General features: G+C 44.9%; 1 protein-coding gene across 2 annotated transcripts; it reads left to right on the top strand.

Annotated features, from left to right (window-relative positions):
- Positions 1 to 27569: 27569 nt before the first annotated feature.
- Positions 27570 to 96039, top strand: LEKR1 (leucine, glutamate and lysine rich 1). Of its 2 annotated transcripts, none has more exons than XM_066621644.1 (12): positions 27570 to 27622; positions 31054 to 31268; positions 44251 to 44370; positions 47462 to 47637; positions 49004 to 49189; positions 62620 to 62701; positions 70320 to 70397; positions 71182 to 71385; positions 79794 to 79887; positions 87534 to 87689; positions 90273 to 90566; positions 95467 to 96039. In XM_066621644.1, the coding sequence occupies exons 2-12, from the start codon at positions 31054 to 31056 to the stop codon at positions 95851 to 95853; spliced, it is 1992 nt and encodes a 663-aa protein (XP_066477741.1). In that variant the 5' UTR covers positions 27570 to 27622; the 3' UTR covers positions 95854 to 96039. The 2 variants fall into 2 exon arrangements, with proteins under 2 accessions (XP_066477741.1, XP_066477742.1); XM_066621645.1 differs by having other exon boundaries at positions 47525 to 47637.
- The last annotated feature ends 48140 nt before the right edge of the window (positions 96040 to 144179 follow it).

The raw sequence follows: 144179 nt of genomic DNA on the forward strand, positions 1-144179 counted from the left end.
GGTAAGCTGCCTGCATGAGTGACTGTTTTACATGTAAGCAGTTTCTGGGTGGAAGAGCAAGGTATAAGTGTGACAAATATAAATAGGAAACAGGAAGAGTACAAAGGTAGGCCAGCTATGTCAATGCACAACACACAAGGATACTCTAAAACCACTTTTCTATTTTAAAAATATGTGAAACAGTATAAAACTAAAACAGTAACAGTAATAAAAAGTTCAGATAGCAATAATCATGATGAGCCACAGCAGATTAAGGGCCCAATCCTATCCAACTCTCTAGCGCCTGTGCAAGGACCGTGCAGCCCCAAGATAATGGAACAAACATTTCATTACCTTGAGGAGGCCTCCCTGACTGCCTCCCCTCCACAGGAAGCAGTGTATGCCCCATTGGCACTGCTGCACTGGCACTGGAAAACTGGATAGGATTGGGCCCTAAAGCAGCACTAAACAAATTGCTTCTAGGTTTGAGAAAGTAAAAAGGCATTTGCCAATGGGCACCTAAAGGACAACTGGGTAGGTGCCTGTCAAGCCTCCCTGGGGTGAGAATTCCATACGCAGGAATACACATGGTGAGTTTGACTTGTAATATGTTTAGCTTGATCCAGAATATTTAATCATTCCATCCTGAGAGCATTACATAACTCACAGCTCAATCCTATGCATCTTGACTCAGAAGAAAGTTCAATTGTGTTCAATAGGGCTTACTCCCAAGAAAGTGGGTATAGCCTGAACAGCATTTTAATCATATAATATCATGTCCTATGATGCTCACTTTACACCCCTGTGCAGGTGGCACTGAACGGAAGTCCCCCCCATTGCCCTATTGTTGCTACACCCAAGTGTTCAGTTATAATGTAGCTATTCATAGCCTATGATGCCTCATCTCAGAGGTAAGGAGCACTGCAGTCATAGTGTAGGCAGAGGCCTAAAGCACTTGCCCCGGTGCCTGGGGCAGTTACATCACAATGTCACATGACACTGTTTCATGTGACATCACTTCCGAGTTCCACCCAGAGTGGGGCTTGCTGTGGTGGCTCTGCACCCCCTGTTCCATCACCTGTGGCTAGCCAGTGCCTTCTCCATACCTAGGGTGGAGCCTGACGGGCAGTGCACCCCCTCTTGGCCTACTACCCAGAGCAGGTGCCCCTCAGGCTCCACCCTAGTTATGCCTCTGCATGTAGGTGTGCCCATATTGTGCCTCAAGCGAAGGGTACTCTGCACATGTTCCAAACCACTGCCTTGTATATTATTACACAGTCAGGTGTTCCAAGAGTCAACTGCCCCCCCCCCACTGGTAATCAAAGAGATCGTGGGCTCTGTGCTGCTGCCACATTCCTATTTAAAGTCCTCCTGCCTGCATGTGTGCTGCCATCTGGGCATCTCTTCCCCTTCTCATCTCAAAATAGCATCAGTCGGCAGGCTTGGGAATTGCCTCTCAGTGAGCTAAGGGTGGGAGAACGGAAGTGGGGTCCTGTGTGTGGCTTCCTCGTGCCAGCAGCAAGGGCTGCTGAATCTGTGGGTTGCCCCAGTAAGTCTACTGCAAGCCTAGGGTGGGTTTAGTGGCGTAGCTAGAGGGGGGCAAAGCACTTTTTTGCAGGTAGCCTCAACCCAGCATGCAAGCAGCCCCTCCCTTTCAGAGCCATTGGGGGGAAAATGGTTTTGCTCTCCCCGCCTGGAATGGCTCCGAAGGCTCCCTGCAGAACGTAGTGCTTTGTTCCCCCTCTAGCTACGCCACTGGGTGGGTTTAGTTGGGGGGCAGGAAAACAGAAGCCCCCGCCCCTCCAGTCTGTCTCAGGAGATGAAAGAGGCTTGGCCCGGGAGGGGGGGTGTGCTTCTTCTGCCAAGCTCGGGATTAAGGCAGGAGGCAGCGCAGCGTCCTCCGGGTCGGCACGCAAAGCAGCTCCCAGCAGGGCGGCTCTGAGCCCAGCCCGTGGGGTGTAGCAGTCCGATCTAAGCTGGTTAACACGCCAAGTGCAGCTGGGAGGGGAAGAGGGCGGCGATGACGCGCACTGGGCGGCCGGGGGACGGGGCCCGCTGCTGCCCCCCCCCGAGTTTTGACCCACAATGCCCACAGGGGGAGGGGAGGGGCAGTTCTCTGCCCGGGCACTGCAGCACGCGAGAGGGGACTATAAGCAATGCAAACCAGCTCTGTATTTGGGAGCCCCATCCAGTGGTGTAGCTAGCGGGGGGGGGGAAAGCGTTAAGTTTTGCAGGGACCCACACCACAGCGTGCAAGTGGCCCCTCCCCTCCGGAGTCAGGCAAATAACTCCGTTTTACCCCCCCAGGGCCTCGAAGGGGAGGGGCCCCTTGCACTCCGCGGTGAGGCTCCCTGCAAAACTTAGCGCTCTGCACCCCCTCTAGCTATGCCACTGGCCCCCTTTCCTGGCAAGTGCTTTCTTTCATGCCCACAGATGCTTGGGGTGGACCCACTGCCCGAGTGACGGATATACCAGGAGGTGTGACTGAACTTTGCACGTGCCCAGAGGCACTCTCTCTCCCCGGCATTCAGAAGACAGTTCCAGGGTGGATCCCTGGTCTCCATTAAGCCCCGAGGAGGATGCGTGACCTGGGCAACGTTCGTGATGAATCACGCACTCTGTGCCAAGTAGGTCAGTGGCTGTCATGCCTCGACCTTGTGCGCCTCTCCTTTCTTTCCGAGGCTGGGAGGGAGGAATCCGTGTTTTCCTCCCATCTCCCTCCACCCACCTACTTACTTCCTCCTCCTCCCCTGCCCGAGGTGGCTCGTGCCCCTATATGTCAGCGAGGTCCCCGGGGCTGCCCGTGACCTCTGCATTCATTCACTCATCCAAAGGCGTGGGGTTGAATTAATTGCAGCTGCTGGGCCTGGGGCTCGCCCTCCAGAACCTGTTTTCATGCCAGTCCCAGGCTGTGCCTGTCTACTCAGAAGTAAGTCCCTTTATAGTTAATGGAGTTTGCTCCCAGGAAAGTGTGGATTAGATTGCAGCCTAAGTAAAGAAGGACGTGCATCTGACCACGTGTAGAAAGTCACCCCAGCCAGCCCAGGCATTTTGCATCAGCAGCACCGTCATCATCACCTTTGCTTTTTGAACAGGCTCCCCTCCCTGGTCTGTCCACAGGTGCGTGACAAGCAGAAATTCAACCGGTGCAGGGCTGACTTTCTGCCTCCCAAGGGGAGGGGCGGAAGTTCCTAGTAGAGGTGATACTGTGAGAATGCGAGAGGCTTGCCTTCCACACAGGCTTGAAGAGGGCGACTGATTTTTCACGCACACAGACATCAAGGATGATGGCGCCTCCCCGACCATGCTAACTGGATCAAAAGCACAATCCTATGCAGATCTACTCGGAAGTAAATCCCGTTGTGTTCAAGTCGGCTTACTCCCAGGAGAGTGCCTCTAGGACTTACTCCCAGGAAGCAGCCAGTCAGTGAACCAGGTCATGCGGTGTCAGAGCCACTGCATCTCTCTTTGCACAGCTTTTGTAGCTGGGGGGGGGGGAGGAAGCACGGAGTTCTACAGGGAGCCTCACTGCAGCGTGCATGGGCCCCTTCCCCGCCGGAGCCATTCGGGTGGAAGGAGCAAAACGGAGGCGTATACTTTGCACCCCCCGTGGCGTAGCTAGAGGGGGGTCAAAGCACTAAGTTTTGCAGGGAGCCTCGCCGCAGCGTGCAAGGTGGGCCCTCCCTTTCGAGCCATTCCAGGCGGGGGTGGAAGCATATCCTTTGCACCCGTTGAGTGCACACTGCGGTGAGGCTCCCTGTGCCTTGCTCCCCCCTAGCTACGCCACTGCTCCCTCTGCTCGTGCCTGCGGAGAGCCCCTCTGCCTCCCTTATGCGCCCTGCGCTCTTGGCGAAGCAGCTCGTGACGAGCAGGTTCCCCCGCCGCTGCCACAGCTGCAGTGTCAGCAGCCGAGGCTGAGTCAGGCCCTGCAGTGCCGCGCCGGGCTCCCCAGGGCAGAGCGCCCGCCCTTCCCTCTGCGTGCGTGTGCCTGGGCGGGGCGGCGCCTTCCGTGCCGGGCTGCGGGCTGTGCAGTGCTTGCGTGCGCGGCTGGCACGCAAGGCCAGCTGCCGCTGCCTTCTGGGCTCCGGGCTTGCGTGCCGCGACGGGATCAGCGGGGCTGGCAGCCGGCGCGCACGCACCCGCTGCTCCAGTGACCCGCCGCCCTCTGCCTGCTGCTGCCGCCGCCTCCGCCGCGCTGCAGCGCAGGTGTCGCGGGGGAGCCGCTTAAGCCCGAAGCCCTGCGACTGCCCGCTCGGCGGGCCAGAAGGCCTCGTCACGCGAACGCGCCGTGCTGGGGACGAGCAGGGCATGTTCGTCCTGGGGCGGGAAGGGGACGCCACGTCTCCTGGAGCAGGTGGAGCGCTGGCTGCAAGGCTTCAGTCAACACACACCCCTGGCCACCTTTTCCTGGGAGAAAGCCCCGTGGACTATAATGGGTTCTGACTGCCTTCCGAGTAGACCTGTATAGGCTTGGGTGCGTTAGGAGCACCGCCACTTGCAGGTCCAATCAGGAGTAAGAACCTCTGCTGGATGCAGTGGGACTTACTCCAGGGTAAACGTGCCGACCGTTAACCATTGTACAGAAGCGGGCATTTCAGCCAGCGGCGTTCCTGGGGGTCCCCGCGCCCAGGGCAACCCCCAGTATTCCGCCCCCACACTCTGCTTCGCCCCCTTCTCCGCTCCCCCGCACACCTGACCCAGAAACAATTGTGGTTACGTCATTGTCACCTCAATTACTTCTGCACAACTGCCTCCTCTGTTCTCCCTTTGAAAACAAGGGGGAACAGAGGAGGCAGTCGAGGCCCTCACGGAGACGTCCGCACTGCGGGGGTCTCCGTGGCAGCGGTCTGGGGCTACTTCCACTGGCCCCAGCTGCAGTGGAGACCTCCGCGCAGCTTGTAAATTGCGGGGAAGGCTCTTTGGGGGCCAGAAGGGGTGTGTGCCGCTTCCACTCCGCCTCTGAGGGATGCCTTCAGAGGCGGAGCAAGGGCGCCCAGGAGTCCTCAATCAGTGCTGACTGGGCTGCCCCCTCTCCCCTCCTCCTTTATAGGAGGAGACAAGATGGGTGCCCTAGAGCCCTCAGTGCCTCTCTAGGGTGCCTGTCTCCTATCCTCTTATAATGGCACTCCTCCTGGGGGGGCGGGGGTGAGGCTCCAAGGCACCCCTGGAGGGTCAGCGCTCAGGGCATTTGCCCCGCCTGCTCCCCTTAGGTACGCCAGTGATTTTGGCAGGTGCAGCTTGACAAGGAAGGGATTAAAAAGCCACACCTGCCAAAATTCCTTCTATACCTGATTTGCAACCTTTTTTTGTCTCATTGCATACTAACAAGGTACTAAAATTGTCAAGGCACACCATCAATTTTTGGACAATTGATGAAGAACACCACACTGTTGGTGAGGGGCTCACATTTCCCAATGCCCTGTAATTCTTCCTGCTGCCAACAGGGCTATCCATGAGTAAGTTTTTTGGCTTGCAGCATATTTTGAAGAGGTAGGCATGTTCAGCACATGGGAACATACCCTTTCTCAGTTTGGTTCTAACTTCCATCAGAGTGTGTTAGAATTTCAACATTGTTCAAGGCCTCTAAGGAATTTTATCAGGGGGTACAAAGCTTCTTTTGGATCCCTTCCCAAAGGGGAGGGGCAAAACAGGGTGATGGTGTCAGCCAGAATACTCTTTGGAGTCTACTGGACATCCTGATGTGGAGCCCAGGTGTATCTGCCTGCATGGCATCAGCAGCTAGATACAGTAATATGGAAAACCAAATACTTGTCTAACAGCCCAATCCTATCCAATATTCCAGTGCCGGTGCTGCTGTGCCTATAGGGTATGCACTGCTTCCTGTGTTGGGGGTGCAGTCACAGGGGCCTCCTTAAGGTTTGGGAACATTTGTTCCCTTACCTCCGGGCTGCATTGCGGTTGCACCGGTGCTGGAAAGTTGGATAGGATTGGGCTGTTAGTCTCTCTAAAATCTTATAGAAAATCATTGCAGAAAATTAACATTGTCGTATTTAGACACACACTAGAATGGAAAGCATCTTTTGTGTATCAAAATTTACTTCTGCAGCTGTATTCCTGAGCTCCTATACTCTTCTTCATGAAAAACAGATCCACAAGCCAAAGAGCTACTGTAGCAGGCCTGTTTCCTCCCAGATTTGACACTGTTGATGCTTGGTGCATATGACTTGCTACCATGTCTACAGTAGTGCCACCTGCATCCCACGTGGGCAGTGAATCTGGGTGAGAGTGGCAAATGTAAGATCCCAGGAAATTTCTAGGCCCCCTCCTTTGGGTCCTGGGCTGGGCCGGGCCCTGATGCAAATTACCCCTTTTACCCTCTCAAGAGCCCGGTGCGGGTGTAAGCATTTTTATTCAGGCACAAGCAAGTTTCATTGGGGTTGCATAGGACTACATCCTGAATCACATATTAGGTATAATCTCCTTGCATTAGAATAAGAAGTAACAGTTAGTAAATCGGCTCTGAGTGAATGAGAATCCCTTTGATGAATGGCACTGCAGTAGTGTTGCCTTAGTCTGCTGTGCATTGTGTTTGTGGAAAGCTTTTTTATAATTTTGAATGGTAGCAGATGTCTGATCAAGAGTTGTCAAAGAGGAAGATCATCTTTGACAACTCTTGATCATCAAAGATGAAGAAATCAGGACTACAATTTGTCTCATTAGATAGCTGTGAGGGTTGACAATATTAAAAAATTACATTCCCCCCAGTATTTGCAGAATGCACAGAAGATGAATTTTTTTTACAGAGCTGTGCTACCAGCTAGCAGTAATCAGGACAAGGACTGGCATAATTCCCATTGGGTCTTGCAGGTCAGCATGCCTGACACGAGAAAAGCCTTTCTGGAAGCCCTCTAAGTAGCCTGTTCAGTTCAGTTTCAGTTTATTCCCTGAAAATAAAAAGCAAATGGCATCAGTTAATCTCGCTACTCCCTATGATGAACAGTTAATTTGTGGTAAGAGGGGAACAGAGTATTTGAGGTGGCATACAAAAGGGCTTGCAAAACTGGGGGGCCATTCTGTCATAAAAACAGACCTATGCAATATACAACCCTCGCTATGACCTGATTATTAGGCTGCAAAAGCAAGGAGCTTGCTTGCATGCTATGTATATGTGCCTGACTCAAGAGCTGAGGACTGTGATTTGTGAACATTTTAAAATTCTCATCTGAAGCAGAAGAAAGTGTTCCAAGAGCTGAATTCAGTAGTCTTCCCAATGGGCCAATGGCACACTGTGCACACACACAAAAATGCTCTTACACATGAGTCATGGAATACAGAATAAGGATATTTGTGCACCTTCCTGCAGTATCTTCTGTATGTGTGACATGCTGGGGATAAGAACATCAGCTACTTTCGGACTTCCATTACTACGTTATTGTTGGGCAGATTCACACAATCGTGTTCATGACTGCAGGAACTTGCAGGTGTCAACTCATGAGTGCCAGGCTTTTAGACTGGTGAATGGTGGTATAGAAATTTTCTAAATAAATAAACTCTGGTGTACCATAGTATACCATAGATAGAACTTTCAGATCACTTTGAGCAATAATACTTTTTTGAGCATGCAAGCACTTCACATATATTGATATAAACCTTACAACCTTGTAAAGCATCATCCCCTTACCATATCATCCATATCATCTCGGGAGTTGAAGCAGAGAGGGAGTGACTTTCCAAGGTGACCTAATGAGCTCATGGCAGGGGCAAGATTTGAATCAGGAAAATCCTGATTCACAGCTTAGGCTGCAATCCTATACACACGTTTCTGGGAGATAAGTCCTATAGTACACAAAGGGGATTTACTTCTCAGTAGACATGCACGCAGTAGGATTGCACATTAGTCTCTTCACCATGCACAACCTTTTGCAAGTCAATGCTTCTCAGCTGAGTCAGTTCATATATTCAACCGTGAGTCCTCAACAGTACAGTAATCAAGTGTGCGTTTGTGAACTAGCCCAGACAGTACACTGCTCATGCAAGTAGACAAATCACATTCAGATAAGCTAGTGAGAAAATGCCCAGAAGCAATTTCAGGTCAAATGTGAAAGATCTGACTGATAACCTGGGCAGCTTAAAAAAACAACACACCAGTTCAGCTTAAAAATGTATGCATCAAACACAGTTATGGCGAGGCAGGCAAGACAAGAAGTCACAAAAGCTTTAGACGGGCTAATCATGGAGAATGGTGAAAAGGCCTAAAGAGAAATTAATTCCACTGAGATGGAGTCACAGAAATACCCACGCGGAGCATCACCTCATTTATTAGTTCGTTTCTCTTTTGTTGCTCACAGAGCTGGCAGACCAGAGGCAGTTCAAGTACAGGGTAAACAGATGTCCTGGTTTAGAGGGATTGACCTAGGTTTAAGGGACAGCTCTTGGGTCACAGAGAGTTCTAGTGAAATCAGGATTGTGCTTGGTTTCACTAACAGTAGATGATCAGGTGGTTTCCTGCCTGGCCTCTTCCTCCCATTGTGCCTGAATATGTTGTGCTGCCTGTTTAAAGCACTAGTCACTAATTTTAACTGGGGGCACTAAACAGACTGTGGATTATGAGAGTGCATACAAGGACGTGGCACCCTGTCATGAATATACCATAAGCCGGCAGTGGGCGCAGGCCAAGAATTCACGGGAGCAAAGCAAACTGCTACAATTCGGCTTAACTCCCATTCTGTAACTCTTGGGTTCACAAGTTCACAGCTTGCACGCTAGCTGCAGCATTACTTCACTCAAAAGGGTTATGAGGAGAACTGGGGTAGCAGAACATCCCTTGAACAGCTGGTGCAGAGCACATAGATGCCTCATTCTGGATGGCACCACTAATTGCACTGCCACTTTCAGGTTTTCTCCTAGAAGAATTTGTGCCTCATTAGGAAGGTATTAACTGCTTCAGTGTTGCTTGTGATTTATTTTATTCATGCATTCCATTTTTACTCTTCCTGCAAGGTGCTTAGGGTAGTATACATGTTTCCCTTCACCCCTTTATGCTCATAGTAGGTTGGCAACCTTCAGTCTTGAAAGACTATGGTATCACGCTCTGAAAGGTGGTTCTGGAACAGCATCTAGTGTGGCTGAAAAGGCCAATTCGGGAGTGACAATCCCTTCCACACTGGGAGCAAGTGCAGTCTGTCCCTGGTCTGTCTCCCTGGCTATGGGCCTTCCTTCTTTGCCTCTTTGCCTCAGACTGTTGGCCAAGTGTCTCTTCAAACTGGGGAAGGCCATGCTGCACAGCCTGCCTCCAAGCGTCCTGCTCAGAGGCCAGGGTTTCCCACTTGTTGAGGTCCACTCCTAAGGCCTTCAGATCCCTCTTGCAGATGTCCTTGTATCGCAGCTGTAGTCTACCTGTAGGGCGCTTTCCTTGCACGAGTTCTCCATAGAGGAGATCCTTTGGGATCCGGCCATCATCCATTCTCACAACATGACTGAGCCAACGCAGGCATCTCTGTCTCAGCAGTGCATAGATGCTAGGGATTCCAGCACGTTCCAGGACTGTGTTGTTTGGAACTTTGTCCTGCCAGGTGATGCTGAGAATGTGTCAGAGGCAGCGCATGTGGAAAGCATTCAGTTTCCTCTCCTGTTGTGAGTGAAGAGTCCATGACTCGCTGCAGTACAGAAGTGTACTCAGGACGCAAGCTCTGTAGACCTGGATCTTGGTATGTTCCGTCAGCTTCTTGTTGGACCAGACTCTCTTTGTGAGTCTGGAAAATGTGGTAGCTGCTTTACCGATGTGTTTGTTTAGTTCGGTATCGAGAGAAAGAGTGTCGGAGATCGTTGAGCCAAGGTACACAAAGTCATGGACAACCTCCAGTTCATGTGCAGAGATTGTAATGCAGGGAGGTGAGTCCACATCCTGAACCATGACCTGTGTTTTCTTCAGGCTGATCGTCAGTCCAAAATCTTGGCAGGCCTTGCTAAAACGATCCATGAGCTGCTGGAGATCTTTGGCAGAGTGGGTAGTGACAGCTGCATCGTCGGCAAAGAGGAAGTCACGCAGACATTTCAGCTGGACTTTGGACTTTGCTCTCAGTCTGGAGAGGTTGAAGAGCTTTCTGTCTGATCTGGTCCGGAGATAGATGCCTTCTGTTGCAGTTCCAAAGGCATGCTTCAGCAGAACAGCGAAGAAAATCCCAAACAAGGTTGGTGCAAGAACACAGCCCTGCTTCACGCTGCTTCAGATGTCAAAGGGGTCTGATGTGGAGCCATCGAAGACAACAGTGTCCTTCATGTCCTTGTGGAAGGATCTGATGATGCTGAGGAGCCTGGGTGGACATCCAATCTTGGGGAGAATCTTGAAGAGGCCATCCCTGCTGACCAGGTCGAAGGCCTTTGTGAGATCTATGAAGGCTATAAAGAGTGGCTGTCATTGTTCCCTGCATTTCTCCTGCAGTTGTCTAAGGGAGAATACCATATCAGTGGTGGACCTGTTGGCTCGGAATCCGCACTGTGATTCTGGATAAATGCTCTCTGCAAGTACCTGGAGCCTCTTTAGTGCAACTCGGGCAAACAACTTTCCTACAACGCTAAGGAGAGAGATGCCACGGTAGTTGTTGCAGTCACCCCTGTCACCTTTGTTCTTGTACAGCGTGAAGTACAAGTCTTGTACAGTCTTGTACAGTATGCTCATAGCAACCCTGTGAATTAGGCTGAGAGACAGAACGCATGACTGGCCAAGATCCCCTAGTAAGCTTCATAACTCTGGTGTTTCCCTCTTCATTCAACTACTCCACACTTACTGATAGAGCAGTGTTTCTCAAACTGTGGGTTAGGACCCACTAGGTGGGTCATGAGCCAGTTTCAGATGGGTGGCGTTGCACCTAGCTCAACCACCATGGAAAATTCAGGGTACAGAGCTGCTGGGCAGGGCAAGCTCCCAGTGGGAGAGAGGCATGGTGCTTTGCCCTGAATAGGTGGGAAGATGGGATGCTGGAAAGGAGGGAGGACTATGTAGTTGGAGAAGGATCCAGTTCTGTGTTCTGCTTTGACTTCTGAGTTGAAATGTTTGAATTCCAAGCTATGCAAAATAGCAAAATAGCAAGCTATGCAAAATAGCTATGCAAAAGTGCGCTGTGTAATGGGACCTTTGGTTGATTGCGGCTTAGGTTTGAAGCCTAAATTGACGATGTCACTTCTGGCATGGTATCACTTCCAGGTTAATGACATTACTTCTGATGGGTCCCAACAGATTGTCATTCTAAAAAGTGGGTCAACTAAGATGAGGCTAGCACAGAGGTTTACAAAATGGGTAAAGGAAGATGAGACCTCCTGAATGACAATTTCCCCACTGTTTGCTTTCCCTTGCAATGTGAAAATGTAGAAGACAATCTGGAATACTCTAGTGCAGGGTGTCAAACTTGTTTCATACAGAGGGCTGTATAGCATTCATGATGCCTGCTGAGGGCCAGAAGTGATGTCATTAAGCAGGTGGTGACCAGAAATAAGCACTTTTTCTTCACTTAAGCATTCTCAACAGACACAAGGCACTGTATTCTACAGACAGGATCATTACTTGAGGGCAAAATGTAGAGAAGCAGCTTACAGAACAAGAGGTTTGAGGCAGGATAATAATAATAATAATAATAATAATAATAATAATAATAATAATAATAATAATAATAATAAACAACTTTATTTGTATCCCGCAAGGGACCCAGGGCTGCTATAATGCCCCTTCTGGAACTGCATCGTGGTAAGGCCAGATGGTAGCCTTTCAAGTCAGAGTTACTGTTTTAATTTTGTGCTTTCAGCCTTTCCTGGTCTCCTTTCACATGTGCTGCTTTTTTGCTAGTCCAGTTGTCCAGACAACTGACAAATACCAGCACAGGATCATCTCAAGCCATACAGACCATGTCTTATACTCTTCCCCAGAAGGTGTCAGAATAACCACTGCTGCACTACAGAGTGAATCAGGAGCACAGGACTATTTTTGTCTAGATGAGGTGAACACAACACTTCCTCTTAAACTAAATTCTTGTTCTTATACCTGTAGTACAAAATTGAAACTAGTATGAAGGTTATGCCATCATTGTGGATTAGAAGAGGCTTGGCAGGTCATGCAAGGTGTGTGTTATTGGTTTTTTTTTTCTTAATGCATTAAAAGCTCTGTGGGTACGCAGGGTTTTTTTTAAGTGCAATTCCCTGGCCTGTGACCATTTTAGCTTGTCCCATCCTAAAGGCATACAGAGTGTTATAAATAAATTTAAAACATCCTGTACATAGTTTAATATTTATACAGCACCCATAATATATTAGGCACTTAATAACAAACCTTCACTAAAATTAAAATTAAATATCCTAGAAAACAGCAGTACTACATCTTGCAAGTCAGTGTTTCTCAACCAGCAGTATGGGTACTATCAGTGGTACTTGAGGTGGTGTCTGGTGGTACTTATGGGACCCCTGCTGCTGGTCAGTGTGACCAGGAATGTGACACAAGAAACAGTGGTAGAAGTCTTCAAAGCATTCTTTTCTGCACTTGAAAAAGCCTTCCTGTCCACCCTGAGCCTCTTATTGGTGTTTGTTGTGTCACATCTGGTCTCCCAAACCAGAAGTAACAGGTGATGATGTCATCACTAGTAACTTCTGGTGGTACTTCAAACCATGTGAAGTGGCACAGCTAATGACAAATGCTCAGAAAAGGTGCTCTAAGCAATAAGTTGTAAAAAAGTAAATATAGCCAGGGTGAACATAATCAGGTGCCTAGCCTCTAATTATTAGAACTCCCATCTGTGATTAGCAGCTGTGCCTTTGAAACACAAAACCCTCAGCCCTAGCCATATTTACTTGGAAGTCAGTCACTCTGCAGTCAATAGGACTTATTCCCCTCACACACAAGCCTGCTGCACCCACACTAGAAGTAGAACTGCAATCCAACGTAGGTCTACTCTGAAATAGGTTCCATTGCTTCAATGGGGCTTACTCCCAGGAAAGTATGCATAGGATTGCAGCCTAAGACTGCAATCCAATGTTATGTCTACTCAGAAGTAAGTCCCATTGGTTCAGTGGGGCTTACTCCCAAGAAAGTGTGCATAGGATTGCAGCCTAAGAGCCAAAGCCAACATTATGTCTACTCAGAAGTAAGTCCCATTGGGGCTTACTCCCAGAAAAGTGTGTCTACTCTGAAATAGGTTCCATTGGTTCAGTGGGGCTTGCTCCCAGGAGAGCGTGCATAGGATTGCAGCCTGCAATCCAACGTTATGTCTACACAGGAGTAAATCCCCTTTGTTCAATGGGGCTTACTCCCAGGAAAGTGTGCAGAGGATTGCAGCCTGGGACTGCAAGCCAACGCCATGTCTACTAAGAAGTAAACTTCACTGGGTTCCACAGGACTTATTGCCATCTAAATACAAAGGCTTAGGGTTTGCCCCATTAAATGCAGTTGTTGGCAACCTTCAGTAAATGCAGTGGCATTTACTTGAGCAAGACCAGGCTGACATTCTGTGCATGCATCTCTGAACATGCATGCACTGAACTAAAGGAGTAAAGCCTGAGTAGAGACACAGCTGTGCTGGCTGCACACTCGGGAGTGATCAGCCCCACGGAACAAATAAGGGTTGGATGGGCTGTGCAGGAGGCACAATGAGGCTGCACTGCGCATGCCCACTAAGGATGTGTGAAGCCAGCGGAGCGACACTACCGCCCTTAGTGCTTGCCCTTCTTCCGGGGAGCCGGTTGGTTGCCAAGGCAACGGCGAAGCGTCGAGTCCCAGGGCTTTGTGTGTGTGAGGAGGATCCCGCAGGTCTCCTGGTCTCCTGCCTGGGTGAGTGCGGGGCGCTGCCAGGAGCAGTGAGGAGGCTCTTGGATGGTGGTCCTGCAGTTGTTCCCAGGCATCAGCTATGGTCTTCCTGCATATGCCCCTGCCCACACTGGGCTGTGGCTGGGGGATATGCCTAAGGGCCTGTTGGGGCCCCTGAGCTAAAGAGACCCCTGGGATCTGACCTGCTCCATGGGTGCACATGGGTGGTTAGACAAGATGCAGCACAGTTTGTTCCTTGGCACCAGGACCCTGCTCCAAGAGGAATTTAATCAGGGAGTACCAAGTTTATTTGGGTGCTCCATGGGTGGGTGCACATGGGTACACATGGGTGGGTAGACAAGATTGCATGTGAAGTAATACAGGGCCTCTGAGCCCTTTACCTCAGAATGCCAGGTGCAAGGGAGTGGCAACAGGATGTAGGTCTCTTCCTGTCTTGTGTGCTCCTTGAGGTATCTGGTGGGCTGCTGTGAGATACAGGAAACTGGATTAGATGGGCCTTTGACCTGATCTGACAAGGCTGTTATGTTCTTATGTGTGGACCAAAACTTACTTCTGCAGCAACCGCAGTCCCACAGCTGTACCCCTGAGCTCCTAAGCACTCCTTCATGTTGAGTGGATCCGCAAGCCAAGGAGCTTCTGTAGCAGGCCAGTTTCCTCCCAGTTTTCACTGTGTTGAGGAGTGTCATGTATGCATAATATATAAACTGTGCAATCACATATGCGAAGGTCAGCAATTCCCATGATTCTGCTGGCTGGGAAAGAATCATTGCAGTCATGGGCATGGCTGTTAATCTGTATCACTGCTTGCTGAATTCATTTGTCCAGATGAGCTCAAGGAAGGTCAACTGAAGTATTGTAAAAGCTCAGGAATTGTGATTATACATATATTCCAAAGGAATAATCATTGTGGGTACCTACAACATCAAGAACTAACAAAAGGTAGTTGGTTATATCTCTTTTTAGTATAATGGTTCAAGAGTCCTACTATAGGAATAAAAAGACCTAGCTATAATGAAAAAATTTGAATGATAAATGTGTTGATCCCAGTTGGGCTGAAGTCTTGTAACCTCTTGTGAGAACCCAAGTTTCAGAATTGTGTAACTAGGCTGTAATCATATACACTTAGAAATCAGCTATGCAGAATCCTTTTCTGTAATTTTTTTCAAGCTAATATACACAGTGATGATTCATCAGGTACATGCTTTGATCCAAAGAACAATGAGTGCAAGAGAAGCAAGTGCCCAGGCTGTTGCTTGCCTGGAGTTTTGAAAGTCTGGGCAGAGGGCACAGGCCTGAAGTCTCCAGATGACAGCCAGTCTCCAGTCTAGTCCTTCTGAGTGCTACCCAATAGGACTGGTGCCTCAGATGCTTTGCTCTGAAGACCTAGCACTGTTGATCTGCTCCTGTTTTTGCACAAGACCTGAAGTTTCCAGAAGTGTCAGAGTAAATCTTCTAATTTAATCTAATTTAATCACCTGTAATGGAAGATCAGAAGATCATCAGGTGGATGATGTGGTGTTGACAGTGATCTCATGTTTTGACAGCTGTTTGACAGCTCTGGGAAGGGCAGGGCTGGCTCCACAGCTGTAATCAATCAAGGCCAATGGAGACTCTGATGGACACCTGAGCTTCATTTGACCTTGATGAGACTTTGAATGGACTTATGGACTGAAGAGATGGCTCAGCTGAGCCTAACTTGGACTTAACAAGGTAGCTCACAGCTGAGCTGAATTTGGACTTAACAAGGGGCTGCAGGATAAAAGGCAGCTTCAGAAGGAGCAAAGGGCTGGCCAAGCAGGACGCTGATGGAGCTAGGAGCCGGACCCTGACCTACAGGAAGAGAGGACTGCCAGGACCCTGCTGGAGGAGACACTCTGCTGGAGAGGACACTGCTGGAGAGGAGGGACTCTTCTTCAGAAAACTGGACTGTGCTTTGGAGACTGGATTGGACTTGGACTGGAGGATTCAGACCTTTACTCACTAAGTTAAGTGGAGTTTTGGGGAGGGAAAGCCTCTGGACAAGAGGACTTGCAGGGAGTGTATGTGTTTGTAGCAATAAATTCTTGTTAACTGCTATAGATAAGAAGTTCTGTGTTTATTCCTTTGCACACCACGGCTGTTGTTCTTGGGAAAGGGGGTTGTTAATTAGCCAAAAGCGGGCATTAGAAGGGAGTTGGGATATTTAGCAGAGCATCACCCTTATTGATGCTGAATGCATGGATAGGAGAGAAAGTGATTGGTCATGTGAGAGATCTGAAAACCTAGGTACTGTTGCAGTGTCGCTTATATTTAGGTGACTGAAGGAAGAGGAAAGAGAAAATACCTAGATGCAGTCTAGTTACTGCCTCTCTTCTAATAGTAGGACTGTGAGAAGGAACCAGAATTCAATATTAGAGAACATGATTTGAATGTAGAAGGTCCGAGGTTCAATCTCTAGCAACTCCAAATAAGGGTGGGAAAAATCCTTTTCTGAAACACTGGAGGGCTGTTTTCACTCAAGGTGGACAATACTGTACTGACCTAGATGGATCAGTATATATAAGGTAGTTGCGTGTATTCATAAATAAACTGTCCTATAGGCTTTAGAGGTCTTACAGTACAAACCTATTGCTCATGTGTGCTGTAGCTGCCTTTCCTCGCCTCCAACAGTGCACTTGCATTACCATTATATAAAATAATAGTTTATTAAGCCATTTCTGCCCAAATTAGCATATATGCAATGTTGGCATCCTTCAGTCTCGGAAGACTATGGTGTCACGCTCTGAATGGTGGTTCTGGAACAGAGTGTCCTCTCCAGTGCGCGAAGCCTGGGTAAAGTAGGTATGGAGGATAGACTGTTACCCATGCAGCAAATCCCCCCTCTCCACGTCGCTGAAATGGTCCCATGGAAAGGCAGAGGCCAATACGGTTGGTTCCAGCGGCGTCGCAGGAGTTGCCAGAACGTGACTGTGTTCAGCCATGAACTGCCTCAGGGACTCCGGCTCTGGATTTTGCCTCGAGGTTGACTCCTGAAGCCTTTTCCATAACTGGATGTAGCCACAAGGCAGTGGAGGTTTGGGATCAGAGTTTTCCTTCTCTCAGATGAGCTGCCTTCCCAGGCTGATGAGTCCCATCTACCCGGTGGCTGTTTAGTCGCCTGGCTGTTTAGTCGCCTCTTATGACAAGTACAGCCGAACTGAGGGCCTATTCTTATCCCCAGCCCCCAGGGGTTGTACATGCCCATCCCCATCTATGTACATGAAAGGAAAAGGTCCTGGCCCCAAACAGTTTATAATCTAGATCAGTGTATAAACAGTTTGTAATCTAGATCAGCATATATGCAACAGGGATCAAATGTGTACACCTTTGAGCTGGGCAGAAATGGATTAATTAATCTTGCAGACCAGATGTTGGGTCCGAATTCTCCTCCCATTTGCAGAGCCAGCTGTAAGTCAATTGGACCAATTGCTCCCATTTGAGTCCCGTGCCTAAGGGCCCCCTGTTCTAGGGTAAACTAGTCATATACAGTTTTATATTGAAATGTGCTTAGATATTTGGTCCATTAACTCACACACACTTTAAGTGCACTTTTGATTGCTTTCCATTTTACCAGAGACATATATAGGATGTAATAAATTTTATGTATATCTCTAAGATTCTACAGACCTTGGCTGTGAACCTGGGACCCTGCAAAAAATGTTTCCAATTGGGTCCTGCAGCTCCCTCTACATAGCTGATTTTTATGTTCATGCTGTTCATGTTCATACAGAGCTGATTTGTTTAAGCCTATTTCTGTGTATGGATGTTATTATTGGATCAGGGCAAAGGAATGGAAAATGAAACCCTTGTTGGTTGTGTTGCAGAACACAGAACATTGCTTCCCCCAAGCTAATTTTGTCCCTTTGTTTTCTATTAACAGTTTTGTGTGATTTAATTTAAGCAACAGAGAGACATGGACCGACATATCCCTTTGCATCCCTTACCTGAAGAAATACAACAGGTAGGCTAAAGAAAGGATACATTATCGCTTTTTGCTTTATACTGATGTGACATAAATGTTATTGAAGTGAAGTGAATCAGGGCCCAATACTATCCATTTTTTCTGTGCTTCCTTTGTTGAGTATGCACTGCTTCCTTTGTTGAGGAGGCACTCACAGTGGCCTCCTCAAGTTATGGGAACAAATTACCTTGGGGCTGCATTGCAGCTGCCCTGGTGCTGGAAAGTTGGATAGGATTGGGCCCTTAATCGGTTTACTCCCCAGTTACTGATTTCCTATTGTATCCAGACCAGTATTCTTGTTCCAATTCACTTCATTTTAGTCTCTTGCTGGTTGGTGTTAATATATGCATATTTCCTAAACCTGCATACTCTTCTCTGGGAATTGTAGGCTTGTGGTTTTTAAAAAAAGAACTTGTGCAAGTGTTCCCATGTACACCCAACAAATCTGATGGAATGTACAATATATTGCCATTTAGTTATTTGATTTTTTCCCCCTGCAAACTGCTTTGTGAACTTTTTTTGTTGACAAGTGGTATATAAATACTTGATGATGATGATGATACTGGAAGGAGAAACTTTGAGTTGAGAGGGAGTTTGTGGTTGCATTTAGCTTCTGGACTACAACAGAAGGCATCTATCTCCGGACCAGATCAGATGGAAAGCTCTTCAACCTCTTCAGACTGAGAGCAAAGTCCAAAGTCCAGCTGAAATGTCTGCGTGACTTCCTCTTTGCCAACGATGCAGCTATCACTACCCACTCTGCCAAAGATCTCCAGCAGCTCATGGATCGTTTTAGCAAGGCCTGCCAAGATTTTGGACTGACAATCAGCCTGAAGAAAACACAGGTCATGGTTCAGGATGTGGACTCGCCTCCCTGCATTACAATCTCTGTACATGAACTGGAGGTTGTCCATGACTTTGTTTAGCTCAGTATCGAGAGAAAGAGTGTCGGAGATCGTTGAGCCAAGGTACACTAACGCATTGGTAAAGCAGCTACCACGTTTTCCAGACTCACAAAGAGAGTCTGGTCCAACAAGAAGCTGACGGAACATACCAAGATCCAGGTCTACAGAGCTTGCATCCTGAGTACACTTCTGTACTGCAGCGAGTCATGGACTCTTCACTCACAACAGGAGAGGAAACTGAATGCTTTCCACATGCACTGCCTCCGATGTATTCTCGGCATCACCTGGCAGGACAAAGTTCCAAACAACACAGTCCTGGAACGTGCTGGAATCCCTAGCATGTATGCACTACTGAAACAGAGACGCCTGCGTTGGCTCGGTCATGTCGTGAGAATGGATGATGGCCGGATCCCAAAGGATCTCCTCTATGGAGAACTCGTGCAAGGAAAGCGCCCTACAGGTAGACCACAGCTGCGATACAAGGACATTTGCAAGAGGGATCTGAAGGCCTTAGGAGTGGACCTCAACAAGTGGGAAACCCTGGCCTCTGAGCGGCCCGCTTGGAGGCAGGCTGTGCAACACGGCCTTTCCAGTTTGAAGAGACACTTGGCCAACAGTCTGAGGCTAAGAGGCAAAGAAGGAAGGCCCATAGCCAGGGAGACAGACAAGGGACAGACTGCACTTGCTCCCAGTGTGGAAGGGATTGTCACTCCCGAATTGGCCTTTTCAGCCACACTAGATGCTGTTCCAGAACCACCTTTCAGAGCACGATACCATAGTCTTTCGAGACTGAAGGTTGCCAACTACTTAGCTTCTGGTAAAAGACATTGTGACATAAAGGGTTTGGATATAAAGAAGGAAGTCTGGGAAGATAGCCAAAGAAAGGATAGCATGAATCTTCTGTCCACTGAAATGAGAAGGTTTGGTCTTCATTAATGAGTCACAGGCTTTCCCAAGGAAAATTAAGAAACTTCATACTAAATAGTACCTAATCATGGAGTGCAGGGCAGACTGTGCCATCAACTTTCATGATTACAAGTATCAAGGTGTGTGAAGCATTACTGGTCTGTTTGTCACCTAAGATAGAAAGAACCTTGTTTCTTAATTGATTTTCACCCAGTGTGCTGTGGCACATTGGTGTGCCATGAACAATCTGCAGGTGTGCTGCTGGAGTTTGGGTTATTTATTAAAAGGCCCATTGGGGGTTTGAGCCCCACCAGCAGCATGGTGGGCCTTGACAATTTTAGTGCCTTGTCAGCGTGCTATGAGATGAAAAGGATTGAAAATTGCTGCTTTATACAGATAGAGGAACATAATGTCAGTGCTGCAGTTGTATACATTCCAGGAGTGCTAGAGGAACATAATGTCAGTGCTGCAGTTGTATACATTTCCAGGAGTGCTATGGAGAGTGTTCTCAAAATATAAAAATTGGCAATGAAATCCCATTCTGTTTCACTTAGTGTTATTATGATTAATATTATTACTGTAACATTATGAGCAACTTTTCCATTTAAAATGCTCAGAATGACTTGCATTCAATAAAGACCAAATAATTGTGTCCCTCTTCATATCCATTGCTTTATATGTGCAAATGTCTGTGCACTCCAGGAGATTCCCTTACCACTAACCCTCTTCCACCCGCCTAGAGTTGCACTGTGGTACATGGGGAAGGATTGAATTGTCCCCAAAGAGCAGAACAATATTAATTAATTTTTTTTAAAGGGGGTGGTATTGGTTCGAGCACTGGCTGAGGGCCCAAGCCCTCTGGGCCCAGCTGACTCCTGAACTTTCATTACCAGTGGTAGTGGTTGTGCTCAGTGTGCCATGGGGAAGCAGATGGGGGCCCCAGTGCGGTGCTTGTCCCTGGACCACTAGCAACCTGATACCAGCACTGAATTAAACAATATAAAATAAATACAACACTTTAAAAATAATAAGTGAAGCAGTATACAGAAGTACTGCTTATTGTACCACAGATCAGGATAATTAGAATCCAGGTTGCACACTTTTTGATAAAAAGTATTTACCTATATATGTTTGTGTTAATTCCAAGAGGTTTGAAAACACACATACACACCCCTATCTCCTGGTAAGCACAGTAAGAAACGCGACTGTTCAGGGAAGCAATTATGAATTGCCACATGTGAAGAATATAGTTATCTTGTAATGGTATCTCATTTGTTTGATGAGCACCATAAATAAGTAACATTTATGTTAGTTGTGAAGGCCTCCTTGGTCATATAAAGTCAGTTCTCATTATCTGCTATGGTAAGGTTCCTGGAACCCTAGTGCAGTGTTTCTCAAACTGTGGGTCAGTGCCCACTAGGTGGGCTGCGAGCCAATTTCAGGTGGGTCTCCATTCATTTCAAAAATTTTTTTAATATGGTAGACTTGATGCTAGCATAGTATGTGATTGCATTTGTGGAAATATGCTTTTAACAATGATAATAAATGAGACTCCTGGGTAAGTGTGGGTAGAACTGCAGCCTAGGTTTGTTAAAAATTTTCCTGCTTGATGACGTCACTTCCGGTGGGTTCCAGCAGATTCTCATTTTAAAAAGTGGATCCCGGTGCTAAACATTTGAGAACCACTGCCCTGGTGGACAGCAAATGTGCAGATAACGAACAAGTGATTCATTGGGATCTGTGGGGTTAGGTACAAGGGGTCCCTAGGGGGAAGGGGTACCATCAGAAGACTCCAGCAGACCCCATCAAGAAGCCAGCAGAGTGCAGCTGGGAGTGCCAAAATAATGAGTGCTGCAGGGGAACCTTCAGAATGTTGCCTGTAACCAGTGCAGAATGACAGGTGGAAGATTCTGTTGGCCATTTTAAAGGGGCCTGCACTAGTCACAGGCACCATTCTGAAGATACCTGCAGCCTTTGGAAGGTCTCTGTATAGTAGATAACAAGAATAGAGGTGCAGATAATGAGAGAAGGTAGCAATTCTGCCCCTCACAGATAAGCAAATTTGCATATAAAGAGAACTGACTGTAACTGAAAGGATAGGTATGTGGTGTTAATGATTCAGCATTTTTCTTTATTCCTGAGTATAGGACATAAATGGAAGTTGAATGAAACTTGAATCTGTTAATTTCATGACCAACACTTCTGTTTCAGTTCAGCTTTTAAATGAAAACCTGGCAATGTGAAACAGCACTTTCACAGTTCATTGCTTCTGAGTATTTGCTTATGTTTTCAAAAATTTCCAGTACTTTATAATTTTCAGAAAAAATACAGCAGAGTAATTATAGTCATTTACTTGTACACATGGCAGACTGTAATTTTTTTTTTTTAAATGAAATCCTCCTTGAAAGGTGACTCACTGAAATCCCTTTTTGTAGGCTGGCAGTAGGCACAATTAAGCCTGCAGTCCTTTGCATATGTAACTTGGAAGGTACATCCTTTTGAACTTGGTGGGACTTTTCCTTCCTATTAAACTTGCTTTGGATTAGCCTTTCATACTGTATAGATTTAAAAATGCTTTGAAATTTGCCTTTGGAAAGGTAATTGGCTCCATTTCTAATGGCAATTAGAAATGTATGCAATGATAGCAATTCTAATATTTTCATGAAAGGACAACCTATTCACGCCAAATAATTGACAAGGACTCTCCCCCCCCCCCTTGTTGAACTCCTGGCAGAGGGGCCTGATGCTTATGGCTGCAATCCTAACCACACTTTCCTGAAAGTAAGCCCCATTGAACAAAATAGGACTTACTTCTGAGTAGACCTGGTTAGGATTGTGCCCTACATTATATCCACCCTTCCTAAGAATAGAATAAAATAAGGTTGCAAGAATTTGGTGGCAATTTGGGCAAAGAGAGGAAATAGAAGGGGAAGGAAAGAAATAAGGAAAAATAATCACAGCCAGAAAAATGTCTGCACGGAGGGGTGGTGGGGGTGGAGAGATGATTTAATATCAGTTTGCCTTTTTCCCCTATTCCTGTTTTTTTCAGTCATTAGGTAAACTATTCTGGCCTGGTTATACATTAATACTACTGGTTATATAAATATACATTATTCGAAATACTACTGATTAAATAAATGTACCCAGGTATTGGATCCAATTACATCTAGGGTGCAATCCTAACCCCTTATGTCAGTGCTTTCCAGCACCGACATAAGGGCAATGCAGCTCTGAGGTAAGGGAACAAATTCCTTTACTTTGAGGAGGCCTCTGTGAGTGACACCCAACTGCAGGATGCAGCACATATCCCATTGGCACTGCCGTGCCAGTGCTGGAAAGCACTGACATAAGCATTTAGGATTGTGCCCTTAAGCAATCAATTTTTCCAATTTTAAATTTATAACCCAACCATTTTATCCCTTTGGTAATGTAATATTTTCTGAATTTGCCAATAGCCTTACAAGAAGCAGAGGAATTGTATTTCTGAATGTTAAAATGAAAAGGCCAGTGTTTCTATGTTTGGCAACTATTTTTTAGCATGAACTGACTGTAAGCTTGGTCCTGGGCATCGCAGTAGATTTGTTTTTAACAGACGGAGGGATGGGAAGGAGATACGAGGGTACATGAGAAATCCATACTATATACGAGAAGATTTGTATTACCAACATTTTACCATTTTGTCTCATGTGTGTGACTGAAATAGTACTTTCTATGGTACAGTGAACATTAGTGATGAGGGATTTATAGCCCAGCTTGTTTCCATAAAGATTTATAGCCCAACTTGTTGCCAACAAGAGAGATCTAGGCAGAAGCAACCTTCTATGCTTAGGTAGATTCTCCTGCTGGATCAGGACCCACAGATGTATTTGGCATGGATTTGTTTCCCATTGTGGAATCAAGGACTGTGCATTCAGAGTACCGAATGGACAATTGGTACTGTTAAATCTGCCAAATTACCTGGAGGGATGGGAGCATTATTCATCAAGTATGAGCACAATCCGATACATGTCTACTCAGAAATAGGTTCTGTTGTGTTCAATGGGGCTTATTCCCAGGAAAGTATATATACAGTAGTGTTTTTCAAACTGCGGGTTGCGACTCACTAGGAGGTATATATAGCTGGTGGAGATTGGAATAGTCCCATAGAGCAAGTTGTAGCATTACTCGGGGTAAGGGGGAAAATATTCCCTTACCCTGAGGACTCTTCCAGCTGCTTCCTAACCTGTGCATGCCATGCAACCTGGCAGTGCTACTGCAAGGTAGGACTGGGCTGCCCATGTCTTTAGCAAAACTGGATACATCTTATTCATTTTAGAAACTGTGATGAAATGGACACAATGCCACATTTCCAGATAGACAATAAACAGGATTCCCCTCCCTGTCTGTGCCACCACTGCCCTGCTCAAACCAGAGATGTACAGTGAAAGGTTTAAAATGGTTTATTTTGAAAGACAGAAGCAACGGTGCTGCAAGAAATCACAATGTTCTTTTCAGGATAACAGTCCCTCCCTTCTCTTCACATAACAGCTCAGTTTGTCCCCTTTCAATAAGTAATTTTAGTACTTTGGAACCTTATGGTATTTATTCTGAATAACAGTTTCATATTTCCAAGCACAGGTTGTAACTGCCAGGAAAAATAGAATTAATTTTTCATTTCCTTCCTAGCCACTGTAGCTATAATCAGGCTTCATGAGGCAAAAGAGAAGAATGAGGGCAACTAATGCTGGGCATCACAGACCTGGAGCCTGCATGTCAGTCACACTGTTTAATCAAATGATTGTAAATGCATAATACTGTATTGAGGTATGGTACGGGCATCCTTGATGCGGTTATGGCTTATATTATAACTAAATCATGTCAGTGTTTGTTGTTTGGCATATTGCAAAATGATTTGACTCTATCTTTTCTTTTCCTTTTGCTTATATTAGGGCATCTCTTATGAAAATTAGTTTACTTTTATCCCTATTTTTTCCTTGTAATAATTCTAGTGCTTTGGCTATAATGTTCTGTTACAATAATTTTGTACTAGGACTGCATCTCTAAACACATGTATTAGAGAATTATGGCCCAGTCCTGTTCTCCCCCCCCCCCAATGATGCAGAAGCACTGAAATGGCTACTACTGCATGGGGGGGGGGGTTTCTTACCTGGAGTAAGCCTCCGCAGTGCAGGGGGTCTACTTGAACCTGTGCTAGCAAAATGACTGGTGCAGGTCCAGGACTCTTGCAACAGGATTGGTGTCTGGAAAGGGAGTTAGGATTCAGCGGCTGCCATTGACTCCACCCCCTTCCCAGACCGGATCTGCCCATCCACCACCACTGTAGCTGCCTCCTTCTGCCCTCCCTTGCCTTGTTTCACCCTCCCCCTCCCCTGCCACCTTACTTCCACTGGTGGCAACGTCCGGATGCTCTGGAGCATGTGGGAAGGTTCCAGCCTTCCTGTTGGCACTCCAGCAGTGCGCACTTAGCACACTATCAGAGCCCTTTTACGAATGGCACTGACTGCTTTACGGTAGTCAGTGCCAGTGGAACAAGGTCCTGCCAGGTCCATTTAGGATTGGGCCATGTCCCATAAAGCTCAGAGGGATTCACTTCTGAGTCAACATGATTAATACTATGCTGTGGAGATGCTTCTTCATTCATTAAAACTTTATGGATTTTTTAAAATATATATAAATGTTGTTAATTTTATGACTGACCATGCCAAAGCATGTTATTACTAGAAAGTTCATGCTGTTAGTTCAGTCCTTGAAATGCTTCAACTCATGCTGTGTGAAGATGATTCAGCCTGGACATACCGCAGACACCCGTCCATAAGTTGATCTCACAGATAAGACGAGGGCAGGTTTTGCGCCCAAAATCATGAAATTTGCTATGACCCTCTGATAAGTTGGGGGTTTAACTTGGGGAGGTGTCTGACTATAATTTTGTCTGATTTTACCAGAGGCCAGATGCTGAAAAATAACCTCCCAGTAATTGTTACCTAAGAACTGTACAGTCACTAACTTATTAAAAACACAGTATATATACATAGTATGTATACATCTATACATACATGTATACATACATACATACACACACACTATTTTTAATACTGTTTTTGCTATACTATGTATACATAGTATACATGTACTATACATAGTATAGCAAAAACAGTATTAAAAATAGTCTCTAATTTATTAAAAACTATGATCCATCTCATAGATCATAAGACATTTTTATTCACTAATTTTTTAAATTATTCTTTCAACAACCATTTGTAAACACTATCAGAGTAAGGCCACAATCTCATCCACACTTTCCTGGGAGTAAGCCTCATTGACTTTAATGTGACTTACTTCTGAGTAGACAAGCCTAGTATTGGGCTTCCAGTACACTGGAAACAGCATACCAGTAGAACCACTAATGAAATCCTCCTTTAAAGTGCCTGGTGCCTTAAGCCAAAGGCTCTACGCAGAACACACATCACACAACTGGGAGTGTGCAATTCAGTTCACAGTAGAGAGACAAGCAACAAGGAGTGACTGAGCAAGTGCAGCTGCACATAGTTGCACCTGATTTACTTGGAAGTAGACCCTCTGTGGAGGAAGGGCAGCAGCGCCTGGGCCTCGTCTGGAGGTCCTGGCAGGGGGATACTGCAGAAGCAAGCATGCTCTCCTAAAAGCTTACTACATAAGCAGCTGTTGCAAGTGCTTCCTAGCTCCTGCCAGCATACAGCTAAGATCTCTGGCTAAAATACTTGTTGCTGCAGAATAATTCTACTTTAAATTCTACTCTCTGCTTTTCCTGTGTTTTGCATCTTTGCAAGGTCTCCAGGACTCCTCCGGTGAAAAGGACACACACACAGGGAGATTGTGTCTCTCTCTCTCTCTCTCTCTCTCTCTCTCTCTCTCTCTCATAGATGATCCCCCCCCACGTACACAAATGCAGGGACTTTTTGCCTCCAGTCCAACTTCATTGGTGAGGATAGGGGGAAATGAGGTTAGCAAGGAGGTTTGCAAAAAGTTTTGCAAAGGAGAGACTGAAGTGTGACTGTATACAGTAAGGGGAGAGGTGGAGGAAAGCAAGAGGAGGGAATGGACTGGGAGCCCAATCCTAGGCATGCCTACTCAGAAGCAAGTCCCTTAATAGTCAGTGGGGCTTACTCCTATGAAAGTGAGGCTAGGATTGTAACCTTAACTGTTTTAAGTGTGCTCTCTCTCTCTCTCTCTCTCTCTCACACACACACACACACACACACACACACACACTTTTCCTTTTATAAAAGTTAACCCCCAGTACAACCATTCATTCAGTGGTGAATGATTATGGGGAGGGGCTAGCAAGCCTCAGCTTCACAACAGAGTGTAAAGTTTGGATTCAATAAGGGGGAGGGGGCAAAAACAAGAAGGAAAGAGGAGATGGACTTAACCCTTTCAATGGCTTGAGAAACAAAGGTACAGCCTTCTGCAGGCTGCCTCTCTCTCTCTTAAAAGATCACACTCCCCCCTTCCCCACCCTGTCCAACTTCATCTGTGGGGAGATGGGAAGGGGGTTAGCAAGTTGGGCTTTCCAATGGAGTGCTTGAAGTTTAAATACAGTAGGAAGGGGGAACAAGAAGGAAAGAGGAGATGGACTCAGCTGTTTCAAATGACTGCTTCTCCCTCCCTCAGATGCCCCCTCCCACACACAGCTCATTGTCTCCTGCTCTGTCTTGGGTGCCGCTTCAGAGATGCCTCTGTGGGCGCTGGTGCTGAGTGAGGGGGGCTGCTGATGGCTGTGGTGGCAATTGCCCTGCCCTGGGCTTGGAGCTTCTGCAGCTGGGCAACAGCCTGAATGAGCATGTTGAGCACACCCGCACCACACCTGCAGGCAGCTGCGAACGCCCAGCAGCAGCCTCAGCCTGCACAGCCTCCCAGCAGCAGCCTCAGCCTGCACAGCCTCCTCTCAGCAGGAGATCACTTGCTCCCTCGCTCTCTCCCTCCCTCCCACAATAGTGATTGGCTGGCTCACTCGCCTCCCCCCCACCCTCACTGCTGCCTGCCCCAGAGATAAGGCAGGGCAATGATTCAGGCTGCTTTTCTGGGAAGAAATTTTTTGCCTTATAGGTGAGTATCTATAGATTTTCAATTGCCCTGTGGTGTTCATCTATAATCTTAGAAGAACACTTCATTAAATTTATGGCACAATAGCTCACTTGGAGTGGTTGATAGATGGACTTACCTTAGCTCATATTACTCTTTGCTCTTGCTTTCCCCCTTCACCCTGTTCTCTCTCCCTGTGCTTCTTATCATGTAATGGCTGGTCCTTTCCTACTTGTCCCAGATAGCAATTTTTTCCAACTATCAGGATCCTTCTGCCCCACACTTCAAGGTCCTTATCTGCCCTCATGGAGTGTATTTGCAGCAGCACGTACTTCCTGAAATCTGATCTGTAAATGCAGGAATGATTGTTGGTTGCAAACAGTTGTTAATGGCTGCATGATTGCTAACGATTGCTAAATGGTTGCTAAATGGAACCTTCATTTTTATGGGCAATACACCCCTGAGCATAGGATGCTAGGGCCAAACCCCCAAGGAAGCCCATCTTGTGACTGTTCCTGAGAATTGGGCAGTCTGTGTTGAAAGTAGAATGCTGAATCAGATGGATCTTTGGACAGATCCAGCGAGGCTGTTTCTATGTTCCTTTTATGTTATTTCAGCTGAACTCTGTCATCATCTCCGCAATTCTAAAGTTGGAAGCATGATATTCTTAGGAGTCAGAAAAGTGCTTGTTCTGGCTTACTATGTATGGCTATGTATTTAATACTATGTATTACTATGTATTTTCAACCTTTTTTTACCTCACGGCACACTGACAAGGTACTAAAATTGTCAAGGCACACTATCAGTTTCTTGACAATTGACAAGGCACACCATTCTGTTGGTGGGGGCTCACATTCCCCAAAGGCCCTACTAGTAAATGAGCCTCCCCACCCAAGCTACTATGGCACACCTGCAGACCGTTCGCGGAACACCAGTGTGCCATGGCCTAAGATGGCTGATGTATGGGAAGAAAGGGGCCATAACGGTAGAGGATGGGCTTTGCATGCAGAAGGTCCCAGTTTCAATCCCCACTATTTTAGTTGGAACTGGAAAACATTCCTGTCTGAAATTCTGGAGAGCTACTGCCAGTTAGCACAGAAATATTGAACTTGGTGGTCTTTTACTAAGGCAGCTTCATACATGCATATGTCGGAGGCCTTTACGGTTATACTTTCTGATGGTTGACTAATACCCTTCAGAGCTTAATGAATACCCTTCAGCCTCCTTGTTTTACATGCACATAAGCAGGAATAATTGAATTCGTTGTAATTTGCTGGAGGGGGGGAGATCAAAATGAAACTGTAAAAATGATTTGCAGCGTTTGTGAACAAAGACTACCTTTTTGTGAGAAACTCGAGTTCACTCAAATATGCATCTGTGTGCTGAAATACATCCGGTGTAGATGATTAATAATTTCACAAACTTCATAGTTTCTGTATGACTCAGAAGTGCCACATACAGTGCATCACGTGATGTTCTCTCTATGAGCACTCCTCGACTCATGGTTTTGGTGGGTTATGAATGTGGTTTTGTCAGTCAAGAGATTACAGCAATTAATTTATTTGAAGGGTTTTTTTTAAAGCGTTACTGTGTTATGAATATAGACTTGGGTCATCTAAAGGAGTTGAGTGCAGATTTTCTGGTAAACAGACTTTTGAAATACAAAAGGAGGTGCATCCTCCCTAATTACATTTTGCTGTCTTTGAAATATTGAAGCAGAAAATGCTGTAACTTTCTGTAGCTTTAGCCAAAGGTTGAAGATTTGTATTTATTATTTTCCTTTTTTGTGTTTAGTTTTAAAGCGTGCTTTAATACTGTTTTAAATATGTTGTATGCCACTTTGGTGGTCCCTTTGACAGAACAGAAAGGCAACCTAAACATAGTTTGTTGTTGTCATTCTTGAAATAATTTTTCCCTAAACCAGTTGCAAAAAGAACTGCTGTGTTCTGTTCTCCTGCCATCCTCTCCTTCTGGTCGTAGCAATTAACAGATGATGAAGTGGAAGGCAAGAAATATAGTAATAGCTGGACAGAAGGCACCTCCCCTCCATAAAAAAACAGTTTACCTGCTCCAGCTCCACTGCGTTCTCTCCCATAATTGCTCCCAAGCATTGGGTTGCTACAGCTGGCAACAAAGGGGAACAGAGGAGCCTTCCCCAAACTGAGATTTTTTTTCTTGCAGGAGCTCAATCCATCTTTTTTTTTTTTTGCTTCAATGTACTGTATGTATTTATTTAAAGTGTTTATTTACTGCCTCTTAATCAAAGGAATTCATTAAGTGTCTTTGTATGCAATTTACACCATTTATAGCTCAATATAGCACAGTTATAATAAACAGTTTACATCAGTGGTCCTCTGTGTTCCCCCCCACCATTAGAAAGGCAATGACTGCATGTGCAGCAGAGGACCTTTTCAGTTGTGACACGGCAGTGGGCTCCCAACCGGGAGTGGCTTGCCTGACCCCATTGTTGATGACCTTTGACTATACTTTAAGACCTCCCTTTTTTTTTGTAAAGCATTTGTTAGGGGGGCCTAGTGGGCTGAATTGTGCCTCTGAATTGATTTTGTTCCTTTTTTCCTAAATGTTTCTTATATGCGTTTTGATCTGTTTTAATGTTTTACTGATTTTCGTTAGCCATCTTGATTCTTTTTTTTTTTAAATCAGAAAGGTTGGATACACACTTTTAAATAAATGAAAATATAAAATTGCAATAGTTAAAAACATTGTTTTATTGGTTAATCAGTATCCAAATTCAGAAATAGGCACATCAAACAGTACTTAAAGGAGAAGTAAAAAACACAACACATTCAGATTTTTTTTCTAAAAGTCAGCCTGCCATGAGGGATACTGAGAAAGAGGAGGCCTTTCTAGAGTTTCAGGGTGCCACCTCCTGAAAAGGTAGAGGCACTCTGAGCAGGGCCTTTAAAGAAGATCTTAAAGTTTGGACAGACTCAGGCTCATGTAGACACCAGTGGTCCTTTGGGTACCCTTGTCCCAAGCCATTCAGGGCAGATGCTCCTTCTACTACAAACTTGTTAAGGATGCTTAGGGTGTCATAGTTGTTAAGGCTGTGGGTAATGAATTGGGATGTCTCTGGTTTGATTCTCGCTACGTAGGCAGTATGCTCCTTCTCACACTTTGTTCCACAGCTGCAGTATGGAGAGAATGCTTGCATGACAGGGTTATTATAAAGATTCTAGCAATGCATATGTTGTGCTTTATATACTAAAGATTACTTGCTACTATGCAAATACTATTATTATGCTATTTTATTTGCTAATATAGCAAACATTGCAATTGTTATGTGATAAAGAAAATAATAAAGGGAAATGCAGTTTCTCAGGTTTTTTCTAGATCTTCCTTTGAGACCACTATGCCTCATTAATTTGAGATGAGCTACTCTTGTGTGTGTTCAGTGTACTCACCACATATATCACTCATGTTTTCTCTTCTAGATGTCCCGGGATGAAACTGTGTGCAAATATTGTGGAGTCAGTTATTTGATCCTTCATGAGTTTAAGCTGCTGGAAGAAAAAGTAAAAGCAATGGAGGAGAAGGTGAAGTTTTATGAGGGAAGCATAGAGCGGGAGAAAAAACTTCAGGAAAAACTGCAGCACCTAAGTCAAGATTTCGAACAGTGTGCAGGAGCCAGTGCACTGAAAACAGAAAGGTTGGAATGTGTTATGCCTTCTTGTTTTATAAATCAGCACATCCCTTAATGTAATTCAGAGTAAAGCAGCCTTTAACTGTCTTTCTAGACTTAGTTCGCATCAGGTATAATTTTCAGCTGAATTTGTGTTAATTAAACTATAGTTTGAACCATACTTTAGAGGCCAGTGTTTATCATTATAAGTTTTAAGAATATTTTAATTCCGCTTTTCAACAAAATGTAGTTCCCAAACAGTTGATGTAGCAAAATAAATGGTTCCCTGTCTCCAAAGAGCTCACAATCTTAACACAAAAAAAACTCCAACAACCAAAATAGATACACAACAGTTACTGGAAAAAGATGCCATGCTGGGACGGTTGCTCTCCCCCTGCTCAATGTAAGAGGACACCACTTTAAAAGGTGCCTTTTTGCCTAATTAGCAGAAGTTAACAGTTAAAAGTGTTTAGTGCTCAGGCTGTTCAGCAGAAGTCAGTGATGCTGGGGAAAAAATATAAAGTTATTTTAAAAGTCTAATGTCATTAGAAGTGACACTCAAATTTTAATTAAATAAGGGTGCAATCCAGAGAAGAACTTGGGCCATGCAAGTCCGAGGGACCCATAGGGGTGAGAGTGCCTTACCTGGAAGTAAGGGGGAAAGTTTCACCTTACCTCTGGCTGACCTACTTTGGGCCCCTATCCTGTGTTGGATACAGTACAAGTCTCTTGGCCTGAAATTTTTAACTACCTTGGCTGGTTGTGATGAGGTTATGAGATTATAACTCACAGAGTTATAATCTGATGGGGAATTTTTTTCTTGGTCATGCATTTTCAGACTCTCCCGCCAACTCTCCCCCCAATTCTTGACATAAACATCCCTGTTTCTTCCCTTATTGGTTTTAACCATGGTTACATCTGAACTGAAGCCAGTCTTGATTAACAAACAGTACAATCCTATTCATGTCTACTAGAAGTAAATCCTATTGTGTTCACTCCCAAAAATGTGTGTATAGGATGGCAACCCACTCAGAGAAAGTGAGGAGGAGACAATGTCACCTTTCCTGCCCCCTGTTCCATTTGCTCTGCGCTGTTTCTCCACACCCCCCCCCCGTCTCTTCACCCCATTCCAACAATGGGAGGACAGCTCTTATTAGTGAGACTACCCTCTGATGTTCATTTAATCCCTGCCTACTCAAAAGTAAGTCCCACTGTGTTCAGTGAAGCTTATTTCCAGGATAGTATACAGTTGCAGGCCAGGTCGCATAGCAGTTGGGCATGAACAATGGTGAGGCAGGGAAGGATGAAATTGAAATATACATACTGAGGCTTTCATGGCCGGAATGTTCAATAGTTCATTGAAAAATGTCTGGGCTTGAAGGCCATGGTCCAACAGAGTACCTTTCACGTAAAGTTTTGCCCTGTCTGTGGAGGGCATTCTCAAAGGTTCCATGATCCACAGATCACCACCATTCCATTCCCCCTCCTGATCCACCTTAGCAGGTCAGCATAGACTTGTGCCAGCTCTATAGCTGGTACAGGTCCAAATTGACCCATCGCAGCTGCTGGAGTTTAGTCTGGGGTAAAGGAACAAATGTTCACTTACCCTGAGGAGGCTTCAATTTGCTGAAACTCCCCCAGGTACAACGGAAGCTGTGTTGAGGCCTCTGCATTACCATACAGGGCGTTATGTAGGATTGGGCTGCCCACAACATTTAAAGTTACTTTTGTTATAATTAAAGTGTTGTCCTGTGTAAGGCTAGCCCTTCTATTGATAGATCTGCAATTACGGGAGTGCTGTCTTTGTGGACCGTGGACGTGAAGTTGTATCCCTTTGCCTTACATTCATTTTTATTTCATTTCACATTATAGTAACTGATACTGATCCAGACTTAGCTTGATCATGGTTATGATATCTTGTGCCTTTAGACCAAGCTCAGTGACCTCCTCTGAACTGGGTGGGCTTTGTATAAGTCAAAAGCTAGCTCAAAATTTAGCAGAAACCTGTCAGAAAAGTATTACAGAATACTGAAGCAGGTGGGTTCTTTTTTTAAATCAAGCACACAGAATACTATTGTTTGTGTAATCAGTGTTTATTTTAGCTGGGAATTCTGGGTTGTGTCCTAATTGCCTCTTGCAAAAATGGAAGACACTTCTATTCATGCAAAGGGAGGGGGTTTTGCTTATCCATTCAACCCTCAACAATCCACTGTCCTGTTCCAGAGGGTCCTTCTGACCTGCAGGAATGGATTTTCAGGGGGCACAGGAGGCTGCTGTGTTGAGGAGAGGGCCAGCAGTTTATTTGTTCAAGTCTCTTTCTGTTCACAGTCCTTAAGATGCAAGCTATTCTCTGCTAAAAGCATTGGCTCTCCACTTTGGAAAAAGCCAGAAGACTATCAGTGGAGAGACAATGTGAAATGTGCCTGTTCCCCTACAGCAGAGTCCTTCAGCTTAAAGAGCTGCAGACTCATCCACTTTACTTAACAAAAGGCACGATCCTAACCCCTTATGTTAGTGCTTTCCAGCACTGACATAAGGGGAATGAAGCTCCAGGAACAAACATTCCCTTACTTTGAGGAGGCCTCTGTGAGTGACACCCAACTGCAGGGATACAGCACATGTCCCATTGGTACTGCTATGCCAGTGCTGGAAAGCACTGACATAAGGGGTTAGGATTGCACCCAAAATAAATATGTAAAGAAGCTGTTCAGCAGATAAATTGCTCCAGTCTCTTGCTCAGGAACATTATTCTTATTGCTCATTTCCAGTAGTCTTGTTCAGGTGTAAGCTTTAGTGAACTAGACTCCATTTCATGATGTCCTGACCCAATTTTCCCTATCCTGCCGACTACACCAATTTGTCCCATCCAAAGTATCTTGTCTCCCTTCTAATGCCCACTTTTTGGCTAATTAACATCCTCCTTTTCCAAGAACAGCTGTGGTGTGCAAAGAAATGAACAGAACTCCTTATCAGTTGAGCAATTAACAAGAATTTATTGCTACAAACACATACACTCCCTACAAGTCCTCTTGTCCAGAGGCTTTCCCTCCCCAAAGCTCCACTTAACTCAGTGGGTAAAGGTCCAAAACGTCTAGTCAAAGTCCAATCCAGTCTCGAAAGCACAGTCCAATCCTTCCCATAGCAGTCCACTGCAGCAGGGTCCCTTCCTCTGTAGCAGAGTCCTCCAGCAGAGCGTCTCCTCCAGCAGGGTCCTGCCATTTCTCTTTTCTGTGTCCTCCAGCAAAGTCCTGGCAGTCTCCTTCTCCTGTAGGTCAGGTAGCATCTCCCTCTGGGTCAGGGTACCTCTAGGTCAGGTAGCGTTGCTCCTTCTGAAACTGCCTTTTATCTTGCAAGCCTCTTGTTAAGTCCAAAGGCAGCTCAGCTGTGAGCTACCTTGTTAGCTCATTCAAAGTCCCATCAAGGTCAATGAAGCTCAGGTGTCCATCCAGGTCTCCATTGGCCTTCAATGATTACAGCTGTGGAGCCAGCCCTACCCTTCCCAGAGCTGTCAAACAGCTGTCAAAACATGGAATCGCTGTCAACACCACATCATCCGCCTGATGATCTTCCATTACACATGAATACATGGATATTCTACAGGTGTGCCCGGTATCTTGGGGGGGTAGGGTTCTGTTCCGGAACACCCCCCCCCCCCCCCCGTTAACTGAAACCATGGATCCCAGTGAATGCCGTCCCCACCCTTGTGGTTTTTTTAAACTGTAAGGCTCAGTCTGAGCTTGGCAGAGGCTGCATATGGATGTGTGTGGCCTCTGCTGAGGTCAGAGGACCCTCCAGAGGCAAGGGGAGCAGAGCAGGGGACACGGGGGGGGGGGCACAAACCCGGTCCAAGGATAAATGAATTTGCAAATGGAGGATCCGCTGATACGCCCCCCCCCTCATACTTTCAACCCAATCCGATCAACCCCCCTCACTGTGAATGCAGCTGTGTCACTGGGGGAGCCCTGGAGTTTTTTCCCCTGAAGTTTTTTCTGGATAAGGGGATATTTGCCCTTGGAGACTAAGCCTCTGCTGCCTGAATGGGTCTACTTAGCTGCCACAAGTTCAAGTGAATTATGAAAGTGGACTGAGGCCAGGAAGGGGCATGGATAACAGCAGCGCCTCTTCCAACAGTATCTGCCCATTGCTCCCTGTGAATGTCAGGGATCCAAACCCCAGGGCCCTCTATCTAGTACCACTCCTGGCACACTATCGCAACCTCACAGCAGTCCATGCATGCACATTTCCAGTTTGGTTCTTAGGTAACCCAAGGGGTCTGATCTCTGAGCTTGAGAGCCTGGGTTACTGTTCTTAATTTAGGTTGTTACTGTTCCAGGCTATCTCAGGAGGTGCAATATCCCAAGATATAGGGAACTATAGTTCTTAGGTGGATAAACCAACGCTCAGTACAAGGTTCTTAGGCATAGCTACTGGCTAGTTCACAAACACATGCAAGCCAAGTGGATATGAGCTTCTTTTTTAGGGCAATTTGGTCCCTTAGTCTGGAATTACTGCCACCACCCTGGATAACTTCCAGCCCTCCTGTTCCAGGGACAGCTGAAGTCCTTTGGGCTACTCCTCAGCTCTTTCAGATCCTGGGCTCCGTCTGTCTAGGGTTACCAGATACAAAGTGGAACAAAGTGCTTATACCTTTAACCATTGTGTAGAAGAGGGAATTTTGGCAGGTACAGCTTTTTAAACCCTTCCATGGAGAGCTGCACCTGCCAAAATTCCCTCTTCCATACAATGGTTACAGATATAGGAACTCTGTCCCACTCTATATCTGCTAATCCTACTTCTACCCTTAGGGACCCACGCCTCAAGTCTGGTTTCTTTCTGATAGCAAGCTGAGCAGCTAGGCCAGATTTAATTGGACTGTTCTTTCATACTTAATATGGTTACTCATCATTAAGAAAGGATTGGGTATTCATCAGAGAAGACATACAAGACACATTAATTTAAAACAGTAAAGCTAGTTTCACTTTTATGGAAGTGTTAATTATTGTATTAAGGATTTAAATCGTTCCGTGATTTTCTTCTTGTCCTTTTATGATATACCATTTTGCAAACAGTTGTTTACAGTAGTTGATGTCTGAGTCCTCATAGGCTGAGTGGAAGCTGACGGGTTTGGGTTTTCTCTCAAGTGATTTGATATATTATAGACAAAGCTGAGTACATTAACAATAAATTTTGAAAACTATTGTTTGGAAATGAATAGCATGTATGTCAACAGGAGATTCTCCAGAAATGAATACATATCCACAGATTTCCCAAGATACATATACAAGTTTTGGTAGCTGCTTAATTGTACAGTAAAGTACCATATAATCAAGCCACTGTCAAAGCTTGTTCATTAAACATACTACCATATTGCTTCACAAGTAATGGCCAGTCATGGTTTGGTGTTGCATGAGCAAGAGTGTGGGAACTTAGGCTCCCACATTCCCCCTCGCTGCTCCCTTAGTATGCTCCAGTTCTCATACTTCCTCATTTGTGGCAAGCCATAATTTGCTGGTTCAGATAAAAGACCAACTTATGGTTTGCCACAAACCCAGAAGTAAGTACCTGAATTGGAGCGTGTGAGGGGAGGAAGGAAGGAAAGCATGTGACTTGTTCATGCCATGCTAAACCTGGTTTTGGCATGACATGTGAACTGAGCCATTGACTGTCTTCATTAGATTGTGCATTGCTGATGCTGATCAGCCCAGTCTTTTTTATTTGGAGGTGAAAGGAAAACCATTATATGCAAGTATCTTACCAGAGCAACATAAAGGGCTGGTGAATCGTAGAACAGATGATTATAACCACCAAGACCCTCCCTTTGTGTCTGCTTCTTTGATCCAGACCAGCACATCAGGGTCTGGCAGGAGATTGGTCACAAACATGCCCCAACCACATTTGGTATTTAGCACGATACTCATTCGGTGTCAGTGGGTCAATAATTCATATGGACATAAGTGCTGTGGTGGTGGTGATAGAATAATTGCGTTGTTGTTGGCAAGAAATATTGTGGAGGGAACATGTTTCCCCAAGCAGATTTGCATCCTTGGATTAGAATTTTAAGGTGTTTGAATTTTGTGGACCATTTCCCTCTAAGCTTGATCAAGCCGTACTTGTTCACACAGTCTGAAAAGTGCCAGCTCATCTTCTATAGGCCACAAGAAAACAAGCAGCATATGCTTGTTCACTGGGGCAGATGAGAGCCAGCAATCCTGTCCTTTCTATGATCCCTGTAATTGCAATGAAGCTTTTGGAGAATGCATTAGTGCTTCTCCATTGATTAGCATATGTAAATACTTCCTTCACATTTATGGTTCATGATGACCTTTACTTTCTATTTCTAATGCACAGAACTGTCTAAATGGCTTCATGCCCTTGGGGGCTTTGTGTTTCTTTAACACAAATGGCATCTTGGGCATGGGAAAGGTGTGATATAAATTTCTCAATCAAATAAATAATCACCTCACCACCACCATCCCATGCTCCATGGAAATCAGCTTTTGAAACTGACTGGAGTTCCAAAAGAAGTTTATCTTATATGTGTCAATGTATTTATGTCCTGCTTTTCTACTCTTTATATTTAAAGCAACTTGCAGCTATATTATAGGCAAATAACCCATCATAAGTCAAAATCAAAATCAATAAAATGTTACAGTGAAAATATACAGGGTGACCCCCCCAAAAAACAGAACCTATAAAAATTTTATTAAATCCTACAAAGGTCCAGTAAATTTCAAGAAACTTACTGGACTTAAACTTCAATCTGTGTACAATTATTCCCCAAAGTTTCTGTTATCTTGGTCGCTTTGCATAAAAGTAATGTTCTTTCCAAAGAAAAATTAAAATTAACAGTTTTATTCAAATATTTGTGGGTTCTGGTTTTTTGGGGTCACCCTGTACATAATTTTGGTGTGTAATTTGGCACTGTTTACCACTTTGTAAACTTTTGTTGAAAAGTGCTACATAAATATTTTTTTAATAATAATCGCAATCATTAGCTTGCAAAATAATACATAAGAAACATCAGCAACTCTGTTGAAAATCCAGTGCAGCAACCATTACTAATACACCCTTCTGAAAGAAGGATCAGTGCCTGCCTGAATGATGGAAGCTTGGCGAAGGAGCTTGGTAGTTCCTCATAAGGAGGGCATTCCACAATTTAGGCATCACTGCAGAAAAGGCCCTGCGTAACTGTTTCTCAAATGGTGATGGCATACAGAGCAGGATTTATGAAACTACAAATACTAGTTTGCATATGGAAGTGAAGATCATGATGATTGTTCTGCTTTCCTAGTAGGATTTGATGCTTTCTTTTACAAGCAGATCTTATCCCCTGCCAGTCCATAGTACAGTCTGTAGCTGTGCCAAAAGAGCTCGTGCTGCATGCAGGGGGGCTCTGGTTGGGAGGTGACCAGAAGGCCGATGTGAAGTAAGTAAAACACTTTTTTACTAACCTTTTGGTAAGCCTTCTGGTTGCCTATTGATCTCCATGGACCCATGCCTGCTATTTTGCTGGTGTAAGTCTGAGGAGAGGAAGGGAGTGGGTCTTGATCAGGAAAGGGGGATGAGATTTGGTGTGTGCAACTTCTGCTGAGATCCTCCCCCTCTTGTCCTTGAACCACCCTCTGGTTTTGCCCACTCCCTGTCCTGAATCTCCTATGAACCATTCATGGCCTTCCCCCTCCACCACTTTATCTGCTCTAGTGTGGCCTGGGTGGGCTGTTGGCACATGTGGTGAGCTACTGGTCATTTCCTGCTAGCAGCTTTTTCACACATGGCAGCAGCATGCCATTTTCTTGGCATGTGAGTTCTGCCATCATAAGCAGCGGACACGATTGGGCTGTAAGTGATTTACATTGCCTTGAAGAAGGATCCATTTTTCCCAAGTTGAATACTTCTCTTTCTCATTTCATTTTCTCTCTGCCAGTACTTGTTGTTGAGATGTCACAGTGCTGCTCTCACTATGTGCAGATTTCTCCTGTGTTCAGTGTAAACATATGCTGGCTGTGATACCAAGATGTTCACTTTCACTGTTTATGTTAAATGTAGCAGTGCAGAAGAGATCACCATATTCTTAGCTGTTGTTGTTGTTGTCTTTTCTTTTCGTGCCTAGAGTTAATTATCCTGGAGCTTTGTATATTTTTCATGGTTTCCTATACTAAACATCACCAGTGTGACCAAGATTTTTCTCTTGATTGTTTTGATGGGAAAAATGTAGTTAGAAGGAAATTGATTTTATTTTGCATTTGAGCAAAAGTAATTGTTTGTTTATTATATTGCGCCCTGGGCAACTCGCAACAAAATTTTAAAAACACTACTAATTAATAAATTAAATAACAAAATCAAATCACTGTAGCAATTACAATACCAAGAGCAATAGAACAGTCATAAGAGTATCAAGGCAGCAGAGATTAAAAAAAAAAAAGTAAACAAAAACAACCAACAGAATTGCAGACCAGAGTCACCTGGAATGCATCTGTGTCCATAAGCTTCCTAAATGGTTCCCTCGCCCTTGCAGGGGTTGGGGACCATAATAAGTCTAAATTTCACCAGATAGTGATCTGTCCATGTCAAAGGAGTGATGTTAATCTTTGTAACTTGATCACCATCCACTTGTCCAGAAGCAGACCCCAGATCTAGCTGCAGAATGTACAGGAGCATATATCAGCTGAGACAGGCTTGTAGTTGCCATGGCAGCCATGAAATCCTGAGCTGTTCCTGAACCTGAGTCCTCAATGCAGATATTGAAGTCCACCAGCACCAAAAGTCTAGGGAGTTCTAGTACCTCAGTCAGTTTAGACAACGAGACTGTTGGGCAGCAGGGTGGGCAGTACAGCAACAGAGTCCCAATCATCTTTCACCCATTCAGTATCAGGAACAGACACTAAAAATTCAGGAAACTGCTGGGCAGGGCATCTGAATAAGAGAATTGAATCATAGCACTTGAAAGCTCCCGCTCTTTCTCACCTGATCCAACCAACTGCGCAATCCTATCTTGCACTGGAACAGGTAGGCCAGGAAGCCTGCGCTGTATCCAGTGCAAGATAGGCCCAAAGTAGCTGAGGTGGTGGTAAGGGGAAACGCTTCCACTTACCCCTGGGTAAGCCACCCCAGCCCCAATGGGTCTCTTTGGACTTGCACCACCTCAGGAGGTGGCATAAGTTTGAGGAGGGCAGAGCAGTTTGCAACCGCTCTGTGCTGCTCGGGGAACAGGGTTGGGATTTGGCATAACCGCCGGGCCCCAGCCCTGCCTCCTGCTCCCTGCCCGCCTGTCCTCCTTCCCCGTCCCAGAACGCCGCCCACCCCCAGACCCTTGTGTCAGCCGACTCCTGGCCCAGAAATGCCCCTGTGAATTTAAAATCTTATTTATTTGTCTTTCTTGTTTTAATCACATATTTCATCCAAGTATTTCCATATGGTGCACATATCCCCTTTTTTTACCCTCAAAATAATCTTGTGAGGTATGTTAGCTTGAAAGTTACACAGTAAAATCTCTGACGGTGATAAAAATAAGAGTAACATTTGTGTAACGCAGTTGAAGTCTGCGATGCATCAACGTTGACCTGTGTTTCCAAATTTTGTAGTAGGGAATGCCAACAGTAGTAGGTTAACTAAGCAACAGTTACATTAAATTTGTCAGATGGTTGTGACTTTCTCTGATAGAGCATATTTCTTTTCCTTTTAAAAAGTAAATAACTACTGGATGAGAACACTCCATATGTAGCTAGAGTTTCCTAAAATCATAAGCTCATTGCCCAATCCTATTCCCCACCCCCAGTGCCGATGCAGTTGCACTAAAAAGGGTGTGCTACATCCTGTGGTGGTGGTGGGGACCCAAAGGCAAACAGGAGGTTAGTAAAAATAATTTGTAAACCCTAGTTCTGCCTATGGGTCTCCTTGGGCGTACACGCCTTCTTTTGGTGGTATATGTCTGAAGAGGGAAAAGGTGTGGGTTGGTTTGCAAAAAGGGGGATAAGAACCATGTGCTATTGCTGCCAGATCCACTCCCTCCCGCATTCTCTCACCTCCTGGTTCCTCCCCCCCCCCGGCCCAGAAATGCCCCTGTTCCTCCCACTGCCTGTCCACATTGTCAACTAACCTGTGGTGGCAGACGGTGTCCTTTCTGCCAGTGTTACTTGTGACTGCAAGCCATTGCGGAATGTCACTTCCTCTGGGGTCCTTGTAGTTCTGCTAGCAGATAGGATTGGGCAGCGAATGGCAAGAGGTGCAATTTTCTGCTGCATTTCCCTACCTACACTAGCTTTGTCATTGGTGTAGTGTTTATTTGATGTCAGGTGCATGTTTATTGTATGAAGGAGGTTAGGATATAGTGTACATCTCCTCCTTGTCCCTGCCACTTCTTTCCCATGTCTCTCCCATGCAACTGCCCAGTTGGAACTGGGTGGGGGGGGGGGAGAGGAACAGAGGTGGACTCTAGGAGGGGATAGATACAGTGGTGATGGCATGTGCCAGATTGTATCCCCTCTTTAAGCAGGCTTACAGAGGGGGAAGGGGAAGCCTCCTGATCCCTTCCCCACTGGGTACAGCATGCTAGTTTTTGGTGCAGCTGCATCGAGGTGGGGGGGGGGAGAATAGGATTGGGCCTGTAGAGATAGATCAAACCTTAAAGAGAATTGAATTTTGTGAGAAATGTAGTCTTCCATGGTATCTGTACGGTTTGCATGCCATGAAGAATGATCCCTCTTGCAAGACACCTTCAGCACTTTGAGAAAGCGATGATCTGATTTTAGCGGCTGTCATCCACCAACTGCTGTCATATGCACTCTATTCAGTGCATTCCCTGTGTATACCCTGCTTGTCAGCGGCTGTTGGGATGTGTAATTATCTGGTATGCAGCCTGATCCTATGGATGTTGATCAAGAAGTGAATCCCACTGAATTTGATGGGGCTTCCTCCCCAGCTGGATTGCACCGGAAATCAGTTTAAACAGTAGGTGTTGTCTTTGCCTCAATTCTCAGCAGAAACATTCTAGACTTTTTTTTTTTTTTACTGGGTCCTTTTTGCAATGAATCAGATATATTTCAGCTGGATGGCTTGTCTAACAAAGACCTGTTGCCACCACAAGGAAATGTAAAAGCAAATACTAACCCCCCAGGTTGTAAATATTTGTGCTGACATGTCTGCCTCCAACATGGGTTCTAAAATAATGTTTTTGTTGCCCTTTTTGACATTGAGCTGCTGCAGCAGATAGTACATTCCAGTCTGAATGCTTAGTTGCTGGCACAGCAGATCTTTTCATTATTACTGGATCACTGTTCGGTCGGTCTTATGACAAAAGGACTTTTATTTTCATTCTCTCACATTCTTGTGGTCTGGAACTAGCATGAGCCAAAGCACACGAGTGGGCAGAATTCTCAAAGTTATAATGCTCAGGGACTCTAGAGTTTGGGTAGAAGAGACCTGGGGAAAAAATTGGTGAGGATGGTGGTATGGATCACAGGTGGGCTTCATTAAAAAAGACTGGAGTGGCACCCCACGCTGAACTCCTGTAGTGACTTGTGGATGTGGAACACGGTGTAGATGAGGGAGCTGCTCTACATCTGGATATATGAGTTACTAGCATAGCTACAGGGGGCACAGCACTAGGTTTTGCAAGACACCTCAATGTGCCGTGTAAGCTGCCCATCCCCCTTGCTGTCAGAGGTATACCCAGCAGTGAGAACAAAGCGCTGTGCTGTGTGGTTAGTGCTGTGCCCCTCCATAGCTACACTACTGATCTGAGTTCATTCCTCTGATTGCCTGGCTACCCTGTACTACTGTTTGATCCCTGTTGACAGGACTTCATAAATTTGATTTGCATTCTGCCTTTTGATCCAGAAGAATCCCCAAGACAGCTTCCATTAAACACTAAAATACAATTGTACCGGATGTGGTTTTATCATCTCTATTATGCAGTGTTGCTTTGGGATAGCTTATCATCCCCTCATTTGGTCATTGTGACCTATTCCCATCAACTTTCATCCACACTTGTATTCCTGAAGTATTCTGCCCCTGGAGAACTCCTTGCACAAACACCCAATTGGAACCTCTTCCTTTCCATGCCAATAGGGGAAGCAAGGACAGTCTACTCCCCAAACATAAGGAAAGCAAGGGAGGGAATCCCATGCCACTCACACATTGATGCTTCATCTCTGTCTCTTGTCTCTTCCCCCCTATTCTGAACCTTCAGGATAATCAGATGTGCCTGTGCTATAAACTGTGTTGCCTCACCACCTTTTCCTTTTGCAACAGCTAAGTGCAGGAAGTGTTTGCTCCATTGTGGACTCCAACCATTGGTACTACTGTCCAAACATGCAGCAGAATCCCTTTTGTTTTTGAGGACTGCATCACTACCCCAGGGTCATGAACATTGGTCTTCTGCAGAGTTCCAATGCAGTTCCTCTCCCCCCCCCCCCCCGAGAGGGAACAAATGTTCCCATGCTCTTGCCCTCAACAAGGCACCACTACATGCTCGGTCTGATGGCATCAGTCTCCTTCAGAAACACCAAGTGTGCATCTTAGTCCAGAGGACAGGTGTGACTGATACTATTATCAATTCCTTGTTAGTTCCTCCAAAGATGCACTGATCTCATTTGGTTCCTTTTTTAAAAAGTAGATAGACGGGACAATTCTCTGTAACCATGAGCTCATGTTCTTTGCCATCACGGTGTACGGTGATCACTGGCATGGAGACAGGAGGGGCAGCATACTGACAGCCATGCTGGCAGATGCCTGCAATGAAGCAAAAGGCTGTCTGTATGTGTGGATATGGCTAGATGGGCAGGCCACGGCAATGGGCGCCCTGTGTCGCATGCCAGCCCAGTGAGTGGTTCATGTAGTACTCTCTCTGTTATGTCCATGTTGTGCTATGGCCTCACAGAAAGATTTTTGAAACTGTGTAGGTTTTATTGAGAAATTATTCTCAATGGAGATAAAATCTTAGAAGTTATATATAGTATATTGATTTTTTTTAAATCATGCAAATATTAATGCGATTGTTTACTTCTTACAGAATTAAAGAAATATCTTTAGAACTGGAAAATAAGAAAAATGCATTACAAAATCTAAACGAACAGTTGAGATGTGTTCAAAACGAGAAGGACGTTTCACACAGACAGTCGCAACTGTTACGGTAAGCAGGAGGGGCATCAGAGATAGACCAGGCTGAGGGCCGCCAATCATCAGAGGACCCACTTAGGGCCCAGTTCTATCCAACTTTCCAGCAGCAGTGCAACTTTGCCACAGGTGTGTGTGTGTGTGTGTGTGTGTGTGTGTGTGTGTTTGTTGCATTCTCCGGTGACAGAGCAGTCATGGAGGTCTCCTTAAAAAAGGCAACACTTTTTTCCTTTGTGACTGCATTGCAGTTAAGAACATAAGAACAGCCCCACAGGATCAGGCCATAGGCCCATCTAGTCCAGCTTCTTGTATCTCACAGCAGCCCACCAAATGCCCCAAGGAGCTCAACAGATAACAAGAGACCTGCATCCTGGTTCCCTCCCTTGCATCTGGCATTCTGACATAGCCCATTTCTAAAATCAGGAGGTTGCACATACACATTATGGCTTGTAACCCGTAATGGATTCTTCCTCCAGAAATTGATCCAATCCCCTTTTAAAGGCATCTAGGCCAGATGCCATCACCACATCCTGTGGCAAGGAATTCCACAGAACAACCGCATGCTGAGTAAAGAAATATTTTCTTTTGTCTGTCCTGACTCTCCCAACACTCAATTTTAGTGGCTGTCCCCTGGTTCTGGTGTTATGTGAGAGGGAAAAGAACATCTCTCTATCCACTTTATCCTTCCCATGCATAATTTCGTATGTCTCAATCATGTCTCTGCTCAGGCGCCATAGCCTTTCCTCAGAAGGTAGGTGCCTCAGCCCAGTAATCATCATAGGGCGCAAACCTAACCCCTTATATCAGTGCTTTCCAGCACTGACATAAGAGCAATGCAGCCCTGAGGTAAGGGAACTAACATTCCCTTACTTTGAGGAGGCCTCCGTGAGTGACACCCAACTGCAGGATCCAGCACATGTCCCATTGGCACTCCTATGCCAGTGCTGGGAAGCACTGACATAAAGGGTTAGGATTGCGTCCTTAGTTGCTCTCTTTTGCACCTTTTTCATTTCCGCTATGTCTTTTTTGAGATGTGGCGACCAGAACTGGACTCAATACACCAGGTGTGGCCTTACCATCAATTTGTACAGTGGCATTATAATATTAGCCGTTTTGTTCTCAATATGTTTTCTCATTATCCCAGGAATTGGCCTTCTTCACTGCCGCTGCACATTGGGTTGACACTTTCATTGAGCTGTCCACCACCATCCCAAGATCTGTCTCTCCTGATCAAGATCAAGATCTCTCCTGATCTGTCACACATAGCTCAGAACCCATTAGCTTATATGTGAAGTTTTGAAGTTTTGATTGCATTCAGCACTGGAAAGTTGAATAGGATTGGACCCTTAGCCAGGCGGACTCCTGTGACATCAGTATTAGAAGCTGTGGCAGTGCCCAAAGCCCCATTCGGGGACAGGGGAGAGGCCAGTGTAAAATTTGCCTCTGGGCTACCAGTAACCTGGCACCACCACTGGTGGTAAGAAGCCTCCTGAGGCAATATATAGGATTTTTTTTTCTGAGAGTCAAATGCACGTAAATGTATTTGGTGAAATTATAGACAGCATGAGGTTAATATGAACGTAACTATAATTTTGATAGAGTGTTTACTTTGCCCAATCACAGAATTGATAGGCTTGTGTGATGAATTCAAAGATGAATTCAAAGAATTCAAAGATGAATTCAAAGGCCAGGAAGCAGAGAGTGGGTGTCAATGGGCAATTTTCACAATGGAGAGAGGTGAAAAGCGGTGTGCCCCAAGGATCTGTCCTGGGACCGGTGCTTTTCAACCTCTTCATAAATGACCTGGAGACAGGGTTGAGCAGTGAAGTGGCTAAGTTTGCAGATGACACCAAACTTTTCCGAGTGGTAAAGACCAGAAGTGATTGTGAGGAGCTCCAGAAGGATCTCTCCAGACTGGCAGAATGGGCAGCAAAATGGCAGATGCGCTTCAATGTCAGTAAGTGTAAAGTCATGCACATTGGGGCAAAAAATCAAAACTTTAGATATAGGCTGATGGGTTCTGAGCTGTCTGTGACAGATCAGGAGAGAGATCTTGGGGTGGTGGTGGACAGGTTGATGAAAGTGTCGACCCAATGTGCGGTGGCAGTGAAGAAGGCCAATTCTATGCTTGGGATCATTAGGAAGGGTATTGAGAACAAAACGGTTAGTATTATAATGCCGTTGTACAAATCGATGGTAAGGCCACACCTGGAGTATTGTGTCCAGTTCTGGTCGCCGCATCTCAAAAAAGACATAGTGCAAATGGAAAAGGTGCAAAAGAGAGCGACTAAGATGATTACGGGGCTGGGGCACCTTCCTTATGAGGAAAGGCTACGGCGTTTGGGCCTCTTCAGCCTAGAAAAGAGACGCTTGAGGGGGGACATGATTGAGACATACAAAATTATGCAGGGGATGGACAGAGTGGATAGGGAGATGCTCTTTACACTCTCACATAATACCAGAACCAGGGGACATCCACTAAAATTGAGTGTTGGGCGGGTTAGGACAGACAAAAGAAAATATTTCTTTACTCAGCGCGTGGTCGGTCTGTGGAACTCCTTGCCACAGGATGTGGTGCTGGCGTCTAGCCTAGACGCCTTTAAAAGGGGATTGGACGAGTTTCTGGAGGAAAAATCCATTATGGGGTACAAGCCATGATGTGTATGTGCAACCTCCTGATTTTAGGAATGGGTTAAGTCAGAATGCCAGATGTAGGGGAGAGCACCAGGATGAGGTCTCTTGTTATCTGGTGTGCTCCCTGGGGCATTTGGTGGGCCGCTGTGAGATACAGGAAGCTGGACTAGATGGGCCTATGGCCTGATCCAGTGGGGCTGTTCTTATGTTCTTATGTAAATACTAGCCACACATGTAATTCATAGCTGGGTAATACACTGGATAGAAAGGAAAATATATTTGCAGTATGACACCCATCTGAAAAGTTTGAAACACTTTTTGTGTATTGATGGGCCAAACTGCTATAATTTATTTGCCATTGAAAAGGTATAAAATTAATTAGCTGCCTTCATTGTTCTAAATCAGTAATATTTAAAATTCTTGTTATTCCAAGTGTAACTTATTTTTTTTATCAATGACTTTTTTTTGTACAGAAAAACATTGGAGCAACATCAGTTAATTCTAAAGAAAGCTTTTGTATTTCTTTCATTTATCAGAGGAGAGCTAAACAGTATTAAAGACCAGATATTTGGCAATCTTGTCAAATGGATTGCACTAAAAGGGCAGACTTCCTTAAAGATAAAAGCTGTAAATTTAACAACACTTGCAGGTAAATTACCAGCTTACAAATGTTCCCAGTGTTTTATTCTTTGTCATTTCTACATTCTTTTTACGGTGATCACACATTTACGTTTTACTCATGTTCAGTCATATGATTCACCATCTGCATGTCCGTGGTACAATTTACCACTTCACTTAGAACTAAGCCTCATTGAGCGATCTTCCCTAAGACACACAGGTCTGGTAACTGAAAACTGGTTGAACCTGGATCTCCAGAATCAAAATCCAGCACTCTCAATTCATTGTGCAGTTTTGTCCACCAAAAGTAGCTAAATATAGCTTGTATAATTCTTTTTTTTCTTTTTAGAGGGGGATAACTTTTAGCTCCTCTGCGCCATCTCTGATTTAGATGTGCTGTTATTTTGGTCAATTACTTCAGGAGGTTCTGCAAATGTTGAGAGCAGCTTTCCTCAAAAATGTGAATTTCTTGCTGAATGGGATACTGGGTCTACTTAGACCTGCGCCAGCAGTATTACTGGCCCAAGTCCACATGGACCCAAGAAGGCAGCTCAAGTCTTAGAAGGGGGGTTAGATTTCAGCACTGCTGCTGCTGGAACTGCCCCCTTCTTGGTCCTAATCTACCTTCCTTTCTGCCCCTGTTGCTTCCCCCATTTTGTCCACTCCCTGTGTAATCATACCTGGAGTGGTAGGCACCCAGAGTCTGCTGCCATGTAGAGCCAACTGCTTACTGCTTCTGGTGATGACCAGTCTGCATACTTCAATGTGTCTCCTTTTGTAACAGCCAGAAAGCACTTTGTGCTGCTGGAATGCCAGTTCTGGTGGTACCAGGCATTGTTAGAATTGGGCCCAAAATCATGTATGGTTCTAAATAAATATCTTGTGATGGAACCTTATTAATAGCCATAAGATTGAAGTGCAACAATGTTTCTTCAGATAGGATTTATGGGCATATTTGCTCTCTTTGATTTTTTTCCTAGACTATCCCTTGTTGTTGTTCAGTCATTAAGTCGTGTCTGACTCTTCGTGACTCTATGGACCAGAGCACACCAGGCCCCCCTGTCTACCACTAATTTCTGGAGTTTGTCCAAATTTATGTTCATTGCCTCCGTGACACTATCTAACCAACTATCCCTATAAACTGCAAAATTATCTTTGCTGTGAAACCCCTTGAGAATTCTCATGTGTAGGCTGAAATGATTCATTTTAAACAAGAGCATTACAAATAAGTATAATATTATGGACACAAACACTGATCCAGAAGGCCATGAGAGTAGCAGTGCTACCCTCCCTCGCTCTTTTCCACACCAGAAATTTTCTGGGGGAAATGTCACATGTGCACATATTGCGGCTGTGATTTTATCTGGGTCCTTGATCCAGTTTTATTGTATTTTCAGAAATATCTAGATTGAATCAAAGCTTAGGACAATGTCAGGGGGAAAATCTAGTGCTCCAGGAGGAGGTGCAGCATTTGAGGTTGATGTCAGATGCAGTTGAACTGAAAACTGAGCAGCTTCAGACTTCTCTCTTGCGAGAGAGTGAATTACAAAGCAGATGTCATGAACTGGAAAAGAAAACACAAGGTAAGAGAAAGTTGAGGCTGATTTAAAAACACATAACCATGATCACTAAAAGGATGCATGTTTCAAACCTACAGGGATTTACTCCAAGATAGCATCCAGACAGCACTGTCACACTGTTCTTCACTATCCTTGCATGAATTTCTGCATATGTTGTGTACCTTGTATGCTTCCTTCTCCTGATGTTTAAGGCATAAGAGATTTTGGATTTGTTCTCCACCCACACCCCTGGCCTTAATGAATTTGACGTAGTTTGCTAGAAAAGGAGGCAAGGATTGAAAGATACTGGGGCTGTACAGTCGCCATGTTCAGTGCCTTTTGAAAGAAATTTGCAGACAAAAGTAGCAAACTCTCTGAGACTGGAACTAACATTCCGCATCTAACATGCACCTGGGAACCTCAGCTGCCACTTCTCTGCTGGAAGCAGTAGGAGAGAAGTGTGCGGAAGGCAGAGTGAAGGCAGGTACTGTTTAATCCTTCCTTTGCCTACCACTTCCTTTCCCAGCAGCAGGAAGAAGAAAATGCAGTACTCATAGGAATGGAGCTGGCAAGCAATCAGCAAGTAATCATTTAACCATACAGTGCTTCCTTTCCCTGCTTGCTTACCTGCCCCCATGCCACTGCTGCCTTGGCTACTTGTTCACCTATTCTCTTGCTTCCCCTACTCCTCCTGGTAGGAAAGAAGTGACCTACAGCCCAAGATGGAAGCAGCACAACCATCTCACGCAACTGGCTGCCAGGCACTTGGTTTGCCAGCAGGAGGATGAAAGGGAAGAGGGAGTGACCAAGCCGCTGTCCAGAGGGAAAGAGCACAGTGTTTGATGTGCTATGTTATAACCACACACACACTTTTTAAAGTTCAAAGTGCATTCCCAGTGATATGAGCTTTTTGCATATTTTGTCTGGATGTACCCTTTGTTTGCTTTGCTTGCTCATTCTGGACCAGAGTTTAGTGGCTTTAGCATCCCTAATGGACCTCAGATGGGACTAGGCACAGAACTTCTTACGTACATTAAACTTAATGTGTTGTAGCACTGTCCAGAATCTCTGCTAAATGTGACTAGCAGTCTCTTTTCTGAAATTCAAGTGTTGGCCCCCCTCCCCCCAGATGCCCTGACCCCTGACTTACCCTGGAGCAGGCACCCAATACCCAGGTTGGGGAGACTTCCCTGCCCTTGAGGGGGGAGGACAACGGAGGTTGGCTCACCCCAACCAGACAGGGGAGGCTGACGAGACAAACTGATAACACTGAAGGAAACAAGCCAGGAACAGGAAAAGCCTTTTCTACCCCATCTGGAGGAAGGGGAGGGGCCAAAAGGGGGCGGGCTTGCTCCATAAAACAGAGAAGCTGGGGATGAGAGGGAGGCAGTGTGAAGTAGGGAGCTGTGAGATGAACAGCTCCTCCCCCCAAGCCAGGTGTGGCAGCTCTGCTAAGGAGGAGGACAAGAGTGCTGGAGCCCCTCCCCCTCCAGCCAATCTGAGGCCTCCCTGGGGGTGGAACAAGCCTGCTCCAGGCCCCTCCAGGGGTGTGCCCCTACATAAAGATGCATAACGTTAGTCTCTGGTTCACTTTCTTTTATAAACCCACTGCAGATATCAATGTATTTTTTAAAAAAGTATTAACTTTCTATTTCAATTCAAGATTTCCTTTTGACATCAATTTCATCATTCAGTCCACAAGTCCAATTGGAAGCTAAAGCATTCTAAAAGTGTACAGGTTGTGCTATTTAGGAGATGACTTTGATTCATCAAAATGACAGTGTAATTGCAGAGCACTGCTTTCTTGCACAGTATGTGATTTCAAGTCATAAACAACCGTATTTACGGTACAGAATAGCTTTCATGCCATAGCCGACCATAATGGCAGTACTTCATGGATTGAGGAAATTCACTATTTTTCTTCATGGGCTGTATGCGCTGAAGTTCTGCCCATGTACGGAGCTGAATTTGGAACCTTCCAGAGCTTTGTTGAGTGTTCTGCCCCTGCTCTTGAGTGGTAGTCTCTGTGTGTCTCAACAGTGAGAAGAATGCGCAGTCCCTCAGCTGCATTCAGTTGAAGCAGCATCGTGAGGAACTTTTCCCTTTGTTGTCCCTCAGAAAATTTAAGGAAACTTTAGTTTTCATCTTTATTCTCTGCCTTTGTGATAGTAGTTGTTACTTATTGCAATTTTTAAAAAAAATGAAATAAAATTAGTAGCTAGTAGGCTAGTTAGTCCTACCTCATATGGAAAACAGAATCGTTTTTATAATGTATCACCAATGTGGGGCAAAACTCCCCACCACTAACAAGCACAAAACTTTTACTTTCTTCCAAACCAGGGGGACACCTGTGTCCACTGTAGAATATTTGCCAAGCAAATGAGGACGATCAGGGATGTTATCTCAAGTCTGCTTTGGGAGTTGATCTAACTTCACGTGCAGCAATGCTGGTACCTCCTGTGAACCCGCCTCCTTCTCCAATACTGGCAGTGGCTTCCTCAAAGCAGGAAAGTCAGACCACATGCAAATTCTATTCAGAGAGTCATCCGGATTGAAACAAGTGCCCACTGTGGGCAGGCAGGCAGAATCTTTTTAGAGGATCTCCCCAAAAGCAGACAAAACACTGTTCAGGTGCCAGGTGTATGGAAAAGGCTGCTGGGATCTGACTGCAATGCCATCCATCTTGGTGGCTTGCAAGCTGGTCCTGTAGAAGGTTCCAATTTTAGAGTGCAAGTCTTTTGGACCTGAAAGAACCTCACTCTTCATTGATGTCAATTCTGAAGACAGCATCACTGGTCTGTCTCCTCCCCTGGTCAGAACTATCTTTGTTGTGGTCTGCACTTTCTTTGAGGAGAAGTTTCTTAAAATGTTAGGATTTTCATCCTCTGCTAGAGGATGCAGGCTGACACCAAGCTGGAAATACAGCTGGTCTCAAAGTAGAAGTTGAGTTTACCTCCAGCCTATAGCTCCCCATGCCAGTTGCTGTACTGAAGTCCAGGGGTACGCATCGTCATTCTCATTGGGATTTGGTTTCAGGATAAACATAGTACCTGCAGTCTCCTTACAGGCTGTGTTTTTAAGATGTGAGCAACATGTCCACACAGGGAAAATCTATTGTACATGTAGGGTGCAGTGTCTCATGGCACAGTTCAGTGGAAGGGCATGAAAAGAGAAGGGAGCAAAGTTAAAGGCAGGGCTGGCATTGTCATGAAGCAACCTGATATGGTTGTAATTATGGAGCAGTGCCCTTGGAATGGCAGTGAACAGGCAAGCTCCCAGTCTATCTGTCCACCACCATCTCCAGTTGCTTTTTTAGGTGCTCCCATCCTCTTAACTTGCCCAGAGCAAGTTGGAAGTGGATTGTAGCAATGGCAGCCTCCAGTGCTGCTGGAAGAATAAGGGAGATAGAGAGATGCTGTGACTCCAGGTTACCTCTTCCCACCCACTTGTACTTATGAAGCACCAAGTAGGCGGAAAGAGGCTATTTGGAACCAGCCCCCTTTTCCTTTTACTTATAAGGAGCACAGCGTGCATCCTCCATGCTGTTTCTGTTTGTAATGAGCAGGATCAATGTACGTATGCTAGGTTCCCAGCTGGACACCTAGCTGGACAAACCTTGTTTGTTCACATCAAACGTAACCTAATTATAAGTAATACAATTACCCTGGCCAACCAGTTGGCTAAGAAAGAGCCACCAGCTCCCTTGAAGCACACTCCATCAAAATGTGTCATCCTCTACTGCGAGCCTGGGATATGTTCTACTCCTGGGACTCTGCAGTGCTGCAACATAGGCCCTTTTTAGTTGCAGTGTATTTCTTTCTATAGGACTGGCATAGTTAAGTTACAATGAAAGTGATAAATGTATTAAGTAACAGGCAATGAAGCAAAAAATATGACTATTAAGCTAAAAATTCATGTATTAATACAGCCATGCTTTATTCTCACTGAAGTAATTTTGAATATTCATGCTTGTGTTTTTCCCCCTTTTCTAATCTGTCTTCTCAGAGGTCAGTATGACCAGAAAATTAGTAAACTGAATTCCAATTTTCCTCTAGAAGGGGATGAATTCTTTCTTATTTTCAATAAACAGACAGAAATTATGACCAGTCATGGCACAAACTACTGGTTCCTGTTTCCCCAAGAAAAGCTAGGTAAACTAAAACATATTTTTGGCCGCTCATGGAGCTGTAAAGTTTCTATTTTTTTTTTTTTTTTGGTAAATCTAATTTTTAATCCCTTGACTTTCAAAATAATCAACTTCCACCAAGGGTGCTGGAAGGACTAAAACATTTATGCAGAGAGTAACTCAAATGGGAGGGGACTGCAGCCACTTTCCTCTCCTGATACTTATACCCTGAGAAAAGTGGTGATTGTTCAAAAAATAAGTTTATATCAACAAAATTGAAGGAAAAGTGAAAATGCTTCTTGCAGGACTAAATGATTGAGCTGGTCAGAGCTGGACCCTCTTCCCAGCTGGTAGGTGTTGCAGTCAGGCTACTGGGCCCTGAGTAGCTTTGGTTCATACCCTTTGATCTAACCTAGAAAGATGTGAGAAGTGTAACAAAACATGGGCTTTGATCCTATACTGCACACTTACTTGGGAGTAACTCCTGTTGAACTCAGTGGAGCTTGCTTCTGCATAGACATGCATAGGATTGTGCTGTTAGAAGCATCAGATATCTGCTGTTCAAACTCCTGCACATTTTCTGTTTTCAGCCATGGCAATTAGAGTGATCATCTGTAATGGGCAGTCAGGACTCCTGTACCATTTAACAGTTGCATAGAAGAGAGAATTTCAGAAGGTGTTTCCGGACATAACAAAGTGTTGCAGGGCGAGAATAGAAGAGCCCAGTTGGATCGGACCAAAGATCCAACTTGCCCAGCATCCTGCTTCCCACAGTGGCCAGTCCTGGGGAGGGGCCCCTGGGAAGCCAATAAGCAGGGCCTGGAGGCAACAGTCCTTTCCTACTGTTGTTTTCCAGGAACAAGTACATTGTTGTTAGATTAGAGTCCATGCAGCCATGGTGACTAACAGCAACTGATATCTTACTACAGCTTATCCTCTGTGAAGTTGTCTGTAAAAACAAATTTTCTGAGGAAAAGAATTTCACCTGTTGAAACTCCCTCTTCTACACAATGTAGATCAGCACAAGAATGTTGTCTTGTATGTGGCAACTATTTTTATTCCTGGACTTTAAACTTGTTTTAAAACATTTATCTCTTGCTTGAATAGAGGGAAGAGGGACTGCCATCCTCCTCCATGGTGTCACCCAGCTCTGTTGTGTTGCTGCTGAGGCTGGCAACACAACTACTGCATGGGGATTTAGGTAGGATTGGTCTATAGGCCTTTTAATAAATTATTTTCTTGTGCTTGATTGAAAGGGCTAATTCCCAAGCTGCAAAGTGAATGCAGTACATTTTTAATCTAGGGGAGAAGTTTTAGAATTGGACCAAAATAAAAACATACTGGGAACCAAAACTGACAGCACAATTCAGACTTTCTTGCTGGAGCTTCAGTTTGCATGGTGAGATCCTTTTGCCTAAAGGGGCTCCTTGCGCATTGCAATAGAGGTCTGAGCCATCCACCTAAAAAGAATGAGTGCATGGAGCACCATTTGAAATGAATATGTGGAACTGGCTTGTATGGGAAGTCTTTGTCCATAGTGGAACACAGAGATCTCTGAGCTGAGTCATGGGACAGTATGAACAAAATGAGTGACAAGGTCTTGAGCTCGTCAGTTTTATGAGTGGCATATAGCAAGTCCACAACATGGGAAAATTTTGTTTAAGAGTTCCTTCGAAAAGATTCAAACGATAGCTATTTATACACTTTAACTCATCGAATAGAGGCTTTGCTTAAAGGAGGGGTCTCCAAACCCCGGCCCAGGGGCCAGATGCGGCCCACAAAGAGCCTCTATCTGGCCCGCAGCCAGCTTCTGATTCCCTGAGAGCCTCTGGCCCAGCTGTCCAAACACAACCAGGGTTGCACTTATGGGATGGGGGAATGGGGGTCCATTTAAATGTATGCTTTATTTCTTGGTGCTGTGCTGGTGCTTGGAGAAATTCTATACATTTGAGCCCATTCATTCATTCATTCGTCTAAGTTTCATCTCTAATGTATTTATTTAAATTTTATATTTAATTTTTTTTCCCCGGCCCTTGATACTATGCCAGATATTTGATGCGGCGCTTTGGCCAAAAAGTTTAAAAATCCCTGGCTTAAAGTAACAGTATTCTGGCTTTCTCTTGTCTGTTTTATTGGATCATTTGTGCTATTTTATCGAAACAATTGCTCTGAAATAGCAGTTGTTAAGACATGAAAAATAATATTGCAAAAATGTGTTTTGTAATTTTACCTGTCAGATTTCTGCTCTGTAGGAGCATATTCTCTCTTACAGTACCATTTCAGGTAAAATAATTTTGACCCTGCTTCCCAAGGATGTTCTCTTTTGAAGAGAGTAATATGCTGCTACAAGTTAACCTGGCAAAACCAAACTTTTCCAAAATAAACCCAGTCTTCCATGTGTAACAGGTTTAGTAGACGTTCTTGCAGAAAAGGTTCATGTGGCCCCTCAAATACGTACACAGACAGACAGACAGACAGACAATCACTGGATATTTTCTCATTCTTCACTTAGGAGGAAGTTCCTGCATAATGCCTAGTATTATTGATATTCCTTATCAGTTATTTAGGGCTGATCTCTTGTTACATCCCCTACATTGGAAGCTGCTGGGAATATTCCATATGGTGGTAGTAATATTCCAGGCTGAAGCTATAATGTGCAAGAGAAGCTCACTAGATGGATCAGCCTGAGAGTGTCCGTGCTTGAGTGTAATTGAGGTGGCAGCTAGAATTCATGGGGAGACTCCGTAGACTTTGGGCTTTGAGATTAATGGTCCTTGCACATTAGAACCTCCCTGAGAATGCTACTCACGCACGCGAGTGCTTTCAAGATCCTCATGCATGGGGCACATATGAGAATTGGCCCTTCCATTTTAGGTTATTTGTAGCATTAATAAGTCTATTATATAATTCTTACTTTATATTTAATGTCCTTCAATGAGGCCTGACAACCATATAAACACGAAAGAGGTTTTATTTTTCAAAGATTTCTTTGCTTTGATAAGTCCCTGTTGGAACACTGAATCTTCAACCAAATCGTCTGTTATGTCACATTGAAATAGCTGTTGAAATAGTTTTGAAACTATTATGTATGTAACAGCTCTTCCACTTGTTAAATGTAATTTTGTTCCCCTCTCACTAAATGCAGTACATGGGGAAGATGGGCTTTTAAAAAAAAATGTAAAAGGTTCACTTAAAGTTATCTCAACATTCAGTGTGATTGTGTGGAATCTTTAATATCTCTGCAATGCTTGGCCTGTAAGAGAACGGTCACTGTGACCAGTTCTGTTATAGATGTTGACAATACCTTTTCAACCTAATCTAAAGTTATGATTTTTTTTGTCCTTGTCTGATTTTTCAAATGCTTATATCTGAACAGCAGCATAAGAAATTTTCTGAGGAGAGAAAATAATTTAGCTGAATAGAATATTCTGAATACAAATAAATGCAGCTTAAAAATTCTGCAACATAATGGCTCAATCCAGTGACAGTCCTGGGGGGGGTGTCAGAAGGGGAAAAAAAGCCTTAGGTGTCACACCTGTGAGTCCTATTGCTGCGGCCGCCTGTGCCTGCCCTCCAGAGCTGTGCAGCAGGCCAGAGAGGCCCCACACTGTGACCCTGGGTGCTCCAAAAGCCTTTTAAGGCCCCCAGAGTGTCATGAAACAGTACTTCCGTTTTTCTTTGGAAACCCAGAAGTACTGTTGACTTCGTTTTGGAGCCTCGTGCAACATTTCCGGGCACTCTGAAGACCTTCTGAGGTCTCCAGAGCACCCTTAAACAGTACTTCTGCATTTCCAAAGAAAACTGGAAGTACTATCGGGGCATTAGAAGGCTTTTGGAGTGCCCAGGGATGTTGTGTAAGGCTATAGAACGAAAGTGAGTCTCTTCTCTGGGGGCGGGTGCCATGTTATGGGGAGTCATGTTGTGGTCCTATGCCCTGGGGGGGTCCTGTGTCCAGGTTCGCAACTGGTCCAATCCAGTTGAGGGCCTGTAGCAGCGAATCTCACAAGCCACTGCTGTAAGTCCAAGGCTGGCATCATAAAAGCCATGCTGCTGTTGTGCACTGCAGGACTACCTGCACAAATGGCTGGAGGCCCCATTTGCATGCCAGTGGCTCACCCAGCCTTCCCTGGTGCGGGTAAGGTGATGGTGGGGAGCTTCAGAAGAGGACTGTGGTGGGGAGTGGGCTAACGCAGTTGGGAGGGGTGGATCTTGGTAGCTGCAGTGCATGCCAAGATCCTATCCCTCTTTTCCTGGCCCAGTGCCTCAGTCTCCTGAACCTACACCACTAAATACAGTAGCTTGTGTAGGTGTGAAGAGACCCATTGGCAGTCAGGTGGCTTCCCAGGAGGTGGGAAGTAAAAAACTTTTTTACTTCCCATCCCAGGCTGTCTTATCACCCCCTTCCCACCATCGCATGTATCAAGTACACCTGCGGTTTTCAAACTCTCCAGGAGTTTGAAACCCGCAGTAAGTCTTTGCAGGGGTGGGGGGAGGCAGCAGGGGCAGGGGGAAGGCAGTAATGCGATCCCGCTCAGGGGCCTGCAGGGACTGGGATGCACTCACCAGTCCCTGCAGCAGCCTTCCCTGTGCGCGGGGAGCCTTGCGCGAGTGCCTGCAGGGCGCCCCAGGTCAGGGAAAGGGAGGGTGGAGCGATCTGGTCTGCCTCTGCAAAAGCAGAAGTGGAGTACGATCGCCCCACTCTCCCTTTCCCTGACCTGGGGAGCCCTGCAGGCACTCGCGCAAGGCTCCCCGCGCACAGGGAAGGCTGCTGCAGGGACTGGTGAGTGCATCCCAGTCCCTGCAGCCCCGTCAGAAGGGGAAACGGGGTGATTCCGCTTTTGCGGAGCGGGGCGTGATCGCTCCGCTTTCGCTTTTCCTGACCTGGGGAGCCCTGCTGAAAGTTGTGTAGGGAGGCTGGTGCACCCAAGCCCCTGCAGCCCCCCTGAGTGGTGCGATCCTGTGGATCACGCCGCTGCCTTCCCCCTGTCTCCTGGCTGCCCCGCCCCTTAAGGGAGCAGAGGCCAGGACCCACAGGCTGGAGCGTCATGATGCCCCAGCTTGAATACCACTGGAGTACACTGTTGGCAATACTGCATGCCCTGGGCTGGTGGGGGATAGGTTTGGGCTGTTAGTCATAGCTCAATGGGATAGATTAATGCAGTTTTCTAATAAGTATTTTAAGACTAAGCAAGTGTACATATTGGTTGCAACTCTTTTTTCTTAATGAAAAGGGGGAGTTAGGAGTTGAGAGACAGTGGGAGTAGGATATACTCGACCATTTCCCTACTTGCAGTGTCTCTGCTCAAAAATGATCCCTTTGCCCCCTTTTTGCAGTTTCTCCCTTGTTTTTGACAAGTCCTTCCTTTGTGCATCGAAGTGCCCCATCATCAAAGTATCCGCTTGTGTGACTCTCACAGTGCAATCCTAACTTGCACTGGAACAGGCAGGCCAGCAGGCCTGTGCTGTATCCAGCACAAGTTCGGGGTTGGCAATTGCTTGGCCTGAGGCAGAAGGAAATAATTCCCTAACTCAGGTAGAACTGCAGCAGCCCTAATGGGTCTTCCCGGACCTGCACCACCTAAATCAGTGGCGCAAATCCGAACAGCCCGGAACTGCCCCAGGCTGCCCAGGAATGGGGTTAGGATCCAGCATAAGTGCTGAATCCTAGCCCCGCCTCCCACTCCCTGCCTGCCCACAGGACCTCCCACTTCCCACCCTCTTCATCCCCTCCAAACCCTGCACCAGCTTGGAAAGGCCAACGCAAACTTACTGGGCCCAGAGCCCACATTGGCACAGGGAGGTTGGCATGCGTCCTTGCACCAGCCTCCCTGACTCTCAAGCCGGTGCAACACCGTTTGTGACAGTCCCGGGCCAACACTTTAGGATTGCGCCCCCAGTCTCTAAACTTGGGGGCAGAGTGCTGTAACCTCATTCCATATGTCCCGATACATGAGATCTATCTTTCCTGGTTCAGGCTTACATAATTCTGGCAATGTGGTATGCTAGGCTAAAGGGTTCAACTGAATTCAATCACCTGTTGTGACTGTGGGGGTAGAGACGAAAGAGGAGTAGGAGGGGTGTTCCTGGGGTTTTCAGTTCCCGCAGCTTAACTCTGCTCAACATTATTTATTTGTTTATTTGGTGCCACCACATTCCTGACATTTTATTTATGCCACCTCTGTTTGCAGGTGTGATGTTCTATTGTATTTGAAGGTGAGACTGTTCCTGCAGTGAACGTGGGATCCTGACTCATCTCCACTCCTTCACAAGCATACCTCCAACCCCAACCAGACTTTGCATGGGGGGGGGGGGTTCTGTGAATGTAGTGATTAAGGGCCCAATCCTATCCAACTTTCCAGCACAGTTGCAGCCGCAATGCAGCCAAATGTTCCCATACCTTGAGGAGGCCTCTGTGACTGCTTCCCCACCACAGGATGCAGTGCACACCCCATAGGCACAACTGCACCAGCACTGGAAAATTGGATAGGATTGGGCCCTAAGGCACCAGTAGCCTCTTCCCAGTACAAGATTTCATTATGCTGGTTTTGTGCAGCTGTAGTGTTGTGTTCCACAGGTGCAAGGGGTTCTGGAGATGTCCAGTGAGCATAGCTTGAGGATAGGTGTCATTTGTAAACGGCAAGTAATACAAGTTTGTTATAGCCTTAATGCAAACGATAGAGGAAAGTGGTACCTGAGAGGGCAATTTGCTTATAGAATCAAAAAAATCAGGCCGCTGCCAGCCGACAAAGTTTATGCCACAATCAGTAAAACAACCTACTGTTTTTTGGTCTTGCTGCAGCTAATATTGTTATTATTATTATCAACCTTTATGTGTCACCTTTCCATCTAAGGTTCTCAAGGCTACATAACAGGATATTCCATAACAGAGCTGATTTCCTGCAATGTTAAACTTGCGGTGTTTTCCAACAATTGTGATCGTTTTTGTGGTCTTCTCAAACACTGTGTTTTCTCTAATCAGCCCCCCTCACCCACCCACCCACCCACAACAGGCAGCTTAAATGGCTTCTCTGGGGGGAAACAGCAGACTTGGGAGATGTGCAGTCTGAGGTGCTCCCATATGTCCACAGCGGGGTGCAGGCAGCAAGGCCGTTCTGCAGCCACTGTGTGCTAACGAAAGCTGACAGATTAACTCCTCAGGGGGGTCTGGGAGAGTTGTTTGTTTTCTTCATTGCTTGCAGTGATCATGTGTCCCTCTGGACCTGCTGTACTTGCTGAAAGCAAATTAACATTTCTTGGAAGACTATTTGTCCTCTTATATTGATCATCAGCTTGCAAAGTTTTTCCCTTTCTTTGTTCACGTTTGAAATCACTTTTCTAGCCTTTTTATCTGAGGTCTTAATTTGGACTGTTCTCCATAACTGTTCCTTCAGAACCTGGTTACATTACATTACAGTAACTGACTGCAGTAATTAGGATATTTTCTGTAGTGGAATTTCCTCGTGGGGGAGATTTCACAGGGTGGTTAAGATTCACCTATTGCAAGTAGCATATTGATGTTGAGTAGATTGTGGTTTGTTTGATGCTCCTGATGCATTTTTCAAAAACGTGCCACTCTTTTATTTGCCATTCTGAATGTGCTGTTTTGTTTTATATGGTCTAACTCAGCTTTGTAATCCGCTTGGCCTCTCCTCCTGTGGCACTGGCATCTGAACTACGAACAAACCACAATCTACTCAACATCAATATGCTACTTGCAATAGGTGAATCTTAACCACCCTGTGCAAAACATCAATGCAGTTTATTCCAGTGTTTTGCTGGGCATCCATGGAACATCCGTCAGCGCATGGATTTCTGCAGTAGCATATATGGTCATACACTGGTGTATCTCGTGAGATTGGGCTGTAAATAACCTTCTCGTTGATTTCAGCTAATTAGTAGAATACTTTTGCATTTGGTTTCTGAATGTTTGGAAATACTCCTATGATTTCTCAGGAAAAGGACAGTAGCTCAGATGGGGAGGGCCTGCTTTACATGCAGAAGTTTCTGGATTCAGTCTGTGGCATCTCTAATTAGGGCCCCTGTCTGCAGATTGAGAGCCCAATTCTAAGCTCTGTTACTGCCGGTGCTGCTGCTCATCACTGGTTCTGAGTGTCATAAATGTAAATATTTACAGCACCCGGCGAGTAGGAAGAACTGGCCCTGGACCATCACCAGTAGTCACTATGCCTCAGTGCCAGAAGGATGACTGACCAGCACTCCTGTAGCACCGGTTGGCAATGAGTGTTTTTGGGGCGTGGAGGAGGTGGAGAATAGGAAGAATGGGGCCGAGGGAGAGGAGGTTTGGGCCTGCGAAGGGGGCAGGGATGGGGGAAGCCTCTGCCTCTGAATCCTAAACCCCCCCTGAGCCGAGCAGCCTGACATGAGCCTCCTCGATTCTGCGCATGATCAAACATGGGTGCAGAGCCAAGGGGACCCATTGTCACCAGCTGCTGCCTGCCCGGGGGAAGGGAGTGAATGCTCCCTTCCCCCAGGGAGACCCCAGCAGTAGCCATGGTACCCACAGGATCTGGTGGTTGCCATTTTGGTGTCACTGGAGCCCTATGTGCTGCTGGATTTAGGACTGGGCTGTGAGGGAGCTGCAGCCAGGCAGTGTAGAAATTACTGAGCTAACGAACTAAGGCTCAAATCCTAACCAACTTTCCAGCACTGGCATAGCTGTGCCAGTGGGACGTGTGTTGCATCCTGCAATTGGGTGGCAGCGCGGAGGCCTCCTCAAAGTAAGGGAATGTTTGTTCCCTGTTCCCTTACCTGGGAGCTGCACTGCTCTTGTGCTGGTGCTGAAAAGTGGGTTAGGATTGAACCCTAAGGTGCCCTGGAGTATGAACTATTGTGTAATGCATTAAGAATGGAACAACACAAGAGGAAATGTAAGACTCTGTTTCTGAATTTTGCAGTGTTATGCAAATCTGTAGCTTTCAATTATTGTGGACTACAACACAGAATGGTACTTACTACTTATTACTGATGATTTATATACTATTGAAAGTCCAGTTCTTCACTGTTGACCTCTTATAGGTGTTAATTCTATTATTTTCTTATGTTTTGCAGACAGCATCTGTACAGAGTGCATTATGTTCTAATGCTTTCATACAGAAAGGCAAAAATGCAATTATATCGTAAAATCATAACAGATTAGTGTTTAACAGGCTTTAGTATTCACTAAAAACTACCAAGAAAGGCAATTATAAAAATCAACTGGTAAAATATAAATCACACTGTAAAAGACTATCTGCTGTAACATTTGTGGACTCTTTGGGTTGTTGGGGGGAAAAAATTGGATAGAAATAATAATTATTTCTTATTTCAGATTTAACAAGTCTAGTAGAGACAATTGATCTTCAATTCCAGAAAGCAGCTGCTGAAATGAGCCACTATAAAGAACTATTCATGTAAGAAATTTATTCATATCAGGTATAGTTCTTTCTGCCTGATTTCCTTGTAATTATGCACTAAATTATAAGTAATGAATAATGTAATAACATTATTTACTCCTTCAGTGATGATTTGAGATAATAGCAGAGAATTTTATATTTTGGTTTATGACTCATGGAATTTATTCAGGCTATTGTAAGTACGTTATATGTTAGATTGCATCCAAAAGTTCAGTATTTGAACTTGTTTTGAATGAATAAATTAATTACAAAAAACAACAGAACACATACTGGAAACCTTTTATGACACAAGGAAGTTGAACTTAAGAAGAGCGTGAATGGATCAGACCAAAGGTCCTTCTAGTCAAGTATCTTACTCCTTTTTCAAACACTATGAGGGCTAACCAGATGCCTCCAAAAACCCCACAAGCAATTCAGTAGCCCTCTCCCACTGTTGTGTTCCAGCAAATTCAGAGATGCTTCTGAATCTCGAGCTTCCATATAACCATCTTGACTAATAGCCATTGATAGACCTTTTTCATGAATTTATCTAATTGTCTTTTAAAACCACCTAAGATTTGAAGCTATCTAAACTTGGACAAAAATTATTCTATAGATTTAGGCTGCATTCCTGTCCACACTTACCTGAGAATAAACTCCATTGGCTATAATGGAACTTACTTCTGAGTGAACTGCATAGGATTGGGCTGTTATTGTCTTCTGCAGTAACAATTTCCCAAGCGATAGCCATGTCACTGCAAAAAAACCCAGAATCTTGTGGCATCCAAAAGTCTAACAGATTTATTGTGGCATAGGCTTTTTTAGATAGCATGCAACTGGTGAAATGGGTTACAAGCCACAAAAACTTATGTATTCCACAATAAATCTATTAGATTAACCCAGAGGTTCTCAAAATTTGAGGGAGCTTTACTCCCTCAGTAAGTTCTTGCGGGGGAGGGGCTAGGGCAGTGATGAAATTCCCAGGATTGCATTGCTAAGGGGGGCGAGGGAGGGTGCTTTGCACTCACATTATGTAGGCAGGGCTGCAGGGAGCCCTGCACAGTGCTCCCCGATGCTTGGAACATTCGCTAAAAGCAGGTGCAAAGCACCTCCTGCAAAACAGAAGTGCTTTGCTCCCGCTTTTAGCAAACATTGGAAGCCACGGGGAATGCTGTGCAGGGCTGCGCAGGGCTCCTTGCACCAACTGCAACCTGCTGCAGCCCTGCCTTCTTGAAGTAATTGCAAAGCACCCCTCTTCACCCCCCTTAGTGATGCAATCCTGGGGATCATGTCACTGCCTACCTCCCCTTAAAGGGACGGGGGAAGCATTACACGAACTGGTGGGTTGCGACCCACCAGTTTGAGAACCACTGGACTAACCTGCCAGAATACTCTTTTTCATAGATATGCAGCACAATTTAAATATGTTTACTCAGAAGTAAGTCATACTGAACTCAGTGGGACTTACTTCCAAGTAAGGCAGCTGAAGAAAGCAAGCAGGCAGAACATATCCCAAAACACTGTGCACAAAAGGAACATAGGTAAGGGTGATCACAAAAGTATATGGATAGACAGTGGCATGGCAGGACAAAAGTGTCGTTGTGTTTCAGCTTTTTCGGTACAAAGATTCTAGCACTGCATTGATAACAAACAGCTGCACACCACCCGCCCCACTCTTACCGCATAATATCCAACAACGGAAACAAAACAAAAGAAAAAAGTTGTACAAAGTGAACACAGGAGCCACAAAGAAAACAGGAAATCCTGCAGTCAGAAGAGGGCTGACAGAGAGACCTATGCTAACTGAAAACCACCTGCACAAGCCTGGAGTCAAGGCAAAACCCATATATCCTGAACGTGAAACACAGAAAAGGCTGCTACAAAGCTTGGGTGGAGAAACCATTGTTACCGTGTGGCTGGCTCAGAATGTGATACAGTTTGCAGGAGCGGTACCAGCCTGAGCCCTTAATCAGCATGATGACTGTTATTGAGCACCAGAGAAGGATTTCTTCTGAACTCTGTGAAACCAATATCAGATTGTGCATGGTTATGAATGAGGATGGTGAAAAATCCTTTTGGTGATGCCTGCCATAGTCAGTTCAGCTCCAACAAGGCCCCTGAAAGGTTCGGCTTCACTGGAACCCAGATCAAGTGGTCTTCAATATCTAGCCTCAAACTACCCCTGATTCCAATAAGTACAAGGGGTCAGGTTGCACACAGCCTGTTACACTCTCATGGAGGCTTTTGTCATGGGAAAGTGCCTTGGGGTGAAACAGACGGCCTATCTGGGTCATTATATTGTCTCACTCTGTCTGAACAGCTGTCTGAGGTTTCAGATATGGGTCTTTCTAAGCCTTACCTGGGGACACCAGGGATTGAACCTGGGGTGCTCTGCATTGCAGTACACACATGCTACCATTGAGCTACTCTTTCCTCCTCCTCCTTTCCAACCACAACCCTCAAAGCTATTCATGAAGGTCAGACAGCATTCCATGAGGCACATGGAGCTTCCACCAAAAAGGAAAATTGCCAAACCCCTTCCCAGTTGCACGCATGAACTGACTTTCCGCACAAGCATCAGCTCATTGGATCCCAGCCAGAATTTACTGTGTTTATAGTAATGTTCTTTTCCTGGCTGTATCAGAAGAGGTAAACCTCTTCTATAACAAATTATGGCGTGAGAGTCCTTTTCATATCTGTGTGTTTAAACATTTTATATCGAGGAGTAGTGTGTTTTCATTATCATTCCTAAGAACACCAATCTAAACTTTATATCCAGAGTTTATTGAATAGATAATTTTTATATAGATATATCTACCTATAGAGATACAGATATTGATAGTAGTTACACAGCAATTTCTGCATTCACATTTTTTTTTTTTTTTGGAACCACAAGTATGCTGTTGCTAAGCATTCCAAATATTTTATCAGTAGTGTAAATGATAGCACAGCAAATACATGTACATAAATACATAGTAATGTGTTTCTGAATGTAATTTAAAGAAGTCGATATAATCTGGATTAAATTTAGCAAAATACTATATACTATTTCAAGTTCAAATATAAATATAAAGATTAACTAGCATTATTAATAGGTGAAGTAATGTTATAATGATGAGAAATTTCTCCAGGTTCCCAGCTCTGATGTAATTTGAATTGTTACACTGCTTGACTGCTTTCATTTGTGCCATACTGACAAAACTTGGCAGTACAAATTCAATGTTTTAATGGTTGCTACAGTAAAGGATGACATATTCATTTTAAATGATGCTAAGAACATACATTGCCTAAGTTAAGGCAGCATATCACTCTTTTGCAATGCATACCTGCCAACTTTTGAAAGTCCCAAGGGAGACTGAGGCTTCCCCCCATCTTCAAGCCCATCTGATTCAAGCCTGATCTTCTCCTTGTTGTTTTCCCTATAATGGTGGTAAAGATGAGAAAGACAAAACTATTAAAAATTAGTTATTTATGTACAATACTACTTGTCTTGCTCTTCAACCCAAAAGCTCTCAGAGAAACTAATAACTAGAAACAAAATAAAAAAAAAATAATCGAAACAGCAAAGCAACAGATGACAAAATAAGCCAGTGTCTTGCCAAGTTAAAATCACAAACTTAAAAGCAGAAAATCCATGGGCAAATGAAAACATCTTTAGCTGATTCTGGAAGGATATTAGGGATGGCTCCAGGTGAGCATCCGTGGCACGTGCGCTTCCAAAGATTGGGTGCCACCACTTAGAAGACCCTATGTCAAGTTGCTACCTGTTTCACCTTTGAAGGCAGGGAGACTCAAAGAAAGGTCTTAGAGAAGGTTCTTAATATTATATTTATTTTTATTTATCACATTTTTTTTATACCGACCTTCCTCCAGAAATCTCAGGGCAGTGTACACAGCTGCTCCCCTCCTTTTTTCCTCACAACAAGTTCATGTGATAGAAATACGGGATCTCACATACATTTTCCTCAATATGTGCTTTAGCTTATCTTAAGAAGTTCTGTATTTCAGAGCTTTAAAACTGAGCAGCAGTTTGAAACATTACTCAGCTGTGATCTTGATCCATTGAACTGAGACTGCATCTTTTGTGTATGCTCAGCTGCTGGCCTGCGGTTGTGCTCACAAAGCCCTTTTTCTTCAGGCGTCAGATATGACTGACAGTGTCAACTCTGCCTGCATAAAACATGTAGGTATAGCCAGTTTCAGTTGCTACTTTGGGTGAAGATCCGGAGCAGGCCTTGAGCCTAGTGCTTCCCCTGCTGCTTTTTAAAAGAACAGTTTCTTCTTTACCATCAGAGTCTGTCTCATAGGGTGAGGGGAATCAGGGTTTGTAGACCTGTAGGGTGGGGCCAAATATGGAATTTGGTTACAGAGTGGTGACCCCCAAAGTGATGGCAGGACCGGCAAAGCCCAATCAGAAGCTACTGGCCTCGTGTCAATTGGTGTGCTATGCTGACACAGCTTTTACTTATCTGTGCCATATGATACCTGATACTTGCAAGTAGTGACCTTGGGCCTTTCTTACCTATGGTTATTACTCAGCGGCAGCAGTTCTACCCCACCTGACCAGGCACTGCTGGTGTTACCCCAGATTCCACACCCAGGAAGAGTCTCGAGAGCAACATAATGATGGAACAGGCCAATAGGCTGTGAAATATAGTTCACAGTCAGTACAATTCTTTAAAGATTAAGGACAGAATCCTAATCACCTTTCCAGCACTGACCTAAGGGCAATGCAGCTCCAAGATAGCAAACATTTCCTTACCTTGAGGAGGACTCTGTGACTGCCCCCCAACTGCAGGATGCAGCACATGCCCCATTGACAGAGCTATGTCAGAGCTGAAAAGTTGGTTAGGATTTGGGCTTAAATAATTTTTGAAATAGATACAGTTCAGATTGAAAATTGCACTTTAACATTTGAACCAACACATTGTCTAACCTGAGTACTGAAAAATGTCTCTGAACAGTGCAAACACCAGAAGAAATGTGCAGTTGCTCCATGTTAACCAACAGCAAGCTAAACAAGGACCACTCTAGGTGCTCACAAAGGCTGGTACTTACTGGGGGTACTTTGGCCTTCTGGAAGGTCTGCACAATTACTGCGAAGCAGGACTTTTAAACAAGAATGGCAATCTCTCAAAGGTGTGGATCCAGTTGGACAGTATTCTCTCCAGTAATAAATTACCCTGTTCCTCACATTTCATTTTCCAATGCCCATCTTCCACTAGTGTCTCCCTACTTCAATTGGCAAGCTAGTTCAGAAAGTTTCATTACATAGAACTTCCATAGAAGAGAACAAAGATTAGCAACTGCTGTATATATACTATGAAATGACAAGTTAATTATAGGATGAGACTTCCCAAGTCCCTTTTGTATTCATTAAAATATTTATATCTTTTGGTCCCCAAGGCAGCTTACAGAATATCAATACAGACTCTCACACTCACTCACACTCTCAAGGGCCTGCACATTGCCTTTGCGGCCCGTAATGGCTCCGATGGTGAGTAGGAGAGGCAACATACACGGCACGTGGCACCTGCAGTATTTACCGTGCCACACCCCTGTGCACACTTCTCCCTTGCTCCTTAGTAACTCCTACTGCGGACTGCATTTTACCAAGCTCTTTCTTTCCTTCTGCTCTCTTACTTTAGTCTGTAATATCTATTTTGACTTTTTTGTCCAGTCTATAGTGTTCTTGCATGTGTTTGAGACATTAATTCCCCCCGCCGCCCCCCGTGTTTTCTTTCTCTTCTCCTCCTTCCTCTCTTGCTTTTCTATTGGCAAGGTGTTAGCATTCTATTCCTTCCAAAAACAATGCGTTTCATATTCCTCTTGCTCTTCTAGTCCAGCAGTTATCCTCACCCTGCTGTTGGTTCTGCTTTGGGGTGTTTTCTTTCTTTCATGAATCTGTACAAATGTTAACAATTGGGATCTTTTTTTTTTTTTTTTGCAAATTAATGTTGCACTCCTGAAATAAGCACAGATGTTTTGCAGACCAGAATTCTGTCTTTATAGGTCTAAGCAAAATCTAAACTATAGATATGCATTCACTTTAGCCCCACACGTTTGTACATATCCGGAGTTTTCACATGCCCTGATGTGATGGTTCTCTTTTTCTGGGTGGGAGGATTGATCATCCAGTCCTCACTGCATCTTACCTGCCAAAAATACGTCAGTTCTGATTATGGTTTCAGTAATACTGAGTCAGTCACTCTGAGCCATTGCAATTTAAATCAGTTCAGGCACAGCAGACAGAGATCTCTATAGAACTGTTTCCCTCCTCAAACCTATCCATATATGTTCAGGGAAGACAGCATAACCACCTAGAGGCACATTTTCTTTTGAAGTCTAGGGAAACAGTAACTGCAAATTCTAGGGCACACTTTGCAGCAGTCTTACTGAAGTGAAACAGGATTGAGTCTGGTCACCGCCTGGTTGGGAGGCCTCTGACAACCCTATGCTGTCTTGAGTTCCATGATGGAAGAAAGGCACATATAAACAATGTGGCTTTGGTCATACAGACAGCAGTATTTTAAACATTCCTTAGCCATTTTCTGCCTACACTTAATTCCTAAATATTGTTCCCCCATCCTATCATTTAGTTCCCTTTATTCAGTGACAGTTGGCAGTGCAAGTCTCTGAATGTTTACTTAGAATTAAGCCCCACTGAGTTTAATGGAACTTATTCCCAGAGAAGTGTGTATGGGATTACTGACTTGCGTTCCAACAGTATAGGGTGCTTTCCGGCAGCGTGAAAGCCAGACCGCTGTTGCACACTGATGCGTAGTGCACACAGTAGTGGCTCCTGAAGCCTTGATCAGCTCCAGTAATATGGCAGCAGACATGTGTCATGGATGGGGAGGGGGAGGGCAGGGAGACTTTCAGGACTGATTGAGGGGAAGACAGGGAGGGAGTGGATGGTGGTACCAGCATGCACCATATCTTATCCCTTATCCCCCCTTTCCCAGGCCACCCTGCCCCTTTTTTCTTTTCGGACATATACCAGTAATATGGCTGGCGCAGGTCCAAAGGGACCCATAGGTGATTGGGCAACCAACCCAGGGGGTTCGTAAAAAATATTTTTATTTACCTCCTGCTGGCTGCCCATCACCATCCCCGCCACCATTGAATGTGTTATTCTGTTCATCTATTAGCCAAAAGAATATCCAAAACAGCAATGGCAACAAAAATTGTGAAATAGGTCACTTCACGTTTTATTGTATTTGTACACTGTAAGCTGTCCATCTCGGTACCTTCTTTGCCTTTTGAAAGGGTGGTGGGCTTGCGAGTTTGTTCTAGTCTTTTACCACAGTGCAGATAATGCGTGAGAACAGCAAGGAACTAATATGACCACTGACCAAACAGAGGGGTGTTCGACAATCGCCTGCAAAATCATTTTAGTTGCAGATATAAAGAAACAAAGTATAGTTTTTAATAATTCCTTAAGCTAAATAGCCAACAATGTTGCGTATGTTGTAAGATACATTAATTAAAAATGCTTTCTTGTTGTTGCTGTAGGCAAAAACCAAAACTGTTTTAGAACGTATTAAACTTTTCAGAAAAAAAACACTGCATGAGAAAATTTGTGTTGATTTTCATGGGCAGGGCGCGCTTTATCATTCCAAATTTTATTTTTTAGAAAGAAGTCAAAGGAAGTGGAAGACCATCAAAGTGAACGTCAGATACTGAAATCTGAAATAGAAACATCCAAATCTCGGTAGGAGTCACAGTTGGTTGTGATTGTATGGAAACGTTGCTCTGAAATGTGGGAAGTTAAATCCTTTTATTTAAACAACCATTATTCTCATTCTCTTTGTAAGCATTTTTAAAATTTATCTGAACTTTTCCCCTTTGCATTATTTTTCTATTTTTTAATTTCTATTTCATCTCCTTCTCTGTTCCTCTCCCCTTTTCCGTCATGTTCCTTATTCCAAACTTGGGTCTCTTACAGTGTGAGCCTGCAAGAGGGTCTGTCTTTTTGTGCCAGTGTAGTTTATGTAAAGTGCTTAAACCATCACAACCATAGCTCAGTGATGGAGTAACTGCTTGGCTTGCAGCAGGTCCCAGGTTCAATTCCTGGCTTCTGTAGGTAGGACTGGGAAAGATTCCTGACTGAAACCTTGCAAAGCTGTTAGAAGACAAACCAATAGCCTGACTCAGTACAAGGCAGCTTTGTATGTTTCCTACACATACGCTCTATTTGTAAGTAAAAGCAATCTTACAAAATGTCATAAGTCTCCAATGCTCTCTTCTCTAAAGGGAACCAAACCTGATAGTGCTTCCTGTGGAATGTGGTGTCCTTTGGGGAAACGAGAAGAGCATCACAAAATATTTCCTCTATACACAGTCTATTCATACTCAGTTATGCCAGTTTAATGCAGAAAAGTTATTTGCATAACATTCATAGTTCCTGTAAGGGCTACTTAAAACTACATTTTGTGTGTGTGTACACACACACTTTAGGATATTCCAGTTATGACATTTGGCATTTTTACTTTTAGATTTACTAATGCTCTGAAAGAACAAGAGCAATCTTTGCTCACCTGCCAACAAGCATACCAGCATTTACAGGAAGAGGTCATTGAGAGAAAGAGGCAGGAAGATGATCTGAAACAAAGAACCAGCCACTTGGAGAGTGAGCTGGAAACATTTAAGAATCTTCTCAAGCAGCGAGAGGAAGAAGTGGCAACGCTTAAAGAAGAAAGGTAATCTGAAATGACTTGTCATGCATGGCGTTACAGGACGGGATGTTCTGCCTGGATTTTCTTTCTGAGAAGGTTGTCGAACTGAAAGTCCCCTACAAGTTGACTCTTCACAGTTCTCTACGCCCAAAATAAATCAGTGCAAAAGCACAGCAAATTGCTGCCCCATGCAAGAAAAATATTTTTAAAAGGAGGAAAAATCAAACCATGTAAGGCTGTAGTTATAATAATAACTCCACTTTCGTCCCCTTCCCCCAAGGAAAGGCCCAGGCCCTACAATGGGGCTTCTAAAGTCTGTGCTGGCTATTTTGCCGGCCCAGACTTGAGAGCTTCTGTGTCAGGCTTTTCAGCCCAATGTGGAGGGTAGGATACAGTGGAGCAGGACTCTGCCATTCCCACCCCCCTCTCACCCCAGTTCCTCTCCCCAGCCTGGAACACCTCCCCCACCCCAACCCAGAGCTCCTGGTGCTGTACGTCCAGTGCTGGGCCCAGCACCAGCACTCCCTGCACAGAGGGTGCCATAAACATGCAGTAAAGCTCCAGTGCTGGAGGCCTTTAGGTTTGGGCCATTAGTTAATTGACTAGAACAGTGATTCCCAAATTGTGAACTATGTTTCCCTGGGGAGCCACAGAAAGTAGCCAGGAGAGCTGCAGAATCCTGACCAAAAACTCATCTCCCTATGCAGTGTATAGGATTGTAGCCCTCATGGGAAGCCACAGCCAGTGGCCCAGTAGGTTAAGAGAGCCTCCAGCTGAAAAAGTTTGGGAACTGCTGGACTAGAACAATCAAAATACAGACAGAAAGACTGTCCAAATATTGTCTCCAAGAGCAGTTTTGCTCTATATCTCCTGATTCTATAAGACTGATCAGCTTTTGTAGTCGAGAAGAACCCCAGTCCCATTGTGCTTGTGTTCTTGTAGTTAATTGGGAGAAATTAGCTGCAGCATACAAATCTCATTATTTTTAGTGGAAATTAAGCATGACTTGGAGTAGTAACAATAGTACATAATAGCCCAATCCCATTGCCCACCATCTTCTGTGATGCAGCTGGGCTGAACATCCTCCAAACTACTCCAGAACTGCTTCCTCTGCCACCTGGTGCACACCTGTTACTCCTGGCCATTTCCACCAGTGGCTCTGTTGAGCATAAAAGCAGCATGGCTTTCACACTGCAGCAACAGCGTCTACTACTGTAGGCTCTTGATAGGATTGGGCTGTAACTTTTATACGGTACTTAAAATTGAACATTTTTGAACATACAGCTTAATATATATTTTTTAAGATCATCTTGGTAATCATTACAACCCACAACAGTGGCCACTGAGATAGAGTAGAGTACAGTAAGATGCTGCTGCCAGTTAGCAGTGATCAAAGGATACGAAGGTCTCATGTCCTTACTGAGAGATGTCCCAGGGAAGGATGAGAGAGCAATGCATCCACTGTCTCCCAGCAACATCTACCAGAAAGGGCCCCTCACAACCTTGATGTTACTCAGTGGCAATGGTCACTTACTCCACCTCACATCACTAGCCATTTATACTGACAGGCCTGTAAGGTCGGTCAAGTATTACCCTCCTTGTCTTGCAACTATGAGAGAGGAGCTTGTTTAAAGCAGCCTAGTGAGTGCATGCTTGAGGTGAGGCCGGGATCCTCAAGTTCCCAGTTCTCAACTCAGACAACCACCACATGATAAAAGTCCTTATCTGTGGTATCTCTCTTAGGGCGCAATCCTAACCCCTTATGTCAGTGCTTTCCAGCATTGACATAAGGGCAAGTGCAACTCTGAGGCAAGGGAACAAACATTCCCTTACTTTGAGGAGGCCTCCGTGACACCCAACTACAAGATGCAGCACATGTCCCATTGGCACCACTATGCCAATTCTGGAAAGCACTGACATGAAGGGTTAGGATTGCACCCTTAGTTGTGTCAATTGTATTATCTCTTTAAAATACATACATATTGCTTATAAAATTGTTCCTGCATATTTTTTTCTAAACACGCTACCCTATGAAAGAAGCTTGCTGGTCCTTTCTGGTAAGTGGCATCTTCAAATAATGTTTTCAGACAAGAATCACAACTGCATCCAGTTCTGCTCAGCAGTGTCACATATAAAGCATTTGTTAAGAATGCAAGCAAATAGCAGTACTGTTATAACAAATAACAGTACTGTTATTTGAGTCTGTTCTCATTAGTGCAGAATCATCACTGATTCTTTATCTTCATCATTTGTTCTTTACGTGATCTGCTTTGAAGTAATTGGCTCTAACCTGAAAGAGTGGGTGCAAGGGAGATTGTGTGTGTGTGTAGAATGTATCAATAGGTAGCCCTGTGTGTGGGAGCTCCATGAGAACCTAAGAGCCTGCTGAAGCCAACCAAGTCCAGCATTGTGCTTCTCACAGCAGCCAATCTGTAACATACCTCTGGGAAGCTATCAAGCAAGGCATGAAGGCCACAGCCACCTTTCCTGTTGCTTCATGTCTCCACTACTATTCAGAGACAAGCTGCCTTTGAACACAGGGGTTCCACCAAGCCGTCGTGACTAACAGCCACTGATAGAGTCCTCCTGGCTACATTTGTCTCATCCCCTTACATATCCATCTAAGCTAGTAGCCTTCACTACAAGTTAAAATTATGATGAACTGTTGGCAGTGGGTACCAGCTTCTGGGTCGAATGGGTTTGTTCCTTTAAGTTTAAAAGCAACTATCATTTATTCCAGAATTTAAATGCTGGTTTTTGTGCACACGAGTGACACTCTCCCAAAACTGCTTGCACTTGCAAATAATAAAATACAGTACAGTTAATAGCTAAACAGATAGCCACATCATGGGGAAAAAACCCAATCAAATACCAAAGAAATACAGTCATCTTAAGACAATCGGAATCAGCTCAGGGGGTCAGACAACATTAAAAGCACATCGTCAAAAAGACCATTTCCACCTTCTTAAAAAGTGAGAGAGATGGTGTCAGACAGACCTTCCAAGGGAGGGAGCTCCAGAGGTGCTAGGTGCTGTCACAAAGTGACTGTCAAGTAGTTAACCGCCTGACAACAGAGTTCAGGAAGTGCAGATTTTGCCTTCATAAAAGAAGCAGCACTTTTAAAACTTTTTTTTCTTTTATGCAACATCCCTTTCAGATCAGGAGCTAACAAGCTGCCGCAGATCATATTGGAAGTCAGGAACTGGATTTAGATTTTGTGTGTGTGTGTGTGTTTTAAATTCCTATGATTAATCACAGGACCCATCTTTTCAAAGGCAACTTTGCATATATATTCAGTTAACTGAGTAAAGTTTCATTGCCTGGGAAATGCTGAAAGTGGAGTTTCTCTTCTTTCCCACCCCCCACATTACTGTTCATTCTTCCATCTGTGAATGTTCGGAGTCTCAGGGTCCAATCCCATCCGACTTTCCAGCACCAAAGCAGCCGTGCTAATGGAGCATGCTCTGTGTCTTGCGGGAGCAGGGCAAGTCTTGGAGACCTCCCTGGGGTTACATTGCAGCTGCATTGGCACTGGGAAGTTGGATAGGATTGGGCCTTTTGTTTCCTCTAGTAAGAGACATTCAGCAGGAATGGACTGCAATTCCGAGCTGTTAGTAATAATAATAATAATAATAATAATAACTAGGTATTTATATACTGCCTTTCTGGTCATTGGATTACTCCTCTGACTTTATTCAAGGCGGTTTACATAGGCAGGCATTTCTAAATCCCTCAAGGGGATTTTTACAAACATAGAGGTTCTCTCTTTCAAGAACCAACAATATTTCAGATGGATCTTCCTGGTTTGGTCTCACTTCTGGCCTCCAGTTTTCCCACGCAGGCTGACAAGCAGCTCCATCTCTCACATGCTTCTTGCTCACACCAAGAGTAGGTGGAATCACTCAGCTGGGCTTGTCAGCTGCTTCAAGGTCTCAGCCCTTCAGGGAGCTGCTGGTGTCCTCAAACTGGCAACCTTCTGATGTTATCTTTGGGCTAACGGAGGCTCTACCCTCTAGACTAGCCCTCCTGCCCATAATCAGAACATAGACAACTCTGTAGCTCTGACTGGGGCTCTAATGCATGCACAGGCCTTCACACAAGCAGAGGCTGCCTGATACTCTGTATGGTACATTCTCTCAAAATTGGTAAAGATTAACAACCCTTTTTCATGGAACTCCCTCTTCACGCTGGAACACTGCAGAGTATTTTCCTGGCATCATTTCAAGCAATGTCATTTTAATTAGACCAGATCTTCTGAAATCTTGCCAGGTTTCTTTAAGTCAAGGAAAATCTCTTTGAGAGTAACACACCCAGAAAACTCTGTAGGTCACAGAATGATCCCAGTTCTAAGCCAGGAGATTAGGAAATTAACAGAAGTATTTCCTTCTTCCTGGCGTGACCAGCTGCCTTGGAAAACTACAAGGGTGGGAGAGAAATAGAATCCAAGCTTTTATGAGGTTTGAAGAACTAATTGGGACTGGGCATGTTGGCACTTGACCTGTCTGCCAAATGAGGGCTTTGAAATCAGGGCAGAATCACATGAGCGGATCAGTGTGTGGTAGTTTGCTGTAACAGATAGAATTTTGTTATGTGGGTTGTAGTCACACAACCAATCTTTTTCTTATGATGTCCAAAGTATACCTGTTGCTAGGAAACAACAGCAAAAGTCAGCTCTAGCCTTCCTGCCCTGCTTGCTCTCCCTGGAGCCATCTGGTTGACCTCTGTGGAAAGCAGGATGATGGACTGGGTGGATCTTTAATCTGATCCAGCCTGGCTCTTCTTATGTATTCCTTTCCCATTCATATGACTGACATATAGTGGTGGTTGGAATCTCCTGCATTTGCTCAGAATATGCTATACCAGGTTTGCTTCAGGGTGCTAATGTAGCTAGTCTGGCTAGACCAAAAGAGACACTCTATCACAGAGGTTCCCAGACTCTCAGGGAGAGTTTGGAACCTCGTAAATCTTTGCAGGAGGAGGGGAGGGGCGGTGACATGATCCCAGCATTGTCAGGGAAAAGGGTTTTTTTCCCCCTTGCTTACTGAGGATCATGCCCACCCTCTCAGGGGAGCCCACAGTGCTCCCCATACCTCAGAACACTGGAAAAAAAAATGTGATCACAACCCGCATCTCATTGTTATCACAACATCAGAAGTGGGTCACAATCTCATTTTTTCAGTGTTCTGAGATGTGGGGAACACTGCAGAGGTGTCTGTGGGTTCCCCACACAACTGTAGGCTTCCTCACAACCCACAATAAGTAAGAAAAAAAAATCCTTTTTCTCCAGCAGTGGCATGATTGTGGCGATCACCTCGTTGCCATTGCTGACATCCTGCCCTTTCAGGGGACAGAGTCAGGGCTTCTTGGGTTGGGGTGTCACAATGCCTCTGTTTGAGAACTGCTGTAGGATAAAGTCACCATGATCTAGGATAAACACCCTAGCATGGGTTGTTATTTGAGTCCACAAATAACTGTGATTTGAAGTCCGCAATCAATACAGTAGACACACAAACAATTAACCTTTGCAAATCATCTTGACCAGGGGTGCCCAAACTTTTTGGCAGGAGGGCCACATCATCTCTCTGACACTGAATTGGGGACCAGGAAAATAGGAATTAATTTATATTTAAAATTTGAATAAATTTACATAAATGAATACATTAGAGACAGAACTTATATGAATTACTTTTACTGAGGCAATGATGCACATGGGACAATTGGGGTGTGTTTTTACCAAACACAGACCAAGCCAGAAAAGGGGGGGCTAACATAACTTCTGACCTCACACCTCTTGCATAGAAATAAAACACATGGAGACATGAATGGTTCAGAGGCAATGATTCACATGGGATATGGGTGTCAGGGTATTGAGGCGCAGCCTGAGGAAATTTGCTACCTGAGCTTGGCAAGGCCTGAAAGCCTGGGGCTTGTATCTAGATATAAGCCCAAGGCCAAAGTAAGGCAAAAGGAAAAGTATACCACATGACCCTGGACTGACCAATAGGGACTGGGTAAATGTGCTGAGTCACAGTGACTAGTACTGCAAGACCTGAAGGTCTCGCAATAGTTCAGGGTCTATAAAAGGCCTTGCGTAAAGCGAGGCCAGCCTTTCCTTCGCTGCTGCAGCTGCTTCACAGACATGAAACAGCAAGCAGCGGAGAGAAAACTCAGCCCACAGCTCGAGTAGTTGCATCAGGCCAGCGTGTGCTCCAGCACATCTCTGGCAAGGCAGAGGCTTGTTGGAGACTGGGGGCTCCACATGGGTCAGATTTGGGATCATCGAGGGCCGCAAATGGTCCACGGGCTGGTGTTTGGGCACCCCTGATCTTGACCACAGTAATATTTAATACATAAGAACTCAGCTGGGTCCTGGGTCAACAAAGGTTCATCTAATCCAGCATCCTGGTTCTAGCACTGCTTAACCAGTTCATGCCTGGAGCAACTTAAAGGCAACAATCAACTCCAATGGTTGCTCCCTAATCCCCAGCTGGTATGCAGCAGCATAATGTGAAGAAATTGCTTGCTGCTTTTTAGAGTGTTCACAGCACTTTATCTGATCACAGTTATCCTTACTACTACTCTCTAAGGTAGGACACTAATCTTATTCTCATGTTCTGGATGGCGGGGAAGCGGAGGCTGAGATATAGTGGCTAGCTTGCCTTAGGTCACTACATCTAGTGAGTTCATAAGAGAAGCAAGATTTGACCTGCTTAGTCTTAACCATCATTCCATACCAGTTCCTGCAGGAGAACATAATACTGACAGAACTTCGGTTCCCACCCATAACAGAGCAGTTGCATGCCTGACTACATGTGCTGAATGATGGGTATCAGCAGACCACCTCTATCAGCCTTCAGGTCAGAGAATTACTACATCACTAAAGGAATCCATCACTAAATGGATTCCAGCAGGTCCATTCTAAAAGCTCTAGAAAAGCTCACCCAAAGAAAGTTTTCAGTGCCTGGCATAGCCCTCTAGGGCAGCCATTTTCAACCACTGTGCCGTGGCACACCAGTGTGCCACGAATGGTCCCCAGGTGTGCCGCGGGAGTTTGGTGCAGGGTCATTTGTGAATAGGACCATCGGAGGATATGAGCCCCCCCCACCAACAGCATGGTGCGCCTTGTCAATTGTCCAAAAACTGATGGTGCGCCTTGACAATTTTAGTACCTTGTCAGTGTGCCGTGAGACAAAAATGGTTGAAAATCACTGCTCTAGGGAAACCATTCTTTAGGCACCACAGCCAAGAAGAGGCTATCCTTGTGAACATCCCACACACACAAATGGGAAAATACAAAGATGGGTCTCTGTACAGACATCACAAGCAGGTTCATTTAGGTGAAGGTAGTTTCTGAGATATCGTAGCCCAGGGTGTTTAGGTTTTGAACTGAAAATCATTTCAAATAAATGAAACTACTTTATATTATATATATAAAGTACAGCAATACCTTGCATTTTTGTCTGGTTACAGACCAGTTCATGGACAAAAAGTAAAAAATGGACAAATGACAGTGCAGTATTACTATATGAGTTTGCCACGAAGGCTCATCCATTGTAAATTTCTTTTGCCTTTAGAGTGGCTTTTAAGCCAGGGATTGGATTGTTCATTCCATTTCACAGTTAATTGAAAGCTGCTTTGACTTTGACATGAATAAGCATATTTGGACGCAAACTTACCAGGCAAGCAGAGCAGTGGGCAGAAGTTGGGGGCGGCCTTGTTGCCCGCAGAAGCAGCCAATTCACAGGGTGTGGCACAGGGCAGGCTGGGATGCTAAGCAACCCAAGTGGTGGCAGCATATATGGCCATTGTGTCCAAGCACCTGCTGGCGCCGATGAGAGGGGACTGATAGGTTCTCACCCTGGCTGGACGAGGGAGGCCAGTCAAGCCTGGCCTAGCGTTCACCTGGCCCCTGAGTGCACCGGGTGTATCTAGAGATGGGAGTAGGAACTAGGGGCATGGCAGTGAAAGGAACAAGACTCCTTTAAATTGACAGGATCCTCCCTGTCCATCCAGGATCGATCCACAGGACATCTTGGAAGATGGATGAAATTGGACAAAAAAACAAAATGACAAAAGTCAAGTGGACAAAAGTCATGGTATTGCTGTATTATGTAATACATTTTGTAATCTTATGAATACTATAGAGAGAATTGATGTCAGCCATGTTGATTTTTTTTATGAATATTAGCATAAAGTGTACAGGTCCTGACAGAATTATTGATCCTTCTGTAGTAACAGCCAACAAAATTAATTCAAAAGAATTGCAGCATGCACTATGAGAATTGCAGCACACATTTATTCAACAGCATGCACTCTGGCCAAACAGCAAGATAGAGGAGGAATATCATCAAACTGGGCTGTTTTCACTCCCATCTCCCCCTTTGGCTAGAATATATCATGGATATTTGTTCATGGATATTTGTCATGTTTAGGGAATCGATGCTGGTTTTCCATCAGAGCAGAACAGAGCAGCTGCAGGAAACATTAAGGCAGAAGGTGCTGAATGAAAAGAACTGGCAGGAAAAGGTAATATTGGATTTCGAGTCATCACCATGTCTATTTGTTTTCTTTAGCTTTGTTAGTTTGTTAGTTGTCAAGCAAATGCATCCAGCACAAGTTTCCTAACAGCTTCTGTTCTGCTATTCTTTGCAGAAATCTCTTACATAATTGAAGTTTGATATTGAATGCTGTACTCCGAAAGACAAGAGACATTTTCACATAGAGGCACACTCAAGGTGGATAAGACACCACAACGTGCTTCTCTTGCATTGAACAATTTGCCTGCTTATTCTTTATCAAAGTGAATGGACCTCCAGTTCAGCATTAAGCATGTAGGCCAAGAAGTTAACAAAAAAATCTGAGGCTTTTGGAGCCTGCTGTAGTCTAACATACCAATCCTAACCAACTTTCCAGTGCAGATACAGCTGCAATGCACCCCCAAAGTAAGAGAATAAACATTCCCTTACCTCATTGGTTACTAAACTTATGGGAATCAAAGCACACACACAGCCTCTTCTTTCCAGCTCAGCCAGGCTCTGCTATCTTGGACTGCACAAAATCTTGCATGATGGCACCCAAATCTTGCAAGATCTTGCATGATCCAAGATGTTGGCACCCAAATTGCATGAGGTTTTGCATGATCCAAGATGGCAGCACCCAAATCTCACAAGCTTTGAATGCCACCATCTTGGATCACACAATATTTCACAAGATCCAAGTTGGAGGCACCCAGGAGAGCCAGTAGGAAGGGCCACAGGGGACAACCACTTGTGCCTCTGTGAGTGCACCGTGGCATCCTGGGGTGCCGTGGTGCACACTTTGGGAACCTTTGCTTTACCTTGAGGAAACCTCCTTGACTGTCTTATCATTGCAGGAAGCAGCACACATGCCCCACTGGCACAGCTGCATCTGCACTGAAAAGTTAGGATTGGGCTGTAGTTAATGCTAAACACACACATAGTAGTTAATGCACACTCTCATTTGATCAACATGATGTTTTAAAAGCTAAGATTTAATTTTCTAAATATTTATGTTGTTTTCAGTTAACCTACATAAAACATTAAATACGGAGACCCAAGATGATAATGACTAGGTACACAGGCCTACCCTGTATTCCCACCCTCTCTGTTTTCTACCCTGTCCCATGGGACTTCAGGGCAGTTTACCACATTTTTTAAATAAAAAAACCCCAAACAATAAGCATTTCAGAAGGACAAGTGACAAGTAAAAACTGGACAGCAGTTTTTAAGAACCCTATAAACCAGGGGTGGTCAACCTTTGAACTTTAGTGCTCCTGGACCTTTAACAATTGTTTAGAGGAGGGAATGTCAGCAGGTGCAGCTTATCAGATGACACACAACACCTGCTGAAATTCTCTCACTATAAAACATCACACCATTATTCTTTATTAACAAGTTAACACAACTCAATCTTTTCAGCCATTGTTCAGCAAAGCCTGCTGAAACAGAAAGATCTTTACCGATTTGCTAAAACTGAACACAGAAACACTAAAAATGATTTTTGTGAATGGTTCATTTTGCTAGCCAATGAGATGTTCTGTACCTAGGAAAACTTTCCCTTTTCGTCCCTTACATGTGGGTTGCCTGTTCCTGCATCTAGTACTTAACATTGAGCAACCAAAAGGCTTCTTCCCATTAGCTTATATTTGTAATAGAAGATTATAATCTGGTAATACAATCTGTAACAGTAGTGACAACGATGCCAAAATGACTCCAGCTAGTTCTCCTTAGCATATGGACAAGTTTTAAATAAGGGAACCTGTAAACAAGGTGTGATGTTCCTTTAAAGCTACATAAAAACTTTGAAGTTAGAACACAAGCGTACACAGAGCTGTTCTCAAACATGTTGTAATATAGATACAGAGCAAGATAGGCAAGGAACATGTTAACGACCATCCATCTGAACTTCATTTAAGAGCCTGCAAAGCCAGTTCCTGGATTTTCCTGATTGCAGGAAAGCCCTGAACTCAAATAAAGCAAGAAGAAACATATTCTTTTGAACTATTAGCATACCAGAGTCTGCCTTTAGTCTCTTCCTTCTCCTCTGCCTGTTTCACTGCCTCTAAAGGCAGATCTTGCCACTTTACCTTTAAGCCTCATCTCCTCTTCCCACCCCACTCTGGTTCTGTCCTTTGCTGCAGACACTGGCCCATTCAAATTTTGCTGGTCAATAAATTATCGGGAAATATTTGATGGATACTTAACAAGGAAACTGCAAATGAACTGTTCCTTCCACCGTCTTACCTAGTTCAGTGCAGGCCAGGTCTGTCAGTGGCAGACATGCAGAGCTTTCAGTTCTTTGCTTCAGTGACGCTAAAGCTCTCAGCAGCGGCACACCATTTATGGTGGTGCCACTGCATTAACGACCATGGAACACAAGTTCCCCTGTTGTAAATTGACTGTGTGATGCTTATGGGCAGTTCATTCCTGTCCAGCCTCCCCCATGCCAATGCTGCAGCACCAGTGTGGGCTCTGCTGCATCCTGTGGGGTTTGTTGGAATGCTGGCAGGCTCTTAGAGGGCCCCTTGCCCTGGGGTAAGCCCCAGCTGTGCCAAAAGGTCTACTTGTACCTGCACCTGCTAATTACTGCTGAAAGTCCGAGTGGATCTGTGGATCTGGAAGGAGGATAGGATACAACATGCAACATGCACTGCCGCCAATCCTGCCTCCCTCCTGGGCCTGATCTGCACACATCCACTCCCTCCCTTCCCTCTTCCTGCCCCATTACACCCCACCCTCCCCCATTCCTCTACTGCCCAGCGCGGAGCTTACTGCTGCAGTGTGTTAAGGCCTGCACTAGTACCAGCGGGCCAAGGCAGGCCTTCCCACTCGCACTACTAACTGCTGTGCTGTTGCACTGTGCTTTATGGCATATTTCCAACAGCCTCTGTCGGCACTATCTGCTAACAAAGGATAAGATTGTGCCGTAAAAGCATTATGGCCCAATTCTATCCAATTTTCCAGGGCTGGTGCTGCTGTGTCTATGGGGTATGCACTGCTTCCTGTGTTGGGGATGCAGTCATAGAGGCTTCAAGGTATGGGAACATTCGTTCCCTTACCCGGGTCTGCATTGCAGTTGCACCGATGCTGGAATGTTGGATAGGATTGGGCTGTTCGTCTTCTCTGTGAAGGGATCTTTCTTAGAAGTCCTCTTTTTCTGTTTTGTTATGATTGGCCACAGAACCACTGCTTTGAATTTTTGTTGCTCAAGTGTTAATATCTTTTTTTTCAGTCTGCCCAGATTATACACCATCTTGATGTAATTGTAGGCTTTTATTAATAAATAGATGAAGCCGTCTTAAACAACTCAAATTTCTCACATACAAGTTATAATTTTAGCATGAGGTCACTCTGTTTGCACAATCAGAATCTGTTGTGCAGCTTGACATTTAAACTGGATAAAGAACTGATAGAAATAAGAGACAGCAGTTACATATTTGCTAACAACTATTAAAATGTGCTGAATGTCAAGTGTTCTGAAAATGTTCTCATCAGACCAGAGAGATGATGCTGTCTTTTTCTTAGGTCACTGTGCCATTACATAGGCATAATGTGTTCTCTTTTTTAAAAAAATTCTTTCAATCCATGTGTGTGTTAAATGAGAAAAAGTCTCAGAATTAAGTTGCTTAAAGTGGTGTTTTGGCATTTAATGCATTGGGATATAAAAATGTTTTACAGAAGAAAAAGAAAATCAATAGTTGCTATGCAACTTGAACAAGATAATTGAGAAGCAGCTTTCAAAACGCTCATTATTATAAGTTATCCTGATTTCAGGTGCTAGCTAAATGGGAAACGTTTTCATCATCTTTAGAGCAACTTCCATTGATGTCAATACTGCTAATCAATATTCAGTCAAAAGAGCCTTCATTGACTGTTTTGAGAATATGCCTGGCTAATAATAATAATAAAATGAAAAATTTAGTGACATTTCCTGACCTTTGTTCTCCAGACAAAATAAACATGCATTCCATGTTTCAGTAGTGATGGTACACTTTGACCCTATTCAGACAATCTCACAAACTACTAGTTGCTGAATGGGAAAACAAGCTAAATAAGCACATAAGAGATGCCCTTTTTTCCTCCTCCTTCCTCCGAACCTTACATGCTGCCCTGCAAGGGAAAAATACTGGTTTGTTAAACCACAGCTCCACATGTTCATCTGAACCTGAGAGTTACGGTTTCATAATGGCTTACAGCCCAGGATATGAACCCTGGATTTGATCTTGGTTTCTTAACCAGGTCAGTAACCTGCACAAACCACAACACCCAGATAACAAGATGAACAAAGCAGGATTCTTGTATGAATGCTCTATGCCCAAGTTGCAGAGAAAAACAGAGGAAGGAGCCTGTGGACTGATCCAACGAACTGTAGTTTGCTGAACAATGTAGTGTCTGAAGCATGACTTCTTTGTATGCATGGACATGATATCCAAGTGGGAAAATGCAAGTGCCCTCATTCAGCAGAAAAATCATGCATATAAATTTCTCCAAGCTTAAAAGCCTGATCTAGACGCTCAGGCTATGCTCCTGGCTCCTACATCTGGCCTTCCCCTGAACAGATGCCCAGCAGTACTGGTACCATGGCTACTAGACGAGGCATTAACAGCCCAATCCTATCCATTCTCCCCCACCCTCCCCAGCCGATGCAGCAGCACCAAAATGGCGACCACTGAATCCTATGGTGGAAGGATAGTCCAGGAGGTCTCCAAAGCATGGAGGGGTCTACTCAGACCTCTGCTATCTAAACAGCTGGCGCAGGTCCACAGGGACCCACACCATGGGATCAAGTATGGAAAGGGGATAGAGTATTGGCAGTGCCAGCATCATGGATCCTGCTCCCCTGGACTTGATCCGCCCATCCCCTGCCCTGTTTCTCTCCATGCCTGTTCTGCCTTCCCGCCACCCCTTCCCACCTTTCCTGCTGTTCTACCATCTTGCTGAGTGGCAGGAAAAGTGCTGGAGTGGGCAGGAAAGCACAGGCCTTCCCATCAATGCTGCCAGAAGTGTGCCAAGTGGCATACTGTCAGAGCACCTTTTGCACAGGAGACATGCCACCATTGGGCAGTGTGCATAGGATTAGCATGTTAGCCAACTATATATTATCTGCTATGCACACATTTCCTTCCATTGTATACAGACACATATATGAAACATTCTTTACTTGGGTACATGTAGAGAAATTCCTGATATTTACAGTTCTGTAATTCCTTTGATGGATCAGTAGTATCACATGTTTAGGTCATATAAAATATTATATAAACATTGTTTCCATGGTCTAACAGTACTGCATACAATTTCCAAGTTATAATGAGATACAGATTTTATAGTTCAAACTAATTTTGTTAACTCTGATTTATTAAAGTATACTGGTTGGGGTATGGTTTTGGGTTAGCCATCCCAAACTATCTGTTGCAATACCTGATATGTTAACGAGACACAACAAAGTATAGTTTATAGAATGGATGTTGTTTAAGGGCAGAATTAAGTTTTTAATATTTATGTTGGAGAGACGGTGTTTGTTATAACATCTATAATCAGAGATGCTTACGTTTCTTGAAAAGATTCATGAAATTCTCACAAGGGCTTGAAAGTGTACGAAAGTATGAACCTCTGATTAGAAAGCTGTAATGAGAGCACACTTTTGTTTGGGCTTCGGTGATTCCAGTCTTTCACATTTGAGATAATTCTAAATAAACAGCAATTAGTGGTTCTGAAAATATATTGTTAATGAGCCCCCACTTTCCTTGATGGTAAGAAACTCCAGGAGTTAGAAACTACAAGGTTTCGGTTCTGTAAGATGAAAGAGTGAGCACAGTGTGTTGGGGGAATTTATGTAAGGGCAAACCTAGACAATATTGTGATTAGGGCTTGCATGTTTTTTGTTTTTTTTAATGCAAGTAGCAGTGTGAGGGGGTCCCAAATGTACTTGGACTGTAGCAAGGTGAGAGGGGATTTTATCATTTTGCCTCTACTACAGTTTTGATTCAGATCACAAATATACAGAGCTGATACTGTGTTTGCTTTGGGAGGAAAGCAATTGTGAACCTGGCCCTGGTGCTGCCTGGGACTAGGACCGCAAAATCCTCCCAACCGAAAAATGTTGAAAACCAGAAGTATTTTTTTGGGCATTCCGAAGGTCTCAGAAGGCATTCTGGGGGCCAGGGATGCTGCAGGCAACCTCTCCGGCCCTTAAAAAGCCTTCTAAGGCCTTGAAAACAAGCCTGGTTAAAAAAAAAAAGAAAAGAAAGAAAATGGTGATCCTCCTGGAGCATTTGCTCCCCTGACCCCCAGGAATGCCACTGGAGAAAAGCTTTCATTGGTGCCAATAAAAATTTTAATCCATGGTCAAATAACAGCCATGAGGGCCCCAACTGGTACTGTAGCAGGTGCAAAGAGTTAAAACCCTGTTTCCCTACTGCAGGCCTGATCCAGATTGGTATCCCACATAGTTGCTATTTGCATTGAAAATGTTATGTAGGTTCCAGTCACACAATAGGTATACAGTGGGCCCTCCTTCTCCTCAGGGGTTTGGTTCCAGCCCCCCCCCCCCCAAGACAAGGAATTCCGCGGATGCTGAGGTCCACATCGGAAGCCCTCACAGTTACTTAACTGGAGCCTCCAGAGGCCTCTCGTGGGTTGCACTGGCGACCCACTCTATTGACTTCTGTGGACCTCAGAATGGCCTGCAGAAGCCTCCAGGAGCTGCTTCTGGTTTTTGGAAGTACCTTCCAGAGGCTTCTGCAAGCCATTCTGACACCCACAGAGGCCAATAGATTAGGTCGCTGGCCCAGTACGATCCTTCCAAGTAAGTAATTGCAGGGAAACTCCAGAGGCATCCATGCAGACCCTCTGTATCCACAGATGGTTAAATCTGTGGATACGGGACTCCTGGTCCACTGTATTGTTTAGTTTGGCCCTAATATACATTTTATTTACATATAAGAAAGTGTAGCATAGCAGAAGCACGTAACTGCTATAACTGGCAACAAATCTACTAAACGTGCATCAGATTCCCAGTGAAACAGGTGGCATTCCAAGGTGTTGCACCTTCTGTCAATTCACAGCTCCGAATTTTACTATCTCAATCTCTCTAAATTCAGTCTTGCTCTCTTGGCAACTCCTGTAGCTCTAGTGAAATCCTTCAACCTCATCAGGCAACTCTTTGGGCAAAACTATAGTGATAGATGCATTCACTAAAACAGCCCAAGTTAATACCATCATTTTAAATAATATAGGGCCCAATCCTATCCAGCCTTCCAGCACTGGTGCAGCTGCAATGCAACTTGAGGTGGCCTCTATGACTGCCTTCCCACCACAGGATGTAGCACGCACTCCATTGGCACTGGAAAATTGGATTGGATTTAGCCCATAGGCACAAACTAGCAAAAGTTAGTAATGACTAGAGTCCTGCTGGGAACAATGGAGTGAAACTTAGGCTGTAATCCTGGACACATTTACTTGGGAGTAAGCTCCACTGAATATGGTGGGATAGATTTCACAATAAATGCACTGGATCGGTCTGCATGTCTTGACTAACTGAAGGCCCATTGATTTCATGATTAACTTGTGCTGAATCATATGCTTGTGTGTTCACTGTAAATCCTGTATAATTTGGGCAGATCCTTATTGACAACCCAATGTTTTGGTTCCTAGATTGAAGGTGACAGAGCAAAGGAAGAAGCCCATCACAAAGAAGAGATTCTCAGACTCAAAGAAGAAGCTAGAATGGAACTAGACATTGAGAAACAAAAGCATCAGGAATTGATTGCAAAATACCAAAATGATAATGATGAGCTACTGCACACGAAGGTTTTAGCAAGTGAAACTAAACTGCTTTGAGATTTTAAAAAAAACACACACAGAAAAAAATGAACTTAAATTTCATCATATAGGTCATATAATACAATGGAGTAGTTGAGTTTCCCAATTTTTTTCAGATTTTGATTATTTAAGGCTGACATTAATAAACAATCTACAAACCAACAACTTTCATTGACATGGGCAGGTAGTCCGAGGTTGTTTTAGTCACGGCATGTTGCTCAGGCACACTTGTTTATACAATCTGGGCTCAGAGGTTGGCATTTCTAGGTTGTCATACTCTACAAGATTGAGGAATTCCAGGGAGTTTCAGACACACCCCTTTGTGATTGTCTTGGGTCATTCTCAGATCATGACATTCTCCTTCGGGACAGAGAACTCCATCAATCAGAAGCACCAGCCTTGCTGTTAGGTACACAGTCACTTATCTCAGGTTGGAAGAGAAACAAGTCAAGAGTTCCTGATCTAACCAAGGGCTGTCAACCCATTTTCAGTTTGCTTCTCTATTTAACTTCAGCCTTCAGTGAACATGTTGACAAATCAGAGGCTGACATGACTCTAAAGGTTGTTATCCCAAGATAGCTAATGGTGTAAACAGGTCATCTCTCAGGTTATTCTTGCATTTCCATGTGCTTGAAATAAATTCTGATTAATGACAGTTTGTATAAGCAAACCAAATGTAGTCTTTCTGCTCTTCAGTATAAGGTGCAGATTCCTAAACTGAGCGTTAATTCAGGAATCAAACTTGCACTAGTATGCCTGGTCTAATTTAAGACAGAAAATAATAAATAAATCTCATGGGGTTTTTTTTTACGAGCCAGGAAAAGTTTGAAAAGGAGTTAAGTAAAAATTAACAACAAAAAGATATTGGAATTGTCTCTTTTTTATTTAACAGGGAACAAGGAGGCTAGAGTCTTAATACCTGAAGCTTTCCTCTTATCTATGAGAGTGTGTCTCCCCTCAAAGAACCACTTAGGCTGCAGTGAAATCACTGATTGTGATAATTTGTATAGTTGAATTGTAGTTATACAGGTCATTTATAAAGAGTAGTCCTGAAACAAGTCTACCACTCCCACCTCTCACTGCAGCAAGACTGTGCCTTTTGATTAATATTTTTATTTTTTCCTTCTTAGTATAACATTTTATTTATTTATTTAAGAGCTTTCTATACCACTCTTCCTATGCTCAAAGCGATGTCCAACATAAGAACTGAAAAAAATAATACAGTTGATGAAGACATTTAAATAAAAACATTTGAATAAATCCACTAAAAACAATACGGGAGCAGATGAAAAGATATAAAAACTTTATATAAAAGTTTTTATAAAAGCAATGGTGTAAAAGCAGTAACATAAAGTAACATAGAAGCAGTGATGTAAAAGCAGCAGCAGAAGTTAAATGGGGTCCCTGGGAGGATCCTCGCTCCTCAAATGCCAAGTGAAATAAATAAGTTTTTAAACCCCACCAGAAGCAATATAATGAAGGCGCTGTCCTCAAGTTTTCTGGTAGTTGGTTCCAGAGATGTGGTGCCACCACAGAAAAGGCACTGCACCTTGCTACTATCTCCTTGGCTTCAGAGAGCAGTGATATCCTAACCAGAACCCTATCTGATGGTCGTAGTGGATGTGTAGCATTATATGGGGAAGGTGGTCCTTGAAGTATCCCTGCTCTGTGCAATAGAGCTTTAAAGATAATCTCCAACACCTTGAATTTGACTCAGAATGGAATGGCCAGTCAGTGTAACCACTGGTGACCAACCAGGCTGCCACATTCTGAACTAACTGCAGCTTTTGATCTATTTTCAAGCATTGCCCCATGTACAGAGCATTACATAGTCTAAGCAAGATGTCACTAGGGTATGGGCCACCATAGCCACATCTAATTGACTCAGATACAGTCTCAGCGGATGCACCAGCCAAAGCTGTGCAAAGACCCCCCTTTACAAATACGTTTTAGTTCTTCTTCCTGCTATCTAAAAATTGTCTTACACGGCAAATCTTGAGTATTGCCTTGTACGTATCTTCTGAAAAGTAACTTTCTCCCAGGTCTTGCTGCCACTTAGTCTGCCACCTAGGCCAACTTTTGAACTGTCATCTTAACTGCTGTTTGATTTGTGGCAATTAACAGGAAGTGATCCCATTTTGAGATATTTCACCTACTGATTTCTTCAGGTCAAGTTGGTGTTAAAGGTGTAGCAAGCTAGACAGGTTTTTCTTTGTCATCTGACAACTGTTATCTCAACGCTTTCCTATTCTCTTTCTATTTTTTCTGTTATTTTCTACCCCCATCTGCTATTTCCCTCAGGCTGCAATCCTGTACACACTTTCCTAGGAGTAAGCCCTATAGAACACAATGGGACTTACTTCTGAGTAGACATGCATAGGATTGTGCCCTTAGTGTTCCACTTTCCATACTACAAAAGGTAATTCGCTTTTCACATATCCTTAATTGTATATGAGCATGTAGTGATTACACACACATAATTTTCCTCCTTTGGCTCCTATGTTAATATCTTTAACTGACAGATACCCTGCAATTTAAATGTGTCTTGCAAATGTTGGATTTCCCTTTCAGATACCTGCATTAATTTCCAGTGCTACTAATAGCCTGACAGAAATTGACGCACTTCAAAAGAAACTCCATGAAGCCCAGGCCAAGCTTACTGAAAAAAACCAAGAGAAAGAAGAATGGCAAAGCCTTAAGAGGCAACTTGCACACCTTGAGCTCCAGCTGAAGGAGGAACAGAACACTAGTCGTTTAGTGACCGAAGACATGAGAGAGGAAATAAAAAGGAAGTCCTGTGAGCTGGAAACACTGACCCAGGAGCAAACACGACTAGTTCAGAACTTGAATCAAGTTCAAGAGGAGGTATGAATTCAGCCAAGGTTTGGGCCTACTTCACTATGCAGTGTCTCATAATGTAAGCTCTTTTCACATGTCACATTGAATAGGTAGGGAGAAGTGCGAACACACACATCGTTTCCACTTCCAACATCCATGCATTCATTCAAGTGTCTGTGTGGAACTGTAAATGTGTAGGAGTCTCTCCCAGAGTTCCTGATTGTGAGGAGAAAGCTTTATGCACTTCTGCATGTTGTGTGCAGACTGTCAGAGGGATGCCTGGGAGTGGGGAGTGGGCACATAATAATAATAATAATAATAATAATAATAATAATAATAATAATAATAATAATAATACAGGTATTTATATACCGCCTTTCTTGGTCTTTATTCAAGACTTTATTCAAGGCGGTTTACATAGGCAGGCTATTTAAATCCCTGTAGGGATTTTTACAATTGAAAGAAGGTTCTATCTTTCAAGAACCACAACATTCAGATGCTTCTTTCTGGTTTCACATTCTGGCCTCCATCCTCCCACACTCAGAGCAGATGGAATAACTGGCTCAGCTTGTCAGCTGCTTCAAGGTCACACGGTGCCGGTGGCCTCAAACTGGCAACCTTGTGGATGTTATCTTCAGGCAAATGAAGGCTCTACCCCCTAGACCAGACCTCCTGCCAGAATCCTGCTGCTCCCTATGATTTCAATGTTAAAAAAGCTGTTAAAAAAAATAGCTGTCTTGACGCTTGAAAAGTAGTCGTAGCTGAATGTCTGAACTGTCTCTGTTGAGAAGTCTTGTGCCTGAAGGGATGCCAGGCGATATGAATGCATGGGGGAGATGCATCGTTGGGTTTGGCATTTGAGCTGTGATGACTTTCACATATTCAAATCACCTGATGCTGCAACTGCTAAATGAAAAACTACATGTGTAAACTAACCCGTAGAGCACATCTAGTTCATAGTATGCAACCAGGAACTTGGGAAGTGAGCCAAACATATCTAGGAAGGGTAAGTATATCTGCCCATCTGTTAAAATCTTAACAACCCTAGAAACGTGCAGTGTTGTGCAAAAACATAGCTGCCATGTTGAGACAGGCCATTGGTCCTTTTAGTCCACTGTCGCCTACTGTAATTGCTTTCCAGGGTCTTTCCCATCACCCACTACAGGGGCATGTGCTCTGCCACTGAGCTTTGCCTGTCTCTCAAACAGAAAAAAAACATGACTACATCACTCCTGAAAGAGTACAGTCAATGTCAACTGTGATGGCATTTAAAAAAAAAATTTCATTTAGTCCTGTCTTTCTTCCATCCTGGAATTCAAGGTGGTGTACACTGAGTTCCCAGACAGTGACTCACCTAGCCCCTGATCAGACCTAGACCTGCTTAGCTTAAGTAAGGTGTATCACATGCCTTCAGATAATAGCTCTGGGACCCAGTGACAGATAAATGACAAAGAGTCCGATCCTATCCTTCCCCCCACCAATGGATCTGCGTCAAAAAGGTGCTTGCTGCATCCAGAGGGCAAGGGGAATCAAAACTTGGAAGGAAAAGGGGAATTATTTCCCCTTCCCCCCCCCCTCCATAAACCTCTTGCTCACCAATGGGTCTCCTGAGCACCAGCTCAGAAGAAAGGGATGGGCAGCCTAGAAAAGGAGGGGATAGGATCCAGCACACACCATTGCTGCCGGATCCATCCCTCCTCCCACCGCCTCTCTGACCCCTATTCTTCCCCCTTCCCATCCAGTTTCACCCCTTCCTTGCCCACACCTCACCCCCACCACTGCCTTAACTGTTCTGGCAGGTGTAGCAGGATCTGGTGGCAAAGTGTTACTGTTGCCTCTTGCAGCAGCATGTGCAGAATGGCTGCTGATGGAGCACTCTGCGCTCCATCAGCAGCCGTTTTGTGACATATTTATGAACTTGCTTCAGCTGTTGTAAGGGGCTCCGTGTGACAGCCCAACAGGATTGGGCTGAAAACCTAAGTACTGTACAGGAATTAAGGTATGAACAAGGTCTTTTCTACTGGTTTACAATATCACGTCCTATAGAGAACCTAGAAACAGAAGATTGAGAGAGATGTTAGTCTTCTTCAAGTGTCTGAATGTCTGTCACACAGAAGAAGGTGAGGACCTGCTTTATTTGACTCCTAAGGACAGGATTATTACCAGTTGGTTGAAACGAAGAAAGCAGATTTAGACCAGACATGAATAAGATTTTCCTAATCGTAAGAACTGTGCCTGATCCAAAGACTTGTTTCAATAGCTGATGTGGCTTTTTAGTTCATTATAAAACTCAGCAACTAAACAAGATGTTTTTGCCTCCGAGATAGTGCCCTACCTGCCTCAACTGCCACCAAAAGGTTAAAAATCAGAACCAGACAAATAGATATTTGCAACTAGAAACTGTTCTGTTTTCTACCTGGTTCCAGACCTTCCTGATTGTCTTTTGTTTTCTGCTGTTAGAAGCTAGTCACATTTTGATTGCTGATGATGTATTCTTTCAGCCTTTAAATCTGCTATTACCTCCTTTGCTCTTGCAATATTTTTTTTAACAGATTGAATTGCAGTGATTTCATTACTTACTTAATGAAGTCTCCTTTCAGACTGAGCACTAAATAGATCAATTCTTAGAATGATTGCACTCATAATTGTCATTACTTGTGCCCTTAACTGCATCTTTGCAAAATTCTTTTCCTTGTAAAATGCAAAATCATCTTGAATCTTCTCATTTTTGAATGTCCAATGATGGTTGCTGCAATGAAGGCAGATCATTTTATTTAAATTTCTGACTGGCCCTGCTTCAAGGACTTGCAGCAGAGATCAACACTAAAGTTGTTCCTGGATATCAATTTTCCTTGTAGGGCTGCAGAACCAACACTTTGGTGATGGCACTTTGACGAGCACTTCTGTTGTCAGCAAATGATTCAAAGTTTGAAGATCTACTATAAAGTATTAAAGTTTACCTCTGTCATTATAATCCTCTTCTCATTTAACCTTACTGCTTAAATGTTGGGAAAAGGAGTTGAAAATAAATGGGCAACACAGGGAAGCCATGATAAAGGTTTTTAAGTTATGAATCGTGTAGAGAGGGTGAACAGAGAGAAATTATTCTCTTTCTCCAGTGCACCCACAACATTGAATCATCAAATTTGATTTGCTGTAGGGTCAGGGCAGACAAAGGAAAATATTTTTTTCCAGATAACTCATGATTGAAGCAACAATCCTGTGGATGGTTACATAGGAGTAAGTGCCAGTGAACATTGTGGAATTTACTTCCATGTAAGCAAACATAGCATTGCACTGCAACTTACTGACTTTAGAGTTTCAGAATGTGGTGGCTACCAGCTTAAATGTATTTTATTTATTTATTATTATTTATTTTATTCACATCAAAATGACAACACAGCTGATAATGATCGTATACACACAAAAACCACAACATTTATCAGCTGGCAAATCCTCATCCGCACGGACATCTACCTGATGTCTAGGTGTCTGATGTCTAGGTGTAAGATGAGGTGCCGACAAAGGATGGACGTTGTGCCAATTATGGCGGTCTTCTGTAATTCGACTGGTGTTATTGCTGGGGCATCCAGTTGTGCAAAGGACTCGTTAAATTGTGTTGATATTGTCCCTAGTGCACCAATTACTATTGGCAGCACTTTTACATGCTTCATCCAGATACGTGTCAATTCTATGCACAAGTCGCGGAATTTGGATACTTTCTCCTGTTCTTTCTCCAAAATTTGCGAGTCGCCAGGAATGGCGACATCGATGATTAACACGCGCCTGGCTTCTATGATGGTAATATCTGGAGTATTGGCCTATTATTATTATTATTATTATTATTATTATTATTATTATTATTATTATTAACAGTATTTATATACCGCTTTTCAACAAAAGTTCACAAAGCAGTTTACAGAGAAAAATCAAATAACTAAATGGCTCCCTGTCCCAAAAAGGCTCACACTCTAAAAAGATGCAAAACACCAGCAGACAGCCACTAGAAAAGACACTGCTGGGGTGAGGAGGGCCAGTTATTCTTCCCCTGCTAAATACAAGAGGAGTAGCCCCTTGAAAAAGTGCCTCTTACCCAGTTAGCAAGGAATTTTATTGCTTTACTAAGAGCCCAATCCTATGCATGTCCTCTCAGAAGTGCCCCGTTGAAGTCAATGGAACCTACTCCCAGCTAAATGTGTGAAGGATTACAGTCATACATCCCAATCCTAACTAAATCCTCTTCACCAATGCAGCTGTGTCAGTGGAGTGCACATTTCATCCTATGGTGGGGGGGGCAGTTGCAGAGATCTACTCATGGTAAAGGAACGTTTTTTCCCTTACCCTGGACCAAGCTTCTGCTGCCATAATGGGACTCCTCTGATCTGCACCAAACATTTTGCTGGAGTAGAACTAAGAATAAGGGAGAGGGGAAAAGAAACAGGCATAGGATCCCAGAGCCTACTGAAATGGATAACCAGTGATTTGTAGTCTGAAGCCTGATTTGCCTGATGATGCCTACATCCTTATTGCACACAAATATAAAGCCATCATTTGCAAAGATTTGTAAGAAGTGACTTTTATTTGATGTTTTAAAATCTCATTTTTCATCAAAGTCATTTTTGTCTGTATCCAAGAACCGCACAACTAATTCCGAGTGGACAAGGGTACTTAGAATTTATGAATAGGCGCTCTCTCTCTCTCTCTCTCTCTCTCTCTCTCTCTCTCTCTCTCTCTCTCTCTCTCATTTGCTATCCCTGCAAGCCAGTTACTACTTTTGAATTTGATATGAATTTCAGAAGCAGTTTGTTCCCCAAGCCCCCTATGTTTGAGAAGTTAAAAAAGCACCCAATCTCTCTCTCTCTCTCTCTCTCTCTCTCTCTCTCTGGTCTTGACGTCTTATGAAATATGTGTTTCTTTGTGCTTGTAGAATGCTGTCCTCCAGGACACAGTGCGCAGGGAGTGTGAGGAACGCTATGAGCTCACTGAAGCTTTGACTCAAGCCAGAGAACAAGTAGTGGAGCTAAAAAGACTCAGTGGAAACTTACCGTTGTCACAGCGTTCTTTCAGTCGGAGCAGCCTAACCTCCTCCACTGTGTCGGTCAACAATCATGGCCAGAAAAGCCCAGACTGTGGGAGAGGAGCGACATTCTCAGGACTTTCAACAGTCACTAAAGCCCCAGCCTGCAGTAAGTACAAAAGCAGTGGCAACGCAGGCTTACCTGCACCGCAGCCCCCACGTGGAAGAGCATCTTCTCTAGATGACTCCAGGAGAAGGATTGCAGCTGTAGTAAGAAGACAGCTGAGTCAGTTGTGACGTTTCAAGCATTGCACTATCTTATCAAGAACAGCCTTTGAAAAATTTTGGAGTCAGGAATTAGGCAGGCTAAAGTTGGGCCTTAGGGGACCTGTATTGCCAAGTCTGACCTACTGCCAGTTAGCACATTTCTAGTGTTGAACTTCTTTATATGCAAACATAAAATTAAGTTAAAAGGTCATTTTGAAAATATAATGTGTATGTTTTACAATACAATCATGAATCAGCATTTTTGCTCAGTCGTTTTTTGTGAATTGGACCTAGTTCACACTGTGCTTATAATCCTGTGTCTGGACTGTCCCATCTGAGACTGTACATGGGGACTTCATGTAGCACAGAGGAGGGTGGAAGGTTACTTAAAAAGACATTGGGAGTTAGAGTTCCAACCTCTACTCCTCAATAGTCCAGTGGTAAAATCCCATTGCCATAACGACTGCTCTCTCTCCCCCTTTTTTGTTTGTATCTATGTTGACAGTTGAGGGATCAGATCTATTCCAGGGCCACCAGTCACTGACCCTGATCATAGAATATAACTGAGACCCCAAAAATAACCTTTATCATGAGGGGTTTGGTGTGGATGAAGCCCAGTGGCTGTCTGCACACTTAACCTTTGGAAGTTCAGGCTGCTCCCAGGCTGAGAGTCAACTCCTGTAAGGTGAGTGAGTGAGGTTGGATCTGTGCAGAGTTCATCCCATGATAGCGCTCCTTCTGTGATTGCTTCGACCATGTGTTCAGCTTGCCACTGAATTGACGTACACTGCGCTAAGTGATGTATCACCGCTTTGCAGTGAGTGGCTTCACTGTGTGGATCAGTGGGCTGGATTCGCCTCTACTTTCTCCATGAGTGACCTGTGACGGTGTTTCACATGGAAACAAGGATATTTTAACTACTCTTTACCTGTTGCCCAGCCACACGGAACGTACTCATACTTGCGTCTGAACATTGTACAGTTCCAGTCAATCCACATTTTCAATATGTCAGTTTTCTACTTGCAACACCTCCACTGCTACCCACAGTGTCCTACAAACACACCCACTCCTTGTCAAACTTTTAAAAGCCACAACTTCTCCCGACTATACTGCGTTATCTTGTCAATGCTTGACTGTGCTTGATGGTATGGCTGGCTTTCACTAGCAAGTGCTTATGATCTCTGCTCAAATGACTTGGGAATGGCTCAGTTTAATTCCATTTTGTTGGACTGGAAGACTGCAGCACAGAGAAGCTGGATTCAAGGCCAGCATATTCGGTGGACTGAAAAATGAAGCAGGCCGTGAGAAGACTGAGAAAATGTTGCATCCCTTCCAGTTTCACACTTCAGCATAGTGATGTTTATTTCCAAGGCAAGCAGGAAGAGATTAACATTTACCTTTTCAGAAATGTAAAGATCTTACTCTGATTCACTGAACAGCTAGGCTGGAGCAGGTGGCCTTAATTCACTATAAATTAGGCCAAGATGCCACATAGTATTTTCTTAAGTGAATTTTTCCTTAAGCATGCATTGTGATGGGTTTGCTTCTACACTAGAGTCCTGTAGCACTGCTGAAGCATTTCTTTTTCACAGTTGGCTTGAAGTGGAATTGCTGGTTCCACATAACATTAAATATAGTGCTATGTTGTCTGACAATGTCCATTTCCATGGCCATGATACACAGGAAGATGTCTGCTATCGTTTCAAATCATTGTTCCTTCTAGTAGTGTCTACACTGACTGATAGCAGCTCTCCAGAGTTTCAGACACTACCTGAAAACACCAGGGGTTGCACGTGAGACCTCCTACATGCACTCTACCTCTGAGCAATAGATCATTTCTCCTTTTACAATGTAATGTTTACTGAGAAGTTAGCTGCAGAAGGCACTCTGTCAGAACAATAGTCAGCATGCTTCCAGGAGCGCTGGGGGGGAGGCTTGTGCCTTCTGACTGGCTCCAGCACATCTCCTGCCAATGACATTAAGTCAGCGGGAGAGGCAGGACGTAGTGGGAGGAGGGTGGAATGGGGTGGGGAGAGGTGAAACTGGGTGGGGAGGATAGCGGCAGGGTGAGGAATGGATGGATTGGGCCCAGGAGGAATGTGGAACTAGCAGCACTGGCTCTGCCGATATAATAACCCCTTTCCTGGACCCAATGTGTGGGTCCATGCAGAACTACCGGCTATTTAGCTATTGCAGGTCCAAATAGAACCCTCTGCACCATGAGTCTTATAAGTGTTTCCTCACCTAGCGGAGACCTGGATGCACTCCCACCATAGGATGCAGCGATTGCCATTTTGGCACTGCTGCATTGACAGGGGTAGTGGATAGGATTGGGCTATAAGAATCACTTATAGCAGTGCCTTCTAAACTTACTTTCCTCATGATGCCCTGTCACCCAGAAGGAAGTGTTGATGACAACACAGCATGATTGCACAATGATGTCATTGCCACTTCTGAGTTGGGAGGCCAGATGCAACCCTACAAACAGCAGTAAGAGAGTGGACAGGAGGGCTTTTTCACGCCCATGCAAATGGTATGCAGGAACTCAGCCCACCAAGGCAAGGCGGTTGTGTCATGGTCTGGCTGCCAAGCAGCGGGCCTCCCACAATACCTCCCACAATACAAAAGTCAGATAGAGGTTAAAAGAGAAGATGTTTCAGACCTCATTGATAAATTAAAGATCAATAAGTCACCGGGCCCTGATGGCATCCACCCAAGAGTTATTAAGGAATTGAAGAATGAAGTTGCAGATCTCTTGACTAAGGTATGCAACTTGTCCCTCAAAACGGCCACGGTGCCAGAAGATTGGAGGATAGCAAATGTCACACCTATTTTTAAAAAGGGAAAGAGGGGGGACCCGGGAAACTATAGGCCGGTCAGCCTAACATCCATACCGGGTAAGATGGTGGAATGCCTCATCAAAGATAGGATCTCAAAACACATAGACGAACAGGCCTTGCTGAGGGAGAGTCAGCACGGCTTCTGTAAGGGTAAGTCTTGCCTCACGAACCTTATAGAATTCTTTGAAAAGGTCAACAGGCATGTGGATGCGGGAGAACCCGTGGACATTATATATCTGGACTTTCAGAAGGCGTTTGACACGGTCCCTCACCAAAGGCTACTGAAAAAACTCCACAGTCAGGGAATTAGAGGACAGGTCCTCTCGTGGATTGAGAACTGGTTGGAGGCCAGGAAGCAGAGAGTGGGTGTCAATGGGCAATTTTCACAATGGAGAGAGGTGAAAAGTGGTGTGCCCCAAGGATCTGTCCTGGGACCGGTGCTTTTCAACCTCTTCATAAATGACCTGGAGACAGGGTTGAGCAGTGAAGTGGCAAAGTTTGCAGATGACACCAAACTTTTCCGAGTGGTAAAGACCAGAAGTGATTGTGAGGAGCTCCAGAAGGATCTCTCCAGACTGGCAGAATGGGCAGCAAAATGGCAGATGCGCTTCAATGTCAGTAAGTGTAAAGTCATGCACATTGGGGCAAAAAATCAAAACTTTAGATATAGGCTGATGGGTTCTGAGCTGTCTGTGACAGATCAGGAGAGAGATCTTGGGGTGGTGGTGGACAGGTCGATGAAAGTGTCAACCCAATGTGCAGCGGCAGTGAAGAAGGCCAATTCTATGCTTGGGATCATTAGGAAGGGTATTGAGAACAAAACGGCTAGTATTATAATGCCGTTGTACAAATCTATGGTAAGGCCACACCTGGAGTATTGTGTCCAGTTCTGGTCGCCACATCTCAAAAAAGACATAGTGGAAATGGAAAAGGTGCAAAAGAGAGCAACTAAGATGATTACAGGGCTAGGGCACCTTCCTTATGAGGAAAGGCTACGGCGTTTGGGCCTCTTCAGCCTAGAAAAGAGACGCTTGAGGGGGGACATGATTGAGACATACAAAATTATGCAGGGAATGGACAGAGTGGATAGGGAGATGCTCTTTACACTCTCACATAATACCAGAACCAGGGGACATCCACTAAAATTGAGTGTTGGGCGGGTTAGGACAGACAAAAGAAAATATTTCTTTACTCAGCGTGTGGTCGGTCTGTGGAACTCCTTGCCACAGGATGTGGTGCTGGCGTCTACCTAGACGCCTTTAAAAGGGGATTGGACAAGTTTCTGGAGGAAAAATCCATTACGGGGTACAAGCCATGATGTGTATGCGCAACCTCCTGATTTTAGAAATGGGTTATGTCAGAATGCCAGATGCAGGGGAGGGCACCAGGATGAGGTCTCTTGTTATCTGGTGTGCTCCCTGGGGCATTTGGTGGGCCGCTGTGAGATACAGGAAGCTGGACTAGATGGGCCTATGGCCTGATCCAGTGGGGCTGTTCTTAATATCCCAGTGTGTGACACTCCAGGGTGTTGCAACACACATTTGGGGAATAACCTGCAGTGGCTATTCTGGGGTACCTACTTATACCTTTGGGTTTCAGAGAATATAGGCTCTGGCTGGAGTGAAAGGGTATTTCCAACATTTCCAGGTATGGAGTGACACAAGAGCAAATATAGGAGAAAGAAGACCACTTTAAATGTCTCTGTTTCACAAGTGTGCATTTTCAATTGATGTATGTCAGGAATGAAAGCATGTCAATCACAATTTGTGCACCTCGTACTGTGAAACATGGACCTCCTGGCAGTGTGGCTCTCTTTAACACCCTCCCTACTCCTGAGATGAGGAAGAGTTCTCCCTTTGAGCAGGCGGGTCAAATTAGAGGAGACATTAAACACTTCCTTGTTTAGTGGTCTTGCATTGTTCTTGCAAGTTGTATTCATGCAAGGTCATGATTTAGATTGGGACTATGGTGCAGGTACAGGGAACTTTTGACCTTTCTTCACCCTTCCCCTCCAAAAATCTTCTCTTTGACACTGCCATAGTAGCATATGCCATCCGTTAGGTATGTGCTTTAAGAACTAAGAAAGCTGCATTCTGAGGGTGGTGATGCCGATCAACAGAAGCTTGCCAGGGTTTCAGAGGAATTTTTTTTCTCTCCTTCCCAGAGATTGAATCTAGACCTTCTGCTTGCAGGTGGTCTTCTGCAAGAAAAAGAAAATCTTCTATATGCAACCAAGTAGTCTGTTGTACAAATGCTGTATTATGTTTTTTCAAGTTCTCTCTTCAATAGTGCCCATCATCCTCTGGAGCACTTTCCAAATTATTTTTAATAGCCTTCTAAGAACGGGCTTTTAACAAGCTCTCTGCAAGAGGTTTTTGTGCAAAAGATACTAAGGCTGAAGATATAATTTGTGTAGCAGAAAAATCTGCGGCCCCAATATTGCATTGTGAACTCTTCCCTGGATAATGACAAATAAAATCCTCCTGACAGGGCATGAGCCTTAACAGACCATCCATTTGCTTGGCCCTTAAGAGAGAGAAACCCTTCTGTCCACTGAGCACAAAGAAGATGACAAACATTCCATCATGAAGAACTTTCCATCTGGAACCCTGTATTTGTCATGAATTTAAAACAGTGCCAGCTTACAAATGACCTTGTGTTTCTGGGGAATAAAAGGAGGATCTTGTTGTACCCACACAGCAGCAAAGATTCTGTTATCATAGAGTTACACAGAGTTCTTCACACTGCAGTGTACAATGGCAACAGCTAAATTGCCCTGATTATCAGAACAGCTTAAATAGATGTGTATAGGAATTGATATTAATTTAACTATGTTTTGTGAGAGCTTTGTTTGCGTCAACTACATAGGCATCCATTAAAGATCGATTTGATATTTGATGTAACACGGTGCACAAGGAATTAAAAAATTTTCACCAGGATCTTTTAAAAAAAAATTCCTTAAGGGAAAATGACAGACTGTAACACAAGTCTCAGACTGAAAATCCACTGTAACTAGTGAACATGCTGTACCTATCACAGGACAGAATGTTTTTCATAGGCTCCCAAAACTCTTGACCCCTAAGGGTTAGTAATACAGCACAACGTCTCCAAAAGACACCGAGTTCTGGACTGCATCAGCCTGAAGATCATGGCGTACTGTGTTATTAACACAAATTGTTTCACATACAAAAACGCCGGCTAGAAGTCGACTGCAAACTCCTGCTCTGAGTCAGTACGATTGGTGGGTTCTGTTTTTGTCATGGCTGCTCACCTCTAGTCATCCACACTACTAGAGAATGACTCGATGTGAACTTAAGCATGGCCTTGTAACATCTTTGGCACTATCAGGATTTAGCATGCTCAGGGTGTGTTCATCATGACCTGAGATGTATTTTCACCAAAAAGAGACCTTTTCTGAATCCTTGAAGGTTTGCTGCCAGTGGACAGCACAAAGTCCTAAGGCAGTGATTTTCATCTCATGGCAAACTGGCAAGGCACTAAAATGGTCAAGGCACACCATCAGTTTTTTGACAATTGACAAGGCACACTGTGCTGTCAATGGGGGACTCACACCCCCCAATAGCTCTATTAATAAATGAACCTCTCCCAAATTCCTAAAGCACACCTGGGGACCATTTGCGGCACACCAGTGTGCCACAGCACCGTGGTTGAAAACAGCTTCATGCATTCAATGTTCTGCTTATCCAAAACAAAATGAAAGTGGATTTGCATAACCATATTTTATTTAGAACTACTTGTGTGTACTGTGTTGTTGTTATACAGTATTTCTATACCACCTTTCTCATTGACTCTCACAATGAGTGAGGGTCTTACAGACTCAAGATGGTTCACATAGGCAGGCTATCACCAAACCCATTTTTTACAAATGGATTTTTACCATTATTGTTCAATGAGAAACTCATAGAACCCTTCATTTCCAGATGTGTCCCTTCACTGTGTGGTCATCATTCTTTTTGCTGCATAGCACATATGCCTTCTGAGCTTCCTGTAAGAACAGCTACCAATCAGCCAGGCAGCTATTCAGTCATGGCAGCTGACCTCCATGCTTCTCTGTCTTCTCACAGCACCTTATTTCAGTGGCTCCTTCACCCCCTAATGGCAGGGTGATGACATCAACACCCTGTGGGTGCATTCTCTCAGAAAGGCTTGTCTCCTATCCATCCACAGTGTGATCAGAGTTATTCCCACTTAGATTTCTCCAGACCACACACCTCCTGCCTTTATTATCCTTTCCCATGTGACTTTTTGTTCATAGGTAGTGATAGCTCTCATGAACCCAGGGAATAGCCCAGAGATCACCTTAAAGGGAACCTTTAACATCCAAAGCACATATCCTGCCTGGGAGTGGCCTTAGCTCAATTGCTGAGTATGTGCTTTGCATGCGAGACAGTCCCCAAGTCAATCCCAGCTTATTTGGTTTGCTTACATTGAAATGGCTTCTGTCAGCGTACCACAATCCTTTCTCAAAAGCAGGCCCAGCTTTTATATTCAGGGTATGAGTCAGAGTCCAGCACCTGTTGGAGCATTAGAGAAAGGGCATTGCCCCCCCCCCTCCGCCCCGCATGTCATGCTACATCTGCCAATCTGTTTGGTTCTCCTTGGTTACCTGCAGGCGCTCCTTTTGTACAATGCTTTAAAAGTTATGTCAGTCATTAAATCGTCTAATGAACAGGAATGAATTACTTGAGGAGCATTCCAAATAAGTGTCAAGTTGCTGAGAGCATGTCGAAAAAGACGGTGACATCATGGAACCATAAAAAGAAAAGACACGGAGGTCTATTTTGACTGTAGGCCAAGGTAGGACACAGTTCACTCTGCATTTTGGCTGGGCAATGCGGGTAGCAAATGCTTGTCAAAATGTCTTGTTTATTGCTTGCAAATGCAATAAAAACTATATTGATTCCAGGCACCAAGGTGTGGGGCAGGATCAGTGTTTACAGCTGGAGATATTTCAGAGCTGTTCAATGTCTCAATTGCAGCAAAAGTTGATGACTGATTTTGTGTAAATAGGAATTTGATTACATTGAACATATTCAAAATAAAAAGACCAGCTGCAGTGAACAGTGTGCTATGGAAAAGGTCTTTTAAAGCTTATCTTATTTATTTTTGGAGGGGAGGGGACACAACATTTCAAAAAGCAGATTGGGTATGACAGTCAGAGTGAAATAAAAGCTAATTTTAAAGAGGTCCCCACCTGTCTTATTCCAAAGGCCTGGTTTTGACACCTGTGGCCATTTGGAGACAAATAGGATGTGGGTTGGGGGTTGGATGATTTTCATTACTGTGAAAATCAAGCATGTTCCTTATACAGATGCTCAACTTTTGTGCATAATTCAAGAGCCCTTTTGAAGGGAGTGTGGGAAAAAGCTCTTGTGGATGCTTCAGAAGAGCAATCAGGGCCTCACATGGCAAATCCGATGCTTATAACCTAGGGTTGCATGAAATCAGATATTTTATTGATCAAACTAGTTAAACTTTGTTCTGCCGCATAATCAGGACTAGAATCTGGAAAGTCATTCAGACTAGATACCACCAAGTTCTGCTTGTGAACCACCATGCTCTGTCCTGGATATGCACTGGAGATAGCTGTGTTGGTGATTAATATAGTCACATCAAAGTGTACGATGCTTTGCCAAGTTCGGGATAATGGGTCCCTGCTTTAATGGGTTTCCAATCTAAAATGAAACACAAGGAAGGCAACAGAAAAGGAGGAGCAAATGGAGGCAAAGGTACACAGGACAAGAATATACATTTATTTCAGCTTCATGTATTTAGGCTTAGTTACAGTAAGGTATAGGAACCAGGGAATTGTGCAAAAGCTTCCTGGGAATGATGGATTTTGAGGATGGATTTGAAAGCAGTTGCAGAAGTGGGATCGTCAGTGGTGTAGCTATTGGGGGGTAGCGTGGTAAGTACTGCAGGTGCTGCAAAGCACCTGTCAGCGGCCCCACCCACTCGCCATTGCTTTGGCGAGTGCCTGTGCATTGCCATTATTGCCTGGAATGGCTCAGTGGTGAGTGGGGGGGCACTTACACAGGGGGTATCATGCACTGGGTATCATGCAGGTGTCCTGGAAGGCAGTTCCAGAGAGAAAGGGCAGAGTTGCTTGAAAGAGCAACCGAGGGTGGTGGAACTGGAGCAGCCAAGGCCTTTCAATTCTCAATTCAGTCATCTGAATATCAAAAGGTAATACAACCAAATATGGCAAAATCAACCCATGCATTTGAACATAGGCCCAAAATGAAGCCAGGTTTGTGTTTCATTTTAACTGATGAGAATTTGCCAAGTATTTGGACAGCCAAATACTGACACATTTATTATGGTAGTAAATGCATTTTCCACAATTCAAGATTGCAGTTTGGGCCGCAAACAGAGGAAGGCGTTGCAGGGTGTATTAGGGTTACTAACCCCTTTGTCCTGGAATTTCCAGGAATCAGCATCAATCTCCAGAGAACTACAGAAGGCACCAGGAATTTCCAATATATCATATTGGAGGGGAGGGTTTCATAAATATAAAAGAAAAGTAACACTTCCTTTGAACCAATTTGGTGCTTCGTGAGGAGGCTAGGGAGCTAATGGGGAAAGAATGGATTAAAATACATTCTTCCTCTTCCTGCCCTTCTTCCCTACAATCCTGCCCGTGCTCTTAGATCATCTGGGGGGGCCTTTTTGACTGTGCCGCCACTAAGAGATGTGAGAGGGGCGGTGGCCAGGAAGAGAGCTTCTCGGTGGTGGCCCCCGAACTGTAGAATACCCTCCCCTTAGAACTGAGAACTGCTCCCTCATTGCTAACGTTTCGGCGTGGACTGAAGACCTTTTTATTTCAAAAAGCTTTTAATTGTTGACAGGCTGGCTGGCGTTCTTGCTTTTTATATGAAAATCCACGGGGCTTGTTTGTTTTTAGATTTTTTAATTATTGTAAATTGTTTTTTAATGATTGTTTTTAATGTTGTATTTTTAAAGTGTTTGTAAGCCGCCTTGTGTGCCTGTTGGGCAAAAAGGCGGGGTATAAATTAATAAAATAATAATAATAATAATATTCTGAACAAATTTATCACTTTCTTAATGAAGATTTATGGAAGAATATTTCATATTTCACTACAGTTCCGACATCTCATAGCTTCTCATTATAACATTGTAGGGATAAGAAAAGCTGAATCTGCCAAAATCTCATTTTCTGCACAATAACGAAACCACCATACGTCTCCATGTTAAGAAAATCTTCATGGTTTATTTGGTACATGCCAGGTTGCTGTTTTCTGACAGCAGCTCCCCAGCCACAGCCCAAAGGTGGCAACCCCATTAGCACTGCAATGTGTTATGTTTATTTTTGAGACTGAAGCAAGGTTTAGTCATAGCGATTTGCTAGGCCTCTGGAGAATTAAAAAGAAGCTCTCCTGTGAGAGAGGTAATCTTTCACCTAGTAATGAGAGCAGAGGTGTTCAACCTTTCTAATCTCACGGCACACTGACAAGGCACTAAAGTTATCAAGACATACCATTAGGTTTTTGACAATTGACAAAGCACGCCATGAGGCCAGTGGGGGACTCACATCCCCCACTGACCCTACTAATAAATGACCTTCCCCCAAAATCCTGTGGCAGACCTGTGGACCACTCGCAGCACATCAATGTGCTGTGGTACAGTGTTTGAAAATGACTGAACTAGAGTTAAGCAAAAATATTTTTAGCATTTCCTAAGGATATCTCTCTCTCTCTCTCTCTCTCTCTCTCTCTCTCTCACACACACACACAGACACACACACACACACACAATTGCCTCTTAGGTGAAACTCAGCTGCTGTTTAAGTAGCACACAACTATATTACTCACTGATTATTGAAAGGGACACATTACTCTGCAAATATATGCAGTTATTATTATTTGACCTAGAATTTGCCCTAGACACAAAGAGCAATGCTCCTGGGTCACGAGCCTCAGAGAGAAGCGATATTGGTGGTCTAATGGACCACTCCATGTTAAATTGTTTCGAGCAGTATTGTTGCAGTAATTTTAGAAGGGATCAATAGGTTAGGGGGAGAATTAGCCTATGAATAATGATTCTCGAGGTGGCGTGACAGTAGCGAAGCCGTACCATTCCAAAATGCAGCCAGCAATTTTAGGGCCAGATCTTCTCACAGCCATATACCGGTCAGCCACTTCCCCCAAGAAATCTGGGTGCAGAGCCCTTTGGGACGATTTCCTGGGGAAGAAAATCGTCACAAGAAAGGTAGCATGTCTGAAATACTGAGAAATTCGAAGGAAGCTTTTTAATAACATGGAGCTAAACAAATCTGCTAAACAGCGACTGTTTCCTTCTGGGCTGCTCTTAATGATACAGGCACATCCAGCAAGGGCACGCATTGGCAACTTTAAAAATCATGCTGTTTCTCTGAACATTGTCATTAGTTCTGCTATTAAGTCTGCCACACTACAGCAGTGTGCATTGAGCAATGTTTATAACTCAAGGGTTTACTTTCATATTTTTCTGGAAAAATGTCATCACAAGTCAGGAAATCAATTGTACATATATTTCCATGGTTATTTGTTTAAATACTTGTGCCCCCTTGCAGCAGAAAGAGACATGGCCATGGAAAAGAGAGTGCTAATTTTTTAACAAAAGGCAATATCCATAGTTCTGCTTCCACCTAGTCACCTCACCAGAGTGCATTTATAGGTGTTCTGTAAAGAATTATCCAGATTCCTCACCTTGTGGGAAAGTTGTTCTATACAGGAGATTCATATATGGACTCTCTCTGAGGGACACTTTAACCCTCAGAGCGTTGTGTGATGGTTAGAAGGTCGCAAGAAGACTGGGAAGATCTAATGTAAAAACTTCCCTCAGCCATGATGCTTAGTTGGGGACCTGCGGTCAGTCTCGCATTCTCCCCTCTCTCAGCCTAACCTACTTCACAGGGATGTTATGAGAATTACAAGGGGAGAGGGTAGATGCCACCCCTGCACTCCTTGGAGGAAGAGTGGGATCTAAATGTAATCATTATAATTCTTCAGAGAACACCCACTCCAAAAGCACTTTCATTGTTTGCTTATGTTGTTGGCAACCTTCAGTCTCGAAAGACTATGGTATCGCGCTCTGAAAGGTGGCTCTGGCACAGCGTCTAGTGTGGCTGAAAAGGCCAATTCGGGAGTGACAATCCCTTCCACACTGGGAGCAAGTGTAGTGTGTCCCTGGTCTGTCTCCCTGGCTATGGGCCTTCCTTCTTTGCCTCTTTGCCTCAGTCTGTTGGCAAAGTGTCTCTTCAAACTGGGAAAGGCCATGCTGCACAGCCTGCCTCCAAGCGGGCCGCTCAGAGGCCAGGGTTTCCCACTTGACGAGGTCCACTCCTAAGGCCTTCAGATCCCTCTTGCAGATGTCCTTGTATCGCAGCTGTGGTCTACCTGTAGGGCGCTTTCCTTGCACGAGTTCTCCATAGAGGAGATCCTTTGGGATCCGCCCATCATCCATTCTCACGACATGACCGAGCCAACGCAGGCGTCTCTGTTTCAGTAGTGCATACATGCTAGGGATTCCAGCACGTTCCAGGACTGTGTTGTTTGGAACTTTGTCCTGCCAGGTGATGCCGAGAATGCGTCGGAGGCAGCGCATGTGGAAAGCGTTCAGTTTCCTCTCCTGTTGTGAGCAAAGAGTCCATTGTTTGCTTACAATGTCCACTACACCCTCTTACTCCCAGTTTTCAGTACTTCTGAGAACAAAACCCCCAGAGTGCCACTTTTATGGCACATGAAAGCAACGGTTCATACACCTCCTCTGGCAATGTCCCAGACATAATGAACATTTATATTATTTTGTTTTTACCACAACAGAATGGGTGGAAAAAAATGTGAAAATTGTGCATAGATAGACAATACAAGAAGCCAAGTGCACACTAGTCCCTGTACTCATACCCAGGGGAGTGAAGAGCTGGTGTTTCTAACACTGTGTTCTCCACACAACAGTTCTGAAGGCTCCATTACTGTCACTAAGGTCAGTGGTGTACATATTGATGATGTTACTCTGAAAGAACAGTGCCATCTCAATTGACTGGAGAGTCCCTGAGTAGTCATTACTAAGCAATATCACCGGCGTTACAACAGACTGGGGAACAGCTCCTGCCGGAGCTCAAGTTCTACTTGGGCATTCTTTGGCATGTGGTTTGTTGGCAGAGTGGAGTGGAGAAGCTCCTGAGAAGAAGGGCCCTTGTGTTTACTTTTGTGGTTTTGTTTTCACAGCTGTTTCTTATGTTTTCAGGGGCTCTTCAGCCAACAGCCCTCCATGTTTGAGACAAAAGCTGTTTTCCCTCACACAGGGAAGGGGAAGGAAGGGAGAGAGAGAGAGAGAGAGAGAGAGAGAGAGAGAGATTTACCAAAAACTCTTGCAAAACATGCTGCTGCTTCTAATATGAAAGCTGGAACCCTAAACATATGTATACAAACAGTGGCAGCCCAATCCTATCCAATGCTGGCACAGTGGGGCCGCCAGGCCCACACTATATCCAGCACTGGTTAGGAACAGGCTGGAGGTCTCCTCAGGGTAAGGGAACATTTGTTCCCTTACCCTGTGCAGTGCCTCAGTCTGCTCAATGGGGCTAGTTGCATCTGTGCCAGCTAATTAGCTGGTTCAGAACTGAGTAGCCCCAAGTAGGGCTTTCAGACCCAGAATGGGGATTAGGATGCAGCGGAAATCTGCTCTGCCATCTCTGCCCCCTCCTGGGCCTGAATCTCCCCCTCCCTGCCCTCCACTGCCCCCAAACAACACCTTCTGCTTCCAGAACACCCTCCCCCCCCCACCTCTCCACTGCCCAGTCTAGCATGTACCTGACCCCAGTGGCCATCAGGCAGAATGTGGTGCCTGCAGGATGGCACAGGCCTTTCCACATGCACTGCTTCCTCTCTGGGTGTCGAAAAGTGCTTTAGGGTGCTCTCACAACACACCGTGCCAGCACTGCAGCTGCAGCACCAGTGCTGCATGATCATAGGATTGGGCACTGAATATGAGGCTGGCTAAACAAGCCTAAAATTGTGCTATAAGCCATTTCATACGTTGCACAGAGTCAAATTACCTGTAGTGAGCCTTATTGAGCCAGGGGGCTGGTAGCTGTGTAGTGCTGGTGAGAAACAAGAGTCTAGTCCAGGGGTGTCAAACATAAGGCCCAGGGGCCGGATGTGGCCCACGGAAGCTTTTTATCTGGCCCTTAGGCTCTCTGCTGCTGAGCAGTGCTGAGGTGTTACTGCTGAAAGGGCAGCCCCCATGAAAATTGGGCTCTCCCATATCTTGAAAGACGATCAAGATTTGTGTATTTTCTCTTCTGTCTTTTGCAACTAATGAGTTCCTAAGTGAGAAAAAGTGGTGCATATTTTTGGTTATGACCAGTTTAATGACATCACTTCTTGCCTAATGACATCACTTCTGGCCCTCAGAAGGCATCATGAATGCTATTCGGCCCTCTGTATGAAACAAGTTTGACACCCCTGGTCTAGTCTTTACGGCATTTATATTAAAATGTTTATGCTATGCTTTTGGGGACGGGGGCTCAAAGGAGCTCTCAGAATGTCATAGAACCCTAATTAAAAAGACAATAAAACAGCACAGAATAAAATACGCCACACACTCATCCCCAAAACAGCACAAGATACAATCAAGCAGGTGAAATGCAAAACCTTCACATCTAGGCCCCGTCTAAATGGAGTGAATTTCACTAGATTCTGGAAGGTCAAAGGAAAAGTCCAGACAGGCCTTCAAGGAAGGGAGTTTTAGAGGCGGGGCACAACAACCATAGGGTCCAGACCCCGATTCCTGCCAGCTGCACTCTAATTGGTGGTGGAAGATGAAACGGAGCCTTCTTAATCAGAATAGGAAGTCAAGAACAAGTGGGAGCAGATAGTTCTTTAAATACCCCAGTCCCAAACCAGTGAGCACTTTGAAATTTGTTTGCCATTTCTTGGAAACAACCCCAAATAATAATGGAATTGCATCAGACTCTGGCAGTAGCACTGTACACCAGCTGCAGTTTCTGAACACACTTCAAAGACCATTCCACACAGGCTGTTGCAGTAGCAATAATCAGGATGCGATGAAGGCACATGTGACCTTGACCAGATTTGCCTTCTGTGAAGGCAAAGCCCTGCTGGACTGGGCCAAAGACCATCTAGTTCAGCATCCTGTTTCCCACAGGGGCCTCCTCAACCACCTCTGGGAGGTCAGCAAGCAGGAGAGATGGGTAACTGTACTTCTCTCTCACCATGGGTCCTCTACAGCTGGTACTTCAAGGCACACTATGTAGTTATAAGATTTATGTGCCACCTTTCCTCTTATAAACTAACATGCCCAAGGAAGCTTACAAACAAAATAATACAACAGATAAAATACAATACCAAAACAGATATTCAAAAACAGAAAAATGCAACATGTATAAGAGAGAGCCATAAAAAAAATAAGGAAACAGCCTACTTGAGAGGGGGAAGGAAAGGGAGGGGGGAGGAGAAGCCTATATAACTTAAAAGGTCTTAAAAGGGTTACCACTGCAGAAGTAAATGACAGCGTACAGCCATTACAACTAGCAGCCATGAATGGACTCCCATGAATTTGTCCAATCTCCTTTTGAAGTCAACCAAGCTAGTGGCCATCATCACATCCTGTGGAATTGAATTCCTCAGACTGCAGAATGGACATGCATTGTGTTCACTCTCTCACCAGCCTGTTTCATTGAATGACCTCTGTTCTAGTACTGTGAGAGAAGAAGAAAAGCTTCTCTCTGTCCACTCTTTCTATACTGTGCATAATTTTGTCTCAGTCATATCCCCTTAATTGCCTTTTTTTCCAGAGCTAGAAAGCCCCAAACATTGTAATCTTTCCTCAAAAGGAAAGTGCTCCAGCCCATTGATCATTTTGGTTGTCCTGTTTTGACTCTGTGCACCTTTTCCAGCTTCAAAACATCCTTCCTGAAGTGTAGCAATCAAAAAACCAGTGTGCATGACTGCCACTGGATCCATCCCCTCCCTCTCCTGACACCCCCCCAGTTCCTCTCCTGAAATGCCCTGTTCTCCTCCTCCCCACTCACTGCCCACCTCCACCACCAACATAGATCCTCCAGGGGGGAGGAGGAAGCATGCATGCAGTCGCCAGCCATTCACACTGGTGGCTACCTAGAGCGCATTGTCACTGCGTCTACAGCACCAACAGAGAAGGCCATAGGATTGGGCCCTAAAGCACAGTTATTTAGGCTGCATTCCTACACATGCTCACTTGGAAGTAAACTCCATTGAATTTAATAGCACTTCCTGCTGAGTAGTCATGCATAGGAATGCATTGCCAGTGTACCTCAAATTTTTTAATCTGTGTTATGAACTGAATACGAATTTGCCCAGTCTGTGTGAGGGTAAACAAAGTCACTCATTGCTACAAAACTTTATCCTTTGTACATTTCCTTGCTTTTTTCCTCCAAGTTGAGACCACCCTCCCTACCTGGATCAGAGGGCAATAGCTTACCTCCAGTACTACATTATTATTTGAGCTTGGTATTTCCATCTATAATTATTCTTTGGCCAACTTGGGTTCTCCTTAGTTTTCAGGTGTGTTGGATTCTATGCCACCTTTGACAGAGCTATCCCACACCCAACATGCCCGTCGCTGACCTATTTATTGGCTTTGTATTCTGGAAAACTATATACTGTACTGCTCGTCCTTTCTGTCCAGAGAGATTTGCCTTTTGCCCACCATATTGATGGTGCAACCAGGCATTCCACATCTTCCATCTTGGCTTGGAGGTTTCTGGCATTTCATATGAACATGTACATGTTGCGTCCCCGTCAAAATTTTGTGTCTTTCCCCCTTCCTAACTGGCCCTGGGTATGGAATATATAGAGTTTCCAAAAATGCCATTCAGTAATTCCTGGACTTGAACATCGTACTTAGCAACCTTAATTTGACATCCAGGATCATCCAGCTACATGTTTCACCATCAGTGGTACCAACATGCACCATGACCTTTGTCTCCTCTTCAGTACTGTCTACCAGCCTATCTAGATGACATGTGATGAACATAAGAACATAAGAAAAGCCCCACTGGATCAGCCCAACATGCCCATAAGGTCCAGCTTCCTGCATCTCACAGTGGTGACCAAAATCTTTGCACCAGACAGGGAAGTCAGCATATGGTCTATATGCCTGTCCCAAACCCATATCCCTATGTCCCTAACTATTGAATCATCCATTACTGGGATCCCCACATTCCCAAGGACTATCTTTCACACGAAAAGATAAGGGTTCTTCATCCAAAGAATGGGTCTCTTCTAAAGGATAAATTTCCTCTTCTTCACAATTCCGTTTTCTTTCCCTTTAACTTTCCATGACAGCAATGGAGCTGGAAGCCTGGGAGTGGAACTCCTCTATTGGGTCCCTGAAGTTCTCATCCACCTCTCTCCCTGACTCTCTGCTTCTCCAGGTCAGTGACCTTGGCTTCAAGAGAATGAAGTCATGTCTGTGGGCCTGCCTACTCTTGTCCAGGATGAGGCACACCAAGAGCTCCCACTTGTGGCATCCATGCTTGTCAGCCCTTTTAGAATAAACATTTGCCCTGTTGCCTGGAGCTTTCCCCTGTTGACAATTAAAGAGCCCAGTGTTTGCATGAGAGGCTACTTTGTGAAACAAAAGAGGTCTTTGTATTTAACACCTATAACCAAACTAGAGGTGTCTTTAATCACAGCATTGGCCTAGCACTGCTTTTTTCTTATGTTAATAGGGCTGTAGTGGGGGATTGGGGGGCTTTAATCCCACCCCTGCCATGTTCCTCATCAGGATCAGGCTCTTGATTGTAGCTGTTTGCTCTGGAAAACACTCCCAGTGCCTCTTTCTTCCATACTCTGAAATGTTGCCTTAATTCTCTAAGGGGGGAGGGGGAGGAGAGGATAGCCTCATGTGCTTGTCTTTCAATCAGCCCTGCAGGTCAACTGAAAATACAGCCTGACAGCTGCACCCTGTTCTTGCATTTCAATTACTTCAAGGAGCTGCTCACATTTTGGGTTGACACGTTTTCTGGACTTAACAGCCCATTAAAAATGTGCATGGGGACGTTTGCACCTTGCTTGATGTGAAGGGTGCAGTAGCCACTGCAAATATGCGCACGCTCAGCTGACTGACATCAAATAGGCCCACCAAGGCCCAGGCAAATCCCCAGGACATGGGAGTGGGCGGCAAGCTAGAGCCACTGTGGGTTCTCTTGGAAAAAGTCTCTAGGCAACAATACAGAGGATACAATACAGGGAACATCAGAGAGGACCAGCAGTGACAACAAGGAAAACTGGAAGGGCTGTTCAGGGAAAATGATGGGTGTGGTGATGACCAAGGGATTTTGCAAAGGAAAAAGAAAAAGAAAGCAACAGGCTGTTATGAAATTCACTGATGTCCTGGAAGTTCTGACGCTGCCTCCTCAAATACTCAAGGATCATACATACCACTGCGGCATGGCATCTTGGTACTTTGCTAGCTGGGGTGTGCAGTGAAGATCGCCCTGGCAAAGGGCCAAAATCTCTAGCTTTGCTCTACTGTTTTTACTCTGGCAGTGGACTGCTGATTGTTTCCAGTGGAGTACCAGACTGGGACTGCAGAAAGCCTGGATGGAATCAATGAGAGAGATGGATTCATGGCATCTTGGCAGCTTCATACATCTTGTGTCCAGGAACAGCTTCCTCACAGGAAGAGCAATCATGCTGTGGCACCACGTGGCTGGCCAATGGCAATGCGCCCATTCTTGCTAGCCTGCTCCTCCACTGCAAACCGTAAGCCAGAGATCATCATCATAACTTTATTTTTTACCCCGCCTTTTTCCCCGAAGGGACTCAAGGCGGCTTACAACATATTAAAAACATATTTAAAAACAAATAAAAACATATTAACACATCATAAAAAACAGCAGTCAGAGTAAAAAAATAGGTAAAAAGAGCACAGAGCAGCAGCAAGTCATAAAAGAATCAGGCCTGTAAAAAATATTAAAAGATGTTAAAAAGATGTTAAAAGGCCGAGAACTCAGAAGGCCTGTTTAAACAGAAGGGTCTTCAGGCCTCGCCGAAAGGTCTCAAGAGAGGGAGCCATTCTTAAGTCAAGGGGAAGGGAATTCCATAGCATTGGTGCCACTACTGAGAAGGCCCTATTTCTTGCAGCCGCCCCACGTACCTCCCTAGGTGGCGGCACTTGTAAAAAGGCCTTCTCTGATGACCTAAGAGGACGAGCCGGATTGTACGGGAGCAGGCTCCCATATAAAAGAACAAATAAAAGAACATTTGCACGTGTGGCACAACAAATACCTTTGCCATTCTCACAAGTTGTTTGTGTGCATGTCAAGGGGAGAGTTATTTCCAGAAATTGAGGTCTATTCTAGCTACTGTAGTTTACATTCATGTTACAGATATGGGCACCGCACAAGCCAGTTTAAGCCTCACACTGCCACAAGTATGAACGTTCATTCAGGAACATTTTATGATGCAATGCAAACTCTAATCTTACAGCTCCCCTCCTACATGCACATTGCATGCACAGAGAAGGTGCAGGATTGTGCCTGCTGGTCCCTCACATCTGTGTGCTCAGTGTATGTATGTGTAGAAGCAGCTGTACATGCTTGGTTGGCAACCTTCAGTCTCAAAAGACTATAGTATAAGCCTACAGCACCTGGCATTCCCAAGCGGTCTCCCATCCAAGTACTAACCAGGCCTGACCCTGCTTAGCTTCCAAGATCAGACAAGATCAGGCATCTGCAGGGTAACAGTTGGCTTCTGTACATGCTTAGGACTCCTCCATGTGCCTCTCCTGCAGCCTCACTGTACTGCTAAAGCAGTATTTCTCAACATTTGTCCCCTGCTGTACCACTTCTAATGGTCCACCTATGACCCATCAGAAGTAACTGGTGATGATGTCATCACCAGTTACTTCGAGACTGGGAGGCCAGACAAAATGTAACAAACACTGGTAAGAGGCCTGAGGCAGATGGGAGGGCTTTTTCAAGCATACAAAAAGCACAGGCTGGAGCTCTGCCCACTAAGCTGCTCTCCTACTGCTGCTTGTTACGTTGCATTGCTGACCTTGCTGCCAGGTGGTGGTGGTCTGGGGGTTGCACCAGACACCACCTGAAGTACAACTGGTGGTACAAGTACCACTGGTTGAGAAACACTGTGCTAAAGTAAAACCCACCTACCACTTTCTACATGATATACGTACTACAGATACATGTATGATTTTGGCCCCTGTCATTTTATCTCTTTGTTTATATGTTATTAACAATGCTTACACTGCTCTCTAGTGAATGGCTAGAGACAGCAGCAGATAATATTCCAATAAAGTACAATATTAAAATTAGGCATAAAGCAATCAACTGCAAAACAGTAAAAACTCAGAAAGACCCATAAAACCACCTGGTTAGTTTGGGTTTAAGAGTACTAAAAGAGATGCAGGTGTGATGCTTCCTGACTTAGCTAGCTTCCATTTTTGTTATTTAAAAGCTCTGAAGATATAAACATTGATGGGGGGGAGGAAGCAGAACAGCTCTGAAAATAGCAGAGGGATGGGGGATGACTTGCTTGGTGAAGAGGCACCAAGGGGCATCCCAACCCCCTCCCTGCTAACTATCCTGTTTCTAACCAGGTCCTGTGAAAAAGCCCATTGTAAGAAAGTCTAGAGGCCAGAGGGCAAGGGGCTGTTTCAGGAACAAAAGGGAAGCTGCCTCCATGAAGTGTTGGTGAGCTACCCTATAAGCTTCTATTCTAAACAACTCTGTGGGTGGCTGGTGCTTGTCCATGAAAGAACCCCTGACCTTCCCTGGGGTAGGGGGCCACCGGGAGGGCCAGAGGAGCTTGTTTGTCTTCCAAGTGTCAAGCTTATCAGGGGAGAATGTTTTAAAAGACCAAAGAAAGGAAGAAACTCTGGGGGCTCTTCTGAAAACAAAGCTCAATGGATGTCTGTCTCCTGAGCCTGTTAAACTCCTGGGAGTTGGTCCACATTAATTAACAGCTTTTATCACAGGCTCAGGAAAACTAGAGATCTGTGAAAGGTTACATTTATCATTATCTTCTGGAGTGCACACCCAATGATCTTGGTGAAACTGGTGCTTGTAAGCCCCTCTCTAAGGTGGAAACATTGAAGATAGTTGGGAAAAATTAAAGATTTGAGCCTCCTCAACTCATTTTATTCCGTTATTCTGTGAGTTGGGAATCACTGGTGGGTCACCAAAGGGTGATGGAAAGATAGCTAATTGACTCAAGCCCTAAGGCTATTCAAAAATCAGATACTGTAGCTGCTGATTATCCTGCAAAGAGCTCAGCTCCTGCAGTCTGCAAGTATATATAAATACTGGGAGATAAATGTTTGAGGGTCTTTTTCTGGTTATTATTACAAATATTATTTCTTTCTAGATCTCTTTTTTTGGGAAAGTCTGGTAAACCTAGGTGGGTCCTGATAGAGTGTCGTTTAAAAAAAGTGGGTCCCAGTGCTAAAACATTTGGGAACCACTGAGTTATTGTATTGTATAAATATAGCTTGCTCTTCTTCAAGGAGCTCAGGGTGGCACACATTATTTCCACCCCCATCCTTTTTCCAGTAGTCCTGTGGAGTAGGTTGGACTGAAAGATAGTGATTACGGTATCTCAAAGTTGCCCAGTGAGTTTCACAGCGAGTGGAGACGCTGAGCCCTGGGCTTCCTCAGTCCTAGAACAACACTGCACTCCAGGATGAGGCTGAAGAATGGTCTGTACCACTTCAGATGGTAGGTGGAAGATCACATTTTGGAATGCACAACTGAAAGAATTTGGCCTATTCAGGGTCAGCCCATCCATGAGTCCAAGTTAAGTGGTCACCTTAGGCAGGAGACTGGCAAGGGATGCCCACTCCCCCCCCCCCAGCTCACCTCCACTGCTTCTCCTCCTCTTACTGCCAGGATTGGAAAGGAAGGGGAAACACAACAGAAGTGGCCACCTCAGAATGCTAGGCGCAAGGGAGTGGCACCAGGATCCTTGGGGCATCTGGTGGGTCACTGTGAGCTACAGGAAGCTGGACTAGGTGGGACTTTGGCATGATCCAGAGGGGCTCTTCTTAAGTTCTTAAGTGGGGAGGAGAGGAGTGTGGGGGGATAGAGTGCTGAAGGAGCAGAGACTTCCACATCACCAGGTAAGAGGGAGTAGCATTTGGCACACTGAGGATCCAGGAGGCCCACCCTGGGCCTAAACATGGCTGGCTGTGCTGGATTTCTCTTTGCAGGCAGCTTTTAACATAAGGGGGCCTTCAAAATGGTGACTAGTGGGCTTGCCCTCCCAGAGGGACTGGATAGAAAATTGATGGGAGATAAAGATCATGTGCAGATTAACATGTCAGATGAGAGAGGCCAACATTCCCCACCCCCCATGCAGAGGAGTGGCAGCGAGATGCAAGTATCTTGTGGTCATGTGTGTTCCCTGAGGCATCTGATGGAGATATAGGAAACTGAACTAGATGGTCCCTGGGCCTGATCCAGCAGGGCTTATGTACTTAACATCTACCCAGAGCTACGCTTGTTTCTCACTGCTAGGTTTTCATTTCTTGGTTAGAATAGACATGGACAACTAAGCAAAACCTACAACACCATAGAAAATAGTGTGTTCTCCATGAATTAGATTTTCTTTGGTAACATGCCTGTCATTATTTCAAGGTCATCATGCACCTTTCTATATACAAGCAACAGACTGAGTGGAAAAGTCCCTAAAGGAAGGGATGGCTGGATGGTCCAAGACTCAAAGGGAACCTTTAGTCAAGGAAAGTTTGGGCAGTAAAGATGGGGGAAGTGTCCTCACATAATCTCCATGTAATGTTCTCCCCAGGCCAGCAGAGTGGTGGAAACATCATAACTTGCTTGATTTAAAACTGGCTCGGAAAAAGTCCATGGAAAAATAATTTCTGAAGAACCTTTGTGCATTGGCAGGGCAGTGTACTGGATGGTCCAGAACATTTTCCCCTAGTTTCTCAGTTCCTAAAATAGGTACAGTGATTTGTTTCTGTTTATCTCCCTGTCATGAAAAATGGTCTTTCATTCCTAGGATAGATTTTCCTTTGGGCTGGTGAGTTGAGGGGTTGCTGCGAGAGGGGACACTCTGTTTGCTGTCATGATCCGATGTTCTTCCTTCTTGATATTTTCTGCAAACTCCCTAGAGATAGACAGAGGGGAAAAAATCATTACTAACAAGGGCATTAGTTTTTCTTGACATATGAGATCACCATTGTTTGTGCCAGCTAAGAAGGGTTTAATTGGCAGCATGAAACATGGGTGGAAGGGTTTTTGAAAGGTTGAATTCTATAAACCCTGCATGCCTCTGTTATAATGCTCACCTATAACCAGGGGTTGACCTTCTGAGCAATTCAAAAATAATGATGTGGGCAAATGAAAAGCATCCCATGTCTTGCCTGCAAAGATGCGGAATTCATCCATATTTAGTTAGGTTCCAAGAATCTTTTCAGATTCTGGTGTAGCAAGGCACTCATCTAAGAAGTGTCGGCACACCCACCAAGTAGGTTTGGCATTATTTACTCCTCTCAGTGCACGCTAAGAATTGTTTACTATAGAGCAGATGGAAAGATGGCTTGGATCCAAAGAACTATGAGCAAAAAGAAAAAATGTATTACAGTGCAATCCTAGGCATGTCTACTCAGAGGCAGGTCCCATGTGTTCTGTGGGGCTTGCTCCCAGGAAAGTGCAGATAGGATTGGAGCCTTAGAGCTATTCTGTGAACTCTGGAGCAAGCACTATTGGAGGATGTCTCAAATTGCAACTCCACAGTGCATTACAGGCTGTGGTAGGGAATAAGAAGCAGCATGGGGAATAAGGAAGATACAAGTTATGCAGCGGTTCCCAAACTGTGGGTTCAGGGACCCACTAGTGGGTCACGAACCAATTTTTGATGGGTCATGAAACTGACATGGCAGATTAGGCTATGTGCATCAAGGGTTAAACAAGCTGCTACTGGGAGGGGGAGAGCACTGCTGCCCAATTACCATTATAGCCACACCCCTTGGCATTTATAAATCAGGCAGCAGCCTCTAGAAGGGGGGGGTGTCTCCAAACTATGGCCCAGGGACCAAATCTGCTCACCACAAGATTTTATCTGGCCCTTAGCAACTTAAGCCATTTTTGTCCAATGTTGCATATGCACAACAGGGACCAAATATGTACACCTGTGGGCTGGGCAAAAATTGGTTAAAATATTTTTCCCCAGGATGACCAGATACAATGGAGGACAGAGTGCCTGTCCTTTTAACCATTGTATAATGGGAAAAACAGGGTAACCTGTTTTTACACAGTACCCACACCTTTAACAGCTGTAAAAAAAAAGGGGGGGGGGAATTTTGGCAGGTGCAGCTTTTTAAACTCTTCCCTGTTCAGCTGCCAAAATTCCCTTTTTTTTTTTTACAGCTGTTGAAGGTGTGGGTACTGTGTAAAAACAGGTCACCCTGTTTTTCCCCAACGATGCAGTCAGGCCCAATTTGGAGCACTGAGACCACTGTTTCAGTATGTCAGATTCTTACAGCCTGATATGGTAACTCCTGGTACTCCAGATTGCCTTAGTCCTCCACTGGGTCATTCACAGCTAACAGAGACTGGCAAAGGATTAGTATGCACTATGAAGTTAGCCTGCACAGTTGAGTCACTGCAGAGATGTCCCTTTATAAGGTGCTGACAGCCTTTTATCTCCACAGTCATCCAGTCACCAGTCAAGAAAACTAATCTTGAAGTTGACCCCCTGGTTGGTTGTTGCCCTGCTTCCGACCTTCCTTTTTGGTCAGTTTTGCAGAACCTGTGGTTGTTGTGAAACTTTCATTGATTGCTTCCAGGAGTTCCCCATTGTTAGAACACTAACAAAATAACAAGACCCAGGCAAATTCCTTGGTAAAGACTATGAGGAAGTAAAATCTAATTGAGCAAAAACTGACTTACAAAGATAGGACATCTTGGATGGGACTCATTTCAAACTCAGGACTAAATGGATAGCCCACAACCAAATACATGCATATATCTGTCTCAAAACAGAAAAAAGGACAAGCATCAGATCTTTCAAAAATGCATCCACAATAGAACCATAGTGCAATCCTATACGTCAATGTTTCTCAAACTGTGGATCGGGACCCTCTAGAGGGTCACAAGCCAATTTCAGGTGGGTCCCCATTCATTTCAATATTTTATTTTTAATATATTAGACTTGATGCTACCATGGTATGTGACTGCATTTGGGGTAATGTTACAGATCTGTACTTTGTACAGGCTATTGTGTACATGCTTTTAACAATGATTGTAAATGGGACTTACTCCTGGGACTTACCCCATAAGGTTAGGATTACAGCCTAGGATTGTTAAAAATTTTCCTGCTTGATGAGGTCACTTCCGGTCATGACCTCACTTCCGGTGGGTCCCAACAGATTCTCTTTCTTAAAAGTGGGTCCCTGTGCTAAAAGTTTGAGAACCATTGCTATATGTGTTTAGTCAGAAGTAACTCTCACTGTGTTCAATGGGACTTACTCTCAGGTAAGTATGTACAGGATTGCAGCCTTCATTTATTTTGCAGTTGCATTTCCTGTTGCGTTTAAAACTGTGAACAGAGGGAGAGCTGGATCAGAGAGCTCCATCCATTAGAGAGATGGACAAGGGCTTTGTATAAACTAGATGAACTGTAAACTGAATATAAAGTAATATTAACACAGAACATATTATAACATGTAATACCACTGTACTGAACATAAGTGTATGCTTATATTGTAGTATTTATTAGACATGACATTTTATAAAACATAAACACACAGCACCACAAAGGAGGCCAGCTGTGATGAATGCCCTCTTTTTCTCCCTGTATTTTTGGCCTATTTTTCCTTATTTTTGGACACTTCCAACCACTTCAGGAACTCTCTGTTGGCTCAGCAGCCTAAAAAGCTGTTCGGACATGTTTTGCAGCAGCCTTTGTCCTTTGTTTAAAATGTCGCTATCAGCCAGCAGTGTGCATTTGTGAATTCAGGGCCCTTGTCCCTGGCTGGAGTGGCTAAGTGCCTACCACCAGGCAGCCAGATCTGTCTATCTAGGTAAAGTTGATGGGATGGAAAGGCCAGGTGGGCTCTGCTCCTCCAATCAGTAACCTAAGACTCCAATCCTATGTGCAATTACTTGGGAGTAAGCCCCATTGACAATAAATAGGATTTACTTTTCAGTGCATGATTCAGCTGTAAGTTCAAGTACAAGGATGCTTGTGTGTGTTTCTTCCAGGTCTGCTGTGATAGTGAGGATTCATTTGCAGAAGGAATAGCCTTTTAATCTCCAGTTCATGCAGGCAGTAGGATTACTGGGACAACATCTGCCCAATCTTATCCAAATCCCCCCATGCAGCTATACCATGGGAGCACATGCTGCATCCTGCAGGAGAGGGGCAATCCAGGAGGTCTCCTCCAGGTAAGAAAACATTTGTTTCTTGTCCAGGGGCACACCTCTGCTGTCCTGATGGGTGTACCCCAACCTGAACCAGCAATTTTGCTGGCATAAATCTGGGTGGATCAATGTTAGGAAGGGGAATAGGATAATGGCAAAGCTTCTCCCCCCAGTATGTGTCCCCTTTCCACCCCTGACACCCACCCATCTCTACACTGGTACTCACCCTGTTCCACCCACCTCCTGCCCATTCTATCCATCACCTACTCCCTGCACAAGCTGCTTTCTTGTGACAGCAGCCAGGCTGTGCAATATGATGCATCACATTTTGTGTCTGCCATAAAGTGTGCTGCGCCACCAAAATGCAAGTTTCAGCTATGCAGCAGGCCCATTGGATTGGGCCCTGTAACTAGCTAATGACAGAGGCAATAATCTTAGCTAGATGCATTCAAGAAATTTTGCTTTGTTTGCACTCTTCACTTCAAGCTAACCTGCAGAACACTTGAGTAGATGTATGTCAGATGGGCAAAGGTTATTTTCAAATACAAAGATAAGAAACAGACCAGTGGGATACAGACAGAAGTGGGGATTTATTACCTTGCACAGGGAAGAAGACCCTCAGACAAAACCACATTATTACATCCCTCCAAATAGAAGTGGCAACTCTTTCTACTGAACATGTCCTTCTCAGGGGCAAGTTTGCATGTGGCCCCTCTACAGCTGACCACATATCATGCCCAATGCATAACAAATGGCAGCTCAGCCCCCTTTTATACAGTTTCAATGGGGAGAAGTAGCTGATGCAGTCCCCTGAGAGTTTGCTTCATCCAGGTGCATAACCTTTGCTTAATGCCCAGAATATCTCCTGACATGATAAGGCAAGGGGGGGCAGATCCTTTCCAACAGGTGCAAACTAATGACATGTTAACTCAGCACTTTTACTCAAAACTTAACTCAACAGTGGAGGAACAGACTGACCATGGGGAAGAACCTGTGCAGACCACTTTATCCCAGCATACATAAGTCGTCCACAATCTGCCAATACAGTAGCATCCCAGCTCCACCTGCTGGGCATTACTCTATCTAATTTCATCACAAAGAAAAAGCCTGACCAATGGATACAATAGTAGTAACACGGAGCAGAGAGAAGCAGGAACCTACTCAAGAGCAAATCACACAAACTCCAAAGGCAGAATGAAATCAGTAGGCTGGATCAGAGTGAAAAGAGCAAACAAGCAAAATTAATCCCCTAAATGCATCTAGCTGGAAATACAGTCCCTACTGCTAGGGACATTATTTACATTGTTCCAGGAATCCAGGCCCCTGCACCTATTGGATGTACCTTTCACAGACCAAAAATAAATTTCATGGTAGAAACACACACAACCATCCCTGTGCTTGAACTTAAGTAACCCAACTTTGATGATGCCAAAGTTACTTGATTGGAGGAGTGGAACCCATCCCACATCTCATAAGAACATAAGAACAGCCCCACTGGATCAGGTCATAGGCCCATCTAGTCCAGCTTCCTGTATCTCACAGCGGCCCACAAAATGCCCCAGGGAGCACACCAGATAACAAGAGACCTCATCCTGGTGCCCTCCCTTGCATCTGGCATTCTGACATAACCCATTTCTAAAATCAGGAGGTTGCGCATACACATCATGGCTTGTACCCCATAATGGATTTTTCCTCCAGAAACTTGTCCAATCCCCTTTTAAAGGCATCTAGGCTAGACGCCATCACCACATCCTGTGGCAAGGAGTTCCACAGACCGACCACACGCTGAGTAAAGAAATATTTTCTTTTGTCTGTCCTAACCCGCCCAACACTCAATTTTAGTGGATGTCCCCTGGTTCTGGTGTTATGTGAGAGTGTAAAGAGCATCTCCCTAGCCACTCTGTCCATCCCCTGCATAATTTTGTATGTCTCAATCATGTCCCCCCTCAGGCGTCTCTTTTCTAGGCTGAAGAGGCCCAAACGCCGTAGCCTTTCCTCATAAGGAAGGTGCCCCAGCACCGTAATCAACTTAGTCGCTCTCTTTTGCACCTTTTCCATTTCCACTATGTCTTTTTTGAGATGCGGCGACCAGAACTGGACACAATTGTGGCCTTACCATAGATTTGTACAACGGCATTATAATACTAGCCGTTTTGTTCTCAATACCCTTCCTAATGATCCCAAGCATAGAATTGGCCTTCTTCACTGCCGCTGCACATTGGGTCGACACTTTCATCGACCTGTCCATCACCACCCCAAGATCTCTTTCCTGATCTGTCACAGACAGCTCAGAACCCATCAGCCTATATCTAAAGTTTTGATTTTTTGCCCCAATGTGCATGACTTTACACTTACTGACATTGAAGCGCATCTGCCATTTTGCTGCCCATTCTGCCAGTCTGGAGAGATCCTTCTGGAGCTCCTCACAATCACTTCTGGTCTTCACCACTCGGAAAGGTTTGGTGTCGTCTGCAAACTTAGCCACTTCACTGCTCAACCCTGTCTCCAGGTCATTTATGAAGAGGTTGAAAAGCACCGGTCCCAGGACAGATCCTTGGGGCACACCGCTTTTCACCTCTCTCCATTGTGAAAATTGCCCATTGACACCCACTCTCTGCTTCCTGGCCTCCAACCAGTTCTCAGTCCACGAGAGGACCTGTCCTCTAATTCCCTGACTGTGGAGTTTTTTCAGTAGCCTTTGGTGAGGGACCATGTCAAACGCCTTCTGAAAGTCCAGATATATAATGTCCACGGGTTCTCCTGCATCCACATGCCTGTTGACCTTTTCAAAGAATTCTATAAGGTTCGTGAGGCAAGACTTACCCTTACAGAAGCCATGCTGACTCTCCCTCAGCAAGGCCTGTTCGTCTATGTGTTTTGAGATCCTATCTTTGATGAGGCATTCCACCATCTTACCCGGTATGGATGTTAGGCTGACCGGCCTATAGTTTCCCGGGTCCCCCCTCTTTCCCTTTTTAAAAATAGGCGTGACATTTGCTATCCTCCAATCTTCTGTCCTCTCCATCTCAAATGTTATCTAGATCAGGGGTCTCCAAACTTTTTGGCCAGAGGGCCTCATGAAATATCTGGCGCAGTGCCGGAAAAAAATTTGAATATAAAATTTAAATAAATAAATTAGAGATGGAACTTAGATGAATGAATAAATGAATGAGTGGGCTCATTCATTCAGCCTCTCCAGCCCTCAGAACACCCTCCAGATGCAATCAGAGCACAGCTCTGGTCATGTTCAGTCTAGTGGGCCAGAGGCTTTCAGGGGACAAGAGGCTGGCCGCGGGCCGAATAGAGACTCGCTGCAGGCCGCATCTGGGCCCTGGGCCGGGGTTTGGAGACCCCTGATCTAGATAGACAGGTTTGACTGTCCAATCAGTAAATGCCTGCTAATCTCAGTAGGAGGCTTAGCTATCTCAGTCATGAAGAAGAACTTGAATTCATGAGGCTATAAGGAATGGCATTTCAAAAAGAAGACAAAGCCTGCTGTAAGAAGGTGTCGTAGCAGCTTTTAGGCTGCTGAACTGATACAAAAATTTCTTGGGAGTAGAAAGTGTCTGAAAACAGGCAAAAAACAGAGGAGGAACAGGGCATTCATCACAAAGACAGACTGAAAAATTTGTTCATGGGCATTTATGTATAGGTTATTGTCTTTCCCAAGGGCTCCCTGAAAGACAGTATGTATATAACTCATGTTACATTAAAGCTACAATCCCATAGAAACTTACTGGGGAGTAAGTCCTATTCACTATTGTAAACATGAATAGGCTAGTACTCTACCATACCTTTTGTATTTGTTTGGAATATATTTCAATCCTGTTCTTTTTAAAATTTATTTTTATGCATTTATTTTAAAAGCTATTGCAACCCATTCCAAGAGTTTGGGATGAAATAAGCTAGAGAAGTGGTTCTCTACCACTTCTAAAAGTGTCTTTTACCACTGGGACCTATTTTTTAGACTGGGGATCTGTCTGGACCCACTTCCAGAAGTGACAGGAAGTGACATCAGCAAGCAGGAAAATTTTAACAATCCTAGGCTGCAATCCTACCCACACTTACCCAGGAGTAAGTTCCATTTACTATCACTGTTAAAAGCATATACATAGTAGCCTATTAGAAGTACAGATCTGAAACATTTTCCCAAATGCAGTCACATACCATGGTAGCATCAAGTCCAATATAGTAAAAATAAAATATTGAAATGAATGGGGACCCACTGATCCACAGTTTGAGAAACACTGAGCTAGAGCTTTAATGATACAATCCTATGTATGCCTACTCAGAAGTAAGACCCACTGAGTTTAATGCAACTTACTCCTAGGTAAGTGCGTATAGGATTGCAGCCTAATAGCCCAATCCTATTGGGCTAAACCGCCAGTGGAATGCAATGGCAATTTAAATCCCCTTTCCTCTCCAAAGCAGCTTTTGTCTTTTCTGCACATCTGCACCAGTGGGTCAGGTGGGTAAAATTGGACCATAAATGAAGCATAATAAGTTTCAAACTAAATATAAGTGGCAGGAGAACACTATAATAAAGAAATTTAAATATTTTTTTTGGGTGCTGTATAGTCTCAGTGAGGCGCAGCTATGGAGGGCTATCATGACGACCTCCTACACTTTAACATTTATTACTGTGCTATTTGGTATTATATGCTGAAACTCTGAATGTTTGGATATATTTCAAGACTGGCCTAAGTCACAGAAGGTTGCATGCGCATTTGGTGGGCAATGATGCCGTATTTCTGCCTGCAACCCCATTTCCTGTATATGTGGGGCCCTGTGTGCACTTAGTACAATTCTCTTGTTCAAGTTACTAGACTACATGGAAATTTCCACCATTGTGAAGTTTTCAACAAAGGAGCGCTTGTGTTTTGAAGGGGAAGTCAAACCTCATATATGCTCCATGGAGTGGTAAATCATTTCCAGAGAAAGGTTGAATGTCAACTGCAAGGCTGATTTGCTGGGTGTGGGGACCGACCACACCGCTTTCATGTTCCACCCTTAAAGAGCTTAATCTCTGCTTGTGACCGTTGACATTTGTTTTCACACATGCCTCTAAAAATAGCTACCCTTCCTCTTTGGGGAACAGAACAGGGATTGACTAGAGATAGATTGTGAATATAATCAGTCAACCTGGCATGTCTGATATGCCCCAGAGTCAGTGTTCGATTTCAACAACCTTTTATGCACAAATCAAGAAGATGGTGTTTCAAGACTTATACAAAGTCCTAAATGGCTTGAGCTTCAGAGACCTGTGAGGTCTACGCATGCAGCAGGTGAAAAACTTCTGAAATGGTAAAATGGATGGCCAAATTAGAAAACCAAGAGAATGAGGAGAGGCACTCTTAATGGCTGCCCAACAGACACTAGACTCCTGTCACCTGATCACCTGCTAAAACCTGGTCTGTTAACTATTACCTATTTATTCATATCAGGAATGCCAATGTTTGTATTCTTGGAGCCCACATTTCTCTTCAGATAGTGATCTGGGGCCAGAACTAAGTATATTTTGCAGGAGCAGCATCTCAGGTGGGGTCTTGATGCCAAGGACATTTGCAGACAGGAGTTCCACCTTTGTCACAGTGCTGCTGGTGGTGGCTAATGCACTTGCATATGATATGGTGATGTGGGGGAAGCCCCTGCTAGGGTTACCAGTTAGAAACTGGGACAGAGTGCCTATATCTTTAACTAATTTCTATATCTTTAACTAATTTAACTAAGAGGGAATTTTGGCAAGTGCAGCTCAACTTGGAAGGGTTTAAAAGGCTGCACTTGCCAAAATTCCCTCTTCTATACCATGGTTAAAGGTATTGGCACTCTGTCCTATCTGGCAATCCTACCCTGCAGGGCTTGGACCCTGAAGCCCCTCTCCACAAGGCGTTGGCACTGCCCCTGGTAATGTGTCTCTTACTCTGATCTTTTCAGAGCTGGTGAGGTTCTGTCTATTTTTGCAGAAAGGACTTCACCCTTGACTGCAAATTTCCCCAGACACCAGCTTTTAGGGAAAAAGAAAAAGAAAAAAAACCACTGTGGGCATGATCCAAATGCCACCTTCATTCCTGAATAGAGGAGGAAGTGAAGGGGAGAAAACCAAAAATGATGATGTGGCTGGGGATGGAACGAAAAGTCTATAATGAAAAGGGGATTGGTCAACGCAGAAAACCCTCTGTGCCTGAGGTTGGGGGTGAATCAGAAGCAGAGGGGAACTCTATGACTGTGAATCAGGGGTGATTCATGAAGGAGAGGGGAATTTCCTGCACTGGAAATCTCTTTCCCAGCCATGTCCCCTCCACATTGTTACCCATTTCCTCCATACATCTGGTCTCCATGCCTGGAGGAGATTTGGATCATGTCTCTAATTTACTGAATTAAAAATTAGCATGTACCAAGACACAGTTTCACACATAATATTTTAATCATAGGCTGCAATCCTAACCACACTTTCCTGAGAGTAAGCTAAGCCCTATTGAACAAAATAGGACCTACTTCTGAGTAGACCTGGTTACGATTGTGCCCTTAAATGCCATTTTGTTTGTTTGATGAAGTTGCATTGAACAACTCTTATGAGCCTATGAAGACGTAGAAGTCACCACAAGGCACACCAGCATTTAACCTGTAGTTATGCTTGACTTTTCCTATGTCCACATGAAGGTGGCTTTGTTCATTTGTCCAAATACAGTAAAACTTCAATACTCCAGCACCTTCTGGACATCAGGTGGTGGTACCAGAGTATCAGGTACACTGAACAAGGGCAGTACCAATCAATCATTCAATAAATATTCTGTTGGCATCCTTCAGTCTTGGAAGACTATGGAATCACGCTCTGAATGGTGGTTCTGGAACAGAGTGCGTGAAGCCTGGGTAATGTAGATATGGAGGATAGACTGTAGCCCATGCAGCAAATCCCCCCTCTCCACATCACTGAAATGGTCCAATGGAAAGGCAGAGGCCAATACGGTTGGTTCCAGTGGCATCGCAGGAGTTGCCAGAGCGTGACTGTATACAGCCGCGAACTGCCTCAGGGACTCCAGCTCCGGATTTTGCCTCGAGGTTGTCTCCTGAAGCCTTTTCCATAACTGGATGTAGCCACAAGGCAGTGGAGGTTTGGGATCAGAGTTTTCCTTCTCTCAGGTGAGCTTCCTTCCTAGGCTGACGAGTCCCATCTACCCGGTGGCTGTTTAGTCGCCTCTTATGACAAGTACAGCCAAACTGAGGGCCTATTCTTGTCCCCAGCCCCCAGGGGTAAATATTAGACCAGTGATTTTCAACCTTTTTAATCTCATGGCACACTGACAAGGCACTAAAATGGTCAAAGGCACACCATCAGGTTTTTGACAATTGATAAGGCACACCATGCTGCCAGTGGGGGCTCACATCTCCCATTGGCCCAATTAATAAATGACCTTCCCCCAAATTCCTGTGGCATACCTGTGAACCACTCGCGGCACAGTGGTTGAAAATGGCTGTATTAGACTATGGCACAAACAGAAAAAATTTCCTTACAATGTACCAGGTGTCTCAAAAATAGCACAGGCCATATCTTGCTAAGGGGCTGCTGGCTGACTTAAATGACAAGCAGCAAAGCCTTCTGTTTCAAGGCTGCTCCTCTGTTTTCCGAAGAAAGGCCAAGGTACACCAGGCCGTGACAGAGAGATCCCTGATTGACAGAATAATTGTAATGACTATTATTAACTCGGTGAAATCTCTCTCCTTACCTGAGTTTTCCAGGGTGTGGTGAGTCACAACCTAGACATGTATCAGAGCAGTCACAAAATCTCTTCAACGTGCCAAAAAAAAATAAAAAAAAAATCAACTTGAACAACTCAGCCTGGAATAAAAATGGACGTCTTCACTGTACTTCTTTTGTGCTGTGCTGAGAAAATAGACACACAAGAAGGAAGACCCCGTCGCTGTTTTGCTGGGCTTTGGGCAATTTCTGAGGGCCAGTTTGAAACAGCTGCTTGTTACGAGGCATGTTTCATGAGAACGGCATTGCCCCTTCCAGCTGGTGGCTGGGCATGCCCTGCTCCAGATTTCCATGGACGGACTAATAAATGATTCATAAATATTTGCCAAACCATTTGGCTGAATCATTTGGTCAGGCAATGAGCCTGGAAGTAAGTCCCAATGAACTCAAGTGAGTAAACTTACATAGGATTGTGCTGTTAATTATTTTTTCAGGGGCCAATCCTATCCAACTTTCCAGTGCCAATGCAGCTGCAATGCAGCCCTGAGGAAAGGGAACAGGCATTCCCTTTGCTTGAGGAGGCCTCCGTGACTACCCCCCCATAGCAGGATGCAGTGGTATAGCTAATGATCGTGTAGCCCGGTGCCAAGCTCAAAATGTTGCCCCGGAAGTGATGTCACAACCAGAAGTGACATCCCACCCAGGTTTTTTTAAAAGTGAAAGTTGGGAGGATCCCACTTCCTTCCCCCAGCAGCTCACCACCCACTTGCTCTGCTGCCTCCCTCCAGTCAGTGGCATAGCTAAGAGCCCAATCCTGTGGTCGGCGGCATGGCTCAATGCCGTGGCTCACCACCAGCTCACCACCAGCCTCCCACCAGTGCTAGCCCAGCGTTCCATGTTCCCAAGTTCCACGGCTCGGCGGTCTCCTGAACTACCGCGCTGCAGAACAGGAGGCGGGGGCGTGGATGGGGGCATGAGGGAGCCATTCCGGGAAGGGGGGAGGCCAGCAGGGGCGGGCAAGAGGCGTCCCAGGGGTGGGCGGGAGGCAGATCCGTGGAGCAGAGCTCCGCAAGATCCAGGGCTCTCATGGAGGGCTGCGCGCCCTACGCGAAAGCCTTTACATTACTGCCGAAAAAGGTCAGCGTTAAAGTGAGTAGCCCCATTGCAGGACTGCTTCCCTTACTCGGGGGAAGGGGACAAAAGTCCCCTTCTCCTGAGGAACCTCCCACACTGGTGCGGGAGGCGCAGGATTCAGCGGCAGCCCTTTTCGGTGCCACCAAGCCTGGGCACTCCAGGCAGCTCAGGATTGGGCTGCCCGGCATCTATCTACAACCTGGGGTCAAAGAACATTTTGTAGCCCCCCCCCCCCCGCATGACAAAATCAAATCAAATCAAAATCATAACATCTCATTGGGACTCAGAACAAACAGTCTCATAGGTCAGTTTAGAGTTAAGCAAATCCACTTTTTGTTCCACAAGGCAGTTGTGTTTTCATTTTCTGGTTAATTGGCCATAACATTTGATAGAAAACAGATATTCCAGTGCAGTTTGTTTCATTGGGGCACCTTCCTTATGAGGAAAGGCTACGGCGTTTGGGCCTCTTCAGCCTAGAAAAGAGACGCTTGAGGGGGGACATGATTGAGACATACAAAATTATGCAGGGGATGGACAGAGTGGATAGGGAGATGCTCTTTACACTCTCACATAATACCAGAACCAGGGGACATCCACTAAAATTGAGTGTTGGGCGGGTTAGGACAGACAAAAGAAAATATTTCTTTACTCAGCGCGTGGTCGGTCTGTGGAACTCCTTGCCACAGGATGTGGTGCTGGCGTCTAGCCTAGACGCCTTTAAAAGGGGATTAGACGAGTTTCTGGAGGAAAAATCCATTATGGGGTACAAGCCATGATGTGTATGCGCAACCTCCTGATTTTAGGAATGGGTTAAGTCAGAATGCCAGATGTAGGGGAGAGCACCAGGACGAGGTCTCTTGTTATCTGGTGTGCTCCCTGGGGCATTTGGTGGGCCGCTGTGAGATACAGGAAGCTGGACTAGATGGGCCTATGGCCTGATCCAGTGGGGCTGTTCTTATGTTCTTATGTTCTTATGTTCTTATTGCATTCCGCATTAAATTACCTTTCCAATGATATATAACAGGGGTGCCCAAACCCCGGCCCTGGGGCCACTTGCGGTCCTCAAGGACTCCCAATGTGGCCCTCAGGGAGCCCCCAGTCTCCAATGAACCTCTGGCCTTCCGGAGATGTGCTGGAGCCCACACTGGCCCAATGCAACCGCTCTCTGCGTGAGGGCAACTGTTTCACCTCTTGCCTGAGCTGTGGGATGAGGGCTCCCTCCACTGCTTGTTGTTTCACGTCTGTGATGCAGTAGCAGCAGCAAAGGAAAGGCCAGTCTTGCTTTGTGCAAGGCCTTTTATAGGCCTTGAGCTATTGCAAGACCTTAATTCATTCATATAAGTTCATCTTAAATATATGCATTTATGTAAACGTATGTACATTTATTCAAATTTTAAATATAAATTAATTCTTTTTTTCTCCGACCCCCGACCCAGTGTCAGAGAGATGATGTGGCCCTCCTGCCAAAATCTTTGGACACCCCTGATATATAAGAACATAAGAACAGCCCCACTGGATCAGGCCATAGGCCCATCTAGTTCAGCTTCCTGTATCTCACGTGAGATGTGTATCTCACATGTATCTAACATGATGGTATTATTCATACATACCAAGATTTTCACAATTTTGGTCACTAGTGACAAGCTCAGCTTGTTGCCCCCCTAAAACTTGATGCCCAGTGAAACTGATACCCCCTGCACCTTCTTAGCTACGCCACTGGCAGGATGCTGCTCATGCCCTGTTGGCATGGCTGCACCGGCATTGGAATATTAGATAGGATTGGACCTTGGGACATACAATCAGTTTTTAGGGTTAGGATCCTGGAAAACCTAGTGGATACTGAATTAGCGGATACCGAATCATTGAGCCTATGGGGAAAATGGGGTTAGGTTCAAAGGGACCCTCTTCACCATACACTCTATGAACCTGAATCTTTGGTCTATGGGGCTGGGTGATCTCAAGGACTCAGCATCCCCAACATGTGATGCGTTCTCCTCCGTGCTGGATATCCTTCAATGAGTTGAAGGTTGTAGCAATGACGATTTCTCTGTGCTTGCTAATCCCTCGACTTGTTGAAGGTTGCTGGCCCAACAGTGTTGCCTCAGCATTCAGCAGTGGAGAGGCGGTTCCTTCACCCGTCATCCTCCAACGTCTCATCAGTCTCTTGACTCCTTCCCTGGCTTGCCTCAGCCCCAAGACTTGCACCAGCCCCAAGGTAGCCCTCAAGTAGCCTTCCATCATTGGCCTCTCATCTTAGCTAGGGTTTTGAAGGTTCAGCTGGAATCCCCTAGATGGTGCCCAAGATGGTGGAGCAAGTCTGAAAGTGGACACAAACATGTCCAATGATTCTTATTGCTGTGCTGAGCCCCCACTCCCTCTGCCCCTAGTGCACCAGCACAGTATTTGCAAATTACAAGAAGGTAGATGGCAGAAGTAAATTCGTAGACAGTGAATTCACATACAAAGAGAACTGACTGTATTTTCAGACTGATCATTTTTGTCTCCAGATATTGCTACTAGACCTTAGAGATTATTCAGCAGTTCCACTGGATAACTAGTAATATTAAGGAAGTGGGTGACCCTTTTGTAATTTCAGTTGAGTCCCATTATAAATCAGATTTCAGGTAAAGAGCAAGTTGATACAACTCCAAGGCTTGCTTGTGGCTGCAATTTGTGTCTCATTGTTTTCTCTTCTCGTTATTGTTACTGCTGCTATGACTGGTTTTCTTTTGTTTTTGAAGAGGATTAGTGTTTTGTGATACAGAGGAAGTGAATAACAAGACTCAACGCCAAAAATCTGCAGGTTGCTTGCTCAACATTCTTTCTCCAGAAATGCTTCTGTGTTAGTCCAACCATTGAGAATTTCAGGAGAAGTGAAACTTGGAACTCTTAGCTCTCCGTTTCTGTTTCCAAATTCAAGCTGCAGCACACTGGTATCAAATCCTACCCTGCAGGTCAATTACCTATTTAGGAAAACATTCCATATTAGTCCCCATTGTTGAACTATCATCCAATAATCCCTGTTTAGCAAGCTATCACTTTCACAAATGATACCCAACAAATAGTCAATTGCCTTTTGTGAACTAGAAAGAGAGTCAATAACTGATATTCTTAAATATCAGAGTCAATAAGAGAGTCAATAAGAGATATTCTTAAAGTCAGCTTCGGAGGAATTATTAAAAGGGTACTGTACTTGATCGGCAAACATTGTTTCAACAAACCTCTACTGTTCTTTCTCTTCTTTTACTCCCCTCCTCCCCTTTCACTCTCTCTTTCTCCTTAAATGAAAGCTAGCCTATGTGAGTTTCGCTGTGGTTGGCTCAGAGGGAACAGTTTATCTGAAACACCTCTTGCAGGGAAAACAAAGGCTTTCCATTGTCAAATAAATGCCTTACATGTGATACATCAGACTGAAAATATCTGAGAGCAAACTAGTCCCTTGCGTAAGAACAGAAGCTCACTGCAATTTGCAACTCAGCCTAAGTTCCCCCAGCTCAAGAAATTTACACTCCTGTGTAATTTATGGTGCAATCCTAACTTGCCTTTGCAGGGATGTTGCAAAAGTGCTGTAAGGCACTTTCGCGCCGCCTAAAGAGTCAGAAGGCTGGCATGTGGAGGCCAGCTTTGCCACTGTTGTGGAAGAGGTAAGTTTGCACTGGCCATGTTGGGCTTGCGCAGGGGTCTGGGGAGGGTGGAGGGAGGGTAGAATGGAGGTGTTCCAGGGTGGGGGAGAGCAGGCGGCAGGTGGGCCTGTGGATGTCCTGGGCCTGAGCGGGGGCTGCGGCCAGGATCTAGTACTTGGGCCAGATCCTTACTCCACTCCCAGTTAACCTGGTACAGAGTCAGTCTGCTCAGATATGAACCACCTCTTTAGGTGGTACAGATCCAAGTAGCCCCATTGGGACTGCTGCTGCATTACCCGGGGTAAGGGGAATCAGTATCCCTTGCCTTGGCCAGCCCCAACTCCATACTGGATATGGAGCAGGTCAGTCCGCCTGCCCTTTCCAGCGCGGGTTAGGATTGGGCTGCCCAGTATAGCTTTCCTGAAAATGACTGCTGACTATATTCATGTATTGACCCATTCACTTCATATTTCATATAAGGTGACAAATTGCTGCTCCTCTTTGTGCACAAACATCACCTCTCATAGATATGCACACCTATGGGAGGTTCTTAAAGCACCATAGATCTGTACACAGACAGACACACACATTCATAGAATTTCCAGTGCTAGCCAATGATATTTTGCTGCCTGAATAAGAGCACCAGTGACACTCACCTTCCCCTGGCCCTTTCTCTTTTCTTCTATTAAAATCACCCCTCAGTTCTTTCCCTCCTTTCAAATCTCTCCCCCTTTCCAAATAGGCAAGGAAAAGCAGAATGATTCCATTTTGCCTTCTTTCCCCTATAGGCCCTGGCTCACAATCTGCTACCTGAAGCAGTCTGCTTCACCCTACTTCATAGTAGGGTCGGTCTTATGCTGTTCAGGAGGTACATCCACCTTATACTTCAGCTGGCTGCTCTTTGCTGGTGTTTCAGCTACTTTTTAAATTAGCTTTGGATCAAGAATAGCTCTTTTCTGGGGCTCATTCCCCCTGTAGCAGGAATAACTGGGTGCGGAGGGGAGAGAGAGGTTGCGTGTTCAGATTCTGAAGCTACATGTTAGTGTGTGTGTGTGTGGGGGGGCTGCCTCCCTAATGTGTGTTCATTCTGCATAGGCAAAACCGCTAATAACCAAGGCCCCAATCCTATCCAACTTTCCAGCGCTGATGCAGCCACAGTACAGCCACAACAATTCCCTTACCTTGAGGAGCACTCTGTGTCTGCCCCACTACCACCCCAGGATGCAGCACACACACCCTGTTGGCACAGCTGCATCGGCATTGGAAAGTTGGATAGGATTGGGCCTTAAGACTCCAGCCCTAAATATACTTCCCTAGGAGGAAGCCCCAATGAACACAGTGAAACGTAGCTCTGAATAAACATATACAGCATTGGTTTGTGCTGTTAAACTGATAAGTAGCTGGGGGCCCAATCCTAAAGTGTGTGCACCTCTGTCACAAACGTGCCCTAGTGTCGGTGGAGCACCAGACCTCTGCTACTTGGTAGTCGTGTGGACCGCTGGGCAGTGGAGAGGAAGGTGGGGGCATGGGGGAGGCGGGGAGAAGGTGTTCTGGGGTGGAGGGAGGCAGGAGGAGGGCAGGGAGGAAGCGTGCTAAGGGGAGGGAGTGGGGCAGGAGGGAGGCAGAACCAGTGCAGCTTTACTTCACCGGTCCCTGAGCCTCTGTGTCGGGCTGGCCACCTGACACAGATGTTCTTCATTCTACGCTGACCTTTGGGTCGTTGTAGAATTGAGCAGCCCCATTGCAGGGCTACTTGCTTTGCCTGGGGCAAGGGGACAAAAGTTCCCTTCTCCCGAGGAGGTGGCGGCTGCCTGCGGTGCACTGGATGCAGCAGCGGCCATTTTTAGCGCCGCTGTGGCTCCACGTGCCAGGCAGCTCAGGACTGGACTGTGGGAGAGTTAATGCTTGTAGCCCCTGGTGTTCTGAACATTTTTGCCCTCTGGGCTACTGCCTTACAGAGTGAGCCTTGTGAAGGAGTGAGCAGATATTCTCACTGTCTGTTCTGAAGGATACTTAAGAAGGACACCAGCGTTCTTCTCTTTCCTTTTCTTGGAGCTAGGGTGAGCCTGCAATGTCAGCAGGTGCGTACTGCCTTGGCAACACAAGCAGGTGTTTATGCACAGGAAGGAAGCACAATTCGTCTCGCCAAAAAAACCACGGCAGGGTGATTCACACCCAGTTTCATCTGGGAGTGCTGGTTTGCTCTGGCAAGTGCCCAAGGAGTTCACAATTTTGATTTGCAGCTGTTCTGGAAATCAGGCAAAGAGGGGTGAGGAGTTCAACCTCTTGCGTACCCACCACATTAGGGTGGGGTGAGACAATAATGAAAACCATTGGGTTAGCAGGGAAGCACATTTCTGAAACATTATAGGTTTGCTAAAATAAGGGTGCAATCCAAACGTTCAGAGAGGCTGGCCCTTGGGCCGGCCAGGGAGGGTTGCAAATGTGCTGTAAAGCACGTTTGTGCCTCCTCGAGGGGAAGCCAGGCCGGTGCTCCGAGAAGCGCCAGCCTGCGGAGGCTGACAGAGCCACCGTGCCAGTTTCCCCTCTGCAGCTTGTGTTGGCCCGCTTGCACGGGAAACACAACGCATGACACAAGCAGAAAAGGTAGGCGTGGGGAGGGAGGGAGGCGTTTCTGGGTGGGGTGAGGGAGGGCAATAAGCGGCCCCAGAGGACGGGCGGGCAAGGAGAGGGAGGCAGGGCTGGGATCCGGCAGTTATACGGGATCCCAACCCCTATCCCCAGGGAGAATGGAGCAGCTTCAAGCCGCTCTGCTCTCCTTGTGCCACCTCAGGAGGTGGCGCAAGTCCGAGGAGACCCATTCGGGCCAGCAGCCCTTACTCAGGAGTAAGGGGAAGAGTTTTCCTTACTCAGAGTTCTCCTTACTCAGGAATAAGGGGAAGACCCCTGCTAACTGGTTAAGAGGCGCTTTTTCAAGTGGGTGCTCCTCTTTTATTTAGCAGGGGGAAAGTAACTGGCCCACCTCACCCCAGCAGTGTCTTTTCTAGTGGCTGTCTGCTGGTGTTGCATCTTTTTAGATTGTGAGCCCTTTTGGGACAGGGAGCCATTAGATATTTGATTTTCTCTGTAAACCGCTTTGTGAACTTCTTGTTCAAAAGCGCTATATAAATACTGTTGTTGTTGTTTGTTGTTGTTGTCTCTGGCTAAGCTGCTACTGGACACAATCCTGGACTGGATACAGCGCAAGCCTCCTGGCTTGCCTGTTCCAGCACAAATTAGGATTGCGCCCTCAATTAATTAACTGTAAAACTCAACGTCTGATGGTTTTGCCTTTGTCAATCTTTAGAGAGAAACATTTCCTGGTTAAAGGAATGAGTGAAATTTGGAACAAAGTCAGCACAGGTGGCCTCAAGACAACCGTATACCAGGCAGTTGTCAAATATGAAACATGACGATGCTTGAGCTGCCAGGCACTGCCAAAAACTGGGCTCCCAAAACTGTGTTGGAAAATGATAACATGGGCTGCACAGCAGACATGAAGCCTGTGATGCACTCCATTTGCAGCTGTAAGGCCTCTATGGACAAGGCAGTCTGATGAGCCACCTAGACCTTTAGGCCATTGTTGTCACGATATGGGCTTGGAGAACCTTCACACTAATGTGTGATCACTGCAACCCTTCCTGAAGCTGTGAAATGACTGTAATTGTTCTTCAGTCATGGGCTAGGATTTTTTTTTTTAACCATGGTATCATAAATGCAGGCTCAAGGTTTTCTGATATAATCATTTCAGCTAGAAAGAAAGAAAAAATATTGCAAACCCATTTTAATTTCCAGGTCAGGAGAATGAGCCATCAGATTTCAAGAATGGCAAATCTCTTGACTTGCAGCAAGAAGCGGAGCTGAAGGGATGCATTATCACAGTTCACTGCCTTGTCCCCTTGTTGTCATGCTTTTGGGCGTATTTCCAGCCACATCTCCATTTGTCAGCTGTTTTTGCCTCCTGTCCCGCCGCCTCTTTGGACGCTGCAAATATACTCTGGTGTTGCTCACTGGGTTTTGCTTATTGGCTCTCATGTTGCTGATGTCTTCTTAATTCTGTGTGGAGTGGGATAAAATCAGCCCCCTATGGTTTGATGGTCAATAATTTAACCTACGACCAATTCTTCAATAGAAGAATGCACTGTAAGACTCACCATTGCACAAAAGGGCCATTGCTCAAAGTTTAAGGTAAAGTTAAGATAGTGGAGGCAGAGAGGAACTACATACAGCCTTCTCTTCCAGGTTACATTTTAACATTGTCATATACAGGTAAATGCATAATGCAGAATGGGTAGGGCCGGGCCCCCACTCGTCAGGCAGCAGCTGCAGTCGCAGCGAGCCACACTTGTGCTGCGAGCAAAGCATAACATCACCCCCAACTACTTCTGGGAAGCACATTTCAGGCCAAACAGTCCCAGGGGAGGGCAAGCAAGCCCACACTCTGCGCTGCCCTCCCAGGCTGCTGCCCTAACCTATTTCTTTGTATTGTATCTCAAAACACTTGTTTGAGAATTGGAAGGCCTGCTATCATTTCATTGACTCCTTGGGCAAAACTTCTTTGGGCAATGGCCAAAGAAGGCAGAATTTATTACCACTTATATCTGGACAAAGGCTCTGTGCGTTGAACAGCTGCATGGCAGAAATCATCAAGTTAATCTTTCCCATCATTTCATCACTGCATCAGAGAAACGTTACTCAGAGTGTATTCCTAGGAAGCCAGCTTTGGCACTGTTGTGGCAGAGGTAGGTTTGCACTGGCCATGTTGGGCTGGCTCAGGGGTCTGGGCAGGGGGGAGGGAGGGTAGAATGGAGGTGTTCCAGGGTAGGAAAGGGCAGGTGGGCCTGTGGATGTCTTGGGCCTGAGCAGGGGGCCGGGTCCCGGATCTGGTACTTAGGCCAGATCCTTACCCTACTCCCAAGCGACCTGGTACAGAGTCAGTCTGCTCAGATATGCACCACCTCTTTAGGTGGTACAGACCCAAGTAGCCCATTGGGACTGCTGCTGCATTACCTGGGGTAAGGGGAATCGGTATCCCTTACCCCAGGCTCCCTTACTCTGGGGCTCCCTAAGGCCCCTTCAGAGGCCCTATGAGCATACCATGCGTGGCTGCCATCTGCCCCCCGGCACAATTTGCTCACCCATCCCTCCTACCTCCCAATTTGTAGTTCTTCTTTATTGTCCTCCTGTTCTGGCCCTTCGCTAGTATTTAGTGTTGGGCTTGGCACTCCGTCACTCTTGGGCTCCCCAAGACTCCTTTTAGGAAGGTAAAGGGCTCCAGAGGTCAAAATGTTTGAGAACCGCTGGATTACGGAAAAGGTCACTTGCTGATTTCTGCTTTCATGCTGTTAAAGGCACAGAGCCTCAGTCCCACAAAAAGATGGCAAGCTCTATATCCAGTCGCATCTTAGCCCATCATGATTCTTGCAATTATGAGACCAAGAGGGGTGAAACACAGCACAATTGTTGTTCATGGGCCTGGTGGTCGCACAACAAGTCTCACAACTGGAGTGTAGCAAAGCAAAGTATGCTATTGTTGACATAATTGCTGAACTACAAGTATTGCTGTGGGCTGAAAAGGTATTTGCTGCAAAAGGAATCCTCCCATGGGGAGATAAAGTCACTTCGGTTTTCTGCTGTGGAGGTGGGGATTTGTACAAAAGTGCCCTGACACAAAAATCAAGTCCTCCTGGAAAAATGTGCCATATCATAGAAAGTAGCTGCCGATTAAATCTGTTCAGTGTGCAGCTAGAGGGGGGTGGAAAGCACTAAGTTTTGCAGGCTCCTGAATGCGCTGTATAAGTAGCCCTCCCCTTCTGAGCCACCTCCATTTTGCTCCCACTGCCCAGAAAGGCTCCGAAGGGAAGGGGAGGGGGTCACTTGCACAGCACATTCAGGCACCTGCAAAACTTAGTGCTTTGCACCCCCTCTAGCTATGCCACTGCTTCTGTTACATTTTTCACATGGACTTTGTTTTCTGCCAATCCTTTCAAACAAATCCTCCACCCATGAACAGCCCCTGTGGGAGGACTTCACCACCTCATTTAAGCATGTGTGAATCAGAAGTAAGTGATAGCAGTATGTACACCCTCCTGTGAGTCCCCATGTTCAGCATTCAGTGTCCCTGACAAAAGAGGTCTTTAGATTGTTTTCACACAAGAGATCCCTCTCTCTTCCAGACATAGGATACTTCTGCTTCACTTAGGTCAGCCCTGTGGCATTATTACAAAGCTGCAGCTACTAATACTTAACATTTGTATTGTGCTTTTTGAGTGGCAAAGCACTTCACATACCTATCTTGATGTAATCCTTACAACCATGTAAGGTAATAGTGTTACCGCTGCTGGGAGGCTAAGAGGGAATGTCTTTTCTAAGTGAATTTATGATCCAGGTGAGCATTGACCTGGGGAGATCCTGAGTCACAGCACAATCTTTTAGCAACTACGCAATTCCTGGTTCACAAGTTGTCAGGTCAGCAGTTACGTACGCTAGGGAGCAGAACCAACTTCAGTAGTAAAACGACCACTGAAATATAGATTATGCTGTTCTGCTAGCCACTCCAGAATTCTTTGAATTTAATTTCTACAGAAAGCACCTTTAAAGTGATTTTGCCCCAGAGGGTAAAGTGTTGGCCATAAAGCCTAAGGAGTGGTTTAATATCTTATTTCAACCATAAACTCAGACAAGTCATGATATCACATTAAACATTACTGTAATATAATAATGATCTCATGTACTGTGCTTGAATTATGGCTCAAAATGAAAGGAACCCTTAGTTACAGCTATAAGCCCAACTCCATGGTTTCTTCCCAGTTTTAAGCAAATCATTCCGTGTCCCCCATATCTTCTAAAAATAGTAGCTACAGAGACCACCACAACAGGTACAGGGTCTGGATGCCTTCAGTTTGCAGAGCTGTAGTAAAAACAATTTAAAGTCTTTTTATGGTGTCACACAAGGTGCACTGCTGTTGTATTGAGTTGGACTTTAAACATAAACTGTGGGAGATCCTGCATGCATGCGATTTTGCTGGCACAAATCCAAGTAGCCCCGTTGCGCAGGCTGGGACTTTACCTGGGGTAAGAGGATCTCCAGACTGTTCCTAACCAGCATAGGATACAACATGGACTGCATGGCCCCACTGTACCTGTGCTGGTTAGGATCGAGCTGTTAGTCACGTCGTACTAATTCCTGCAATGCGCCAAGCAGCCCAATGTAGCGGCACCAATGTTGTATCCCCTGGATCTCATAGGGGAGTTTTGGCATGTTGAGGCCTCCTCAGGGTAAGGAAACATTTGTTCCCTTGCCCCAGGGAAAGCCCATGCCAGACTTACAGGTGTACTTGGACCTGTGCCAGCAGTATCACTATGTTGACCTATGAAGGCAGATCAGGCCGAGGAAAGGTGTAAGAATTCAGCAGGCCCTGCTGCCACTGAACTCATCCCCTTCGCAGACCTGATCCACCCTCCTCTACGCCATCTCCTCCCACCTCCTTCCCAGCTCCTGTCCATTGCCTTGTGGACCTTGCCATTCACCTCTTCTGGTGGCAGCCAGGTCACGCTCTCCGGTGCTGTTGCATTTGAATTTTGCAGGCATAGCACATGTTAGAATTGGGCCCTAAGTTTCATATTGTGCAATATGTTGAGAAAGCAATGCCCAGAAATTTGGTACTGTAAACTGCAGAGGTTAGTGCACCACAGAGATGTTTAGTAGGCTAGACTGTGCAAAAACACTATAATTGGTATTTTGGAATGAAATTAATATCTACCCTGCACTGTGCCAGGCTAGTATAGGATATAGAAGCATAAACTGGCATTAGATGAAAAAAACAAACAGAAAAAAATTGAGGATTCATTAATGTTCCATTTCTGAGAAATGTGAAATGAAGGAGACCCAGAAGTTTCTTAAAATTAGATTTAAAATATCCTTTCATTTATTAGTCCCAACATGATTAAATGGGTTCATTGGTGATCTGGAGCAAGACTGAAATTACTGCTGGCCGTGGCAGATCAGCTGTTGCGAAAAATTTTGGTGCAAAAATGGCAATCACTGAGAACAACAATGACAGCAGGGCAGGCATTGTGGCTATGTCTAGTCCAATGCCAGGTGTTTCAATGCACCACCACACACAAGGAGTGAGAGAGGTGGTTCACCTTTGCACTGAAGGCACCAGAAAGGGGTATGTTGGACTGCAGTGAATGCAGGTCCACCCATGGCACAGAGCAGGGAGAACAGAACTGAGTAAGGGATATGCTCTTTGAAATAAGCTATGCTTAGTCAAGGCTGCTTTTAAACAATACTTTCAAAACTTGGGGACAGGTAGCAGAGCACAGAATGCATATACTTTGCAAAATACATAGTAGTATACATAGCAGTAATACACATACATACATACATACATACATACATACATAGCAGCAGTCTTAATTGCTGCTTCTGTGTAGTTTGCCGAGAAAACCAGCAATTCATACATGGAGTTGCTTGTGTGCACAGTATTTTCTGGTATAGGAGTGGAGTCAGGAATCAATCTGTTCAGGCATTAACTGAGTGCCCATGCCCTGACTGCCCCAACCCCCGATGTCACCCAAGGTACTCTCAGACAGGAGCTACCATGGGGGCCCCAGAACAGAGCTTTGCCCTGGACACTCGGCAACATAGAATTGGCACTGCCTTCGCCCAACTAGAAAACGTATCTTATGAAGTCTAATGGCTTCTGTCCCATCCGAATTACACTCCATCTCCCAATGCCCGCTTTTTGGCTAATTAACACCCTCTTTTTATCTCTAGAAACAATAGCTATGGTGTGCAAAGGAATGAACACAGAACTCCTTATCTATAGCAATTAACCAAATTTATTGCTACAAACACTTATTTCCCTGCAACCCCTCTTGTCCAGAGGCTTTCCCTCCCCAAAACTCAACTTAATGGGTAAAGGTCCAAAGCCTCCAGTCCAAGTCAAATTCAGCCTCCAAAGCACAGTCCAGTCCAGTCCAGTCTTCTGCAGCAGAGTCCCTCCTCTGTGTCCTCTCCAGCAGCGTGTCTCCTTCAGCAGGGTCCTGGCAGTCCTCTCTTCTGTGTCCTCAAGCAGAGTCCTGGCAGTCCCCTTTTCCTGTAGGTCTGGGTCAGGTAGCATAGGTCTCCTTCTGAAGCTGCCTTTTATCCTTGGATGTCCCATAATCCAAAATGCAGCTCAGCTGTGAGCTACCTTGTTAGCCCCTTGTTAAGTCCAAATTAGGCTCAGGTGAGCCATCTCTTCAGTCCTTGTCCATTCAAAGTCCCATCAAGGTCAAATGCAGCTCAGGTGTCCATCCAGGTCTCCATTGGCCTTGATTGATTACAGCTGTGAATCAATCCCAGAGCTGCCCTTCCCAGAGCTGTCAACCAGCTGTCAAAACATAGGATCACTGTCAACACCACATCATCCACCTGATCATCTTCTGATCTTCCATTACAGCTTCTTCAGCTACTCAGAATGACTCAGAGTCGGTAGACTAATGTACAGTAAATGGCAGGAGAATTAGTATCATCATTGCAAGCACATCAGGGCTCTTTCCTGATGTAAACAGTGCAGATGTGAGAGCCCATTCTAAACTGAAATGGGGAGGTTGGGGATGAAACCTTTTCTCTCTGCCAT

This window comes from Tiliqua scincoides, chromosome 3, assembly GCF_035046505.1.
Source record: "Tiliqua scincoides isolate rTilSci1 chromosome 3, rTilSci1.hap2, whole genome shotgun sequence".
Lineage (NCBI taxonomy): Eukaryota > Metazoa > Chordata > Lepidosauria > Squamata > Scincidae > Tiliqua > Tiliqua scincoides.

Bases quoted from the DNA above. Each gene is read 5' to 3' on its own strand.
- LEKR1 (XM_066621644.1), top strand. From the start codon at position 31,054: ATGTCCCGGGATGAAACTGTGTGCAAATATTGTGGAGTCAGTTATTTG. The intron at 71,386-79,793 runs GTAATCTGAAAT...TGTCATGTTTAG, and splicing joins GCAACGCTTAAAGAAGAAAG to GGAATCGATGCTGGTTTTCC. The intron at 79,888-87,533 runs GTAATATTGGAT...TTTGGTTCCTAG, and splicing joins AAAAGAACTGGCAGGAAAAG to ATTGAAGGTGACAGAGCAAA.